This window comes from Durio zibethinus, chromosome 15 (genome assembly GCF_047325235.1).
Source record: "Durio zibethinus cultivar Kanyao isolate XHJ-2024 chromosome 15, ASM4732523v1, whole genome shotgun sequence".
Classification (NCBI taxonomy): domain Eukaryota; kingdom Viridiplantae; phylum Streptophyta; class Magnoliopsida; order Malvales; family Malvaceae; genus Durio; species Durio zibethinus.
Genome location: NC_143176.1, coordinates 10,794,830 through 10,939,008, shown reverse-complemented (window position 1 = coordinate 10,939,008; position 144,179 = coordinate 10,794,830).

The window sequence follows — 144,179 nt, the reverse complement described above, 5'->3', positions numbered from 1 at the left end:
ATATTATAATAAAATAGTTATTTTATTTTGGATAAACTTTATTAATAATTATAATAGAAATTATTAATAAAGTTATTAATATTATAAAAATATTAATTATTTTTAGTTTAATAATTTAAACTTATATTATATTAATTGAATTAAATATTAATAGTAATTATTAATATTTATGATAAATTAAAATTTATAATAAATAATTAATATTTATTATTAATAAGTAATATAAATAAATTAATTATTAGCTTAATAAATTAGAATAATTTTTAAATTAATTACTATTAAAGAGATTATTAAAAACTATTTGAATGTTTTATAATTAATATTATTATGATTGTTATAATATTTGGATAATTTATTCATATAATTGATAATTATTAAATAACTAATATTTAAATGTTCAATTAGCTTATAATAATTAATATTTAATTAAAATAAATTAATTATAGAATATTAATTATTAACATATAATAATTTGTTTAATTAATAATAAGTATTAGTTTACTGATAATAAATTATAGAATAATATTATAATAATATTAATTATAATAATTATTAAATAAATTATATTAATATAATTATTTATTGAATAGATTATATTTTGTATATTATTTTCTAATTTAAATGATTATAATAATTATAATATTATAATATTATTAATTGTTTAATTATTTAAATTATTAATATTATAATTTATTAATATATACTAATTTAATAATTAATATTTCCAATATATAATAATGATAAATAGTTAATTGATAAACAGTAACTTCATTTGTAAATATAGTATATATAATTATAACTTAAAATTATATAATATTAACAATTATATTTATGTATAATTATAAGTTAATTAATTAATTAATATTTTATATATTATTATTAATTAGTTTAATATTCCAAAATTTAGTACTATATAATAATCATTATAAACATCAATGACTATTAGAATTATTGTTCAAATAATTATAATATAACATTATAAACAATTATATTATAATATTATATTATTGATTTATTTTAGATTATATTAATATTAAATATTAAATGTTAAACATAATTTTAAATTATAAATTATAATTTGATTAATAATAAATTAAATTGTTAATTATATAATATAATAATTGTTATATTATAAATTTATAATATTAATTAATGATAATAATACCAATAATTAAAATAAGGTTTTTTAACAACACTATTTTTAATAAATAATATGACAATTAATATTATTGTTTATTAATTAAATATTAATTAATTAATATTAAATTGAATTAAAAAAAATATAAATACAAAAATAAACTTTAAAACATAGCTTGTTTTATAATAAATTCATAATATATAGTTTATTAATTTATAAATTAATTTGCAACATGATAAAATATCATTTTATAATTGTTAAATGACTTATGATAATATTAACATATAATAATTTATATATGTATAATTAATAAGTTAATATTTTTTAATTTATATAATAATCACTAGTTTATAATTTTAATTATTAATAAAATATTGATAGTTATAATAAATATAACATTATAAATATTAATAAATATTTAAATAAACTTATTAAACTAGGCGACATCTATATTTATTAATGAATAAATATATTACAAATTAAAATTTCAATATATTAATAATAAACTTACTAATTAATTATATAATTAAGTATATTATATACTAATAATATAGTAAATTATATTATATTTATATATAATATAATAATAATTATTTGAATTGATTTGATTCGATAAACCAATATTATTAATAATTAACAATTATTTTAATAATTGTGTTATTAAAAATTAACATAAGATTTACAGTTTAATAATTTATATTATAATGTATTAGAAAACAATTAATTAATTATATTATAATTCCATAACTATTTTATAATTTAATATTAAATTATATGAAATATAATTAATAATTATAATTTACTAATTAAAATATTATATTTTATGCATTATAATATATTATAAGAATTTAATTATATTTTAATATAATAATTATTGTAATGAACATATTTATTTATGCTTATATTAGATATAAAAGAAAGCGTTTGTTCATTGTTTTTAAATTAATTAATATTAATTTAATTATTTATTATAATTAATGTATATTTATAAACTTAAATTAATATACTTATAAATTAGTATATTATATATTATTATTATTTATGATATTGGGTAATCTAATATATTACTCAATGTATTATATTAGATTATAATATATTAAATTATTAAATTATAATAATTTATATACAATTAATATTAACTGTTAATATATTATAATTATATAATATAATTAATATTAATTATTAATTTACAATTACAATTGTATTAATATTTTATTAAATACTAATTATTTAATAAATTTATAAATAATTATAATTAATAATAATAGATTATAATTATTATTATAATTATGATAATTCAATTATTAATCTTATAAATTATTTATTAAATATAATATTATATTTATAATAATAAGTTTATAGAGATTATAATATTTCAACAATTCATATTATATACATTATAATAGAATAAATATTTATAAGTATAACATAGAAATAGTTATTCTTAAATTATTATAACTTATAATAATTTAATATTTTATAGTATATTATAAAAACAGATTATATTTATATTATAATATAAATTATATTTATTTTATTTTAACGTATATAATACTATTCCCTTTTGAGCTTATTCTTAATTATATTATAATTATAAAACAAATAAGTATTTGGTTAATTATTATTATATATTAAATAGAACAATTGGTTCTATTCATGCAAGTTTATTTTCTAAATATTAATAAAACAATATTATTTTATTTCAAACAAACTTATATTAACAAAAACAATTGTTTTATGACAAAACAAATCTTTAAATATTTAATTTTTAAATTAAATAAATTTAAACTTAAATTAGAATAATATTCAAATAGTTATGAATATTTGAATTATAAGATTTTAAATATAAAAAATTAATAACTAAGAGATTTAAAAGGTAATATTTTTCTAATTATTTAGTTGTTGTTTTATGACAACTCAATTAAAAAACTTTTAATAAGTTTAAATTACAAAAAGTACGATTCAAATTTATTAACAAATTATTAATTTAGTATGATTTGAAATAAATAAATGTTCAAATTGTTATAACTAATTGAATTAGTATGGTAAATAGATTTATTTATTAAATCTCTTATTAATTTTTAAAATATTAATAAATTAATATTATTTTATTTCGAACAAACTTATATGAACAAAACCATTTGTTTTATGACAAAACAAAAGGTCATAATGATTTGAAATAGATAATTATTCATATAGCCTTAACTATTTGAATTAGTTCGGTAAATAAATTTATTTTTTAAATCTATCAGTTATTAAATTTCATAATATTACTAGATTAGTATTATTTTATTACAAATAAGCTTGTATGAAGATAAATAATTGTTTTATGACAAAACAAAAGGTTATAACAATTGAAAATATATAATTGTTCAAATAGTCATAACTATTTGAACTAATTCGAGAAACAGATTTATTTTTTAAATCTCCTACTTATTAATTTTTAAATATTAATAAATTAGTATTATTTTATTTTGAATAGGCTTGTATGATGAAAAACAATTATTTTACGACAAAACAAAAGTTCATAATGATTTGAAATAGATAATTGTTTAAATGGCCATAATTATTTGAACTGATTCGATAAGCTGATTTATGTTTTAAATCTCTAACTTATCAATTTTTATAATATTAATAAAGTAATATTATTTTATTTTAGATAAGCTTTTATGAATTGAAACAATTGTTTTATGATAAAATATAAGGTCATAACAAATTTAAATAAATAATTGTTCAAATAGTAAAAAATATTTGAACTTGTTTGGTAAATAGATTTTTTTCTAATTTCTTAATAATTTTATGAATGTTAATAAATTAGTATTATTTTATTTTGAATAAGCATGTATGAGTTGAAGCAATTATTTTATGACTAAACAAAACGTCAAAACGATTTGAAATAGATAATTGTTCTAATAATCTTAACTATTTGAACTAATTCAGCAAACACATTTATTTTTTAAATCCTTACTTATTAATGTTTAGAATATTATTAATTTAGCAATATTTTACTCTAAATAAGCTTGTTGAGCAGAAATTAAATGTTTTAGGACAAAGCAAAAATCATAACAATTGGAGATAAATAATTGTTTAAATAGTCATAACTATTTGAACTAGTTCGATTAAGAGATTTAGTTTTTAAATATCTTGTAATTTTTAAAATATTAATAAAATAGTATTATTTTATTTTGAAGAATTTTGTATGAATAGAAACAATTGGTTTTGGAACATTAATTTTTAAATAAATTTATTTTTAAAATTTTTACTTATTAATTTTTGGAACATTAATAAATTTATATTATTTTATTTGAAATAAGCTTGAATGAATAGAACCAATTGTTTATTATAAAACAAAAGGTTGTAATGTTTTGAAATAGATAATTATTAAGATTGCCATAACTATTTGAACTTGTTCGATAAACAAATTTATTTTTTTAATTCTCTTATGTTTTAATTTTTGGAATATTAATAAATTAGTATTATTTTATTTCAAATAAGCTAACATGAATTGAAACAATTGTTTTATTACAAAACAAAATGTTACAATGATTTGAAGTAGATAATTATTCAAGTAGTCATGACTATTTGAACTTGTTTAGTAAACTTATTTTTTTAAAATCTTTTAATTATTAATTGTTGAATTATTAATAAATCAATATTATTTTAATCTGAATAAGCTCATATGGACAGAAACAATTATTTTATGACAAAACAAAAAAGTTAGAAGAATTTGAAATAAATAATTATTCAGATAATCATAACGATTTGAATTTGTTCGATAAATAGATTTATTTTTTAAATCTTTTACTTATTAATTGTCTTAATATTAATAAATTTATATTATTTTATTCGAAGTAAGCTTATATGAACAAATAAAATCATTATATGACAAACCAAAAGATTATGGCAATTCCAAATCAATAATTGTTCAAATGGCCATAATTATTTAAACTTGTTTGGTAAATAGATTCATTTTTTAAATCTCTTAATTATTAATTTTCAGAATATTAATAACATGGTATTATTTTATTTCTAGTAACCTCATATTGTTATCTATATCAAATTGTTATGATTTTTATTTTGTCATAAAACAATTGTTTCTTTTTCATACAAGCTTATTCATATTAAAATAATACTAATTTAATAATATTCCAAAAATTAATAAGAGATTTAAAAAATAAATTTGTTTACCAAACTAATTCAATTATTTATAACAATTTAACAATTATTTATTTCATATTTTTATAACCCTTTGTTTTGTCATAAAACAATTATTTCTATTGATATAGTCTTATTCGGAATAAAAGTAATGCTAATTTATTAATATTCTAATAATATAATATAATAATTATTGTTTATTTAATAGAAAAATATTAATGTATTATTAATAATCTTTAATTTATTGAGTTATATATAATTTAAATTATATACAATAATTATTATTGTATATTGACTTGTTCTAATATAGAATAATTATTATAACTTATTACAATAATTTATATTCAAAATAAATATAATAAATTAGTTATAACTATTTTAATAATTGTTTAATACTATATTGAATTAAAATTATATAATTATTAATTATATTAAGACTAAAAATATAATATTATATAAAATTAGCTATGATAACAATTAGTATAGAACTTATTATTAAATTTATATACAAATATAAATATTATTATTCATATTAAATTTATTTTTTATATTGAATAACTATAAATATTATAATTTATAAACTTTAATTAATTAATTAAAATATTTATAAATATAATAGAACATACATATTATTAATAATAAGTTAATCATAATATTATTCAATATTATTTTATTGATATATTAGTGTTTATTAATTATTATAATAATTAAGTATATTATTATTTAATCTATTTTATAATTAAGTTATAATTAATTAAATATGATTATATTGGAAATATTAATAATAATTAAAATTATTACTATTAGTTATATTTTGACTACTATTTATGATTATAATTACTATTAATTTAACTAATATAAATATAAGTATTTTATAATCAAAATATTATAATTATTACATAATTTTTTAATATTAATTATTATTAATTTAATTATTTAAATTAATTTATATTATTAAATAGAATAAATATAGTTAATTAGAGTTTTATATAAATTATAAATAATTTATTACATAATGAAGATAATTATTCAAAAATTTAAATTATAATAAATCATTATGCAACAATTATAAATTGTCATATTAATTAAATTTAATCTAATTATATACTATATAATTCGATTATTAATAAACTTTTGTTATATTATTTATAAACAAAATTAAATGATAATTATATTTATAATAATTATAAATTACTATTTATCAATTAATTTAAATATTTATATTCAATTTTTAATTATTAAATATAAATTATAAATAACAATTAATAGTGATATAACTATATAATACTAATAATACTATTATACAATAGTATTTATTTATATATAATTATAGCCTTATTAATATTGGTTTATTAATAATTAATAAATAATTAGTAAATTGATTTCTTTATTAATAATATTAACTAATATTACCATAAATGATAATTTAAATGTTATTAGATTTATAATAATATTTAATATTATTATGTTACTATATCCAAATAATATTTTATATAAAATATTAGATAATAACTATTAAATTTTTTTTATATACTATCTGAATATAAAATATATAATTATTAAATAATATTTGTAAAATAATATTATTATAATACTATACTTATATATAATAATTATTATAGAATAATATAACAATTATTATATATAATTAAATAATATAATAATTAATTTATAATTAATATATAATTATTAAATATTTAATATTATAATTGTTATTAACATATTTAATATATTAATAAAATAAATTTATTTATATAGTTCTAAATATATTATATTCAGATAGTACTATTAATTATTAATTAAAAAGCATTTAATGTTATGACTATTGTTTTTTTTTAAACAATATAATTACTACTAAAATTTGTAATTAATTAAAACAACCTTTTGTTTTGTCATAAGAAACTTATTTCAGTTCATATAAGGTTATTGGAAATAAAATAATACCATGTTATTAATATTTCTGAAAATTAATAATTAAGAGATTTAAAATGAATCTATTTACCGAACAAGTTTAAATAATTATGGCCATTTGAACAATTATTGATTTGGAATCGCTATAACCTTTTGGTTTGTCATATAATGATTTTATTTGTTCATATAAGCTTATTTTGAATAAAATAATACAAATTTATTAATATTAAGACAATTAATAAGTAAAAGATTTAAAAAATAAATCTATTTATCGAACAAATTCAAATCGTTATGACTATCTGAATAATTAGTTATTTTAAATTCTTATGACATTTTTGTTTTGTCATAAAACAATTATTTTTGTCCATACGAGCTTATTCAGATTAATATAAATTCATAATTATATAATTAATTATACTAAAATAGTAAAATAATATTATTTAATTAATAATTATAATAATAGCAATAATTGAGCTTATTTCAATTAAAATAATATTAATTGAAAAAATAACTAATATATATTACAATTCATTATAATTCAAAATAATTTTACAATATTATTATAATATTTTTTCAATTAATTATATTATAATTCATATAATTATTAAAATTATTAGTAAGTAATAACAATTACTAAATCTTATGTAGTACTAATTATATAATTAATGTATTATTAATAGTATAATCTAATTTAATATTATATTAATTATTGATATAATATAATAATTGTCATAATTTATTATTATTTTTAATTGTATAATATATTAATTAATATTAGTTAATAATTAATCAAATTAATAACAATTATTATTATTTATTATAATAAGTTTAATAAAACCTTAAATCTATGTTAATAAATATAATTTATTATTAATAACAAATAATTATATCAATTTACTAATAATTGATACATTAAATTATAATATTAATAGTTAATTATTTGACTATAATTAGTTATATTATAATTAATATTTTCTAAATTAATAAGTAAAAAAATTATTATAATCTATTTAGTTTTTAAATAGTACTATAAACTTATTACAATTGTTAATAATAAGCTTGATTTTCTAGATGAGGAACTAATGGCCATCTTAGAGTTAGAGGAAGATGATGAAGAGATATGGAGGATGTATTTCGATGGGGCTATTAATAAATTATTTTATTAAAGAGTAATTAATATAATATATGTTATTATTATTAATAACTAGTTATGGATTATTAAACCATTATAATTATTATATTATATATTATATTTATTATAATATAATTATAAAAATTATATTTTATAGTCTATTTTTTGATAAATTTATATTTCATATAAATATTATTAATTAATTAATAATACTAATAGTATTATGGTTCAATTATTAATTATTAATAGATACATTTATTAATAATTTATAATTATTAAATATTATTAAATTATAATTATAATATTAAATTGATAAATTTAAAATATTATTTATCTAAAATATTAATAACCTCTTAAATTATAATATCTATTAATATAAATTATTTAATTGTTACAATTATATTAATAAATTATTTTAGTTTATGTATTTAAATTATTATAATTTATCAATTTAATATTAAACATTATAATTATAATTTAATAATTTATTATTAAATTAATTAATTATAAAATTATTATATTAATTGATTAATTTAATATTAAATCTATTTTGATTATATTATTGATAATACTTTAATCAAAAGTAATAATCTTAATTAGATTAGTTAATTAATTATAATATTAAGTTTATAAGTTGATAGTTAATGATAGTCTATACTTATAGTAATCTAAATTTATTAATAAATTTATAATTTATATTATTATAATTTATAAAATGAATAGAAATATAGTATAATTATCTGATTAAATGACTATAATAACAAATTTTCATTATTATAATAATTACAAATCATTATTTAAATATAATATTATAACTATTTAATAATTAATTATTAAATTAAAATAATATTAATTGATACAATTAAATATATTTTGTATATTAATTATATGATAAATTATTAATACATTTATTAATATTAGATATAACTAATTATTCATATTAATTTGTTATATTTATATTATAATAAATATAATATTAATATAATTATATTAATTATAATTAATTAATAAATTAAGTTAATTAATTTAATATTAATAATTAAGTAATTTAATTAAATATAATATAATTATATTATTCATTATTATTAAAATTAAATAGTTTAATTAAATTATTGTTAAATTATATTAATACATAATTAATTATAAATAATAGTTAACTTATAATTTCTTATATATATTATAATAAAATACTAATATATATCATTATTATGTAGTTATATAAATATTTATATTATATAAATTATTACATAATAATTATAAATAATATTTTAAATATTAAATTTATAATAAAATAACTTCATACAAAAGAATAATATATAAGATATATCTTAATAATATATATTATATGAGTTTTATTTATTAATAATTTTAATATTAATTATAAATTTTAGATAATTGTAAATTAGTTAAATCTTATTATAAGCTTTATAATTTAACATAGTTTATTTAGTAATAATAGTTATTATTGGTTAAATTATTATATATTAATAATTATGAATAATTAAATTAATTATTTATAATTAATAACAAAATTTTAATTAATTAATAGTTTTTAAAGTAATATTAATATATTTAATTATTAATTAAATATTTTATAATATTATTAATTAATATTTAATATTGATCGAACTAGATCAATTTGAATTATTAAATATTATTTATAAATATATACAACTATAATAAGTATATTAATAATTCCAATAAGTTATTTAATAATTTATTACTATATTTAAATTAAATAATATAATATAATTACTAAATTATTAAATCATTCAAATGGTCATATTATAATCATAATATTTAATTATAATTGTATATATTAATAAATAAAATAACTATATAATTTTTATAATAAATTAAATCTCAAAGTGATGCTATATTTTTTAAATATAAATATACTATAGTTATAATAATAAATATTATTAGTACTATTAGAATAATTATTAAACGAAATGACTAATAATAATTAATATTTGAATAATTATCAAATAACTAAAAATAATTAATAATAACAAATAAGTTATAAAACAATTGTTACATGATTAAATTATATAATTATTAATATTAGTTAATCAAGTTATATGTTATAAACTATTATTAATATAATAATTATATTGAAATTATAAATTATTTTATATATGTAAATTCTTCATATAAAATATAACAACTTAATTAATTTATATTAACTTATAAATTTGATAACTATTCTTTTATAAATGTCTTATTATGTTATTATATAATTTATTAATTATTAATTAATAAATAAAACCATTTAATAATATAATTATTATAATAAATATAACATAATTAAATGGTTAATATAATTATACCTATAATAATTTAACATAATATGTCCTACCCCTTGTTCATAGGTGGCCACCTTTTAACAATTATATAATGAAGTCATTATGTTATTATATATCTATCTCATTTTATAATTATAATATAATTATTAATAATAACTATAAAAATAATTTATTATTATATTAAAAATAATCTATTTCAAATCATCGTGGGCTTTTGTTTTGTAATAAAATAATTGTTAGTATTATTAACAAAATAATTTTGAATTAATTAATTCTAAAAATAAATCTATTTTTCAATTAATTAATATTTAATTGTAATTATTGCTAATATTTCAAATTAGCAATAATTAAGTAATATTAATAATATGAATACAATTAAATATATTTAATTAATAAATCTATTTATTATAATTATAACATAATATAATGTATTAATTATATTATATTATAATATTAATAATTAATTAAAATGTATTTATTAATATGAGATTTAAATTAATTAATTGTTTCTTATTATTATTATTATAATTATAAGTTAAATAATATAATTAACATTTAAATATAATTGCATAGTTTATATTTATATACGTAATAATTTAATTATAATTTCATATGTTATTATTATTATAATAATTTATAATTGGTATAGTATTAGCTTATATATTTAATTAATTAATATATTAAATAAGTTAATATTATTTAATATATAAGTTATTAACTAATTTCCATATTATTTTGTATAATTATATATTATAATAATTATAATTTAATTGATTATATATTAGGAAATATAATATAATTATTATATTAATAATAATTAATTAAATAATTTATATTATTATAAAGTATAGTAAATATTATAATATTAATTAATAATAATTATAATAATAATAATAATAATTTTATCCAATTATTATTAGTTATAACATAATAATTTTTATATATGATAGAGAAATTAGTTCAAATAATTATGGTACTAATTATAACTATTATTTGTATTAATTTAAAAATAATTATTATAAATATTATTAATATATTTAATATATTTTTGATAAATATAAATATATTATTATATTTATTAATATTAATAAAAAATTAATGCTAATTTATTATAATTAATTAATTATAATAATTTATAATTATAAATTAATTTTTATTTAATAATTATATATTAAATATAATATATGTAATTATAATACTATCTAGTTATTAAAAAATTAATAATTATGACTATTTATAATAATAGTTATTATATTCTTATATTAGCTTATTTAATATTAATAATTATAATATAATAAATAATTATATTATTTAATTAATTTAATTTATTTTATTAGACATGAAACTAATAGAATATTAAACTAGTAATTAATTATAACTATTTGTAATTAATTAACTTAATATGGAATTATATTAAAATTAATAATTTATTAATTGGAAAAATTAGTTATTTGTAATAAATAATCAATAGTCATAAAATATTTGTTACTATAAATTTATATAAATATTTAAAATTTTTAATTATGCTAATATTAATAAATAGTATAATTTGAGACAAGCATATGACTACTGGTTTGTTTTAAATAATTACAATAATAAATGCTTTTTGAAATATTATATATATGAACTAATTATTATTAATAATATAATTTAATATATAATTTTATAAATATTTATTATATTTATGATTATCTATTTCAAATCGTTATGACCTTTTCTTTTGTCGTAAAAGAATTATTTTGTTCATACAAACTTATTCTAATTAAAATAATACTAATTTAATAATATTTTGAAAATTAATAAATAAGAGATTTAAAAAATAAATTTGTTTACCGAATTAGTTCAAATAGCTAAGACTATTAGAATAATTATTTATTTGAAATTGTTTTGACCTTTTATTTAGTTATAAAATAATTGTCCTACTTATTAATTTTTGAAATATTAATAATTTCATTTTATTTTATTTTGAATAAGCTAGTATGAATTGAAAATTTTGTTTTATGGTAAAACAAAAAGTCATAATGTTTTGAAATAGATAATTGTTATTATAGTCTTAAATATTTAAATTGGTTTGATAAACAAATTTATTTTTAATTCTTTTAGTTATTAATTTTGAAAATATTATTAGATTAGTATTATTTTATGTCAAATAAGCTTCAATGAATAGAAATATGAAATAATTATTAAATAATATAATTATTATTAATTTATAGTATTAAATTACATTATAATTTATTTATTTAGTATAAATATTATAATATTAGTAACTTATAATTATATTATAGTTATTATTTTATAAATTAATATACCTTATTTATAATTATTTATTATTTAAATAAATATTATAATCTTATAATATATAATTGATATATTAATTTTATTATTTTATAATTATAAGTAATAAATTATATAATAATTTAATTTAATTATTAATAATTGATATAATAATTAATTATTCTTAATAATAATATAAATATATAACATAAATTTATTATATTATAAATAGTAAGATTAGTTTTATAATAAATTAAATAATTATTAATAATATATGTTTAATAATTATTAATATTATGATTATTAATTTATAGTATTAATTATAATAATTATTTATATTATTAAATAATATAAATTAATTTATATTTAATATTAAAAATAAGTATTAATAATAATTAAGATAATTATAATATTATAATAAAATAGTTATTTTATTTTGGACAAACTTTATTAATAATTATAACAAAAATTATTAATAAAGTTATTAATATTATAAAAATATTAATTATTTTTAATTTAATAATTTAAACTTATATTATATTAATTAAATTAAATATTAATAGTAATTATTAATATTTATGATAAATTAAAATTTATAATAAATAATTATATTTATTATTAATAAGTACTATAAATAAATTAACTATTAGCTTAATAAATTAGAATAATTTTTAAATTAATTATTATTGAAGAGATTATTAAAAACTATTTGAATGTTTTATAACTAATATTATTATAATTATTATAATATTTGGATAATTTATTCATATAATTGATAATTATTAAATAACTAATATTTAAATGTTCAATTAGCTTATAATAATTAATATTTAATTAAAATAAATTAAAACTACTTAATTTATAATTTAATTAATATTAATAATTACTTAATATTATTAACATAATGATTAATATTATTAGGATAATTATATAATATTATATAATATTATATATTTAAATTAAATATTTATTATAATATAATAAATATTATATTATTATATTATTAATTTAATTTTATAATAATATTAATTTTATTAAACAATTGAATAACAGTTATGTATAATCTATCAAACTAATATTTAGATAATTAATAATATTAATAAATTAATATTCTATTATATTAAATAATTGATAAGAATTTATTTAATATATTAAATAAATTAAGTATTTATTTAATTAACTATTATAATTAAAATGTTTAGATTAATTATTATGAACTATTATTTAATTAATAATATACAATTTAACAATAATTTAATTAAACTCCAGCAATTATGTTTTATAATTATCGATTAGTTTCCTCGTACTAATCTGTATATAATAGAATTAATGTATATAATTTAGTTAATTATGAATAATAACAATAATACTTATTTAAATACTTATTAATAAGTAATTTAATTATTATATATTAATTAAAATATAACTTAATTGTATTAAATAATCTATTTAAATAATATAATATTATATTATATATAATTTGTTATTATAAATATATATGTAATTTATTAATTTATAATTGTAAATTTAATTAACTTTTAATTAATTATTAAATAATAATCATTGTAACATTTACATATATTTTAATTAATATATTGTATTAAAATATTACTTTAATATATAAAATATATATATTAATATTTTTAATTTATAACACCAACTAGCATATACTATTTTCATAATTTATATTAATTTTAATACAATATATAATAATATATATAATATAATATTTATTATTATTATTATATATTAATTAACTTAAATTTAAGTTATAATAAATTATTATTATAATTAAAAATAACTTTTCTTAGTTATAAGGTAATTTTAATAATTATAAAAATTAATCAGAATTATTTTATATAATTATTATAACATGAACAATTATTAATAGCATAATATTAATAAAATTTAATTATTAATAATTTTATTAAAATTATTAAATCTTATAAAATAGAATATAATTTTAAATGTTATATTCTATTATAATAAGAAATTGATTATTTATTATTAATTAAATTTATAAAATGATTAATTAATAATAATATAGAGACATAATTGTTATTAATATTAAATAATATAATTATTAACTATTAAATTATTCAAAATAAAATTTTAAACATATATAATTTATTTTAAATAATTAATACATAATCTAAATAGTATATAATTATGTTTATTATATAAATTATATATAAATAATTATATAATTATATATAAGTATATATATAGTTAAATAATTATTGTTATTATCGAATATATGAAAAAATATTATAATTAATTATAATTATTGTCGAATAATATCATTAGTTAATTAATTAATTAATTTGAAATATACTATATTTAATTATATAATAAAATATAAATTAATAATTTAGTTATTATTATTTTATAAGAAATAGTCATAACTATTTGAACTAGTTCAATTAATAAATTTATTTTTTAAATCTCTTATTAATTCTACAAATATTAATAAATTAATAGATAATAATAATATCTATTATTAATAATAACTATTTCAATTATTTCCAATATAATCATATTGTTAATTATAATTAACAATACTAAATGAAATTAGTATAATTAAAATAATTATGACTAATAATAATTTAATTTTGAAAAAAGCCTTTTTCACTATAAGTAATAAATATATAATAAATTAATTGTATGTTATAATTAATGTATTAATTTTTCATAATACATATTATGTCTAATTTATACATAATATAAGTTAAATATATTAAATATGTTATGACTATTAATCATAATTAATATAAATTATTTAAATATATTATCTATCATAATTATAATATAATCATATTACAAGTATTAGTTATATAAATTATAATTATTTTAATAATTATAACTTAAATATATTAAATAATTAATAATAGTAACTATGTAAAATATTTTATAATTAGGTTTAATCAATAGTAATTAATAGTAATTTACATAGTTAAATTTTGATTGTATTTATTAATTATACTTATTAATTATAATTATAATTATTAATTTAAAATTATTAGTTAATATTAATTAAATTATAATCAAATTATAATATTATGGTTATATTATAATTCATTTTAATAATAATATTATTTATAATTATTATTAATATATAATATTAATATAACTTTAATTAATATTTAATAATTGTATATAATATATTAGTAAAAAATTATATACTATTATTTATTTAAATAATTAATAATTGAAATATTAATAAAGTAATATTATTTTATTATAAAACAAATAAATTATTTAATTATAATAAAATAATTTTTATTAAAAATATTGCAAATGATATTAAAAGGGAATAATAGATATTTAATTATCTATATGAATCCAATAGATTTATTATTTTTATATATTTGATTATATATATTACTGGAAGATTCATTATATTATTAACATAAATTATCTGAATATTATATAATTTGTAGTTTATATAATTGTTATTATCTATCACAAATAGATAATAATTATACATATAAATTTTAATATAAACTTATCTAATAATATACAAATAATTTATACTATTATATATAATATAATTAAAGTTAAATATATATTAAATAATAGATTATTTATATATATATAAATATATAATTTGATCAGAATTATATATATTATTGGAAGATTCATTATCAATTAGATAATTTGATCACAATAATTATATAATATACAATAATAATATGTAGATTAGAAGATATATTGTATAATTATTAATTTTAATTTTGATAGATTAAAATTTAAAATATATGCATTAAATAAATTAGGGTTTATATAGTAACATATTATAATAATATATTACTAATATATCTTAATTATATTTATTAAATTGTACAAATATAGTGTGATTTTATATATTAATTTTAATAAGGGATTATCAATAATTAATTAATATTATATTTAAACAAAAGGTAAATTGGCATTAATTAATTTAATATTAATATAAATTTATTAATAATTTATCTATTTATATAAGTTAAATTGTAATTATTATTTAGTATATTATGATTTAAATAATTATATAATTAATTATAATTATACTAATTAATAATAATATCCAAATAAATAACTATTTATTATTATAATGATAATAATTACTAAATATAAAATTATAATTATATTAATTATATAATATACTAGTATTTAATTATTACTAATATATTATTAATAAATATTTAAATATTGTTACTATAATTATAATAATTATAATTAATAAAATAATTATTAGATAAATTAGTATAGTAATAATTATTAATTTATTATATAATTATTGCTTTAATTACTTATAATTATAATAGATATTTATTGATATCTTGAAAATTAATTTATTCAAATATAAATTTTATAAGTTATAATAAATAACTTTTTATTAATTATTAATACTAATATATTATTATATCTATTAATATAAATATTTCACATGATTAGCTTAACTAGTTCTGTAATTTTGATAACAATAAACTATTTAATAAGTACTAATCAATAGTACTACTTTATAAAATAATATTTTATTAATTTATTAGTATTAATTATATTTTATTTGTAACTAATATATTTATATTATATAGTAATTTAATTGTATAATCCAACAATAAATCTAGTAATATAAATAAATTATATTATTAATTTAATATTAATAATATTAATAATTAATATTATTATTTGATAATATTAACTATAATAGTTGTATTTATTAATAACTAATAATTATTATAAATACTTATAAATTTTTAGCAAATATTATTAATAATTTATAATATTTGATTTATAGTATAATATAATATTATATAATTTATAGTTTAATATAAATTACAAGTAACAATTTATAGTATGACTAGAATAATAAAATATATTATGATAATAATTAATTATTACTAATTAATATTATTAATTATTAAATATAATGTAATATATTATGATTTATTAATAATATAATTAAAATATTTAATTAATAATTAGTTATAATTATAATTAGTTTTATGAAAAACTTATATTGTTAATAATACATATATTATAAAATATTATAATAAACAATTAGAATACTATAGTTATAATAATTATTTTATAAACTATAAATAACTATTAATTATTTTTATAATTAAAAATAATTGTAAACTATATATCATATAATAGTTTAAGTTATATGATATATTATTTAATAATTAATTATTAATAATATTATATTATAATAAATATAATCTATTAATAAATTATATAATAAAATTTATTTTGTATATAATTATTTTGATTAATTAATTTACTTGTTCAAATATTAATAAATAAAACCATTTAATTTAATAACAAACAATTATTATTTGTTAATAATAATTTTATAAATTATAATATTTGGATTATATTATATTAATAGTAAATTAATTTCATTTATTGATTAATAATTTTATTAATTATAAATATAGTATGATTATATAAAATATATAATTAGTTAATAATTAATTAATTAATTAATACTAATCTAAATAATTATTAATTTACTTTAGTAAATTATCTGATTCAGTAAATAGATTTATTTTTTAAAATTTCTTAGTTATTAATTTCAAAAATATTAATAAACTAGTATTACTTCATTTCGTCTATGCTTGTATTAAATGAAATAATTGTTTTATGACAAATCAAAATAATTAAATTATTCGAATAGCTATTTATTTAATCAATTAATAAATAAACATATTTAATTTTTAAATCAATTACTTAAATAGTAAAAATTAAACAATAAATTTAGTAACAAAATATTTAATAGATAATTATTAAATATTTTAATTAATAGATATAATATTGATATAGCTATTATTTATTTTTAATCAGGAAGCCAAAAAAATAATATATTATATAAATATACAATCTATTAAATAGATTTAATAATTAATAAATTATTTAAAATAATTGCAATCAATAATAGCATAATAATATTAACAAGTATATAATATATTATTAATAATATAAATTTAATAATTATTTATAATTATTACTAAATTAATTACTAATATCTTATAATAATTACTATTTTGAATTATAATGTAATAATAATAATTATAGTATAATTATTAGTTAATATAGAGATTATAATATTAATAATTATAAGTATTATAAGCTCTATATAACAATAATTATTAATTGTATAAATTGATATATTGTTATTATTATTATAATCAATCTAAATTAGATTAATTAGTTATAATCTAATTTATATGTATATTACAGCGATATTTATAATAGTCATAACTATTTACGTAATTCGAACAAATATTTTAAAAGTAAAAATATAGTTATTTTATTTATTAAAATAAGAAGAAATTATTGGATCACATCAAATATTGTTATGCATGTAATTTGACTAAGTATTAGGTTTTTAATAAATATAAGTAAATTTATTTTATATATAAACTTGTAAGACAATTATTTATTTAATATAAATATTATAATTAATATTTAAATATTAATTTTACATTTTATTAAAATATATTAAGGAAAATAATATGACAATTATTTTTCTTAAAATTTCATTTAAATTCTTCCGCCATTCAGGACAAATTTAAAGAAATTTATCACATAGAAATTTCTTAAAAAATTTACTATTTGAAATTTCTAAGAATCTCATCATTGGATAATTATAAATATTTTCAACCAATTTTATATTTTATATTTTTTCTCTTTTTTTTTTGAAAATAAATATTAATTATTGTTATTGAAACTTTATCTAAATTATTTCACCTTTTGGGACAAATTTAGATAAAATTTCTTACCTAAGAATTTTATAGAAATTTACCATTTGAAATTTCTATAAATTCCATCATTGGATAATTAATATTTATTCCTAAAATTTAGTTTTATTTTTATTTCTAATTTTTTTAAAATTTAATCATGCAAAATAATAAGAAAAAAACATATAAAATAAAAAAATATTAAAAAAACCAAAAAAACAAAAATGGTTCAACTGAAGCAACTAGAATTCGACTCGGCTCGAGACAGAAATAGTGGCTTAGGAGATACGACTCGTCTCGAGAGATCAGCTGATGTGCGGGTTATGCTTGGGTTGGGTTGGTCCGAATAGAAATGCACAGATCTTAGGGGTCTCCTAACACCAAAATGACGTTGTTTTGCAGTAGTATAAAAGGCTAATTTTGATCTTTTTTCAGCAGATTTCCCTTCTCCCTCTCTCTTTAAAAAATCAAACTTCGATTGAATCTTCACTGGATTCTAGAAAAAGTCATTGAAATCTAGGTAGGTTTGCCAGACGTTCACAAAAAAATTTAAGCTAGCCAAAATCTTCAATCGGCACCAAAAAATTTCACCGAAATCTAGAATTTCTAAAAAAAATTTTCAAAAAAATTCCCTTTTTTTTAAACCCTAAAAACTCCCAAAATAATTAATATAATAAAATATATTTGAATTATATTAATATATAATTAATATATTTATTAATATGAACGTTTAATAATTGTGACGGTTATTTTTTAATAGTTATATATTAATAAAGATTACTTTATAATAATATTAATAATATTATTAAGTTATAATTATATATAAATATAAACTTAATTTATAATTATATTATAGTAATAATAATTACTAGTTACAATAATATATTCATACAAAATAAAAAACTAATATATTATATATTAATATTAATTATTTTAACATTAATAAGGCAAAAAAATATATTAATATAATTATATTTAAAATTTAAAATTTTTAATTATTAACATTCAAAAAATTAATAGGCAAAATATATAAAAAAGTAAATCTGTTTATCGATCAAGTTCAAATAGTTATGATTATTTGAACAATTATTTATTTAAAATCGTTATGACCTTTTTCTTTGACAAAAAACAATTGTTTCAGTTCATAAAAGCTTATCCAAAATAAAATAATACTAATTTCTTAATATTTCAAAAATTAATAAGCAATTATAATTCATTATTATAATAATATTAGTAATTAATATAAAATAGTTAATTAATGATATTTATTAGTTAAATAATATTAACAATAATTTTTATGACTATTTATTGATATTAATAAATAGTAATAAAAAATTGTCATAATTTTTATAAATTTGTTACAAATTTATACTAAAACATTCAATTATTATATTAACGATAATTTGGACTAATAATTTATAAACAATTATTATTGTATTAATTTAATAATATTATGGCATTATTTAAATATAACTAAAAGTCAAATTATTTAATATAATTTGTATACTATTGTTTAAAATTATTAAAATTAATTAATAATTTTATCGATTAGTTAATAATAGATTACTAATAAATTAATATTTATACTATAATATCTATATATGTTATTAGTAATAATAATATAATATTATTATTATTAATTTACTAAAATAATAATTAATAAATTGATTATTAAAATGTTCATTAAAATAATTATTAATATTTATAATTTAAATATTAATTATAAATATTTACCTTATTAAACTAATACAATTAATCCAAATTGTATTAAGTAAATAATAAATAATAATTGTTTATTATAATTAATATTTTTATTAATATAAATATAGATTATTAATAATTAATAATGATTAATTTTTTGGATTATTGATAAAATAATTCTGTTTGAATAATTAATAAAATATTTATTTAGTTTATATTAATTTAATCATTTAATTAAATTATATAAGATTATAAGTAATAAATAATTATTTTATTCCTAATATTATTATAAATAATAATAATCAAATATTATTATTAATATTTATGATTAGATTAATCATAAATTATTATAACTACTTTTAATTTATTTTAATTATATAATTATATAGTTAATATTTATGGGTTTAAATTTTTAATTAAATAATTAAACTTTTTATAATTAACAATCTTAATTGTTAATATTTTACATATTAATATATTTCTGTTAGTAATATTAATAATTTAAAATTTAAAATTATGAATCTAAGGATATAAAATTTTATATTTAATTTTCAATTAAATTAAATTTATTTCTATTTGTTAAATTTATTAATTAAAATTATCTGAATAGTAATTATAAACTAAAATAAACAATATTTTTATATACTATAAAACTAGTAATATTTGTTAAATAATAATATTAAGCCTTAATTAATATTAATTGAATAATAATTATTTATTATTTATGATTATTCAATTATATAATACTAATTACATGTAATAATTTTATAATAAATCCTAAATACAAATTATTATTATTTAATTTAAATTATTAATTATATTTATTAATAATAAATATAATATTAATTAATAATTGTATTTAGGATTTATTATAAAATTATTAGATAAAATTATTAATATTTTACTAAATATTTAATTTTATTATCTTTAATTCAAAATCAATTAAGTCATGAGTATAATTAATTATGATTTATTAATTTAATAATATAAAATTATTATTCAAATACTTATTAGTTAAATAATTATAATTTAATTATAAACTAATATCAATTATTTTAAAGATAAATTCTAATATTATTAACTTATAAATTTATATATTTAAGTTAATTATTATTAATCCAATACTTAATTGACTGTAGTAATAATATTATTAATTATCCCCAATAATTGTTAGTATAGGATTAATAATATAATTTATTTTGATAGTAAATAACTAAACATTGTTTATTTTGAATATAAACAATTTAAAATTGGTTAAATTAGTTAAATTAATAATTATAATTAATTTAAATTAATAATTAAATTTATTAATTATACAATTAATTATAATTATACTAAATATTATAACAAATCTATTATATTAAATTAATAATATATATAATATTATATAACAGGTTGCTTATTTGCTATTTATTATTATAAACAATTGTTTTAATTAAACTTATAGTAATGTTCTATTAATTTTATTATTTAATACTTAGATATTATTAAACCAATTTTATATATTAATTAATCTATTATAAACTGTTATAAGAAGACCTTAAGTTAATAATCAAATAAGATTATAATTATATAATCATTAATATTATTACTTATTAGTTTCCATAAATAGTAATTTTATTATCTGTTTTTGATATTGATTTTAAATTAATTGAAATCCTCTTTCTTAAACATATATTAAGATTTCCAATAATATTCAAAAATTGGAGAATTCGTTAAACAATTTCAATAACTAATAGTATAATATTGTCAAAATTATTATATTTTATTAATAAATATTGTTATAAATTGCCCTGGAATTTATATAACTTTGATTTATTATTGTTAGAAATTAAAAACAGAGGAAAAGCTCAAAGATTATACTAAATTAATAAGTTATTAAGTAAATTATAATATTATTAAACAATTTAGTACAATTGTTTATAATTTATAATTCTTGATATATTAATTATACTAATAATTGATATTAATAAATATATTATAATATTTTTAATAATTTAAATTAATGTAATTATTAATATTAATCATTATTCTAATTAATTAATTAATATAATTTATATTAAATGAAAGGTTATAATGATTTGAAATAGATAATTATTAATCATTATATTCAACATTGAAATATAATTTAAAATTATATAATAAATAAAATTTAACTAATACATTAATTTATTTACTTTAAATAGATATTATATAGTATTAATTAGTAGGATACATGTAATTTTTTACTATTTATATTATATTAATTAATTATAAATAATATTGAATAATAGTTATATTTATATTTATATAAATTATTATAAAGTAATTATATTTAACATTATTTGTTCGATAAGAATTATTATTAATATAATTTGAAATAGATATATGTAAATTTATTTATAAAATTTAAATAATATATATAATGTTAATTAAATATATATTAACAAATTTAAACATCTACTTAACTATTATTATAATAATAGTTATTATTAGTTAAATTACAAATTTACAAATTAATTAAAATTTCAAAATTAATAAAATTAAAAATAATATTAACAATAATATGATTTATTATAATGTTATTAAACAATTGTGAATTAATTAATATATAAAACAATTTATCATTTAACAAATAATATATTAATAATTGTAGCTTATTATTAAATTTTATATTTAATAATTTAATATAATTGATATTATTATTTTTAATTAAGTTATTAATTAAAATATTATTAATTATTTAGTGTTAATTATATAACCAATTTTATAATTAAACTCTTTATTATAACTTCATATTTAATTAATAATTTAATTACAAATAATAATATCAATATTAGGCATAATTATTCAAATAAATAATTGTACAATTGTCACTTAGATGTCCTAATTTATTTAAATTAATTTAAATTATTATATTTATTTAAACTATTCAAATAATAGTACTAATCGATAGTATATTTTCATAAGTATAAATATTTATTAGTACATTAGAATAAATATATTATAATATTATAATAAAATAGTTATTTTATTTTGGATAAACTTTATTAATAATTATAATAGAAATTATTAATAAGTTATTAATATTATAAAAATATTAATTATTTTTAGTTTAATAATTTAAACTTATATTATATTAATTGAATTAAATATTAATAGTAATTATTAATATTTATGATAAATTAAAATTTATAATAAATAATTAATATTTATTATTAATAAGTAATTTAAATAAATTAACTATTAGCTTAATAAATTAGAATAATTTTTAAATTAATTATTATTAAAGAGATTATTAAAAACTATTTGAATGTTTTATAACTAATATTTGGATAATTTATTCATATAATTGATAATTATTAAATAACTAATATTGAAATGTTCAATTAGCTTATAATAATTAATATTTAATTAAATAATTAATTATTATAAATATTATATATTTTAATATATAATTTATTAATAGTCAATTATATCAAAAATTTATTTATAATAACCTAATTATTTGTAAATTTAATATAATTTATTAAATAATTATTATTTAATTATAATAATTTTAAAATATATATTGATTATAAAATAGATATAATTAAACATAATAGAGATAATTATATAATCAATATATATAATTAATATATAATATTAATATAATATTCATAAATAATTATTATATAAATTTATATTAATATAAAATTTTAATATTATTATATATAATAATAATTATTTATTTATAAATTATAATAAATATACTTATTATTTAATAACAAATTAATATAATATATTAATATTATAATTTATACTATAATTGTAATATAGTATTATAAATTAATGTTACTATAATTAAATATTTATAAGTATTATAATAATATAATTTATTTCATTAGTACTATAATGAATTTATAGTATTTGAATTAATTATTAAATTATTATAATAAATAATAAGTATATATTATAATTAATTATATAATATTCGAATAATTTATTCATTATTTAATTATAATATAATTAATTAATTAATTTTATAAATTTATATTATAAATTATTATAATAATTATAATTATTTATTTATAGTATAATATTAATAATTTAATAAATATTAAATAATAATATTAATTGTTATATAATTATTTTTTAATAATACTTATTTAAATTAATTGCCATAAAATTAATACAATATGTTAATAAGGTTTATATAATATATTAAGACTATATTTGTTATAATCCTTATTAATATTACTCTTATTTAAATTATATTAACTTATATTCTATATAAGTTATATATTTGTTGTTATTAATTAATAAATAATTATTAATTGTATAATATATTAATTAATATTAGTTAATAATTGTATAATATATTAATTAATATTAGTTAATAATTAATATTAGTTAATAATTAATCAAATTAATAATATATTAATTAATATTAGTTAATAATTAATCAAATTAATAACAATTATTATTATTTATTATAATAAGTTTAATAAAACCTTAAATCTATGTTAATAAATATAATTTATTATTAATAACAAATAATTATATCAATTTACTAATAATTGATACATTAAATTATAATATTAATAGTTAATTATTTGACTATAATTAGTTATATTATAATTAATATTTTCTAAATTAATAAGTAAAAAAATTATTATAATCTATTTAGTTTTTAAATAGTACTATAAACTTATTACAATTGTTAATAATAAGCTTGATTTTCTAGATGAGGAACTAATGGCCATCTTAGAGTTAGAGGAAGATGATGAAGAGATATGGAGGATGTATTTCGATGGGGCTATTAATAAATTATTTTATTAAAGAGTAATTAATATAATATATGTTATTATTATTAATAACTAGTTATGGATTATTAAACCATTATAATTATTATATTATATATTATATTTATTATAATATAATTATAAAAATTATATTTTATAGTCTATTTTTTGATAAATTTATATTTCATATAAATATTATTAATTAATTAATAATACTAATAGTATTATGGTTCAATTATTAATTATTAATAGATACATTTATTAATAATTTATAATTATTAAATATTATTAAATTATAATTATAATATTAAATTGATAAATTTAAAATATTATTTATCTAAAATATTAATAACCTCTTAAATTATAATATCTATTAATATAAATTATTTAATTGTTACAATTATATTAATAAATTATTTTAGTTTATGTATTTAAATTATTATAATTTATCAATTTAATATTAAACATTATAATTATAATTTAATAATTTATTATTAAATTAATTAATTATAAAATTATTATATTAATTGATTAATTTAATATTAAATCTATTTTGATTATATTATTGATAATACTTTAATCAAAAGTAATAATCTTAATTAGATTAGTTAATTAATTATAATATTAAGTTTATAAGTTGATAGTTAATGATAGTCTATACTTATAGTAATCTAAATTTATTAATAAATTTATAATTTATATTATTATAATTTATAAAATGAATAGAAATATAGTATAATTATCTGATTAAATGACTATAATAACAAATTTTCATTATTATAATAATTACAAATCATTATTTAAATATAATATTATAACTATTTAATAATTAATTATTAAATTAAAATAATATTAATTGATACAATTAAATATATTTTGTATATTAATTATATGATAAATTATTAATACATTTATTAATATTAGATATAACTAATTATTCATATTAATTTATTATATTTATATTATAATAAATATAATATTAATATAATTATATTAATTATAATTAATTAATAAATTAAGTTAATTAATTTAATATTAATAATTAAGTAATTTAATTAAATATAATATAATTATATTATTCATTATTATTAAAATTAAATAGTTTAATTAAATTATTGTTAAATTATATTAATACATAATTAATTATAAATAATAGTTAACTTATAATTTCTTATATATATTATAATAAAATACTAATATATATCATTATTATGTAGTTATATAAATATTTATATTATATAAATTATTACATAATAATTATAAATAATATTTTAAATATTAAATTTATAATAAAATAACTTCATACAAAAGAATAATATATAAGATATATCTTAATAATATATATTATATGAGTTTTATTTATTAATAATTTTAATATTAATTATAAATTTTAGATAATTGTAAATTAGTTAAATCTTATTATAAGCTTTATAATTTAACATAGTTTATTTAGTAATAATAGTTATTATTGGTTAAATTATTATATATTAATAATTATGAATAATTAAATTAATTATTTATAATTAATAACAAAATTTTAATTAATTAATAGTTTTTAAAGTAATATTAATATATTTAATTATTAATTAAATATTTTATAATATTATTAATTAATATTTAATATTGATCGAACTAGATCAATTTGAATTATTAAATATTATTTATAAATATATACAACTATAATAAGTATATTAATAATTCCAATAAGTTATTTAATAATTTATTACTATATTTAAATTAAATAATATAATATAATTACTAAATTATTAAATCATTCAAATGGTCATATTATAATCATAATATTTAATTATAATTGTATATATTAATAAATAAAATAACTATATAATTTTTATAATAAATTAAATCTCAAAGTGATGCTATATTTTTTAAATATAAATATACTATAGTTATAATAATAAATATTATTAGTACTATTAGAATAATTATTAAACGAAATGACTAATAATAATTAATATTTGAATAATTATCAAATAACTAAAAATAATTAATAATAACAAATAAGTTATAAAACAATTGTTACATAATTAAATTATATAATTATTAATATTAGTTAATCAAGTTATATGTTATAAACTATTATTAATATAATAATTATATTGAAATTATAAATTATTTTATATATGTAAATTCTTCATATAAAATATAACAACTTAATTAATTTATATTAACTTATAAATTTGCTAACTATTCTTTTATAAATGTCTTATTATGTTATTATATAATTTATTAATTATTAATTAATAAATAAAACCATTTAATAATATAATTATTATAATAAATATAACATAATTAAATGGTTAATATAATTATACCTATAATAATTTAACATAATATGTCCTACCCCTTGTTCATAGGTGGCCACCTTTTAACAATTATATAATGAAGTCATTATGTTATTATATATCTATCTCATTTTATAATTATAATATAATTATTAATAATAACTATAAAAATAATTTATTATTATATTAAAAATAATCTATTTCAAATCATCGTGGGCTTTTGTTTTGTAATAAAATAATTGTTAGTATTATTAACAAAATAATTTTGAATTAATTAATTCTAAAAATAAATCTATTTTTCAATTAATTAATATTTAATTGTAATTATTGCTAATATTTCAAATTAGCAATAATTAAGTAATATTAATAATATGAATACAATTAAATATATTTAATTAATAAATCTATTTATTATAATTATAACATAATATAATGTATTAATTATATTATATTATAATATTAATAATTAATTAAAATGTATTTATTAATATGAGATTTAAATTAATTAATTGTTTCTTATTATTATTATTATAATTATAAGTTAAATAATATAATTAACATTTAAATATAATTGCATAGTTTATATTTATATACGTAATAATTTAATTATAATTTCATATGTTATTATTATTATAATAATTTATAATTGGTATAGTATTAGCTTATATATTTAATTAATTAATATATTAAATAAGTTAATATTATTTAATATATAAGTTATTAACTAATTTCCATATTATTTTGTATAATTATATATTATAATAATTATAATTTAATTGATTATATATTAGGAAATATAATATAATTATTATATTAATAATAATTAATTAAATAATTTATATTATTATAAAGTATAGTAAATATTATAATATTAATTAATAATAATTATAATAATAATAATAATAATTTTATCCAATTATTATTAGTTATAACATAATAATTTTTATATATGATAGAGAAATTAGTTCAAATAATTATGGTACTAATTATAACTATTATTTGTATTAATTTAAAAATAATTATTATAAATATTATTACTATATTTAATATATTTTTGATAAATATAAATATATTATTATATTTATTAATATTAATAAAAAATTAATGCTAATTTATTATAATTAATTAATTATAATAATTTATAATTATAAATTAATTTTTATTTAATAATTATATATTAAATATAATATATGTAATTATAATACTATCTAGTTATTAAAAAATTAATAATTATGACTATTTATAATAATAGTTATTATATTCTTATATTAGCTTATTTAATATTAATAATTATAATATAATAAATAATTATATTATTTAATTAATTTAATTTATTTTATTAGACATGAAACTAATAGAATATTAAACTAGTAATTAATTATAACTATTTGTAATTAATTAACTTAATATGGAATTATATTAAAATTAATAATTTATTAATTGGAAAAATTAGTTATTTGTAATAAATAATCAATAGTCATAAAATATTTGTTACTATAAATTTATATAAATATTTAAAATTTTTAATTATGCTAATATTAATAAATAGTATAATTTGAGACAAGCATATGACTACTGGTTTGTTTTAAATAATTACAATAATAAATGCTTTTTGAAATATTATATATATGAACTAATTATTATTAATAATATAATTTAATATATAATTTTATAAATATTTATTATATTTATGATTATCTATTTCAAATCGTTATGACCTTTTCTTTTGTCGTAAAAGAATTATTTTGTTCATACAAACTTATTCTAATTAAAATAATACTAATTTAATAATATTTTGAAAATTAATAAATAAGAGATTTAAAAAATAAATTTGTTTACCGAATTAGTTCAAATAGCTAAGACTATTAGAATAATTATTTATTTGAAATTGTTTTGACCTTTTATTTAGTTATAAAATAATTGTCCTACTTATTAATTTTTGAAATATTAATAATTTCATTTTATTTTATTTTGAATAAGCTAGTATGAATTGAAAATTTTGTTTTATGGTAAAACAAAAAGTCATAATGTTTTGAAATAGATAATTGTTATTATAGTCTTAAATATTTAAATTGGTTTGATAAACAAATTTATTTTTATTTCTTTTAGTTATTAATTTTGAAAATATTATTAGATTAGTATTATTTTATGTCAAATAAGCTTCAATGAATAGAAATATGAAATAATTATTAAATAATATAATTATTATTAATTTATAGTATTAAATTACATTATAATTTATTTATTTAGTATAAATATTATAATATTAGTAACTTATAATTATATTATAGTTATTATTTTATAAATTAATATACCTTATTTATAACTATTTATTATTTAAATAAATATTATAATCTTATAATATATAATTGTATATTAATTTTATTATTTTATAATTATAAGTAATAAATTATATAATAATTTAATTTAATTATTAATAATTGATATAATAATTAATTATTCTTAATAATAATATAAATATATAACATAAATTTATTATATTATAAATAGTAAGATTAGTTTTATAATAAATTAAATAATTATTAATAATATATGTTTAATAATTATTAATATTATGATTATTAATTTATAGTATTAATTATAATAATTATTTATATTATTAAATAATATAAATTAATTTATATTTAATATTAAAAATAAGTATTAATAATAATTAAGATAATTATAATATTATAATAAAATAGTTATTTTATTTTGGACAAACTTTATTAATAATTATAACAAAAATTATTAATAAAGTTATTAATATTATAAAAATATTAATTATTTTTAATTTAATAATTTAAACTTATATTATATTAATTAAATTAAATATTAATAGTAATTATTAATATTTATGATAAATTAAAATTTATAATAAATAATTATATTTATTATTAATAAGTACTATAAATAAATTAACTATTAGCTTAATAAATTAGAATAATTTTTAAATTAATTATTATTGAAGAGATTATTAAAAACTATTTGAATGTTTTATAACTAATATTATTATAATTATTATAATATTTGGATAATTTATTCATATAATTGATAATTATTAAATAACTAATATTTAAATGTTCAATTAGCTTATAATAATTAATATTTAATTAAAATAAATTAAAAGTACTTAATTTATAATTTAATTAATATTAATAATTACTTAATATTATTAACATAATGATTAATATTATTAGGATAATTATATAATATTATATAATATTATATATTTAAATTAAATATTTATTATAATATAATAAATATTATATAATTATATTATTAATTTAATTTTATAATAATATTAATTTTATTAAACAATTGAATAACAGTTATGTATAATCTATCAAACTAATATTTAGATAATTAATAATATTAATAAATTAATATTCTATTATATTAAATAATTGATAAGAATTTATTTAATATATTAAATAAATTAAGTATTTATTTAATTAACTATTATAATTAAAATGTTTAGATTAATTATTATGAACTATTATTTAATTAATAATATACAATTTAACAATAATTTAATTAAACTCCAGAAATTATGTTTTATAATTATCGATTAGTTTCCTCGTACTAATCTGTATATAATAGAATTAATGTATATAATTTAGTTAATTATGAATAATAACAATAATACTTATTTAAATACTTATTAATAAGTAATTTAATTATTATATATTAATTAAAATATAACTTAATTGTATTAAATAATCTATTTAAATAATATAATATTATATTATATATAATTTGTTATTATAAATATATATGTAATTTATTAATTTATAATTGTAAATTTAATTAACTTTTAATTAATTATTAAATAATAATCATTGTAACATTTACATATATTTTAATTAATATATTGTATTAAAATATTACTTTAATATATAAAATATATATATTAATATTTTTAATTTATAACACCAACTAGCATATACTATTTTCATAATTTATATTAATTTTAATACAATATATAATAATATATATAATATAATATTTATTATTATTATTATATATTAATTAACTTAAATTTAAGTTATAATAAATTATTATTATAATTAAAAATAACTTTTCTTAGTTATAAGGTAATTTTAATAATTATAAAAATTAATCAGAATTATTTTATATAATTATTATAACATGAACAATTATTAATAGCATAATATTAATAAAATTTAATTATTAATAATTTTATTAAAATTATTAAATCTTATAAAATAGAATATAATTTTAAATGTTATATTCTATTATAATAAGAAATTGATTATTTATTATTAATTAAATTTATAAAATGATTAATTAATAATAATATAGAGACATAATTGTTATTAATATTAAATAATATAATTATTAACTATTAAATTATTCAAAATAAAATTTTAAACATATATAATTTATTTTAAATAATTAATACATAATCTAAATAGTATATAATTATGTTTATTATATAAATTATATATAAATAATTATATAATTATATATAAGTATATATATAGTTAAATAATTATTGTTATTATCGAATATATGAAAAAATATTATAATTAATTATAATTATTGTCGAATAATATCATTAGTTAATTAATTAATTAATTTGAAATATACTATATTTAATTATATAATAAAATATAAATTAATAATTTAGTTATTATTATTTTATAAGAAATAGTCATAACTATTTGAACTAGTTCAATTAATAAATTTATTTTTTAAATCTCTTATTAATTCTACAAATATTAATAAATTAATAGATAATAATAATATCTATTATTAATAATAACTATTTCAATTATTTCCAATATAATCATATTGTTAATTATAATTAACAATACTAAATGAAATTAGTATAATTAAAATAATTATGACTAATAATAATTTAATTTTGAAAAAAGCCTTTTTCACTATAAGTAATAAATATATAATAAATTAATTGTATGTTATAATTAATGTATTAATTTTTCATAATACATATTATGTCTAATTTATACATAATATAAGTTAAATATATTAAATATGTTATGACTATTAATCATAATTAATATAAATTATTTAAATATATTATCTATCATAATTATAATATAATCATATTACAAGTATTAGTTATATAAATTATAATTATTTTAATAATTATAACTTAAATATATTAAATAATTAATAATAGTAACTATGTAAAATATTTTATAATTAGGTTTAATCAATAGTAATTAATAGTAATTTACATAGTTAAATTTTGATTGTATTTATTAATTATACTTATTAATTATAATTATAATTATTAATTTAAAATTATTAGTTAATATTAATTAAATTATAATCAAATTATAATATTATGGTTATATTATAATTCATTTTAATAATAATATTATTTATAATTATTATTAATATATAATATTAATATAACTTTAATTAATATTTAATAATTGTATATAATATATTAGTAAAAAATTATATACTATTATTTATTTAAATAATTAATAATTGAAATATTAATAAAGTAATATTATTTTATTATAAAACAAATAAATTATTTAATTATAATAAAATAATTTTTATTAAAAATATTGCAAATGATATTAAAAGGGAATAATAGATATTTAATTATCTATATGAATCCAATAGATTTATTATTTTTATATATTTGATTATATATATTACTGGAAGATTCATTATATTATTAACATAAATTATCTGAATATTATATAATTTGTAGTTTATATAATTGTTATTATCTATCACAAATAGATAATAATTATACATATAAATTTTAATATAAACTTATCTAATAATATACAAATAATTTATACTATTATATATAATATAATTAAAGTTAAATATATATTAAATAATAGATTATTTATATATATATAAATATATAATTTGATCAGAATTATATATATTATTGGAAGATTCATTATCAATTAGATAATTTGATCACAATAATTATATAATATACAATAATAATATGTAGATTAGAAGATATATTGTATAATTATTAATTTTAATTTTGATAGATTAAAATTTAAAATATATGCATTAAATAAATTAGGGTTTATATAGTAACATATTATAATAATATATTACTAATATATCTTAATTATATTTATTAAATTGTACAAATATAGTGTGATTTTATATATTAATTTTAATAAGGGATTATCAATAATTAATTAATATTATATTTAAACAAAAGGTAAATTGGCATTAATTAATTTAATATTAATATAAATTTATTAATAATTTATCTATTTATATAAGTTAAATTGTAATTATTATTTAGTATATTATGATTTAAATAATTATATAATTAATTATAATTATACTAATTAATAATAATATCCAAATAAATAACTATTTATTATTATAATGATAATAATTACTAAATATAAAATTATAATTATATTAATTATATAATATACTAGTATTTAATTATTACTAATATATTATTAATAAATATTTAAATATTGTTACTATAATTATAATAATTATAATTAATAAAATAATTATTAGATAAATTAGTATAGTAATAATTATTAATTTATTATATAATTATTGCTTTAATTACTTATAATTATAATAGATATTTATTGATATCTTGAAAATTAATTTATTCAAATATAAATTTTATAAGTTATAATAAATAACTTTTTATTAATTATTAATACTAATATATTATTATATCTATTAATATAAATATTTCACATGATTAGCTTAACTAGTTCTGTAATTTTGATAACAATAAACTATTTAATAAGTACTAATCAATAGTACTACTTTATAAAATAATATTTTATTAATTTATTAGTATTAATTATATTTTATTTGTAACTAATATATTTATATTATATAGTAATTTAATTGTATAATCCAACAATAAATCTAGTAATATAAATAAATTATATTATTAATTTAATATTAATAATATTAATAATTAATATTATTATTTGATAATATTAACTATAATAGTTGTATTTATTAATAACTAATAATTATTATAAATACTTATAAATTTTTAGCAAATATTATTAATAATTTATAATATTTGATTTATAGTATAATATAATATTATATAATTTATAGTTTAATATAAATTACAAGTAACAATTTATAGTATGACTAGAATAATAAAATATATTATGATAATAATTAATTATTACTAATTAATATTATTAATTATTAAATATAATGTAATATATTATGATTTATTAATAATATAATTAAAATATTTAATTAATAATTAGTTATAATTATAATTAGTTTTATGAAAAACTTATATTGTTAATAATACATATATTATAAAATATTATAATAAACAATTAGAATACTATAGTTATAATAATTATTTTATAAACTATAAATAACTATTAATTATTTTTATAATTAAAAATAATTGTAAACTATATATCATATAATAGTTTAAGTTATATGATATATTATTTAATAATTAATTATTAATAATATTATATTATAATAAATATAATCTATTAATAAATTATATAATAAAATTTATTTTGTATATAATTATTTTGATTAATTAATTTACTTGTTCAAATATTAATAAATAAAACCATTTAATTTAATAACAAACAATTATTATTTGTTAATAATAATTTTATAAATTATAATATTTGGATTATATTATATTAATAGTAAATTAATTTCATTTATTGATTAATAATTTTATTAATTATAAATATAGTATGATTATATAAAATATATAATTAGTTAATAATTAATTAATTAATTAATACTAATCTAAATAATTATTAATTTACTTTAGTAAATTATCTGATTCAGTAAATAGATTTATTTTTTAAAATTTCTTAGTTATTAATTTCAAAAATATTAATAAACTAGTATTACTTCATTTCGTCTATGCTTGTATTAAATGAAATAATTGTTTTATGACAAATCAAAATAATTAAATTATTCGAATAGCTATTTATTTAATCAATTAATAAATAAACATATTTAATTTTTAAATCAATTACTTAAATAGTAAAAATTAAACAATAAATTTAGTAACAAAATATTTAATAGATAATTATTAAATATTTTAATTAATAGATATAATATTGATATAGCTATTATTTATTTTTAATCAGGAAGCCAAAAAAATAATATATTATATAAATATACAATCTATTAAATAGATTTAATAATTAATAAATTATTTAAAATAATTGCAATCAATAATAGCATAATAATATTAACAAGTATATAATATATTATTAATAATATAAATTTAATAATTATTTATAATTATTACTAAATTAATTACTAATATCTTATAATAATTACTATTTTGAATTATAATGTAATAATAATAATTATAGTATAATTATTAGTTAATATAGAGATTATAATATTAATAATTATAAGTATTATAAGCTCTATATAACAATAATTATTAATTGTATAAATTGATATATTGTTATTATTATTATAATCAATCTAAATTAGATTAATTAGTTATAATCTAATTTATATGTATATTACAGCGATATTTATAATAGTCATAACTATTTACGTAATTCGAACAAATATTTTAAAAGTAAAAATATAGTTATTTTATTTATTAAAATAAGAAGAAATTATTGGATCACATCAAATATTGTTATGCATGTAATTTGACTAAGTATTAGGTTTTTAATAAATATAAGTAAATTTATTTTATATATAAACTTGTAAGACAATTATTTATTTAATATAAATATTATAATTAATATTTAAATATTAATTTTACATTTTATTAAAATATATTAAGGAAAATAATATGACAATTATTTTTCTTAAAATTTCATTTAAATTCTTCCGCCATTCAGGACAAATTTAAAGAAATTTATCACATAGAAATTTCTTAAAAAATTTACTATTTGAAATTTCTAAGAATCTCATCATTGGATAATTATAAATATTTTCAACCAATTTTATATTTTATATTTTTTCTCTTTTTTTTTTGAAAATAAATATTAATTATTGTTATTGAAACTTTATCTAAATTATTTCACCTTTTGGGACAAATTTAGATAAAATTTCTTACCTAAGAATTTTATAGAAATTTACCATTTGAAATTTCTATAAATTCCATCATTGGATAATTAATATTTATTCCTAAAATTTAGTTTTATTTTTATTTCTAATTTTTTTAAAATTTAATCATGCAAAATAATAAGAAAAAAACATATAAAATAAAAAAATATTAAAAAAACCAAAAAAACAAAAATGGTTCAACTGAAGCAACTAGAATTCGACTCGGCTCGAGACAGAAATAGTGGCTTAGGAGATACGACTCGTCTCGAGAGATCAGCTGATGTGCGGGTTATGCTTGGGTTGGGTTGGTCCGAATAGAAATGCACAGATCTTAGGGGTCTCCTAACACCAAAATGACGTTGTTTTGCAGTAGTATAAAAGGCTAATTTTGATCTTTTTTCAGCAGATTTCCCTTCTCCCTCTCTCTTTAAAAAATCAAACTTCGATTGAATCTTCACTGGATTCTAGAAAAAGTCATTGAAATCTAGGTAGGTTTGCCAGACGTTCACAAAAAAATTTAAGCTAGCCAAAATCTTCAATCGGCACCAAAAAATTTCACCGAAATCTAGAATTTCTAAAAAAAATTTTCAAAAAAATTCCCTTTTTTTTAAACCCTAAAAACTCCCAAAATAATTAATATAATAAAATATATTTGAATTATATTAATATATAATTAATATATTTATTAATATGAACGTTTAATAATTGTGACGGTTATTTTTTAATAGTTATATATTAATAAAGATTACTTTATAATAATATTAATAATATTATTAAGTTATAATTATATATAAATATAAACTTAATTTATAATTATATTATAGTAATAATAATTACTAGTTACAATAATATATTCATACAAAATAAAAAACTAATATATTATATATTAATATTAATTATTTTAACATTAATAAGGCAAAAAAATATATTAATATAATTATATTTAAAATTTAAAATTTTTAATTATTAACATTCAAAAAATTAATAGGCAAAATATATAAAAAAGTAAATCTGTTTATCGATCAAGTTCAAATAGTTATGATTATTTGAACAGTTATTTATTTAAAATCGTTATGACCTTTTTCTTTGACAAAAAACAATTGTTTCAGTTCATAAAAGCTTATCCAAAATAAAATAATACTAATTTCTTAATATTTCAAAAATTAATAAGCAATTATAATTCATTATTATAATAATATTAGTAATTAATATAAAATAGTTAATTAATGATATTTATTAGTTAAATAATATTAACAATAATTTTTATGACTATTTATTGATATTAATAAATAGTAATAAAAAATTGTCATAATTTTTATAAATTTGTTACAAATTTATACTAAAACATTCAATTATTATATTAACGATAATTTGGACTAATAATTTATAAACAATTATTATTGTATTAATTTAATAATATTATGGCATTATTTAAATATAACTAAAAGTCAAATTATTTAATATAATTTGTATACTATTGTTTAAAATTATTAAAATTAATTAATAATTTTATCGATTAGTTAATAATAGATTACTAATAAATTAATATTTATACTATAATATCTATATATGTTATTAGTAATAATAATATAATATTATTATTATTAATTTACTAAAATAATAATTAATAAATTGATTATTAAAATGTTCATTAAAATAATTATTAATATTTATAATTTAAATATTAATTATAAATATTTACCTTATTAAACTAATACAATTAATCCAAATTGTATTAAGTAAATAATAAATAATAATTGTTTATTATAATTAATATTTTTATTAATATAAATATAGATTATTAATAATTAATAATGATTAATTTTTTGGATTATTGATAAAATAATTCTGTTTGAATAATTAATAAAATATTTATTTAGTTTATATTAATTTAATCATTTAATTAAATTATATAAGATTATAAGTAATAAATAATTATTTTATTCCTAATATTATTATAAATAATAATAATCAAATATTATTATTAATATTTATGATTAGATTAATCATAAATTATTATAACTACTTTTAATTTATTTTAATTATATAATTATATAGTTAATATTTATGGGTTTAAATTTTTAATTAAATAATTAAACTTTTTATAATTAACAATCTTAATTGTTAATATTTTACATATTAATATATTTCTGTTAGTAATATTAATAATTTAAAATTTAAAATTATGAATCTAAGGATATAAAATTTTATATTTAATTTTCAATTAAATTAAATTTATTTCTATTTGTTAAATTTATTAATTAAAATTATCTGAATAGTAATTATAAACTAAAATAAACAATATTTTTATATACTATAAAACTAGTAATATTTGTTAAATAATAATATTAAGCCTTAATTAATATTAATTGAATAATAATTATTTATTATTTATGATTATTCAATTATATAATACTAATTACATGTAATAATTTTATAATAAATCCTAAATACAAATTATTATTATTTAATTTAAATTATTAATTATATTTATTAATAATAAATATAATATTAATTAATAATTGTATTTAGGATTTATTATAAAATTATTAGATAAAATTATTAATATTTTACTAAATATTTAATTTTATTATCTTTAATTCAAAATCAATTAAGTCATGAGTATAATTAATTATGATTTATTAATTTAATAATATAAAATTATTATTCAAATACTTATTAGTTAAATAATTATAATTTAATTATAAACTAATATCAATTATTTTAAAGATAAATTCTAATATTATTAACTTATAAATTTATATATTTAAGTTAATTATTATTAATCCAATACTTAATTGACTGTAGTAATAATATTATTAATTATCCCCAATAATTGTTAGTATAGGATTAATAATATAATTTATTTTGATAGTAAATAACTAAACATTGTTTATTTTGAATATAAACAATTTAAAATTGGTTAAATTAGTTAAATTAATAATTATAATTAATTTAAATTAATAATTAAATTTATTAATTATACAATTAATTATAATTATACTAAATATTATAACAAATCTATTATATTAAATTAATAATATATATAATATTATATAACAGGTTGCTTATTTGCTATTTATTATTATAAACAATTGTTTTAATTAAACTTATAGTAATGTTCTATTAATTTTATTATTTAATACTTAGATATTATTAAACCAATTTTATATATTAATTAATCTATTATAAACTGTTATAAGAAGACCTTAAGTTAATAATCAAATAAGATTATAATTATATAATCATTAATATTATTACTTATTAGTTTCCATAAATAGTAATTTTATTATCTGTTTTTGATATTGATTTTAAATTAATTGAAATCCTCTTTCTTAAACATATATTAAGATTTCCAATAATATTCAAAAATTGGAGAATTCGTTAAACAATTTCAATAACTAATAGTATAATATTGTCAAAATTATTATATTTTATTAATAAATATTGTTATAAATTGCCCTGGAATTTATATAACTTTGATTTATTATTGTTAGAAATTAAAAACAGAGGAAAAGCTCAAAGATTATACTAAATTAATAAGTTATTAAGTAAATTATAATATTATTAAACAATTTAGTACAATTGTTTATAATTTATAATTCTTGATATATTAATTATACTAATAATTGATATTAATAAATATATTATAATATTTTTAATAATTTAAATTAATGTAATTATTAATATTAATCATTATTCTAATTAATTAATTAATATAATTTATATTAAATGAAAGGTTATAATGATTTGAAATAGATAATTATTAATCATTATATTCAACATTGAAATATAATTTAAAATTATATAATAAATAAAATTTAACTAATACATTAATTTATTTACTTTAAATAGATATTATATAGTATTAATTAGTAGGATACATGTAATTTTTTACTATTTATATTATATTAATTAATTATAAATAATATTGAATAATAGTTATATTTATATTTATATAAATTATTATAAAGTAATTATATTTAACATTATTTGTTCGATAAGAATTATTATTAATATAATTTGAAATAGATATATGTAAATTTATTTATAAAATTTAAATAATATATATAATGTTAATTAAATATATATTAACAAATTTAAACATCTACTTAACTATTATTATAATAATAGTTATTATTAGTTAAATTACAAATTTACAAATTAATTAAAATTTCAAAATTAATAAAATTAAAAATAATATTAACAATAATATGATTTATTATAATGTTATTAAACAATTGTGAATTAATTAATATATAAAACAATTTATCATTTAACAAATAATATATTAATAATTGTAGCTTATTATTAAATTTTATATTTAATAATTTAATATAATTGATATTATTATTTTTAATTAAGTTATTAATTAAAATATTATTAATTATTTAGTGTTAATTATATAACCAATTTTATAATTAAACTCTTTATTATAACTTCATATTTAATTAATAATTTAATTACAAATAATAATATCAATATTAGGCATAATTATTCAAATAAATAATTGTACAATTGTCACTTAGATGTCCTAATTTATTTAAATTAATTTAAATTATTATATTTATTTAAACTATTCAAATAATAGTACTAATCGATAGTATATTTTCATAAGTATAAATATTTATTAGTACATTAGAATAAATATATTATAATATTATAATAAAATAGTTATTTTATTTTGGATAAACTTTATTAATAATTATAATAGAAATTATTAATAAGTTATTAATATTATAAAAATATTAATTATTTTTAGTTTAATAATTTAAACTTATATTATATTAATTGAATTAAATATTAATAGTAATTATTAATATTTATGATAAATTAAAATTTATAATAAATAATTAATATTTATTATTAATAAGTAATTTAAATAAATTAACTATTAGCTTAATAAATTAGAATAATTTTTAAATTAATTATTATTAAAGAGATTATTAAAAACTATTTGAATGTTTTATAACTAATATTTGGATAATTTATTCATATAATTGATAATTATTAAATAACTAATATTGAAATGTTCAATTAGCTTATAATAATTAATATTTAATTAAATAATTAATTATTATAAATATTATATATTTTAATATATAATTTATTAATAGTCAATTATATCAAAAATTTATTTATAATAACCTAATTATTTGTAAATTTAATATAATTTATTAAATAATTATTATTTAATTATAATAATTTTAAAATATATATTGATTATAAAATAGATATAATTAAACATAATAGAGATAATTATATAATCAATATATATAATTAATATATAATATTAATATAATATTCATAAATAATTATTATATAAATTTATATTAATATAAAATTTTAATATTATTATATATAATAATAATTATTTATTTATAAATTATAATAAATATACTTATTATTTAATAACAAATTAATATAATATATTAATATTATAATTTATACTATAATTGTAATATAGTATTATAAATTAATGTTACTATAATTAAATATTTATAAGTATTATAATAATATAATTTATTTCATTAGTACTATAATGAATTTATAGTATTTGAATTAATTATTAAATTATTATAATAAATAATAAGTATATATTATAATTAATTATATAATATTCGAATAATTTATTCATTATTTAATTATAATATAATTAATTAATTAATTTTATAAATTTATATTATAAATTATTATAATAATTATAATTATTTATTTATAGTATAATATTAATAATTTAATAAATATTAAATAATAATATTAATTGTTATATAATTATTTTTTAATAATACTTATTTAAATTAATTGCCATAAAATTAATACAATATGTTAATAAGGTTTATATAATATATTAAGACTATATTTGTTATAATCCTTATTAATATTACTCTTATTTAAATTATATTAACTTATATTCTATATAAGTTATATATTTGTTGTTATTAATTAATAAATAATTATTAATTGTATAATATATTAATTAATATTAGTTAATAATTGTATAATATATTAATTAATATTAGTTAATAATTAATATTAGTTAATAATTAATCAAATTAATAATATATTAATTAATATTAGTTAATAATTAATCAAATTAATAACAATTATTATTATTTATTATAATAAGTTTAATAAAACCTTAAATCTATGTTAATAAATATAATTTATTATTAATAACAAATAATTATATCAATTTACTAATAATTGATACATTAAATTATAATATTAATAGTTAATTATTTGACTATAATTAGTTATATTATAATTAATATTTTCTAAATTAATAAGTAAAAAAATTATTATAATCTATTTAGTTTTTAAATAGTACTATAAACTTATTACAATTGTTAATAATAAGCTTGATTTTCTAGATGAGGAACTAATGGCCATCTTAGAGTTAGAGGAAGATGATGAAGAGATATGGAGGATGTATTTCGATGGGGCTATTAATAAATTATTTTATTAAAGAGTAATTAATATAATATATGTTATTATTATTAATAACTAGTTATGGATTATTAAACCATTATAATTATTATATTATATATTATATTTATTATAATATAATTATAAAAATTATATTTTATAGTCTATTTTTTGATAAATTTATATTTCATATAAATATTATTAATTAATTAATAATACTAATAGTATTATGGTTCAATTATTAATTATTAATAGATACATTTATTAATAATTTATAATTATTAAATATTATTAAATTATAATTATAATATTAAATTGATAAATTTAAAATATTATTTATCTAAAATATTAATAACCTCTTAAATTATAATATCTATTAATATAAATTATTTAATTGTTACAATTATATTAATAAATTATTTTAGTTTATGTATTTAAATTATTATAATTTATCAATTTAATATTAAACATTATAATTATAATTTAATAATTTATTATTAAATTAATTAATTATAAAATTATTATATTAATTGATTAATTTAATATTAAATCTATTTTGATTATATTATTGATAATACTTTAATCAAAAGTAATAATCTTAATTAGATTAGTTAATTAATTATAATATTAAGTTTATAAGTTGATAGTTAATGATAGTCTATACTTATAGTAATCTAAATTTATTAATAAATTTATAATTTATATTATTATAATTTATAAAATGAATAGAAATATAGTATAATTATCTGATTAAATGACTATAATAACAAATTTTCATTATTATAATAATTACAAATCATTATTTAAATATAATATTATAACTATTTAATAATTAATTATTAAATTAAAATAATATTAATTAATACAATTAAATATATTTTGTATATTAATTATATGATAAATTATTAATACATTTATTAATATTAGATATAACTAATTATTCATATTAATTTATTATATTTATATTATAATAAATATAATATTAATATAATTATATTAATTATAATTAATTAATAAATTAAGTTAATTAATTTAATATTAATAATTAAGTAATTTAATTAAATATAATATAATTATATTATTCATTATTATTAAAATTAAATAGTTTAATTAAATTATTGTTAAATTATATTAATACATAATTAATTATAAATAATAGTTAACTTATAATTTCTTATATATATTATAATAAAATACTAATATATATCATTATTATGTAGTTATATAAATATTTATATTATATAAATTATTACATAATAATTATAAATAATATTTTAAATATTAAATTTATAATAAAATAACTTCATACAAAAGAATAATATATAAGATATATCTTAATAATATATATTATATGAGTTTTATTTATTAATAATTTTAATATTAATTATAAATTTTAGATAATTGTAAATTAGTTAAATCTTATTATAAGCTTTATAATTTAACATAGTTTATTTAGTAATAATAGTTATTATTGGTTAAATTATTATATATTAATAATTATGAATAATTAAATTAATTATTTATAATTAATAACAAAATTTTAATTAATTAATAGTTTTTAAAGTAATATTAATATATTTAATTATTAATTAAATATTTTATAATATTATTAATTAATATTTAATATTGATCGAACTAGATCAATTTGAATTATTAAATATTATTTATAAATATATACAACTATAATAAGTATATTAATAATTCCAATAAGTTATTTAATAATTTATTACTATATTTAAATTAAATAATATAATATAATTACTAAATTATTAAATCATTCAAATGGTCATATTATAATCATAATATTTAATTATAATTGTATATATTAATAAATAAAATAACTATATAATTTTTATAATAAATTAAATCTCAAAGTGATGCTATATTTTTTAAATATAAATATACTATAGTTATAATAATAAATATTATTAGTACTATTAGAATAATTATTAAACGAAATGACTAATAATAATTAATATTTGAATAATTATCAAATAACTAAAAATAATTAATAATAACAAATAAGTTATAAAACAATTGTTACATAATTAAATTATATAATTATTAATATTAGTTAATCAAGTTATATGTTATAAACTATTATTAATATAATAATTATATTGAAATTATAAATTATTTTATATATGTAAATTCTTCATATAAAATATAACAACTTAATTAATTTATATTAACTTATAAATTTGCTAACTATTCTTTTATAAATGTCTTATTATGTTATTATATAATTTATTAATTATTAATTAATAAATAAAACCATTTAATAATATAATTATTATAATAAATATAACATAATTAAATGGTTAATATAATTATACCTATAATAATTTAACATAATATGTCCTACCCCTTGTTCATAGGTGGCCACCTTTTAACAATTATATAATGAAGTCATTATGTTATTATATATCTATCTCATTTTATAATTATAATATAATTATTAATAATAACTATAAAAATAATTTATTATTATATTAAAAATAATCTATTTCAAATCATCGTGGGCTTTTGTTTTGTAATAAAATAATTGTTAGTATTATTAACAAAATAATTTTGAATTAATTAATTCTAAAAATAAATCTATTTTTCAATTAATTAATATTTAATTGTAATTATTGCTAATATTTCAAATTAGCAATAATTAAGTAATATTAATAATATGAATACAATTAAATATATTTAATTAATAAATCTATTTATTATAATTATAACATAATATAATGTATTAATTATATTATATTATAATATTAATAATTAATTAAAATGTATTTATTAATATGAGATTTAAATTAATTAATTGTTTCTTATTATTATTATTATAATTATAAGTTAAATAATATAATTAACATTTAAATATAATTGCATAGTTTATATTTATATACGTAATAATTTAATTATAATTTCATATGTTATTATTATTATAATAATTTATAATTGGTATAGTATTAGCTAATATATTTAATTAATTAATATATTAAATAAGTTAATATTATTTAATATATAAGTTATTAACTAATTTCCATATTATTTTGTATAATTATATATTATAATAATTATAATTTAATTGATTATATATTAGGAAATATAATATAATTATTATATTAATAATAATTAATTAAATAATTTATATTATTATAAAGTATAGTAAATATTATAATATTAATTAATAATAATTATAATAATAATAATAATAATTTTATCCAATTATTATTAGTTATAACATAATAATTTTTATATATGATAGAGAAATTAGTTCAAATAATTATGGTACTAATTATAACTATTATTTGTATTAATTTAAAAATAATTATTATAAATATTATTACTATATTTAATATATTTTTGATAAATATAAATATATTATTATATTTATTAATATTAATAAAAAATTAATGCTAATTTATTATAATTAATTAATTATAATAATTTATAATTATAAATTAATTTTTATTTAATAATTATATATTAAATATAATATATGTAATTATAATACTATCTAGTTATTAAAAAATTAATAATTATGACTATTTATAATAATAGTTATTATATTCTTATATTAGCTTATTTAATATTAATAATTATAATATAATAAATAATTATATTATTTAATTAATTTAATTTATTTTATTAGACATGAAACTAATAGAATATTAAACTAGTAATTAATTATAACTATTTGTAATTAATTAACTTAATATGGAATTATATTAAAATTAATAATTTATTAATTGGAAAAATTAGTTATTTGTAATAAATAATCAATAGTCATAAAATATTTGTTACTATAAATTTATATAAATATTTAAAATTTTTAATTATGCTAATATTAATAAATAGTATAATTTGAGACAAGCATATGACTACTGGTTTGTTTTAAATAATTACAATAATAAATGCTTTTTGAAATATTATATATATGAACTAATTATTATTAATAATATAATTTAATATATAATTTTATAAATATTTATTATATTTATGATTATCTATTTCAAATCGTTATGACCTTTTCTTTTGTCGTAAAAGAATTATTTTGTTCATACAAACTTATTCTAATTAAAATAATACTAATTTAATAATATTTTGAAAATTAATAAATAAGAGATTTAAAAAATAAATTTGTTTACCGAATTAGTTCAAATAGCTAAGACTATTAGAATAATTATTTATTTGAAATTGTTTTGACCTTTTATTTAGTTATAAAATAATTGTCCTACTTATTAATTTTTGAAATATTAATAATTTCATTTTATTTTATTTTGAATAAGCTAGTATGAATTGAAAATTTTGTTTTATGGTAAAACAAAAAGTCATAATGTTTTGAAATAGATAATTGTTATTATAGTCTTAAATATTTAAATTGGTTTGATAAACAAATTTATTTTTATTTCTTTTAGTTATTAATTTTGAAAATATTATTAGATTAGTATTATTTTATGTCAAATAAGCTTCAATGAATAGAAATATGAAATAATTATTAAATAATATAATTATTATTAATTTATAGTATTAAATTACATTATAATTTATTTATTTAGTATAAATATTATAATATTAGTAACTTATAATTATATTATAGTTATTATTTTATAAATTAATATACCTTATTTATAACTATTTATTATTTAAATAAATATTATAATCTTATAATATATAATTGTATATTAATTTTATTATTTTATAATTATAAGTAATAAATTATATAATAATTTAATTTAATTATTAATAATTGATATAATAATTAATTATTCTTAATAATAATATAAATATATAACATAAATTTATTATATTATAAATAGTAAGATTAGTTTTATAATAAATTAAATAATTATTAATAATATATGTTTAATAATTATTAATATTATGATTATTAATTTATAGTATTAATTATAATAATTATTTATATTATTAAATAATATAAATTAATTTATATTTAATATTAAAAATAAGTATTAATAATAATTAAGATAATTATAATATTATAATAAAATAGTTATTTTATTTTGGACAAACTTTATTAATAATTATAACAAAAATTATTAATAAAGTTATTAATATTATAAAAATATTAATTATTTTTAATTTAATAATTTAAACTTATATTATATTAATTAAATTAAATATTAATAGTAATTATTAATATTTATGATAAATTAAAATTTATAATAAATAATTATATTTATTATTAATAAGTACTATAAATAAATTAACTATTAGCTTAATAAATTAGAATAATTTTTAAATTAATTATTATTGAAGAGATTATTAAAAACTATTTGAATGTTTTATAACTAATATTATTATAATTATTATAATATTTGGATAATTTATTCATATAATTGATAATTATTAAATAACTAATATTTAAATGTTCAATTAGCTTATAATAATTAATATTTAATTAAAATAAATTAAAAGTACTTAATTTATAATTTAATTAATATTAATAATTACTTAATATTATTAACATAATGATTAATATTATTAGGATAATTATATAATATTATATAATATTATATATTTAAATTAAATATTTATTATAATATAATAAATATTATATAATTATATTATTAATTTAATTTTATAATAATATTAATTTTATTAAACAATTGAATAACAGTTATGTATAATCTATCAAACTAATATTTAGATAATTAATAATATTAATAAATTAATATTCTATTATATTAAATAATTGATAAGAATTTATTTAATATATTAAATAAATTAAGTATTTATTTAATTAACTATTATAATTAAAATGTTTAGATTAATTATTATGAACTATTATTTAATTAATAATATACAATTTAACAATAATTTAATTAAACTCCAGAAATTATGTTTTATAATTATCGATTAGTTTCCTCGTACTAATCTGTATATAATAGAATTAATGTATATAATTTAGTTAATTATGAATAATAACAATAATACTTATTTAAATACTTATTAATAAGTAATTTAATTATTATATATTAATTAAAATATAACTTAATTGTATTAAATAATCTATTTAAATAATATAATATTATATTATATATAATTTGTTATTATAAATATATATGTAATTTATTAATTTATAATTGTAAATTTAATTAACTTTTAATTAATTATTAAATAATAATCATTGTAACATTTACATATATTTTAATTAATATATTGTATTAAAATATTACTTTAATATATAAAATATATATATTAATATTTTTAATTTATAACACCAACTAGCATATACTATTTTCATAATTTATATTAATTTTAATACAATATATAATAATATATATAATATAATATTTATTATTATTATTATATATTAATTAACTTAAATTTAAGTTATAATAAATTATTATTATAATTAAAAATAACTTTTCTTAGTTATAAGGTAATTTTAATAATTATAAAAATTAATCAGAATTATTTTATATAATTATTATAACATGAACAATTATTAATAGCATAATATTAATAAAATTTAATTATTAATAATTTTATTAAAATTATTAAATCTTATAAAATAGAATATAATTTTAAATGTTATATTCTATTATAATAAGAAATTGATTATTTATTATTAATTAAATTTATAAAATGATTAATTAATAATAATATAGAGACATAATTGTTATTAATATTAAATAATATAATTATTAACTATTAAATTATTCAAAATAAAATTTTAAACATATATAATTTATTTTAAATAATTAATACATAATCTAAATAGTATATAATTATGTTTATTATATAAATTATATATAAATAATTATATAATTATATATAAGTATATATATAGTTAAATAATTATTGTTATTATCGAATATATGAAAAAATATTATAATTAATTATAATTATTGTCGAATAATATCATTAGTTAATTAATTAATTAATTTGAAATATACTATATTTAATTATATAATAAAATATAAATTAATAATTTAGTTATTATTATTTTATAAGAAATAGTCATAACTATTTGAACTAGTTCAATTAATAAATTTATTTTTTAAATCTCTTATTAATTCTACAAATATTAATAAATTAATAGATAATAATAATATCTATTATTAATAATAACTATTTCAATTATTTCCAATATAATCATATTGTTAATTATAATTAACAATACTAAATGAAATTAGTATAATTAAAATAATTATGACTAATAATAATTTAATTTTGAAAAAAGCCTTTTTCACTATAAGTAATAAATATATAATAAATTAATTGTATGTTATAATTAATGTATTAATTTTTCATAATACATATTATGTCTAATTTATACATAATATAAGTTAAATATATTAAATATGTTATGACTATTAATCATAATTAATATAAATTATTTAAATATATTATCTATCATAATTATAATATAATCATATTACAAGTATTAGTTATATAAATTATAATTATTTTAATAATTATAACTTAAATATATTAAATAATTAATAATAGTAACTATGTAAAATATTTTATAATTAGGTTTAATCAATAGTAATTAATAGTAATTTACATAGTTAAATTTTGATTGTATTTATTAATTATACTTATTAATTATAATTATAATTATTAATTTAAAATTATTAGTTAATATTAATTAAATTATAATCAAATTATAATATTATGGTTATATTATAATTCATTTTAATAATAATATTATTTATAATTATTATTAATATATAATATTAATATAACTTTAATTAATATTTAATAATTGTATATAATATATTAGTAAAAAATTATATACTATTATTTATTTAAATAATTAATAATTGAAATATTAATAAAGTAATATTATTTTATTATAAAACAAATAAATTATTTAATTATAATAAAATAATTTTTATTAAAAATATTGCAAATGATATTAAAAGGGAATAATAGATATTTAATTATCTATATGAATCCAATAGATTTATTATTTTTATATATTTGATTATATATATTACTGGAAGATTCATTATATTATTAACATAAATTATCTGAATATTATATAATTTGTAGTTTATATAATTGTTATTATCTATCACAAATAGATAATAATTATACATATAAATTTTAATATAAACTTATCTAATAATATACAAATAATTTATACTATTATATATAATATAATTAAAGTTAAATATATATTAAATAATAGATTATTTATATATATATAAATATATAATTTGATCAGAATTATATATATTATTGGAAGATTCATTATCAATTAGATAATTTGATCACAATAATTATATAATATACAATAATAATATGTAGATTAGAAGATATATTGTATAATTATTAATTTTAATTTTGATAGATTAAAATTTAAAATATATGCATTAAATAAATTAGGGTTTATATAGTAACATATTATAATAATATATTACTAATATATCTTAATTATATTTATTAAATTGTACAAATATAGTGTGATTTTATATATTAATTTTAATAAGGGATTATCAATAATTAATTAATATTATATTTAAACAAAAGGTAAATTGGCATTAATTAATTTAATATTAATATAAATTTATTAATAATTTATCTATTTATATAAGTTAAATTGTAATTATTATTTAGTATATTATGATTTAAATAATTATATAATTAATTATAATTATACTAATTAATAATAATATCCAAATAAATAACTATTTATTATTATAATGATAATAATTACTAAATATAAAATTATAATTATATTAATTATATAATATACTAGTATTTAATTATTACTAATATATTATTAATAAATATTTAAATATTGTTACTATAATTATAATAATTATAATTAATAAAATAATTATTAGATAAATTAGTATAGTAATAATTATTAATTTATTATATAATTATTGCTTTAATTACTTATAATTATAATAGATATTTATTGATATCTTGAAAATTAATTTATTCAAATATAAATTTTATAAGTTATAATAAATAACTTTTTATTAATTATTAATACTAATATATTATTATATCTATTAATATAAATATTTCACATGATTAGCTTAACTAGTTCTGTAATTTTGATAACAATAAACTATTTAATAAGTACTAATCAATAGTACTACTTTATAAAATAATATTTTATTAATTTATTAGTATTAATTATATTTTATTTGTAACTAATATATTTATATTATATAGTAATTTAATTGTATAATCCAACAATAAATCTAGTAATATAAATAAATTATATTATTAATTTAATATTAATAATATTAATAATTAATATTATTATTTGATAATATTAACTATAATAGTTGTATTTATTAATAACTAATAATTATTATAAATACTTATAAATTTTTAGCAAATATTATTAATAATTTATAATATTTGATTTATAGTATAATATAATATTATATAATTTATAGTTTAATATAAATTACAAGTAACAATTTATAGTATGACTAGAATAATAAAATATATTATGATAATAATTAATTATTACTAATTAATATTATTAATTATTAAATATAATGTAATATATTATGATTTATTAATAATATAATTAAAATATTTAATTAATAATTAGTTATAATTATAATTAGTTTTATGAAAAACTTATATTGTTAATAATACATATATTATAAAATATTATAATAAACAATTAGAATACTATAGTTATAATAATTATTTTATAAACTATAAATAACTATTAATTATTTTTATAATTAAAAATAATTGTAAACTATATATCATATAATAGTTTAAGTTATATGATATATTATTTAATAATTAATTATTAATAATATTATATTATAATAAATATAATCTATTAATAAATTATATAATAAAATTTATTTTGTATATAATTATTTTGATTAATTAATTTACTTGTTCAAATATTAATAAATAAAACCATTTAATTTAATAACAAACAATTATTATTTGTTAATAATAATTTTATAAATTATAATATTTGGATTATATTATATTAATAGTAAATTAATTTCATTTATTGATTAATAATTTTATTAATTATAAATATAGTATGATTATATAAAATATATAATTAGTTAATAATTAATTAATTAATTAATACTAATCTAAATAATTATTAATTTACTTTAGTAAATTATCTGATTCAGTAAATAGATTTATTTTTTAAAATTTCTTAGTTATTAATTTCAAAAATATTAATAAACTAGTATTACTTCATTTCGTCTATGCTTGTATTAAATGAAATAATTGTTTTATGACAAATCAAAATAATTAAATTATTCGAATAGCTATTTATTTAATCAATTAATAAATAAACATATTTAATTTTTAAATCAATTACTTAAATAGTAAAAATTAAACAATAAATTTAGTAACAAAATATTTAATAGATAATTATTAAATATTTTAATTAATAGATATAATATTGATATAGCTATTATTTATTTTTAATCAGGAAGCCAAAAAAATAATATATTATATAAATATACAATCTATTAAATAGATTTAATAATTAATAAATTATTTAAAATAATTGCAATCAATAATAGCATAATAATATTAACAAGTATATAATATATTATTAATAATATAAATTTAATAATTATTTATAATTATTACTAAATTAATTACTAATATCTTATAATAATTACTATTTTGAATTATAATGTAATAATAATAATTATAGTATAATTATTAGTTAATATAGAGATTATAATATTAATAATTATAAGTATTATAAGCTCTATATAACAATAATTATTAATTGTATAAATTGATATATTGTTATTATTATTATAATCAATCTAAATTAGATTAATTAGTTATAATCTAATTTATATGTATATTACAGCGATATTTATAATAGTCATAACTATTTACGTAATTCGAACAAATATTTTAAAAGTAAAAATATAGTTATTTTATTTATTAAAATAAGAAGAAATTATTGGATCACATCAAATATTGTTATGCATGTAATTTGACTAAGTATTAGGTTTTTAATAAATATAAGTAAATTTATTTTATATATAAACTTGTAAGACAATTATTTATTTAATATAAATATTATAATTAATATTTAAATATTAATTTTACATTTTATTAAAATATATTAAGGAAAATAATATGACAATTATTTTTCTTAAAATTTCATTTAAATTCTTCCGCCATTCAGGACAAATTTAAAGAAATTTATCACATAGAAATTTCTTAAAAAATTTACTATTTGAAATTTCTAAGAATCTCATCATTGGATAATTATAAATATTTTCAACCAATTTTATATTTTATATTTTTTCTCTTTTTTTTTTTGAAAATAAATATTAATTATTGTTATTGAAACTTTATCTAAATTATTTCACCTTTTGGGACAAATTTAGATAAAATTTCTTACCTAAGAATTTTATAGAAATTTACCATTTGAAATTTCTATAAATTCCATCATTGGATAATTAATATTTATTCCTAAAATTTAGTTTTATTTTTATTTCTAATTTTTTTAAAATTTAATCATGCAAAATAATAAGAAAAAAACATATAAAATAAAAAAATATTAAAAAAACCAAAAAAACAAAAATGGTTCAACTGAAGCAACTAGAATTCGACTCGGCTCGAGACAGAAATAGTGGCTTAGGAGATACGACTCGTCTCGAGAGATCAGCTGATGTGCGGGTTATGCTTGGGTTGGGTTGGTCCGAATAGAAATGCACAGATCTTAGGGGTCTCCTAACACCAAAATGACGTTGTTTTGCAGTAGTATAAAAGGCTAATTTTGATCTTTTTTCAGCAGATTTCCCTTCTCCCTCTCTCTTTAAAAAATCAAACTTCGATTGAATCTTCACTGGATTCTAGAAAAAGTCATTGAAATCTAGGTAGGTTTGCCAGACGTTCACAAAAAAATTTAAGCTAGCCAAAATCTTCAATCGGCACCAAAAAATTTCACCGAAATCTAGAATTTCTAAAAAAAATTTTCAAAAAAATTCCCTTTTTTTTAAACCCTAAAAACTCCCAAAATAATTAATATAATAAAATATATTTGAATTATATTAATATATAATTAATATATTTATTAATATGAACGTTTAATAATTGTGACGGTTATTTTTTAATAGTTATATATTAATAAAGATTACTTTATAATAATATTAATAATATTATTAAGTTATAATTATATATAAATATAAACTTAATTTATAATTATATTATAGTAATAATAATTACTAGTTACAATAATATATTCATACAAAATAAAAAACTAATATATTATATATTAATATTAATTATTTTAACATTAATAAGGCAAAAAAATATATTAATATAATTATATTTAAAATTTAAAATTTTTAATTATTAACATTCAAAAAATTAATAGGCAAAATATATAAAAAAGTAAATCTGTTTATCGATCAAGTTCAAATAGTTATGATTATTTGAACAGTTATTTATTTAAAATCGTTATGACCTTTTTCTTTGACAAAAAACAATTGTTTCAGTTCATAAAAGCTTATCCAAAATAAAATAATACTAATTTCTTAATATTTCAAAAATTAATAAGCAATTATAATTCATTATTATAATAATATTAGTAATTAATATAAAATAGTTAATTAATGATATTTATTAGTTAAATAATATTAACAATAATTTTTATGACTATTTATTGATATTAATAAATAGTAATAAAAAATTGTCATAATTTTTATAAATTTGTTACAAATTTATACTAAAACATTCAATTATTATATTAACGATAATTTGGACTAATAATTTATAAACAATTATTATTGTATTAATTTAATAATATTATGGCATTATTTAAATATAACTAAAAGTCAAATTATTTAATATAATTTGTATACTATTGTTTAAAATTATTAAAATTAATTAATAATTTTATCGATTAGTTAATAATAGATTACTAATAAATTAATATTTATACTATAATATCTATATATGTTATTAGTAATAATAATATAATATTATTATTATTAATTTACTAAAATAATAATTAATAAATTGATTATTAAAATGTTCATTAAAATAATTATTAATATTTATAATTTAAATATTAATTATAAATATTTACCTTATTAAACTAATACAATTAATCCAAATTGTATTAAGTAAATAATAAATAATAATTGTTTATTATAATTAATATTTTTATTAATATAAATATAGATTATTAATAATTAATAATGATTAATTTTTTGGATTATTGATAAAATAATTCTGTTTGAATAATTAATAAAATATTTATTTAGTTTATATTAATTTAATCATTTAATTAAATTATATAAGATTATAAGTAATAAATAATTATTTTATTCCTAATATTATTATAAATAATAATAATCAAATATTATTATTAATATTTATGATTAGATTAATCATAAATTATTATAACTACTTTTAATTTATTTTAATTATATAATTATATAGTTAATATTTATGGGTTTAAATTTTTAATTAAATAATTAAACTTTTTATAATTAACAATCTTAATTGTTAATATTTTACATATTAATATATTTCTGTTAGTAATATTAATAATTTAAAATTTAAAATTATGAATCTAAGGATATAAAATTTTATATTTAATTTTCAATTAAATTAAATTTATTTCTATTTGTTAAATTTATTAATTAAAATTATCTGAATAGTAATTATAAACTAAAATAAACAATATTTTTATATACTATAAAACTAGTAATATTTGTTAAATAATAATATTAAGCCTTAATTAATATTAATTGAATAATAATTATTTATTATTTATGATTATTCAATTATATAATACTAATTACATGTAATAATTTTATAATAAATCCTAAATACAAATTATTATTATTTAATTTAAATTATTAATTATATTTATTAATAATAAATATAATATTAATTAATAATTGTATTTAGGATTTATTATAAAATTATTAGATAAAATTATTAATATTTTACTAAATATTTAATTTTATTATCTTTAATTCAAAATCAATTAAGTCATGAGTATAATTAATTATGATTTATTAATTTAATAATATAAAATTATTATTCAAATACTTATTAGTTAAATAATTATAATTTAATTATAAACTAATATCAATTATTTTAAAGATAAATTCTAATATTATTAACTTATAAATTTATATATTTAAGTTAATTATTATTAATCCAATACTTAATTGACTGTAGTAATAATATTATTAATTATCCCCAATAATTGTTAGTATAGGATTAATAATATAATTTATTTTGATAGTAAATAACTAAACATTGTTTATTTTGAATATAAACAATTTAAAATTGGTTAAATTAGTTAAATTAATAATTATAATTAATTTAAATTAATAATTAAATTTATTAATTATACAATTAATTATAATTATACTAAATATTATAACAAATCTATTATATTAAATTAATAATATATATAATATTATATAACAGGTTGCTTATTTGCTATTTATTATTATAAACAATTGTTTTAATTAAACTTATAGTAATGTTCTATTAATTTTATTATTTAATACTTAGATATTATTAAACCAATTTTATATATTAATTAATCTATTATAAACTGTTATAAGAAGACCTTAAGTTAATAATCAAATAAGATTATAATTATATAATCATTAATATTATTACTTATTAGTTTCCATAAATAGTAATTTTATTATCTGTTTTTGATATTGATTTTAAATTAATTGAAATCCTCTTTCTTAAACATATATTAAGATTTCCAATAATATTCAAAAATTGGAGAATTCGTTAAACAATTTCAATAACTAATAGTATAATATTGTCAAAATTATTATATTTTATTAATAAATATTGTTATAAATTGCCCTGGAATTTATATAACTTTGATTTATTATTGTTAGAAATTAAAAACAGAGGAAAAGCTCAAAGATTATACTAAATTAATAAGTTATTAAGTAAATTATAATATTATTAAACAATTTAGTACAATTGTTTATAATTTATAATTCTTGATATATTAATTATACTAATAATTGATATTAATAAATATATTATAATATTTTTAATAATTTAAATTAATGTAATTATTAATATTAATCATTATTCTAATTAATTAATTAATATAATTTATATTAAATGAAAGGTTATAATGATTTGAAATAGATAATTATTAATCATTATATTCAACATTGAAATATAATTTAAAATTATATAATAAATAAAATTTAACTAATACATTAATTTATTTACTTTAAATAGATATTATATAGTATTAATTAGTAGGATACATGTAATTTTTTACTATTTATATTATATTAATTAATTATAAATAATATTGAATAATAGTTATATTTATATTTATATAAATTATTATAAAGTAATTATATTTAACATTATTTGTTCGATAAGAATTATTATTAATATAATTTGAAATAGATATATGTAAATTTATTTATAAAATTTAAATAATATATATAATGTTAATTAAATATATATTAACAAATTTAAACATCTACTTAACTATTATTATAATAATAGTTATTATTAGTTAAATTACAAATTTACAAATTAATTAAAATTTCAAAATTAATAAAATTAAAAATAATATTAACAATAATATGATTTATTATAATGTTATTAAACAATTGTGAATTAATTAATATATAAAACAATTTATCATTTAACAAATAATATATTAATAATTGTAGCTTATTATTAAATTTTATATTTAATAATTTAATATAATTGATATTATTATTTTTAATTAAGTTATTAATTAAAATATTATTAATTATTTAGTGTTAATTATATAACCAATTTTATAATTAAACTCTTTATTATAACTTCATATTTAATTAATAATTTAATTACAAATAATAATATCAATATTAGGCATAATTATTCAAATAAATAATTGTACAATTGTCACTTAGATGTCCTAATTTATTTAAATTAATTTAAATTATTATATTTATTTAAACTATTCAAATAATAGTACTAATCGATAGTATATTTTCATAAGTATAAATATTTATTAGTACATTAGAATAAATATATTATAATATTATAATAAAATAGTTATTTTATTTTGGATAAACTTTATTAATAATTATAATAGAAATTATTAATAAGTTATTAATATTATAAAAATATTAATTATTTTTAGTTTAATAATTTAAACTTATATTATATTAATTGAATTAAATATTAATAGTAATTATTAATATTTATGATAAATTAAAATTTATAATAAATAATTAATATTTATTATTAATAAGTAATTTAAATAAATTAACTATTAGCTTAATAAATTAGAATAATTTTTAAATTAATTATTATTAAAGAGATTATTAAAAACTATTTGAATGTTTTATAACTAATATTTGGATAATTTATTCATATAATTGATAATTATTAAATAACTAATATTGAAATGTTCAATTAGCTTATAATAATTAATATTTAATTAAATAATTAATTATTATAAATATTATATATTTTAATATATAATTTATTAATAGTCAATTATATCAAAAATTTATTTATAATAACCTAATTATTTGTAAATTTAATATAATTTATTAAATAATTATTATTTAATTATAATAATTTTAAAATATATATTGATTATAAAATAGATATAATTAAACATAATAGAGATAATTATATAATCAATATATATAATTAATATATAATATTAATATAATATTCATAAATAATTATTATATAAATTTATATTAATATAAAATTTTAATATTATTATATATAATAATAATTATTTATTTATAAATTATAATAAATATACTTATTATTTAATAACAAATTAATATAATATATTAATATTATAATTTATACTATAATTGTAATATAGTATTATAAATTAATGTTACTATAATTAAATATTTATAAGTATTATAATAATATAATTTATTTCATTAGTACTATAATGAATTTATAGTATTTGAATTAATTATTAAATTATTATAATAAATAATAAGTATATATTATAATTAATTATATAATATTCGAATAATTTATTCATTATTTAATTATAATATAATTAATTAATTAATTTTATAAATTTATATTATAAATTATTATAATAATTATAATTATTTATTTATAGTATAATATTAATAATTTAATAAATATTAAATAATAATATTAATTGTTATATAATTATTTTTTAATAATACTTATTTAAATTAATTGCCATAAAATTAATACAATATGTTAATAAGGTTTATATAATATATTAAGACTATATTTGTTATAATCCTTATTAATATTACTCTTATTTAAATTATATTAACTTATATTCTATATAAGTTATATATTTGTTGTTATTAATTAATAAATAATTATTAATTGTATAATATATTAATTAATATTAGTTAATAATTGTATAATATATTAATTAATATTAGTTAATAATTAATATTAGTTAATAATTAATCAAATTAATAATATATTAATTAATATTAGTTAATAATTAATCAAATTAATAACAATTATTATTATTTATTATAATAAGTTTAATAAAACCTTAAATCTATGTTAATAAATATAATTTATTATTAATAACAAATAATTATATCAATTTACTAATAATTGATACATTAAATTATAATATTAATAGTTAATTATTTGACTATAATTAGTTATATTATAATTAATATTTTCTAAATTAATAAGTAAAAAAATTATTATAATCTATTTAGTTTTTAAATAGTACTATAAACTTATTACAATTGTTAATAATAAGCTTGATTTTCTAGATGAGGAACTAATGGCCATCTTAGAGTTAGAGGAAGATGATGAAGAGATATGGAGGATGTATTTCGATGGGGCTATTAATAAATTATTTTATTAAAGAGTAATTAATATAATATATGTTATTATTATTAATAACTAGTTATGGATTATTAAACCATTATAATTATTATATTATATATTATATTTATTATAATATAATTATAAAAATTATATTTTATAGTCTATTTTTTGATAAATTTATATTTCATATAAATATTATTAATTAATTAATAATACTAATAGTATTATGGTTCAATTATTAATTATTAATAGATACATTTATTAATAATTTATAATTATTAAATATTATTAAATTATAATTATAATATTAAATTGATAAATTTAAAATATTATTTATCTAAAATATTAATAACCTCTTAAATTATAATATCTATTAATATAAATTATTTAATTGTTACAATTATATTAATAAATTATTTTAGTTTATGTATTTAAATTATTATAATTTATCAATTTAATATTAAACATTATAATTATAATTTAATAATTTATTATTAAATTAATTAATTATAAAATTATTATATTAATTGATTAATTTAATATTAAATCTATTTTGATTATATTATTGATAATACTTTAATCAAAAGTAATAATCTTAATTAGATTAGTTAATTAATTATAATATTAAGTTTATAAGTTGATAGTTAATGATAGTCTATACTTATAGTAATCTAAATTTATTAATAAATTTATAATTTATATTATTATAATTTATAAAATGAATAGAAATATAGTATAATTATCTGATTAAATGACTATAATAACAAATTTTCATTATTATAATAATTACAAATCATTATTTAAATATAATATTATAACTATTTAATAATTAATTATTAAATTAAAATAATATTAATTAATACAATTAAATATATTTTGTATATTAATTATATGATAAATTATTAATACATTTATTAATATTAGATATAACTAATTATTCATATTAATTTATTATATTTATATTATAATAAATATAATATTAATATAATTATATTAATTATAATTAATTAATAAATTAAGTTAATTAATTTAATATTAATAATTAAGTAATTTAATTAAATATAATATAATTATATTATTCATTATTATTAAAATTAAATAGTTTAATTAAATTATTGTTAAATTATATTAATACATAATTAATTATAAATAATAGTTAACTTATAATTTCTTATATATATTATAATAAAATACTAATATATATCATTATTATGTAGTTATATAAATATTTATATTATATAAATTATTACATAATAATTATAAATAATATTTTAAATATTAAATTTATAATAAAATAACTTCATACAAAAGAATAATATATAAGATATATCTTAATAATATATATTATATGAGTTTTATTTATTAATAATTTTAATATTAATTATAAATTTTAGATAATTGTAAATTAGTTAAATCTTATTATAAGCTTTATAATTTAACATAGTTTATTTAGTAATAATAGTTATTATTGGTTAAATTATTATATATTAATAATTATGAATAATTAAATTAATTATTTATAATTAATAACAAAATTTTAATTAATTAATAGTTTTTAAAGTAATATTAATATATTTAATTATTAATTAAATATTTTATAATATTATTAATTAATATTTAATATTGATCGAACTAGATCAATTTGAATTATTAAATATTATTTATAAATATATACAACTATAATAAGTATATTAATAATTCCAATAAGTTATTTAATAATTTATTACTATATTTAAATTAAATAATATAATATAATTACTAAATTATTAAATCATTCAAATGGTCATATTATAATCATAATATTTAATTATAATTGTATATATTAATAAATAAAATAACTATATAATTTTTATAATAAATTAAATCTCAAAGTGATGCTATATTTTTTAAATATAAATATACTATAGTTATAATAATAAATATTATTAGTACTATTAGAATAATTATTAAACGAAATGACTAATAATAATTAATATTTGAATAATTATCAAATAACTAAAAATAATTAATAATAACAAATAAGTTATAAAACAATTGTTACATAATTAAATTATATAATTATTAATATTAGTTAATCAAGTTATATGTTATAAACTATTATTAATATAATAATTATATTGAAATTATAAATTATTTTATATATGTAAATTCTTCATATAAAATATAACAACTTAATTAATTTATATTAACTTATAAATTTGCTAACTATTCTTTTATAAATGTCTTATTATGTTATTATATAATTTATTAATTATTAATTAATAAATAAAACCATTTAATAATATAATTATTATAATAAATATAACATAATTAAATGGTTAATATAATTATACCTATAATAATTTAACATAATATGTCCTACCCCTTGTTCATAGGTGGCCACCTTTTAACAATTATATAATGAAGTCATTATGTTATTATATATCTATCTCATTTTATAATTATAATATAATTATTAATAATAACTATAAAAATAATTTATTATTATATTAAAAATAATCTATTTCAAATCATCGTGGGCTTTTGTTTTGTAATAAAATAATTGTTAGTATTATTAACAAAATAATTTTGAATTAATTAATTCTAAAAATAAATCTATTTTTCAATTAATTAATATTTAATTGTAATTATTGCTAATATTTCAAATTAGCAATAATTAAGTAATATTAATAATATGAATACAATTAAATATATTTAATTAATAAATCTATTTATTATAATTATAACATAATATAATGTATTAATTATATTATATTATAATATTAATAATTAATTAAAATGTATTTATTAATATGAGATTTAAATTAATTAATTGTTTCTTATTATTATTATTATAATTATAAGTTAAATAATATAATTAACATTTAAATATAATTGCATAGTTTATATTTATATACGTAATAATTTAATTATAATTTCATATGTTATTATTATTATAATAATTTATAATTGGTATAGTATTAGCTTATATATTTAATTAATTAATATATTAAATAAGTTAATATTATTTAATATATAAGTTATTAACTAATTTCCATATTATTTTGTATAATTATATATTATAATAATTATAATTTAATTGATTATATATTAGGAAATATAATATAATTATTATATTAATAATAATTAATTAAATAATTTATATTATTATAAAGTATAGTAAATATTATAATATTAATTAATAATAATTATAATAATAATAATAATAATTTTATCCAATTATTATTAGTTATAACATAATAATTTTTATATATGATAGAGAAATTAGTTCAAATAATTATGGTACTAATTATAACTATTATTTGTATTAATTTAAAAATAATTATTATAAATATTATTACTATATTTAATATATTTTTGATAAATATAAATATATTATTATATTTATTAATATTAATAAAAAATTAATGCTAATTTATTATAATTAATTAATTATAATAATTTATAATTATAAATTAATTTTTATTTAATAATTATATATTAAATATAATATATGTAATTATAATACTATCTAGTTATTAAAAAATTAATAATTATGACTATTTATAATAATAGTTATTATATTCTTATATTAGCTTATTTAATATTAATAATTATAATATAATAAATAATTATATTATTTAATTAATTTAATTTATTTTATTAGACATGAAACTAATAGAATATTAAACTAGTAATTAATTATAACTATTTGTAATTAATTAACTTAATATGGAATTATATTAAAATTAATAATTTATTAATTGGAAAAATTAGTTATTTGTAATAAATAATCAATAGTCATAAAATATTTGTTACTATAAATTTATATAAATATTTAAAATTTTTAATTATGCTAATATTAATAAATAGTATAATTTGAGACAAGCATATGACTACTGGTTTGTTTTAAATAATTACAATAATAAATGCTTTTTGAAATATTATATATATGAACTAATTATTATTAATAATATAATTTAATATATAATTTTATAAATATTTATTATATTTATGATTATCTATTTCAAATCGTTATGACCTTTTCTTTTGTCGTAAAAGAATTATTTTGTTCATACAAACTTATTCTAATTAAAATAATACTAATTTAATAATATTTTGAAAATTAATAAATAAGAGATTTAAAAAATAAATTTGTTTACCGAATTAGTTCAAATAGCTAAGACTATTAGAATAATTATTTATTTGAAATTGTTTTGACCTTTTATTTAGTTATAAAATAATTGTCCTACTTATTAATTTTTGAAATATTAATAATTTCATTTTATTTTATTTTGAATAAGCTAGTATGAATTGAAAATTTTGTTTTATGGTAAAACAAAAAGTCATAATGTTTTGAAATAGATAATTGTTATTATAGTCTTAAATATTTAAATTGGTTTGATAAACAAATTTATTTTTATTTCTTTTAGTTATTAATTTTGAAAATATTATTAGATTAGTATTATTTTATGTCAAATAAGCTTCAATGAATAGAAATATGAAATAATTATTAAATAATATAATTATTATTAATTTATAGTATTAAATTACATTATAATTTATTTATTTAGTATAAATATTATAATATTAGTAACTTATAATTATATTATAGTTATTATTTTATAAATTAATATACCTTATTTATAACTATTTATTATTTAAATAAATATTATAATCTTATAATATATAATTGTATATTAATTTTATTATTTTATAATTATAAGTAATAAATTATATAATAATTTAATTTAATTATTAATAATTGATATAATAATTAATTATTCTTAATAATAATATAAATATATAACATAAATTTATTATATTATAAATAGTAAGATTAGTTTTATAATAAATTAAATAATTATTAATAATATATGTTTAATAATTATTAATATTATGATTATTAATTTATAGTATTAATTATAATAATTATTTATATTATTAAATAATATAAATTAATTTATATTTAATATTAAAAATAAGTATTAATAATAATTAAGATAATTATAATATTATAATAAAATAGTTATTTTATTTTGGACAAACTTTATTAATAATTATAACAAAAATTATTAATAAAGTTATTAATATTATAAAAATATTAATTATTTTTAATTTAATAATTTAAACTTATATTATATTAATTAAATTAAATATTAATAGTAATTATTAATATTTATGATAAATTAAAATTTATAATAAATAATTATATTTATTATTAATAAGTACTATAAATAAATTAACTATTAGCTTAATAAATTAGAATAATTTTTAAATTAATTATTATTGAAGAGATTATTAAAAACTATTTGAATGTTTTATAACTAATATTATTATAATTATTATAATATTTGGATAATTTATTCATATAATTGATAATTATTAAATAACTAATATTTAAATGTTCAATTAGCTTATAATAATTAATATTTAATTAAAATAAATTAAAAGTACTTAATTTATAATTTAATTAATATTAATAATTACTTAATATTATTAACATAATGATTAATATTATTAGGATAATTATATAATATTATATAATATTATATATTTAAATTAAATATTTATTATAATATAATAAATATTATATAATTATATTATTAATTTAATTTTATAATAATATTAATTTTATTAAACAATTGAATAACAGTTATGTATAATCTATCAAACTAATATTTAGATAATTAATAATATTAATAAATTAATATTCTATTATATTAAATAATTGATAAGAATTTATTTAATATATTAAATAAATTAAGTATTTATTTAATTAACTATTATAATTAAAATGTTTAGATTAATTATTATGAACTATTATTTAATTAATAATATACAATTTAACAATAATTTAATTAAACTCCAGAAATTATGTTTTATAATTATCGATTAGTTTCCTCGTACTAATCTGTATATAATAGAATTAATGTATATAATTTAGTTAATTATGAATAATAACAATAATACTTATTTAAATACTTATTAATAAGTAATTTAATTATTATATATTAATTAAAATATAACTTAATTGTATTAAATAATCTATTTAAATAATATAATATTATATTATATATAATTTGTTATTATAAATATATATGTAATTTATTAATTTATAATTGTAAATTTAATTAACTTTTAATTAATTATTAAATAATAATCATTGTAACATTTACATATATTTTAATTAATATATTGTATTAAAATATTACTTTAATATATAAAATATATATATTAATATTTTTAATTTATAACACCAACTAGCATATACTATTTTCATAATTTATATTAATTTTAATACAATATATAATAATATATATAATATAATATTTATTATTATTATTATATATTAATTAACTTAAATTTAAGTTATAATAAATTATTATTATAATTAAAAATAACTTTTCTTAGTTATAAGGTAATTTTAATAATTATAAAAATTAATCAGAATTATTTTATATAATTATTATAACATGAACAATTATTAATAGCATAATATTAATAAAATTTAATTATTAATAATTTTATTAAAATTATTAAATCTTATAAAATAGAATATAATTTTAAATGTTATATTCTATTATAATAAGAAATTGATTATTTATTATTAATTAAATTTATAAAATGATTAATTAATAATAATATAGAGACATAATTGTTATTAATATTAAATAATATAATTATTAACTATTAAATTATTCAAAATAAAATTTTAAACATATATAATTTATTTTAAATAATTAATACATAATCTAAATAGTATATAATTATGTTTATTATATAAATTATATATAAATAATTATATAATTATATATAAGTATATATATAGTTAAATAATTATTGTTATTATCGAATATATGAAAAAATATTATAATTAATTATAATTATTGTCGAATAATATCATTAGTTAATTAATTAATTAATTTGAAATATACTATATTTAATTATATAATAAAATATAAATTAATAATTTAGTTATTATTATTTTATAAGAAATAGTCATAACTATTTGAACTAGTTCAATTAATAAATTTATTTTTTAAATCTCTTATTAATTCTACAAATATTAATAAATTAATAGATAATAATAATATCTATTATTAATAATAACTATTTCAATTATTTCCAATATAATCATATTGTTAATTATAATTAACAATACTAAATGAAATTAGTATAATTAAAATAATTATGACTAATAATAATTTAATTTTGAAAAAAGCCTTTTTCACTATAAGTAATAAATATATAATAAATTAATTGTATGTTATAATTAATGTATTAATTTTTCATAATACATATTATGTCTAATTTATACATAATATAAGTTAAATATATTAAATATGTTATGACTATTAATCATAATTAATATAAATTATTTAAATATATTATCTATCATAATTATAATATAATCATATTACAAGTATTAGTTATATAAATTATAATTATTTTAATAATTATAACTTAAATATATTAAATAATTAATAATAGTAACTATGTAAAATATTTTATAATTAGGTTTAATCAATAGTAATTAATAGTAATTTACATAGTTAAATTTTGATTGTATTTATTAATTATACTTATTAATTATAATTATAATTATTAATTTAAAATTATTAGTTAATATTAATTAAATTATAATCAAATTATAATATTATGGTTATATTATAATTCATTTTAATAATAATATTATTTATAATTATTATTAATATATAATATTAATATAACTTTAATTAATATTTAATAATTGTATATAATATATTAGTAAAAAATTATATACTATTATTTATTTAAATAATTAATAATTGAAATATTAATAAAGTAATATTATTTTATTATAAAACAAATAAATTATTTAATTATAATAAAATAATTTTTATTAAAAATATTGCAAATGATATTAAAAGGGAATAATAGATATTTAATTATCTATATGAATCCAATAGATTTATTATTTTTATATATTTGATTATATATATTACTGGAAGATTCATTATATTATTAACATAAATTATCTGAATATTATATAATTTGTAGTTTATATAATTGTTATTATCTATCACAAATAGATAATAATTATACATATAAATTTTAATATAAACTTATCTAATAATATACAAATAATTTATACTATTATATATAATATAATTAAAGTTAAATATATATTAAATAATAGATTATTTATATATATATAAATATATAATTTGATCAGAATTATATATATTATTGGAAGATTCATTATCAATTAGATAATTTGATCACAATAATTATATAATATACAATAATAATATGTAGATTAGAAGATATATTGTATAATTATTAATTTTAATTTTGATAGATTAAAATTTAAAATATATGCATTAAATAAATTAGGGTTTATATAGTAACATATTATAATAATATATTACTAATATATCTTAATTATATTTATTAAATTGTACAAATATAGTGTGATTTTATATATTAATTTTAATAAGGGATTATCAATAATTAATTAATATTATATTTAAACAAAAGGTAAATTGGCATTAATTAATTTAATATTAATATAAATTTATTAATAATTTATCTATTTATATAAGTTAAATTGTAATTATTATTTAGTATATTATGATTTAAATAATTATATAATTAATTATAATTATACTAATTAATAATAATATCCAAATAAATAACTATTTATTATTATAATGATAATAATTACTAAATATAAAATTATAATTATATTAATTATATAATATACTAGTATTTAATTATTACTAATATATTATTAATAAATATTTAAATATTGTTACTATAATTATAATAATTATAATTAATAAAATAATTATTAGATAAATTAGTATAGTAATAATTATTAATTTATTATATAATTATTGCTTTAATTACTTATAATTATAATAGATATTTATTGATATCTTGAAAATTAATTTATTCAAATATAAATTTTATAAGTTATAATAAATAACTTTTTATTAATTATTAATACTAATATATTATTATATCTATTAATATAAATATTTCACATGATTAGCTTAACTAGTTCTGTAATTTTGATAACAATAAACTATTTAATAAGTACTAATCAATAGTACTACTTTATAAAATAATATTTTATTAATTTATTAGTATTAATTATATTTTATTTGTAACTAATATATTTATATTATATAGTAATTTAATTGTATAATCCAACAATAAATCTAGTAATATAAATAAATTATATTATTAATTTAATATTAATAATATTAATAATTAATATTATTATTTGATAATATTAACTATAATAGTTGTATTTATTAATAACTAATAATTATTATAAATACTTATAAATTTTTAGCAAATATTATTAATAATTTATAATATTTGATTTATAGTATAATATAATATTATATAATTTATAGTTTAATATAAATTACAAGTAACAATTTATAGTATGACTAGAATAATAAAATATATTATGATAATAATTAATTATTACTAATTAATATTATTAATTATTAAATATAATGTAATATATTATGATTTATTAATAATATAATTAAAATATTTAATTAATAATTAGTTATAATTATAATTAGTTTTATGAAAAACTTATATTGTTAATAATACATATATTATAAAATATTATAATAAACAATTAGAATACTATAGTTATAATAATTATTTTATAAACTATAAATAACTATTAATTATTTTTATAATTAAAAATAATTGTAAACTATATATCATATAATAGTTTAAGTTATATGATATATTATTTAATAATTAATTATTAATAATATTATATTATAATAAATATAATCTATTAATAAATTATATAATAAAATTTATTTTGTATATAATTATTTTGATTAATTAATTTACTTGTTCAAATATTAATAAATAAAACCATTTAATTTAATAACAAACAATTATTATTTGTTAATAATAATTTTATAAATTATAATATTTGGATTATATTATATTAATAGTAAATTAATTTCATTTATTGATTAATAATTTTATTAATTATAAATATAGTATGATTATATAAAATATATAATTAGTTAATAATTAATTAATTAATTAATACTAATCTAAATAATTATTAATTTACTTTAGTAAATTATCTGATTCAGTAAATAGATTTATTTTTTAAAATTTCTTAGTTATTAATTTCAAAAATATTAATAAACTAGTATTACTTCATTTCGTCTATGCTTGTATTAAATGAAATAATTGTTTTATGACAAATCAAAATAATTAAATTATTCGAATAGCTATTTATTTAATCAATTAATAAATAAACATATTTAATTTTTAAATCAATTACTTAAATAGTAAAAATTAAACAATAAATTTAGTAACAAAATATTTAATAGATAATTATTAAATATTTTAATTAATAGATATAATATTGATATAGCTATTATTTATTTTTAATCAGGAAGCCAAAAAAATAATATATTATATAAATATACAATCTATTAAATAGATTTAATAATTAATAAATTATTTAAAATAATTGCAATCAATAATAGCATAATAATATTAACAAGTATATAATATATTATTAATAATATAAATTTAATAATTATTTATAATTATTACTAAATTAATTACTAATATCTTATAATAATTACTATTTTGAATTATAATGTAATAATAATAATTATAGTATAATTATTAGTTAATATAGAGATTATAATATTAATAATTATAAGTATTATAAGCTCTATATAACAATAATTATTAATTGTATAAATTGATATATTGTTATTATTATTATAATCAATCTAAATTAGATTAATTAGTTATAATCTAATTTATATGTATATTACAGCGATATTTATAATAGTCATAACTATTTACGTAATTCGAACAAATATTTTAAAAGTAAAAATATAGTTATTTTATTTATTAAAATAAGAAGAAATTATTGGATCACATCAAATATTGTTATGCATGTAATTTGACTAAGTATTAGGTTTTTAATAAATATAAGTAAATTTATTTTATATATAAACTTGTAAGACAATTATTTATTTAATATAAATATTATAATTAATATTTAAATATTAATTTTACATTTTATTAAAATATATTAAGGAAAATAATATGACAATTATTTTTCTTAAAATTTCATTTAAATTCTTCCGCCATTCAGGACAAATTTAAAGAAATTTATCACATAGAAATTTCTTAAAAAATTTACTATTTGAAATTTCTAAGAATCTCATCATTGGATAATTATAAATATTTTCAACCAATTTTATATTTTATATTTTTTCTCTTTTTTTTTTGAAAATAAATATTAATTATTGTTATTGAAACTTTATCTAAATTATTTCACCTTTTGGGACAAATTTAGATAAAATTTCTTACCTACGAATTTTATAGAAATTTACCATTTGAAATTTCTATAAATTCCATCATTGGATAATTAATATTTATTCCTAAAATTTAGTTTTATTTTTATTTCTAATTTTTTTAAAATTTAATCATGCAAAATAATAAGAAAAAAACATATAAAATAAAAAAATATTAAAAAAACCAAAAAAACAAAAATGGTTCAACTGAAGCAACTAGAATTCGACTCGGCTCGAGACAGAAATAGTGGCTTAGGAGATACGACTCGTCTCGAGAGATCAGCTGATGTGCGGGTTATGCTTGGGTTGGGTTGGTCCGAATAGAAATGCACAGATCTTAGGGGTCTCCTAACACCAAAATGACGTTGTTTTGCAGTAGTATAAAAGGCTAATTTTGATCTTTTTTCAGCAGATTTCCCTTCTCCCTCTCTCTTTAAAAAATCAAACTTCGATTGAATCTTCACTGGATTCTAGAAAAAGTCATTGAAATCTAGGTAGGTTTGCCAGACGTTCACAAAAAAATTTAAGCTAGCCAAAATCTTCAATCGGCACCAAAAAATTTCACCGAAATCTAGAATTTCTAAAAAAAATTTTCAAAAAAATTCCCTTTTTTTTAAACCCTAAAAACTCCCAAAATAATTAATATAATAAAATATATTTGAATTATATTAATATATAATTAATATATTTATTAATATGAACGTTTAATAATTGTGACGGTTATTTTTTAATAGTTATATATTAATAAAGATTACTTTATAATAATATTAATAATATTATTAAGTTATAATTATATATAAATATAAACTTAATTTATAATTATATTATAGTAATAATAATTACTAGTTACAATAATATATTCATACAAAATAAAAAACTAATATATTATATATTAATATTAATTATTTTAACATTAATAAGGCAAAAAAATATATTAATATAATTATATTTAAAATTTAAAATTTTTAATTATTAACATTCAAAAAATTAATAGGCAAAATATATAAAAAAGTAAATCTGTTTATCGATCAAGTTCAAATAGTTATGATTATTTGAACAGTTATTTATTTAAAATCGTTATGACCTTTTTCTTTGACAAAAAACAATTGTTTCAGTTCATAAAAGCTTATCCAAAATAAAATAATACTAATTTCTTAATATTTCAAAAATTAATAAGCAATTATAATTCATTATTATAATAATATTAGTAATTAATATAAAATAGTTAATTAATGATATTTATTAGTTAAATAATATTAACAATAATTTTTATGACTATTTATTGATATTAATAAATAGTAATAAAAAATTGTCATAATTTTTATAAATTTGTTACAAATTTATACTAAAACATTCAATTATTATATTAACGATAATTTGGACTAATAATTTATAAACAATTATTATTGTATTAATTTAATAATATTATGGCATTATTTAAATATAACTAAAAGTCAAATTATTTAATATAATTTGTATACTATTGTTTAAAATTATTAAAATTAATTAATAATTTTATCGATTAGTTAATAATAGATTACTAATAAATTAATATTTATACTATAATATCTATATATGTTATTAGTAATAATAATATAATATTATTATTATTAATTTACTAAAATAATAATTAATAAATTGATTATTAAAATGTTCATTAAAATAATTATTAATATTTATAATTTAAATATTAATTATAAATATTTACCTTATTAAACTAATACAATTAATCCAAATTGTATTAAGTAAATAATAAATAATAATTGTTTATTATAATTAATATTTTTATTAATATAAATATAGATTATTAATAATTAATAATGATTAATTTTTTGGATTATTGATAAAATAATTCTGTTTGAATAATTAATAAAATATTTATTTAGTTTATATTAATTTAATCATTTAATTAAATTATATAAGATTATAAGTAATAAATAATTATTTTATTCCTAATATTATTATAAATAATAATAATCAAATATTATTATTAATATTTATGATTAGATTAATCATAAATTATTATAACTACTTTTAATTTATTTTAATTATATAATTATATAGTTAATATTTATGGGTTTAAATTTTTAATTAAATAATTAAACTTTTTATAATTAACAATCTTAATTGTTAATATTTTACATATTAATATATTTCTGTTAGTAATATTAATAATTTAAAATTTAAAATTATGAATCTAAGGATATAAAATTTTATATTTAATTTTCAATTAAATTAAATTTATTTCTATTTGTTAAATTTATTAATTAAAATTATCTGAATAGTAATTATAAACTAAAATAAACAATATTTTTATATACTATAAAACTAGTAATATTTGTTAAATAATAATATTAAGCCTTAATTAATATTAATTGAATAATAATTATTTATTATTTATGATTATTCAATTATATAATACTAATTACATGTAATAATTTTATAATAAATCCTAAATACAAATTATTATTATTTAATTTAAATTATTAATTATATTTATTAATAATAAATATAATATTAATTAATAATTGTATTTAGGATTTATTATAAAATTATTAGATAAAATTATTAATATTTTACTAAATATTTAATTTTATTATCTTTAATTCAAAATCAATTAAGTCATGAGTATAATTAATTATGATTTATTAATTTAATAATATAAAATTATTATTCAAATACTTATTAGTTAAATAATTATAATTTAATTATAAACTAATATCAATTATTTTAAAGATAAATTCTAATATTATTAACTTATAAATTTATATATTTAAGTTAATTATTATTAATCCAATACTTAATTGACTGTAGTAATAATATTATTAATTATCCCCAATAATTGTTAGTATAGGATTAATAATATAATTTATTTTGATAGTAAATAACTAAACATTGTTTATTTTGAATATAAACAATTTAAAATTGGTTAAATTAGTTAAATTAATAATTATAATTAATTTAAATTAATAATTAAATTTATTAATTATACAATTAATTATAATTATACTAAATATTATAACAAATCTATTATATTAAATTAATAATATATATAATATTATATAACAGGTTGCTTATTTGCTATTTATTATTATAAACAATTGTTTTAATTAAACTTATAGTAATGTTCTATTAATTTTATTATTTAATACTTAGATATTATTAAACCAATTTTATATATTAATTAATCTATTATAAACTGTTATAAGAAGACCTTAAGTTAATAATCAAATAAGATTATAATTATATAATCATTAATATTATTACTTATTAGTTTCCATAAATAGTAATTTTATTATCTGTTTTTGATATTGATTTTAAATTAATTGAAATCCTCTTTCTTAAACATATATTAAGATTTCCAATAATATTCAAAAATTGGAGAATTCGTTAAACAATTTCAATAACTAATAGTATAATATTGTCAAAATTATTATATTTTATTAATAAATATTGTTATAAATTGCCCTGGAATTTATATAACTTTGATTTATTATTGTTAGAAATTAAAAACAGAGGAAAAGCTCAAAGATTATACTAAATTAATAAGTTATTAAGTAAATTATAATATTATTAAACAATTTAGTACAATTGTTTATAATTTATAATTCTTGATATATTAATTATACTAATAATTGATATTAATAAATATATTATAATATTTTTAATAATTTAAATTAATGTAATTATTAATATTAATCATTATTCTAATTAATTAATTAATATAATTTATATTAAATGAAAGGTTATAATGATTTGAAATAGATAATTATTAATCATTATATTCAACATTGAAATATAATTTAAAATTATATAATAAATAAAATTTAACTAATACATTAATTTATTTACTTTAAATAGATATTATATAGTATTAATTAGTAGGATACATGTAATTTTTTACTATTTATATTATATTAATTAATTATAAATAATATTGAATAATAGTTATATTTATATTTATATAAATTATTATAAAGTAATTATATTTAACATTATTTGTTCGATAAGAATTATTATTAATATAATTTGAAATAGATATATGTAAATTTATTTATAAAATTTAAATAATATATATAATGTTAATTAAATATATATTAACAAATTTAAACATCTACTTAACTATTATTATAATAATAGTTATTATTAGTTAAATTACAAATTTACAAATTAATTAAAATTTCAAAATTAATAAAATTAAAAATAATATTAACAATAATATGATTTATTATAATGTTATTAAACAATTGTGAATTAATTAATATATAAAACAATTTATCATTTAACAAATAATATATTAATAATTGTAGCTTATTATTAAATTTTATATTTAATAATTTAATATAATTGATATTATTATTTTTAATTAAGTTATTAATTAAAATATTATTAATTATTTAGTGTTAATTATATAACCAATTTTATAATTAAACTCTTTATTATAACTTCATATTTAATTAATAATTTAATTACAAATAATAATATCAATATTAGGCATAATTATTCAAATAAATAATTGTACAATTGTCACTTAGATGTCCTAATTTATTTAAATTAATTTAAATTATTATATTTATTTAAACTATTCAAATAATAGTACTAATCGATAGTATATTTTCATAAGTATAAATATTTATTAGTACATTAGAATAAATATATTATAATATTATAATAAAATAGTTATTTTATTTTGGATAAACTTTATTAATAATTATAATAGAAATTATTAATAAGTTATTAATATTATAAAAATATTAATTATTTTTAGTTTAATAATTTAAACTTATATTATATTAATTGAATTAAATATTAATAGTAATTATTAATATTTATGATAAATTAAAATTTATAATAAATAATTAAAATTTATTATTAATAAGTAATTTAAATAAATTAACTATTAGCTTAATAAATTAGAATAATTTTTAAATTAATTATTATTAAAGAGATTATTAAAAACTATTTGAATGTTTTATAACTAATATTTGGATAATTTATTCATATAATTGATAATTATTAAATAACTAATATTGAAATGTTCAATTAGCTTATAATAATTAATATTTAATTAAATAATTAATTATTATAAATATTATATATTTTAATATATAATTTATTAATAGTCAATTATATCAAAAATTTATTTATAATAACCTAATTATTTGTAAATTTAATATAATTTATTAAATAATTATTATTTAATTATAATAATTTTAAAATATATATTGATTATAAAATAGATATAATTAAACATAATAGAGATAATTATATAATCAATATATATAATTAATATATAATATTAATATAATATTCATAAATAATTATTATATAAATTTATATTAATATAAAATTTTAATATTATTATATATAATAATAATTATTTATTTATAAATTATAATAAATATACTTATTATTTAATAACAAATTAATATAATATATTAATATTATAATTTATACTATAATTGTAATATAGTATTATAAATTAATGTTACTATAATTAAATATTTATAATTATTATAATAATATAATTTATTTCATTAGTACTATAATGAATTTATAGTATTTGAATTAATTATTAAATTATTATAATAAATAATAAGTATATATTATAATTAATTATATAATATTCAAATAATTTATTCATTATTTAATTATAATATAATTAATTAATTAATTATATAAATTTATATTATAAATTATTATAATAATTATAATTATTTATTTATAGTATAATATTAATAATTTAATAAATATTAAATAATAATATTAATTGTTATATAATTATTTTTTAATAATACTTATTTAAATTAATTGCCATAAAATTCATACAATATGTTAATAAGGTTTATATAATATATTACGACTATATTTATTATAATCCTTATTAATATTACTCTTATTTAAATTATATTAACTTATATTCTATATAAGTTATATATTTGTTGTTATTAATTAATAAATAATTATTAATTATTAGTTATAGTATATTAATTATACTTTAATAATTTATTAATTATATAAACTAATTATATAATATAATTATTATTTTTATTAATATAAGTTTGTTTGAAATAAAATAATACTAATTTATTAATATTTAAAAAATTAATCAGTAAGAGATTTAAAAAGTAAATCTGCTTACCAAACCATTTCAAATAGTTTTGACTATTTTAAAAATTATCTATTTTGAATTGTTATAATCTTTTATTTTATCATCAAATAATTGGTTATGTTTATACTATTTTATTTGGAAATAATAAAACTAATTTAATAATATTCTGAAACTTAATAACTAAGAAAATTAAAAAATAAATCTAATTATTGAACCAGTTGAAATAGTTAAGACTATATGAATGATTATTTATTTCAAATCGTTATGACCTTTTCTTTTGTCGTAAAACAATTGTTTTGTTCATACAAGCTTATTTGGATTAAAATAATACTAATTTAATAATATATTATATTATATTTGATTAAATTAATTAATAATTTTTTATTATAATTAGTAATTGTTAAACAAAATAGATAATTAATTAATTTAATTAACCATAAATTATTATATATATTATATTATTATTATAATATTATTAAAATAAATTTAATATATTGATATATTAATTTAATTATATATAATAATTTATATATTAATTAAAATTATTAACTGTTTATAATAAATGGATTAGTTAATATATTCAATATATTCATATCTTTATTAAAACAAGGATAATTAATATTTTATATTAAATATTTAAAATAATAATTGTATGATTTATCATAAATGTTATATTATAATATAACAAAGAATATATGTTTAAATTTTATTAGCAATTATGCTTTATAATTATCGGTTAGTTTCCTCATACTAAACAATATTAATCAAATAAATAATAATTATTTAAATATTTTAATAATAAAATATTAATTATTATAATATTATAATATTTAATTATAATTATAATTAATAAATTTTTTAATGATTTATTCTTAAAATTAAATTAATTTAATAATAATTATATAAGTTAACAAATAATTTATTGGTATGTTATATATTAGTTATTTAAAATATTATAAACATTAATAATATAATTGATAAATATTAATATAAAATAATTAAAATCGTTGTGAACATTTAAACTAATAGTACTAATCTTATATAATAAATAAAAATATTAATTAAACTAATCGATAATTAAATAATTAAAGATTTGTTAATAAAATATTATATTAATTTATTTAATTTTATTAATTACATTAGACTTAAATTATTATTAAAATTAAATGTTCCAAAAATTAATAATATTCGATTATTATTATTTATAATAATATTAGGAATAAAGTAATATTTAGTAAAAACTAAATATATTTTCTAAACACGTTTAAATAGTTATGACTTTTTGAACAATTATCTATTTCAAATAATTATGACCCTTTGTTTTGTAATAAACCAATGGTTTCTATTCATACAAATGTATTCAAAATAAAATAATACTAATTTCTTAATATTCCAAAAATTAATGAGTAAAAACTTTTAAAAATAAATCCGTTGATCGAGTTACTTTAAATTGTCATGATTGTTTGAACAATTATTTATTTCAAATTAATTATGATCTTTTGTCTTATCCTAAAACAATTGTTTCTATTCATACAAGTTTATTTGGAATAAAATAATACTAATTGATTAATACTCTAAAAATTAGTAGGTAGGAGATTTAAAAAGTAAATCTATTTGTTGAACAAGTTCAAATAGTCAAGTCCATTTGAACAATTATTTATTTTAAATCGTTATGACCTTTTATTTTTTCATAAAACAATTGTTTCTGTTCATGTAAAATTATTTAGAATAAAATAATACTGATCTATTAATATTTTGAAAATTAATAAAAACTAAATTTGTTTACTGAAACAATTTAAATAGTTATGACTATTTGAGTAATTATCTATATCAAATTGTTATGATTTTTATTTTGTCATAAAACAATTGTTTCTTTTTCATACAAGCTTATTCATATTAAAATAATACTAATTTAATAATATTCCAAAAATTAATAAGAGATTTAAAAAATAAATTTGTTTACCAAACCAGTGCAAATAGTTAGATTTTGTCATAAAACATATGTTTTTATTCATACAAGTTTATTCAAAATAAAATAATACAAATCAATTAATATTCTAAAAATTAATAAGTTGGAAATTTAAAAAAAAAAATTGTTTACCAAACAAATTTAAATAGTCATGTCTATTTGAACTATTATCTATTTCAAATTGTTATGACATTTTATTTTGTCCTAAAATAATTGTTTCTATTCAAACAAGCTTATTTTGAATAAAATAATATAAATTTATTAATATTTCAAAAATTAATAAGCAAAAATTTAAAAAATAAATATGTTTTCTGAAAATGTTCAAATAGTTATGACTCTTTAAACAATTATCTATTTCAAATAGTTATGACCCTTGTTTTGTCATAAACCAATTGTTTCTAGTCATACAAGCATATTTGAAATAAAATAGTACTAATTTATTAATATTTCAAAAATTAATAAGTAAAAATTTTAAAAATAAATTTGTTTACTGAGCTAATTCAAATTGTTATGACTGTTTGAACAATTTTTTATTTCAAATAGTTTTGATCTGTTGTTTTGTCCTAAAACAATTGTTTGTATTCATACAAGTTTATTTGGAATAAAATAATACTAATTGATTAATACCTTGAAAGAAAGTAGGTAGGAGATTTAAAAAATAAATCTATTTATTGAATAAATCCAAATAGTCATGTCCATTTGAACAATTATCTTTTTCAAATAGTTATGACCTTTTTTTTTGTCATAAAACAATTGTTTTTATTCATGCAAAATTATTCTAAATAAAATAATATTGATCTATTAATATTTCAAAAATTAATAAGGAATTTAAAACCTAAATTTATTTACTGGAATAGTTCAAATAGTTATGGCTATTTGAACAATTATTTATATCAAATTGTTATGATCTTTATTTTGTCATAAAACAATTGTTTCTTTTCATATTAGCCTATTCATATTAAAATAATACTAATTTAATAATATTCCAAAAATTAGTAAGTAAGAGATTTAAAAAATAAGTCGAACTAGCTCAAATAGTTAGGGCTATTAAGATAATTATCTATTTCAGATCATTTTGACCTTTTGTTTAGTCACAATTATTTCAATTCATACAAGCTTATTTAGAATAAATTAATACTAATTTATTAACATTCAAAAAATTAATAAGCATGAGATTTTAAAAAATAAATATGTTTATTGAATAAATTAAAATAGATTTGATTATTTAAACAATTATCTATTTAAAGTCATTATGACCATTTGTTTTGTCAAAAAACAATTGTTTCGGTTTATAAAAACTTATCTAAAATAAAATAATACTACTTTATTAATATTTTAAAAATTAATAAGCAAGATTTTTAAAAACTAAAATTGTTTTCCAGATCAGTTCAAATAATTATGGCTAATTGAATAAATATCAATCTCAAATTGTTTTGATCTTTGTTTTCTCATAAAATAATTATTTCTGATCATACAAGCTTATTTAGATAAAAATATTACTAATTTAATAATATTCCAAAAATTAATAAGAGATTCAAAAAGTAAATGTGTACACCAAACCAATTCAAATAGTTAAAACTATTAGAATAATTATCAATTTCAAATCATTCTGACCTTTTCTTTAGTCATGTAATAATTGCTTTAGTTCATACAAGCTTATTTGGAAGAAAATAATACTAATTTATTAACATTCAAAAAATTAATAATTATGAGATTTAAAAAAATAAATTTGTTTACCAAACAAGTTCGAATAGTTATGGCTATTTAAACAATTATTTATTTAAAATAATTATGACCATTTGTTTTGTCATAAAACAATTGTTTTAGTTCATAAAAGTTTATCCAAAATAAAATAATACTCCTTTAGTAATATTTCAAAAATTAATAAGTAACTAATTTAAAAGAATATATCAGTTTACCCAATCAGTTCAAATAATTATAGCCATTTAAACAACTATGTATTTCAAATTGTTCTTACCTTTTGTTTTGTCATAAAACAATTGTTTTTCAACATACAAGTTTATTTGAAATAAAATAATACCAATTTATTAATATTTTAAAAATTAATAAGACATTTAAAAAATAAATTAGTTTATTAAACTAGTTCAAATAGTTATAACTATTTGAACAATTTTCTATTTCAAGCTGTTACAACCTTTTCTTCTATCATAAAATAATTGTTAATTATATATATAAATTAATTATAATATAATAATAAATTATAAAATAGAATATAATTTTAAATGTTATATTCTATTATAAATATTATAATATTAATTAGTTTAAAATATTAAAAAATACTAATAATTTATTAATATACATAATTGGAATTGGTTATTTGAATAAATAAATAATAATTTTTAAATCTTTAGTAATAATATAAATATAATATTATAATAATTTTTATAAATTAAATATTTTAAATAGTTAATTATTTTAAAATTATATTAGTTCATATAATTATTAGTATATTTATAATATACTAATAATTTTAATTATTTTATACAGTAAAATTATATATAATATAATATTTCAAATCTCATAACTATTTAATAATTATAAATATTAAATATATTAATATAATTTAAATAACATTATATAATTAAATTAATACCTTAGCTTAATAAGTTATAACTTAAGTTTAATGAATATTTTTATAGATATAGTAATTAATTATAAATAAACAATAGTTTATTTACTAATAATTAAAATTTTATTTATAATTGATATTTATAAATTAATTTTAAAATATTTATAATTATAATTTGAATAATTATAAATATTTATTATTTACATAGTTATTATATGTAAACAAACATTTATAATTTATAAATATTAATGATATTATAATTAATATAATTTATTAATAATTATAAGTTATAATAAATATTTTTTTTGTAATATTTAAGAATAAAATAATAATACTATATATTTAAGTAATCAATACATAATTATATTTCTAAATAATAAAGTTATAAATATATAATTAAAATTAAATAGTATATAATTATTATTATAATTAAATATAATATTAATTATTTTGGGATTTAATTATTTAAAAATAGTGTGTATTATATAATTAACTAATATATATAAATTATAATTAAGAATATTATTAATTACTTATATTAATATATATTTAAATTAATTATAATTAATTAATTAATTATATTAATATAATTAATTAAATGGTTTATTTATTAATATTTATTAATAATAATTTAAACTAATCAAATTATAATAATGACTATAGTAAAATTAGTATATTTAATAAATAATATATAATTAAATATATATTAAATATTATTAATTAAATAATATATTATTTATATATATAAATATATAATTTGATTAGAATTATATATATTACTGGAAGATTCATTATGAATTAGATAATTTGATCACAATAATTATATAATATACAATAATAATATGTAGATTAGAAGATATATTGTATAATTATTAATTATAATTTTGATATATTAAATTTTAAAATATATGCATTAAATAAATTAGGGTTTTTATTTATACATATTATAATAAGATATATTTAATTATATAAATATATATTGTATTTATACATTTTATTAGTATAAATTTAATATTATTATTTTTTGAATGTTTATAATTATAAATAATTATTAATTTAATTATAAATTATAATTATAAATAATATAATTTAGATTTAATCTATATTTATACTTATAAATTAATCTATATTTATAGTTATAATATTACTTTATTATTTAACTTAGTTAGATTATATAATTAATTATATAATAATTATTATATTAATTATTTTTACTTTATATTAATATAAACAATTAATTTATACAATTAATTGCTATAAATAATAGTATAAAATTTTAATTATAACTATTTATTTAATTATAACTAATAATTAATTATTAAATATTTATAATTTATAAATTTAACTTTATTATATATTTTTATATGTTATATTAAATTAATAATATTATTAATTTAATATTTAATAATTATTAATCGATAATTGTAAATATTATTATAAATTTATATAATATTTATAAATTTAATTGTTATATTAAAATAGTAATTATATTAAATTATATTTGGATAACATATTTATTATCTAATAAATTATTATTAGTTATTTTAATAATAATTAATAAAATTGGATTATTTTAATCTAAATAAGCTTGTACGAACAAAACAATAGTTAATTAATGATTATAATCTATTAATTATAATACATAATTATTAGTATCACTATAAAATTGAATAATTATCCATAATCATAATTTGATTAGTAATAAATAAATTAACGATAATTTTAAATTTAACAATTAATTAAAATTTTAATAAGCAATAATAATTAGACTATTAGAATCAAATAATTAATACAAATAAAATCTCTTACTTATTAATACTCAATTATTTGAATTATCATACAAATTGACAAATATTAAAAATGAATATTTTTATCGATCAAGTTTAATTAATTATGACTATTTGAACATTTAAATATTAGTTATTTAATTATCATAGATCAAATAAATAATAGAATAAATTATATTAATTAATAAGTAATTAAATATTTTATGAGTAACAATAATATTAACTAATTGATAATTAGTTAATATATTATAATTTTTTATCATAACAGGTATTTTAATATAATATGCTAAATATTAATTATTAAATTTATAAACAATAAATGATTAATAATATAGAACAATTTCAAATAGTTATGACAATTGGAATAATTATTTATTTAAAATCATTATGACTTTTTGTTTTGACATAATAGAATTGTTTCAATTTATAAAAACTTATCTAGAATAAAATAATACTAATTTCTTAATATTTCCAAAATTAATAAGCAAAAGTTAAAAAAAAAAATTGTTTATCAAACAAATTTTAAAAGGTAATATTATTTTATTTCAAATAATAATAATAATTTTAAAAATAGAATAATTATCTAAATTATTAATGTATAAATTGATATATTATAAAATTGCTTGTTAATATTGATTATTACTAATATACAAATAATTGCTTATATAATAAAATAGAGTTCTAATTATTATACAAATCGGGATTTAAATAGTTAAATGTTATATTAATATTAACAATTTTTTGTAATTATTAAATTAAAAATTGTCTAGAGCATATATTATAATAATTATTTAATATTGTTTGTCATTTAAATGGTCATTATACAAGTTTTACAATTAAAGTATAATATTAATTTTATTTGTTTATTAATTATTTAATTATTATTGATTTTAATGATAACATTTAATTATTTACTGATTAATTTTTATTATTATGATTATTTATTATTAACAGTTTAATAATCAACTGTAATTAGTATTATTATATTATTATTGAACTACTAATTAATATTGTCATTATTTAATTTATTATATTAATATTTATAATATTACTAATAATTAATATTATTATAATATAATATTATAATATTTTTATATTATTAGTAATTTTAATATATAAATATAGTTTGTATTAATAATTACCAAATTATATATTATTATTAATAAGTATTAATTTTGCATAAAAATAGTATGCAAGTTTTAAATTAATAATAAGTTAATTTATAAAATAATAACTATTATAACAATATACTTATAAATAATTGTTATAGTTAAATAACTTATGATAAAATAATAATTTTATCATAATATTGTTATAATAAATCTATTTATTGAATTATAATATTTAATTATAATATGTTTACCACAATAATTATACTATTATAACTATTTCAATAGTTATAATAATAATATTATATAACAATATTAATATAACTATTAAAACAATTGATAAAATTATTAAATATTATAAATATAATATTATAATTAATTATAATTATAACTTATTTATAAGTTAATATTATAAATATTAGTTATAATATTTAATTATATTAATTTATTAATAATTATATATAATATAATTTATATATTATAAAGCAATTGTTTATTACTTTAATATTAATAAACAATAGTTTAATCAATTTAATAGTTATATATAACTTAAAGATATATTAATTTAATAATTACTTATTAATATAATTAATAAGTCTTAATATTGCTAAGACTAATAAATTAATCTATTGTGAGTTTATATTGTATTTGGAATAAACTTGTATGAATAGAAACAATTTTTTTTATGACAAAACAAAACATCATAACGATTTTAAATAAAAAATTGTTCAAATAGTCATAACTATTTCAACTTTTTCGATAAATAGATTCATTTTTTAAATCTCTTACTCATTAATTTTTGAAATATTAATAAATTAGTATCATTTTATTTCAAATAAGCCTATATGAACTTATACAACTGTTTTATGACGAAACAATTGCTCATAATGATTTGAAATAGATAAATATTCAAATAGTTAAAAGTATTTGAACTTTCTCGATAAACATATATATTTTTTAAATTTTTTATTATTAATTGTCAAAATATTAATAAATTAATATTATTTTAATTTGAATAAGCTTGTATGAACAAAAACAATTATTTTATGGAAAAGCAAAAAGTCATAATGACTATTTAACTATTTGAACAACTATCTATTTCAAATAGATATGACCTTTTGTTTAATCGTAAACAAATTGTTTCTATTCATACAAGCGTATTCAAAATAAGATAATATTAATTTATTAATGTTCCAAAAATTAATGAGAAAAATTTTTAAAAATAAATATTATTTTATTTATTTAATTAATAGTATTAACTAAATATTTATAATATTAATAATAATTATTGTTTATCTTATATAACTATATTTATATTATATACTATAATAAAATTATTAAATTATTATTAAGCAATATAGTAATTATATTTAAAAAAAGAGTGGGAAAGATAATTAAATTATATATAAAAAAGAGCAATGAAAGGAACAATCAAAAACTTATAATTACAATTATCATAATTATAATTTATAATATAATAATAAACTATATAAATTAATTATAATTATTTATAATTATTAAACGATTGTAATTATAAGTTTTTAATAAATAATTAGTTTAATTATATATTTAAATTAATTCATAAATATAATAAATATTTAAATTTTAATTAATTAATTAAAATATAAATATTTAATTAAATATATTTAATAATTATTATTAAATATATTTTTACTAGTTATATTTAATATTGTAATATATATTAATTTTAAATATTAAATCAAATTTATTTATATAATTAAAATTATTTAAAATTTTTGTTTAAGTTTTAACTGTATAGATTATAACTGAATAATATTTATAGTTAATAATTTAATAAATTATATAATTTAAATTGTATATTTAAATCCTAAGAATTATTATTTATTTAACTATTTATAATTACTTATAATTAAGTAAAAATATATATAATAAGAATTTATATTTAATAAATTAATAATTAAAATTATCTTTAATTATTTTTAAATAATTTAAAAGAATTAAGCCATAAGCTTAATAATAAAGTAATCAAATAATTAGGGTCATTTCAACAATTATCTATAGATTTAATATATAAATATCAAATAATTTATTTAGTAATATATCATATTATTATATATTAAATTATAATATTGTTAATTATTAATTATATAGATTAATTAATAAGTTAATATAATTCATAATAAATTATACTAAATTAATATTATTTAGTTATAATGTTTTTACTAGTTATTAACTGTATAGATTAACTTTTATTAATCTATTTGATTTAATATTTAAAATTAATATATATTATAGTATTAAATATAACTAGTAATTTTAATAATTATTTATAAATTAATTAAATATTTAATTATTATTTAATTAATTTAATAATTGTATAGATTATATAATTTAGTATAATCATTAACTAATAAATTTTTATTAATATTTCATAACTAATAGTTACTTCTAATAATAATTGAATAATTATTATTCAATTATAATATTTTATACATATTATATTATGTATATACTAATTTAATAATTGCATTTGAATTATTAATATAATATTTAATTAACAATAAGGCTATTTATGTATTCTATTAATTATTAATATTAAATATGAACATATAAATAATTTGTTATAATTAATAATAGAATTATATCAATATATTTTTAAATACTATTAATATTATTATTATTAATATCAAATTATTTATATTTTAATAAATTAATAATTAATATATAATTATTTGTAACATTAAAATATTATTCAATTATTATATGTTATAAATATTGTATATTAATAATTTATTAATTGTTCATAAATAATTGTCTATTATCTATTTCAAATTTTTGGAATTATATTATTTTAATTATAAATCTCTATTATTTGTAAATAAATTAATGTATCATAATTTATCAATTGTTAAATAATCGTTGAATTACAATTATTATATTATAATTATTATTATTACTAATTATAGTTAATAAATTTAAACATATAATATATATTAATATTAATATTAATTAATAATTATTTCCTATAGTCTTAACTATTTGAACTGATTTAGCAAATGGATTTATTTTTTAAATCTCTTAATTATGAATTTTTAGACTATTATTAAATTAGTATTATCTTTTTTGAATAAATTTGTATGAACAGAAATAATTGTTTTGTTATAGAACAAATTAATACTATATAAATATTAATAATAACTAATAATTTATTAACCATAAACTTGTCTTCCCCTATTTTCTGGAGCAAACAATAGGATTAAATGATAGAGAAGAACTTATAAATATCCAGTATTTCAAATTCATTTTTCATGATGCTATTTTTATTAAATAGAAAATTAATATATGTTAAATATATAATTAATAGTATTTATACATTAGTATTACATTAAATATAAATTGATAAGTATAATTTAATATAATGAAATTATATTTATTAATTTAATAATTCACAATAATTTCCAATTATAATAATTTAAGTCTTAATTATTATAATTAATTTAACAATTAATTTAAATGAATTATTAATAAACTATTAAGAGTTTAAATTATTTATAACTTTCTTGTAACATTTATAATTTAAAAGCCTATTTATTATATAAATTTATTAAATTATTAGTATAATAATTATTTATTATTTTAAATAATTACTATTTTTAAATTAGTATTTTATGACAAAACAAAAGGTTATAATGATTTGAAGTTTACAATTGTTCAAAGAGTTATATATTTGAACTAGTTTGGTAAACAGATTTTTTTTTAATTTCTTACTTATTAATTTTAATAATTTTTATTACTAAATTAATTTTAAATTTATTTTGTTTATCAATTATTAGCCAAGCTAATAATTAAATATAATTAATTTATTATAGTTTTTTAAATTTTAATTAATTTTTATTAAATTAATATTATAAATTAATTTTTTTAATGTAATAAATAATGTTATAATAATAAGATAATAAAATAATAAGCTATTATTTAAATTATTTGAAATAGATAATAGACAATTATTTATTTGAATAATTATACCTAATATTGATATTATTATTTGTAATTTGTATATTAATTAGTTATAATATTATTTTATTATAATATAGATAATATATTTTCAAAAATTATTTACTACAAATAATAAATTTTATTATTAATTTAGTAGTAATAATTGTATAATAATAAATTTAATTATTTAGTTATAACTAAATAGTTTTAAAGATAATAAAAAATATAGTATATTCTATATTAATATATCATAATATAGGGCATTTGTTTATAATATAAATTTAATTCATTTAATTAATGAATTGTTGTTACTAAAATAGATAATTATTCCAATCATTTTAACTATTTGAACTAGTTCCACGAGCAAATTTATTTTTTAAATCTCTTACTTATTAATTTTTGAAATATTATTAAATTAGTAATATTTTTAACCAAATAAGTAAATAGATTATTCATAAATTTATATAACTATTAATATAAATTTACAATTTATATTAAAATTATAAATTAATACATAATTATAAATATACTGATATTATATAAATATTAATTAATTAAAAAAATAATACTAATTTAATAATATTATGAAAATTAATAATTAAAGATTTGAAAAATAAATTATTTATTGAACTAGTTCAAATAGTTAAGGCTATATGAATAATTATCTATTTCAAATCGTTATATTCTTTTATTTTGTCATAAAACAAATGTTTTTGTTAATATAATTTTGTTTAGAATAAAATAATATTAATTTATTAATATTTTGAAAATTAATAAGAGATTTAAAAAATAAATTTGTTTATCAAACTAGTTTAATTAGTTATACCAATTTAACAATTATTTTATTTCATATTGTTATAACCCTTTGCTTTGTCATAAAACAAATATTTCTATTGATATAGTCTTATTCGAAATAAAAGTAATGCTAATTTATTAATATTCTAACAATTAATAAGTAACAAATTTAAAAAATTCAAATAGTAACTAATTTGTTAATATAATATAATTTATTAATATAAAATTTAAGTATAAGTAAAAAATTACTATTTTAAAATTTAATTAACTATAATTACAATTTGAATATTACTTATATTAATAAAAATAATTTTAATAAATAAATTAATGAAATTAATAATTATTTTTAATTATGGTTACATTAAATATTAATTTAATAATTAATAGTATTATTAATATAAAAATTTAAACTGAGAGAAAACAATTGTTTTTAATTATAAATTAAAATGTTTATTACAGATTTATTTTTTTAAATCTTTTTCTTATTAATTTTTCAAATGTTAACAAATAATATAACAAATATTTATAAGTTTTATTATATAATATTTTAATATAATTAAATAACAATTAAATATATTTTAATTAACTATATGTATAAATAAATAAATAATTTTTAAATAATAATTATATTATTAACTTATAATTATATTATTTAACTTAGTTATAAAATAATAATAAATAATTAATTAATATATTAATCAAATTATTAATTAAGCTTCAATTATATAAATAAATATATATTATATTATAAATTGTTATATTAGTATTGTGATATTATATATATTATATTAATTATTAATTATATCTATTTAAATTTACTTTTATATATTATTATTTAATTTAATAGTAATCAGTTAAATTTATAATATAAATTTATTATATTTTAAATATAACGAATTGTTATGACCTAAGTAATAAGTCATGATTATTTAAATTAGTATTAAAGCATTATTATTATTTATAAATTATAATACAAGTTAATCATAACAAAATAAATATATTACTTATATTAACAATTAGAATAAGTTAAATATTTATAATTATTATTATTAAATTATATATTAAAATTACCATTTATAAACAAAAGTAGAATATATAATATTAAAATACATGTTATGAATATAAATTATATTCATTAATATTAATGAATGATTAGGTTTTTATATAGTATTCGTAATAATAGTTATTAATAGTTATAGATTATAAGAATATAATTATTTATCTCAATTATTTAATTTATAATTATTGTAATTATTAGCAATAATTGATTTTAGTCAATTATAACAAAATCTAATCATAATCAATTCATACAAGCTTAATATTGTAATAGATAATAATATTAATTATAATGATTCTAAATATAAATTTTATTAATATAAATTTTAAATCTAATTAATTTGAAATAAAATAATTTAATTAGATTCAGATAAACAAAATAAAGATCATTATGATTTGAGATAGATAAATATTATTCATAATTTTATAAGATTTAGTAATATTTAATTAACAATATATATACTAAATAATAAAAATAAATCTGTTTGCATATACTTTTTTGTTATTTTATAATAAATTAATAGTGAATTATATTAAATTATTATTAATAATATTAGCTTATTATTAAATTTTATATTATAGTTGATATTATTATTTGTAATTAAATTATTAATTAAAATATTATTAATTATTATTAATTATTTAGTGTTAATTGTATAACTAATTTTATAATTAAACTCTTTATTATAACTTCATATTTAATTAATAATTTAATTACAAATAATAATATCAATATTAGGTATAATTATTCAAATAAATAATTGTACAATCATCATTTAGATGTCCTAATTTATTTAAATTATTTTAAATTATTATATTTATTTAAACTATTCAAATAATAGTACTAATCGATAGTATATATTCATAAGTATAAATATTTATTAGTACATTATAATAAATATATTATAATATTATAATAAAATAGTTATTTTATTTTGGATAAACTTTATTAATAATTATAATAGAAATTATTAATAAAGTTATTAATATTATAAAAATATTAATTATTTTTAGTTTAATAATTTAAAGTTATATTATATTAATTGAATTAAATATTAATAGTAATTATTAATATTTATGATAAATTAAAATTTATAATAAATAATTAATATTTATTATTAATAAGTAATATAAATAAATTAACTATTAGCTTAATAAATTAGAATAATTTTTAAATTAATTACTATTAAAGAGATTATTAAAAACTATTTGAATGTTTTATAATTAATATTATTATGATTGTTATAATATTTGGATAATTTATTCATATAATTGATAATTATTAAATAACTAATATTTAAATGTTCAATTAGCTTATAATAATTAATATTTAATTAAAATAAATTAATTATAGAATATTAATTATTAACATATAATAATTTGTTTAATTAATAATAAGTATTAGTTTACTGATAATAAATTATAGAATAATATTATAATAATATTAATTATAATAATTATTAAATAAATTATATTAATATAATTATTTATTGAATAGATTATATTTTGTATATTATTTTATTATCTAATTTAAATGATTATAATAATTATAATATTATAATATTATTAATTGTTTAATTATTTAAATTATTAATATTATAATTTATTAATATATACTAATTTAATAATATTACAATTTATTAATTAATATTTCCAATATATAATAATGATAAATAGTTAATTGATAAACAGTAACTTCATTTGTAAATATAGTATATATAATTATAACTTAAAATTATATAATATTAACAATTATATTTATGTATAATTATAAGTTAATTAATTAATTAATATTTTATATATTATTATTAATTAGTTTAATATTCCAAAATTTAGTACTATATAATAATCATTATAAACATCAATGACTATTAGAATTATTGTTCAAATAATTATAATATAACATTATAAACAATTATATTATAATATTATATTATTGATTTATTTTAGATTATATTAATATTAAATATTAAATGTTAAACATAATTTTAAATTATAAATTATAATTTGATTAATAATAAATTAAATTGTTAATTATATAATATAATAATTGTTATATTATAAATTTATAATATTAATTAATGATAATAATACCAATAATTAAAATAAGGTTTTTTAACAACACTATTTTTAATAAATAATATGACAATTAATATTATTGTTTATTAATTAAATATTAATTAATTAATATTAAATTGAATTAAAAAAAATATAAATACAAAAATAAACTTTAAAACATAGCTTGTTTTATAATAAATTCATAATATATAGTTTATTAATTTATAAATTAATTTGCAACATGATAAAATATCATTTTATAATTGTTAAATGACTTATGATAATATTAACATATAATAATTTATATATGTATAATTAATAAGTTAATATTTTTTAATTTATATAATAATCACTAGTTTATAATTTTAATTATTAATAAAATATTGATAGTTATAATAAATATAACATTATAAATATTAATAAATATTTTAATAAACTTATTAAACTAGGCGACATCTATATTTATTAATGAATAAATATATTACAAATTAAAATTTCAATATATTAATAATAAACTTACTAATTAATTATATAATTAAGTATATTATATACTAATAATATAGTAAATTATATTATATTTATATATAATATAATAATAATTATTTGAATTGATTTGATTCGATAAACCAATATTATTAATAATTAACAATTATTTTAATAATTGTGTTATTAAAAATTAACATAAGATTTACAGTTTAATAATTTATATTATAATGTATTAGAAAACAATTAATTAATTATATTATAATTCCATAACTATTTTATAATTTAATATTAAATTATATGAAATATAATTAATAATTATAATTTACTAATTAAAATATTATATTTTATGCATTATAATATATTATAAGAATTTAATTATATTTTAATATAATAATTATTGTAATGAACATATTTATTTATGCTTATATTAGATATAAAAGAAAACGTTTGTTCATTGTTTTTAAATTAATTAATATTAATTTAATTATTTATTATAATTAATGTATATTTATAAACTTAAATTAATATACTTATAAATTAGTATATTATATATTATTATTATTTATGATATTGGGTAATCTAATATATTACTCAATGTATTATATTAGATTATAATATATTAAATTATTAAATTATAATAATTTATATACAATTAATATTAACTGTTAATATATTATAATTATATAATATAATTAATATTAATTATTAATTTACAATTACAATTGTATTAATATTTTATTAAATACTAATTATTTAATAAATTTATAAATAATTATAATTAATAATAATAGATTATAATTATTATTATAATTATGATAATTCAATTATTAATCTTATAAATTATTTATTAAATATAATATTATATTTATAATAATAAGTTTATAGAGATTATAATATTTCAACAATTCATATTATATACATTATAATAGAATAAATATTTATAAGTATAACATAGAAATAGTTATTCTTAAATTATTATAACTTATAATAATTTAATATTTTATAGTATATTATAAAAACAGATTATATTTATATTATAATATAAATTATATTTATTTTATTTTAACGTATATAATACTATTCCCTTTTGAGCTTATTCTTAATTATATTATAATTATAAAACAAATAAGTATTTGGTTAATTATTATTATATATTAAATAGAACAATTGGTTCTATTCATGCAAGTTTATTTTCTAAATATTAATAAAACAATATTATTTTATTTCAAACAAACTTATATTAACAAAAACAATTGTTTTATGACAAAACAAATCTTTAAATATTTAATTTTTAAATTAAATAAATTTAAACTTAAATTAGAATAATATTCAAATAGTTATGAATATTTGAATTATAAGATTTTAAATATAAAAAATTAATAACTAAGAGATTTAAAAGGTAATATTTTTCTAATTATTTAGTTGTTGTTTTATGACAACTCAATTAAAAAACTTTTAATAAGTTTAAATTACAAAAGGTACGATTCAAATTTATTAACAAATTATTAATTTAGTATGATTTGAAATAAATAAATGTTCAAATTGTTATAACTAATTGAATTAGTATGGTAAATAGATTTATTTATTAAATCTCTTATTAATTTTTAAAATATTAATAAATTAATATTATTTTATTTCGAACAAACTTATATGAACAAAACCATTTGTTTTATGACAAAACAAAAGGTCATAATGATTTGAAATAGATAATTATTCATATAGCCTTAACTATTTGAATTGGTTCGGTAAATAAATTTATTTTTTAAATCTATCAGTTATTAAATTTCATAATATTACTAGATTAGTATTATTTTATTACAAATAAGCTTGTATGAAGATAAATAATTGTTTTATGACAAAACAAAAGGTTATAACAATTGAAAATATATAATTGTTCAAATAGTCATAACTATTTGAACTAATTCGAGAAACAGATTTATTTTTTAAATCTCCTACTTATTAATTTTTAAATATTAATAAATTAGTATTATTTTATTTTGAATAGGCTTGTATGATGAAAAACAATTATTTTACAACAAAACAAAAGTTCATAATGATTTGAAATAGATAATTGTTTAAATGGCCATAATTATTTGAACTGATTCGATAAGCTGATTTATGTTTTAAATCTCTAACTTATCAATTTTTATAATATTAATAAAGTAATATTGTTTTATTTTAGATAAGCTTTTATGAATTGAAACAATTGTTTTATGATAAAATATAAGGTCATAACAAATTTAAATAAATAATTGTTCAAATAGTAAAAAATATTTGAACTTGTTCGGTAAATAGATTTTTTTCTAATTTCTTAATAATTTTATGAATGTTAATAAATTAGTATTATTTTATTTTGAATAAGCATGTATGAGTTGAAGCAATTATTTTATGACTAAACAAAACGTCAAAACGATTTGAAATAGATAATTGTTCTAATAGTCTTAACTATTTGAACTAATTCAGCAAACACATTTATTTTTTAAATCCTTACTTATTAATGTTTAGAATATTATTAATTTAGCAATATTTTACTCTAAATAAGCTTGTTGAGCAGAAATTAAATGTTTTAGGACAAAGCAAAAATCATAACAATTGGAGATAGATAATTGTTTAAATAGTCATAACTATTTGAACTAGTTCGATTAAGAGATTTAGTTTTTAAATATCTTATAATTTTTAAAATATTAATAAAATAGTATTATTTTATTTTGAAGAATTTTGTATGAATAGAAACAATTGGTTTTGGAACATTAATTTTTAAATAAATTTATTTTAAAAATTTTTACTTATTAATTTTTGGAACATTAATAAATTTATATTATTTTATTTGAAATAAGCTTGAATGAATAGAACCAATTGTTTATTATAAAACAAAAGGTTGTAATGTTTTGAAATAGATAATTATTAAGATTGCCATAACTATTTGAACTTGTTCGATAAACAAATTTATTTTTTTAATTCTCTTATGTTTTAATTTTTGGAATATTAATGAATTAGTATTATTTTATTTCAAATAAGCTAACATGAATTGAAACAATTGTTTTATTACAAAACAAAATGTTACAATGATTTGAAGTAGATAATTATTCAAGTAGTCATGACTATTTGAACTTGTTTAGTAAACTTATTTTTTTAAAATCTTTTAATTATTAATTGTTGAATTATTAATAAATCAATATTATTTTAATCTGAATAAGCTCATATGGACAGAAACAATTATTTTATGACAAAACAAAAAAGTTAGAAGAATTTGAAATAAATAATTATTCAGATAGTCATAACGATTTGAATTTGTTCGATAAATAGATTTATTTTTTAAATCTTTTACTTATTAATTGTCTTAATATTAATAAATTTATATTATTTTATTCGAAGTAAGCTTATATGAACAAATAAAATCATTATATGACAAACCAAAAGATTATGGCAATTCCAAATCAATAATTGTTCAAATGGCCATAATTATTTAAACTTGATTGGTAAATAGATTCATTTTTTAAATCTCTTAATTATTAATTTTCAGAATATTAATAACATGGTATTATTTTATTTCCAGTAACCTCATATGAACTGAAATAAGTTTTTTATGACAAAAGAAAAGGTCATAACGATTTGAAATAAATAACTATTCAAATAGTCATGATTGTCTAGGTAAACATATTTATTTCTAAAATTTTTAACTTATTAATTGTCAAAATATTAATAAATTAGTATTGTTTTAATCCAAATAAGCTTGTATGAATAGAAACAATTATTTTATAATAGAACAAAATGTCATAAAGATTTGAAATAAATAATTGCTCAAATAGTCATAACTATTTGAACAAGTTTGATAAATATATATTTTTTTAAATCACTTTTTAATTTTTGAAATATTAATAGATTAGTATTACTTTATTCCTAATAAACTTATATGAACAAAACCATTTGTTTTATGACAAAACAAAAAGTAATAATGATTTGAAATATGTAATTGTTCAAATAGTCATAATTATTTAAACTGATTAGGTAAATTAAAAAAATTAATGTTATAATTAATTAATATTTTAATTAATAATAATATATATTAATTAATTAAAATATTAAAAAATTTATAATAATATAAATTTAAATTAATATAATAATAATAGAGATAGTAAATATTAATAATATAAGACATTTAAATAACTAATTAATAAAATATTATATTAATAACTTATTAATATAAGTTAGTTCTATTATTTGATATTTTAATATTTTGAATATTAATTATATTAATATTAATATTAATATAATATTTATTGAATAATATAACAATTATTATATTATAGTTTATTATAAATATATAAAATTAGTTAAATAAAATATTTTATTTTGATATGGAAAGAATCATACCAATAATTTTATTACATTCAAATAATTCTATTATTTGAAATTTTAATATTTGTTCAGTAACATTTTATTAAATATTATAGTATAAATTATATAATAATTAATAATATATTGTTAGCTATAAACAAATTAAAAAATTAATAATTTAATTTTTTAAATTACTAAATATAATTTATTTAATATTACAAAACTATTATTAAACTAACAATAATTAAAATGTTTATTATGGATTATTATGGATAATTTATATATTTAAATTAATATATCTATTATATATATAATAATTAGTTACTAATAATTATTAAATATTCTTATTAACATAACAAAACAAAAAATCATAACATGTTGAAATAAATAATTGCTCAAATAGCCATAATGATTAGAACTTTTTTGGTAAACAGATTTATTTTTAAATCTTATACTTATTAATTATCTTAATATTAATAAATTTGTATTATTTTATTCAAAATAAGCTTAGTTGAACAGAAAAAAATCTTTTATTACAAAACAAAATGTTATAGCTATTTCAAATAGATAATTATTCAAAGAGTCCTAATTATTTAAATTTGTTTAGTAAACAAAGTCATTTTTTAAATCTCTTTATTATTAATTTTTGGATTATTAATAAATTAGTATTATTTTATTTTGAATAAGATTATATGAACTAAAACAACTCTTTTATGACAAATCAAAAGGTCATAACGATTTGAAATAGATAATTATTCAAATTGTCATGATTATTTGATCTAGTGTGGTAAACATATTTTTAAAATTTTTTACTTACTAATTGTCAAAATATTAATAAATTAGTATTATTTTAATGCAAATAAGCTTGTATGAATATAAGCAATTGTCTTACAGCAAAACAAAAAGTCATAATGATTTGAAATAAATAATTGCTCTAATAGTCATAACTATTTGAACTAGTTTGATACATAGATTTATTGTCTAAATCACTTATTAATTTTTAAAATATTAATAGATTAGTATTACTTTATTCCGAATAAACTTATATGAACAAAAACATTTGTTGTATGACAAAACAAAAAGTAATAATGATTTGAAATATATAATTGTTCAAATAGTATAATTTTTTGAATTGGTTATGTAAAAAGAATTATTTTTTAAATCTCTTACTTATTATTTTTTGAAATATTAATAAATTCATTTTATTTTATTTTGAATAAGCTAGTATGCATTGAGAAAATTGTTTTATGACAAGACAAAAGGTCATAATGATTTGAAATAGATAATTGTTCATGTAGTGTTAACTATTTGAATTGGTTCGACAAAAAATTTTATTTTTTAAATCCCTTAGTTATTAATTTTTTGAATATTATTAGATTAGTATTGTTTTTATTTTGAATAAGCTTGTATGAATAGAAATAATTGTTTTATGACATAACAAAAGGTTATAATGATTCAAAGTATAGAATTGTTCAAATAGTCATAACTATTTGAACTGGTTTGATAAACAGATTCATTTTGTAAATCTCTTATTAATTTTGAAAGATTAATAAATTATTATTATTTTATTTCAAATAATTATGTATGATAAAGAACAATTGTTATATGACCAAACAAAAGGTGATAACAATTTGAAATAATATCTTATTAATACAATATATATTATATATTTTAAATATATATAATATATATTATATTAATATTTTAATCCAAAAGCTAACGTATATTCATATTATAATTGTTATAAATTCAATATGTTTAATTAATAATCTGATTATTAATTATAATATTATTAGTTATTTAAAAAACAATTGTCTTTATTTAGTATAATTTAAGTTACTTACTAATAATTATTATATATTAATAATTTGTAATTAATTTTTAATATTAATTATATATAATTTGATTATAATATATATTATTAAAATAGGGATCTATTTTTTAATAATTATTATATTTGAAAATTGTTTTATTATTAATAGTATTATATTAAATAACTAATATTTTATTAGTTATTCTAATATTTATTTAATATTATTATAATAATTATTATTAAATAATAATTTAAAATACGAATCTATTTGATATAAAAATAAATATTTTGAATAATTTATTAAATTATAATTAATATTTAATATTTAAAAATTTATATATATAATTAAATTAAATTCTTTTATATTATTTAATATATATTAAATATAATATTTATTTTAAATTGATTATTAAAATTAAATAAAATAATATTTAAAATAAATACAATTAGATTTATAACTAAGAATCATTTAAATTCTTAGTTATAATTTATACATTTAATAATTATAACTAAGAATTGATTATTACTAATATATAAATAATTTAATTAGATAAATCTCATATGAATTATTTAATTCAATATCATAAATTAATATACAATTATTAATAATATATATAATAAAATAATTTATTAGCAGCCCCATCGAAATACATCTTCTATATCTCTTTATCATCTTTTTCTAACTTTGAGATGGCCAATAGTTCCTCATCTAGAAAATCAAGCTTCATGGGCTCATAATTATCAGCAAGCCTATCTGCCAAGAATTCAACAATGACACTTCCTTTAATTGTTTTTTGGCTCACATATACTATGTCATATTCTGAAAGTATCACTTGCCATCTTACAATTCTTCCTGATAGCGAAGGCTTCTCGAAGATGTATTTAATGGGATCCAGTTTAGCTATGAGCCAAGTTGTATGGTAAAGCATGTATTGCTAGAGTCTTTTAGTTGTCCAAGCCAAGCACAACACATTTTCTCTAGTGATGAATACTTTGACTCATACTCTATGAATTTCTTGCTCAGGTAATAAACAACTTTCTTTTTCTTGTCGAATTCATCTTATAATTTAATTAAATTTATATTATATTTATGTTCAAAATAATAAATCAAAATAATATCACTATATTAATGTATTATTATTCATTATAATACTTATTAATAATTAATTAATAATAATTAATTAACCATCAACTTTTCTTCCCCTATTTTCTTATGCAAACAGCAGGATTAAATGATAGAGAAGAACTTATAAATATGTAGTATTTCAAATTCATTTTTCATGATGCTATTTTTATTAAATAGAAAATTAAATATTTATGAAACAATTAATTAAAAATTGTAGTTTTTATAATTAGATAAATTATATAATATTTATAATTTGTTCAAGTGAGGATTTTGTTATAATATATATTATTTTTAATCTATTTTTAGAATAAGTTATATCTAATAAATATAAATAACTTATATTTATTAGTAATTAATAAAATAGTTCAAATAATTATTATTTATTATTTATTTATTTATTTATTTATATTTGATAAATATAATAGATATAATTAAACATAATTTTTTAATTTATAATTATAATTAACATATATATTGTTATAGTTATATTAATTATTTTTGTTTATATAAATTATTTATTAATAATTTATTAATAATTATTATAAATATTTATAATCAAATATTAATAATAAATATATTTTTATAACTAATATAACTTATATTTAAATAAGTATTATTAATTAATTATTAATATTATAATTAATATTAATTATTTAATAGTATATAATTAAGTAATATTAAAATTATTATATAAATTATGATTAATATATAGTATATTAGATTTATTTGTATTAATTATTAAGCTATTGCAATATTTATTACTTAAAATAAATTTTAATATTTATTTTTAATTTAAACAAATTAATATATTAAAACAATATTATTAGTTTTAATATTTAAAATTTAAATATTATATATATTATCTATTATTACAAATATATAATATTATAACTTATTACTATAAATATTAATTTAAATTATATAATTATTTGTCATTAATGATAAATATTAGGTATCTAATATAATTACGATATAATTATGATATAATTGTGTAAATAGTATAGTTAATAAATATGGTTATTTGATATTATTAAAATCAAATAATAAATTTAAATAGATATTATAACTATATAGATTATACTAAATTACATAATCTATAAAATTATTAAATTAATTAAATAATAATTAAATACTTAATTAATTTATAAATAATTATTAAAATTACTAGTTATATTTAATACTATAATATATATTAATTTTAAATATTAAATCTAATTTATTAATTTAATTATAATACAATTTTTAAAAATATTATGATATTAAATTACTATAAATTTTAATAGAAACTGTTTTCTATTATATTATTGCTCATCTTATAATATTAACAAATATTATATAAATTTATAATATATCAATTAAATTAATTAATTAAATATTAATTAATTAATTAAATATTAATTAATTATTAAATATTAATAATCTTATAATATATAAGTAGTTTTATTTATTATATATATAAAATAGTTTAATTTTTAATATAAATATATTGTATAATATAATATTATTTATTAATAGTAAGTAAAAATAATTTATTAATATATTATAATTTATAAATATATATTATAATATCAATTATAATTATTATATATGATATTATTATTAAAATATTTAAATAATATTTTTTATTAATTAATAATATTATATTTATGTTTATATTATTAATAATTATAGTTAATATATTATTTGAATATTTAATTTAAAATAATTTATAATAATTACAATATAATAATTATTAATATATAATTATATTTATAATTGGTAATGTTATAAATAGTATCTAATATGTCGATTTAGACTTGTATAAGTTATATAAATTAATTATATAATATTTATTGGTATCTATAAATATACTTGTTATAACAAATTTAATTTCGAATTAATAATTACAATTAATTATAAATATAATAATAATTACCCTATTAATATAAATTTAAATCAAATATAATTATTTTTAACAATTAATTACTAAATTAATATAAATATATTGTAATTAATAGTCATAATAGTAAATAATTTACTATTAATATAATATAATGTAATTAATTATTTTGTTGTAAAAAATATATTAATTAATATTATATAATTTTATTATATAATTAAATATATAATAATAATTATTGATTTAAAATAAGATTTGGTTAGTGCCGTACCTAGGAAATTATTTTGTTGATGCCAGAATGAATTTGGATTTGCTGGAAAAGGTTGAACCTTTTTCAATGTCCAACTTCAACCATTTTGAGAAGCTCATCATTCTTTTTTTTTTTTTTTTGGCAATCCCAAGCTTCCTATAAAACTATGATAATTGTGGTTTGTGAATATAGGAATCCATCTTTCAACTGATGTATTCTTGAATGGTAAATTGGCTTGATGGAGTGAGCACTGAGCAGTTTAATGAAATACATCGTTGGAAGTTTATATATATAATTAAATAGTTTAAATATAATTATAATTAATGAATTTAATGATAATAATAATTGATATAATAATAATTGTTATTTAATTATTTTAAATTAATAATATTTAAAATAATCCTAATTAGATTTATAGATATATATTATAAATTATTATAAAAGTGTTTATAAGAATGTACATATTTATTTAATTAAAATGAAAATATGTACATTCTTAATGTTTAGAATCCTAAATAATCTAAAAAACTTATAATTATAATAATATTATTAATATAAAGACTATTAATAATATTTATAATCATATATAAATAATTATAAACAATTATATATTATAATTATATAAATTATTATAATTTAAATAATATATATAATTAAAAACTAATTTATTAGAAGATTATTCAGAATAAAATCATACTGCTTTTACATAACAATATATAATTATAAATAACTTAATTATTTAAGTTTAATAATATTTTATTATTATATTAATTAAACTTAAATAATTTAAGTTTTTTTGTACTATAAAATTATTATTTGAATTTTTTGTTATTACTAATAATTATTCTAAAAGTTTAAAATATAGGCATATTAATATCTATATTAATTAATAATATATTATTATACATATAATTTTGAATATATACAAGCTTATTATATGTATTAATTATTATAGCAATAATAACTAGAATAAACTATTTGAACTGGTTTGACAAACACATTTATTTTTTAAATTTCTTACGTATTAATTTTTGGAATAATATATATAAATTAATTGTTATAATTATAATATAATATTTATATTTTCACTATTTATTTTTAATTAATTAATAATTAAAATATATATTAAATTATTTAACGATTATTAATTAATAATTAAATTAATTGATTATTATACACTTAACAATTGTCTTTAAATATTATAATAACTAATAAAATATTAGTTATTTAATATTCAATATATTTAATGAATATATAATTATTTAGTAATTATTATACTTGTTTTTATTATATTAACCTAATATGATTATAAATTTATATTAAATTTAATAAACAATCATAATATTTTAAAGATTTAATATAAAATATTAATTACCATTATAATTTATTATTAACAAACTATAATAATTATTATATTATATTTTATTATAAATATATAAAATTAGTTAAATAAAATATTTTATTTTGATATGGAAAGAATCATAGCAATAATTTTATTACATTCAAATAATTCTATTATTTGAAATTTTAATATTTGTTCAGTAACATTTTATTAAATATTATAGTATAAATTAGTTAAAATTTATTTTAAGTAATTATTTAATTATTATATTACTTAAATTAATTAAATTTAATATTAATAAATAAATAAAGATGATTAACTAATAGTTATTTACTAATAATTATCATTTAAATAATTATGTTAAGATTTTAATTTAAGTAACATTTAAATAAAATTTAATTAAATAATTTTCTATTTAAACTATAAACTAAATTGACAAATCTATATAATCTTATATAATTTGATTAATATAAAATAACTTATATTAAACTATAAACTATAATACTTAACTATTAATTTTATTTGTTATATAACTAAATTAATTATATAATATTTATATTAATCAAATATTAATAACTTATTATAAATTATAATCAATTAATTTAAATTAAGGCATAATTTAAATTTAATTGTTATAAATTATTAATATAAATTTAAATTTATTTAAATTATAATTAAATTAATTATTATAACTTAGAAATATTTCATAATTTATAAATATTTAAATTTTCAAATAAATTAATAATTAATAATTAATTAAAATGTATATTTAAATTAACAATATTAAAATATTGTTATTAATAATACAATTTTTTTATTATAATTATATAATAATAAACTTAATTAACTTGTTTTATGACAAAACAATTATTAATATTTAAATAGTTTATCATTATAATAATTGAAGATATAATAATCATTATTCAAATAAATTAATAAGTAAGAGATATTAATTTTTATATCTTTAATTAAATTAGCATATTTTAAATAACTAATATTTAATTAATCTCTATTTATTTTAAATTATTATCATAATTTACTTAATTAGTATCCATGGTAATAATATAATATAATATATTATTATATCAATAATAAATAATATCCAAATAATATTAATAATAGATTTCTAAGTTACATAAAATATTCAAATATTAAATAATTATTAATTGTCATATTATTAATAATTTGGCTAACAAATAATGTTCATATTATTATATGATTAAAAAAATCATCCTATAAAACTATGATAATTGTTATTAAATATATATATATATATAAAATAAAGTGACTATGAAAAATGATCTCATATGAGCATTATTTCCCTTTGAACTAAGGTGTCATTGCTTATATAATAAATCTTATAGTCTTAACCATTTGAATTTGTTCAATAAACACATTAATTTTTTAAATCTCTTACTTATTAATTTTTAAAACATTATTAGTTTAACAATATTTTACTCCGTATAAGCTGGTATGAATAGAAACAATTGTTTTATGACAAAATGAAGATCATAATTAAATTATATTTAATAATAATATAATAATTATTAAAATAATTATAATTTAATAATAAATATTTATAAATATTATATCTGAATGTAATTAATTAATTAAAATAGATAAATTAAATTATAAATATTTAATAATAAATAATAATAATAGCTTATGATAATTACTATATTTATTATATTAATAATTTTATTAATTATATTTATAATTTATCTAATAATTATTCAATTATTAGATAAAATACATTTATTTAAAAGTAAATAATTATTAAATAAAATTATTAATACAATAAATATAATTATTGTATTAATTTATAAAGATTAATTTATGTTATTATATTAATAAACTATAATATCATACAAATAAAGTAATTGATAAAATAGTAATAACAATTATATATAATAATTCAAATACTTAATAATGACTAAACAAAAGGTCAGAATAATTGAATAATTATTTAATATTAGTTAAATAATAATCAATTATTATAATTTATCTATATTGCCATGCTTATTTAATTATAATTTATTTTTATAATTGTATTCAAATGTATTATTATATTACATTATAATTAAATAATTATATAAATTAAATTTAATTAATATATTCTATTATTAAATTATAATAATAATTATATAATATATTTTTTATAATAAATTTGTTTAATAGTTAATAATATATTATTAATTAATAATTATATGTATATAATTTCTATTTACTAAATTTATATGAATATTATAGTATCTATATAATATAAATATTCTATAATTGATATATAATAATATAATATATACAATTAATAATATTATGAATTTTATGTTTACATTAATGTTGATTAAATGTTATATAATTTTTATTATTGAAATATTTATTTAATAATGATTAATAAAATATTCATTATTTAATTAATTATTAATTAATGAATATTTAATAACTAAAATATTAAATATAAATATAATATTTATTAATATGCCAAAAATTCCCTTTGAAGATGAGTATTATCATTCAATAATATTATCAAATCAAACAAATAGAAATAAAACAGTTCAAATAGATATTTGAACTATTTCAAAAATTAATAAGATTTAAAAAATAAATATGTTAGTTGAACTAGTTCTAATAGTTAAGACGATCAAAATAATTATCTATTTCAATCATTTTATCATTTTGTTTAGTTATAAAATAATTATTTTAGTTCATACAAGCTTATTTGGAATAAAATAATACTAATTTATTAACATTCAAAAAATTAAAAGCAAGAGATTTTAAAAAATAAATATGTTTATTGAACAATTTCAAATATATATGACAATTTAAACAATTATCTGTTTAAAATTATTTTGATATTTTGTTTTGTCATAAAACAATTGTTTCAGTTAATAAAAACTTATCTAAAATAAAATAATACTATTTTATTAATATTTCAAAAATTATTAAGCAAGAGATTTAAAAACTAAAGCTGTTTTTCAAAGCAATTTTAATAGTTATGACTATTTGAACAAATATTAATCTCAAATCGTTATGATCTTTGTTTTGTCATAAAACAATTATTTTTTATCATATAAACTGATTCAAATAAAAATAATACTAATTTAATAATATTTTAAAAATTAATAAGTAAGAGATTTAATAAATAAATGTGTTTGCCGATCAGCTCAAATAGTTAAGATTATTAGAATAATTATCTATTTCAAATTATTCTGACCTTTTGTTTAATCATAAAATAATTGTTTCAGTTCATACAAGCTTATTCGAAAGAAAATAATACTAATTTATTAACTTTTGAAATATTAATAAGCAAGCTATTTGAAAAACTAAATTTGTTTACCGAATAAGTTCAAATAGTTATGACTATTTGAACAATTATCTATTTAAAATCATTGTGAATTTTTGTTTTGTCATAAAACAATTGTTTTAGTTCACAAAAGTTTATCCAAAATAAAATAATACTACTTTTCTTGACATTTTGAAAATTAAGAGATTAAAAAAATAAATTAGTTTACTAACTTAGTTTAAATAATTATGGCCATTTGAACAATTATCTATTTCAAATCGTTATTACCTTTCATTTTGTCATAAAACAATTATTTTTCAACATACAAGCTTATTTGAAATAAAATTGTTAGTACTTTTTGTTTTGTCATAAAACAATTATTTTTGAATGTATAAGTTTACTTGAAATAAAATAATATTAATTTATTAATATTTTAAGAATTAGTATGAGATTCAAAAAATAAATCTGTTTATCAAATAAGTTCAAATAATTATGACTATTTGAAAAATTATCTATTTCAAATTGTTATAATATTTTGTTTTGTCATAAAATAATTATTTTTGTACGTATAAATTTATTCAAAATAAAATAATACTAAATTAATAATATTCTAGAAATTCATAACTAAGAGATTTAAAAAATAAATTTGTCTGTTAAACCAGTTTAAATAGTTAAGACTATATGAATAATTATCTATTTTAAATTGTTATGATCTTTTGTTTTGCTATAAAACAATTCTTTCAGCTTATACAAGCTTATTCGTAATAAAATAAAACTAATTTATTAATATTTTAAAAATTTATAAGTAAGAGATTTAAAAAATAATTTTATTTGTTGAACCAGTTTAAATAATTATAACTATTTGAACAATTATATATTTCAATTTGTTATAAACCTTTTATTTTGTCATAAAATAATACTAATCAAATAATATTTTGACAATTAAAAACTAAGAGATTTAAAAAATAAATTTGTTTGCCAAACCACTTCAAATGGTTAAGGCTATATAAATAATTTGTTAGCCTTGAATTGATTCTTATTTTGAAATGACAAAACATTAAGGTAAATAAGCTTGATCAAGATTTTGAAAAATATTTATTTAGTACATGTTCTTAAGTTTTATATTTTGGTACTAAATAAATAATATGATTTTCAAAGTGTAAACAAACCTTTCTTGGTTTCATATTTCTCAAACCAAATCTATCTTTAAAGATTATTTATTTGAGCTTAAATAAAGTCCAATTGTTTTTTTTAAAGTGAATTTATTTATTTTGGACTTAATACAATTTTGATAATATTGGTTTTGAGAAATAGATTAACTTAAGAAAGTTGTTTTACAAGAATAAAGTTTTCTAACATTGAACTTCTTTCATTTTTTTGTATTAATTCACAAAGTTTTAATATTTGAATTTTATATGGTTGGAAAGATCTTTGAGTCTACTTTCTAATGGATCAAACAAAATCAAAATCCAAATTTTCTAAGAAAAGATTTTGAATTTTTACTAGACACTCTATAGTTGTCAAAAAAAATACATAAGGGGTAATTTTGAAAATTCACTATAATTCGTACATAGTGAATTAGGTGATGACTTTATATGGATAGAAATCCCTTTAAGTCTAGTTTCTAAATCTTTAAACATTTTATGATTTGGATTTGTATAACTCAAGTTATGATCAAATTAGTAAGTAGAGTGCAAAACGGAAAACTACCATCCAGCATTGACAGGATCGATCCCCTCTAGAAGAGATCGATTGGTATTCAAACAGAATGCTCCCATGAATGAATTTTCAAAAAAGAGATCGATCCTCCCACATAGGGGATTAATCACCCAGGCAAGGGATCGATCCCCTTAAGGAAGGGATCGATCGGTTCTAGGCGGGATCACACCAACGGCTTTTTTTTTCATGCATTCAACGGCTACTTCCCAAGCTTCCCCAACGGATACTTCTTCAATTTCTCTATAAATTGGGTACTCCAACACACCAAGAAGATTGATGTATCAAGAGAGCAAGAGCCAATAAGCCATATTTTCATTCTCTCAAAAAATCAAGAGTTTTTAAAGCTTCAAAGTCCATATCTTTGTATTTATTGTATCCAAATTATATTTGTTGTTCATTCATCATTTTCTTGTATTTAAACTTAACAAACACTTAGCCTTAGAGAGGTTGGTCAATTGTTTACAAAATTACCTTTGATATACAAGAGGTAAGGTATCCTCTTGATATTTAAGGGTAGAGGTTGCTATCTAAGCCTTGAAAAAAAGATAGAGATTTAGTACAAGATAGGCTTGTATCTTGTAAGAATTTTTCTTCAATTAGTGGATTGAAGCCTTGGTGTGGACAATCAAGATAGAGGATATAGGTGCCTTGTGAAGAAAGACCAAACCTCTATAAATTATTGTGTTTGATTTCTCTATCCATATCTCCTTACAATTTATTGTTGTTTATATTTGATTTTAGGTTCATTAATTATTATTGTTAGCATTATATTTTCATCAAAAGTGCTTATTGTTTTAATTTTCATTAATTATATTGAAATCATTTATTTGGGAAGAATTTGGAAAATCTAATTCACCCCCCTTTTGGATCACCATCTCACCTATAAAGCTAACAATTTGTATCAGAGCTTTGGTCTTTCTTTGTAGGTTTAACCACATTGAGTAAAGATCCTATGGCTTAATTTTGGTTCCAAGATGGTGAAGAAGTCCTCGAAGCTCCCATGGTTGATAAATTTGAATTTTATGAATGGAGATGAAGATGTTCATAACGGCCCAAGATTTTAGAGCTTGGAATGTGGTTGAAAAAGGGCTTGGAATTCCTTCAAATGATGCAAACTACATGAGACAAGTGAAGGATGATGCCAAGGCCAAGTGCTTATTATATGGAGCTCTTGACTCCCACAAATTCAACTTGGTATCAAAATGTCCAACCTCAAATGAGATATGGGAGAAGTTGGATGAAATACATGAAAGACAACAATCCAACCGAAATGCATCATGTCTCATGGCTTTTAAAGATCCAAAGGTAACCTCTATTTCTATTGATTCAAATTCATATACTTTTGATGAATTGCAAAATGCTTTTAATGAGCTATGTGTTGAATGCGAATCAATGAAGAGGAAATGTAAGAAAATGATTTCAAAGTTGAATGTAGAGAATGAGTTTTTAATGAATGCAAAAAATGCTTTGGAAAAAGAAAATGAAAAATTGAAAATAGATTTTGAAACCTCTCAAAATAGGTATGAAATTTTAGAAAAAGAAAATTTTGATTTGAAAAAGAAATATAATGTTTTCATGAATGAAAAACAAGAATTTTTAGATAAGAGATTAAGTGCTAAAATGGTTAAATGTAATTTTTGTAATTTTCATGGTCATACTATACATACTTGTCATATTAGAAGAAAAGTTCTATTTAGAATTAGGCAAGTATGGCTTCCTAAAGGAACAAGAAACTTGGTAACTAACTCTCAAGGACCCAAAGCAATTTGGGTACCAAAAATCAAATGAGATTTTCTCTTATAGGTGGGCTAAAGCAAGGAGCCACAATGTGAGAATGAAGATTAAATACTCTAGACACACAATGGAGATGGGTAACCTCTAAACTTTTATTTGAAGAGTATTTGAATTTGGTTACCTATTCTTGATGAAATTTACGAATGCTTGATTGATTATGCAAAATTTAGTTGACATTGATTGCAAGACATATGTTGCATAATATTGAAAAAATGTGAGCTCGAATTGAATATGCATTTATTTTGCACTTAAATATGTGTGAGATGCTTGTTGAAATTGATTATGGTGTTAAATTGCTTGAGCATAATTTTGTTGATGAATATGGGGATTAAGAGTTGACTTTTTTATTTTCTTGTTTCTAATGTTAAATGACCACTTGAACAACTTTGTTTTGTCATTTGAAACTTGTTGAAATGGTTCAAGTTGGTTAAAAATGAGCTTGACTAGTTTTGAGATTTATTAAGGTACATTTCAAGCAAAAATTAGTTTTATAGTGCAAAAAATCAAAACCCTAGACATATTAAGCTTTGAATGATTTATCCTATGGTATTTTGCATAAATATACTTCTTTAAATGATTTTAGCATGATGAAAATGATTTTTGGGATTTTTATGCATATTGACTTGTAAATGTTGAACATGCTTATATGACCATGTTATTTAAAATTGCTCAATTTGATTATAATGCTTGGACCTTGTGAATTCTTTAAACTTGATTGTGTTAGACATAATTGTCTTAACTCTTGATTTGTGATTTTAGAAATTGATGATCATCTTGTGCTTAAATCATAAATATTGATGTTTGATTGTTCATCTTTTTATTTTTTTTTAAATAATCTTGAAATATGCTTTAATTCTTTGTCCTTATGAATTCAAGATTTATTTCTTCTCTTGTGTTGATGAATTGATGAACTTTATGTGCTTAAAAGATATATATTGATTTTTTGTTCATTTATGTTTTTGGTCATGATATGTGCTCATATGATGATTAATTCGATTTGACCTTAATGCTTGTGGTTTAAAATGCTTGAATTGTTTGTATCTTGATTGTGAAAGATATTTTGCTAAATATGCTTATTTTGTGCTTAAATGTTTGATTGATTTTATGAAATATTTTGGATCTTTGTGCACAATTGATATGTCTCATGATTTGTGATTTTGAATATGATGAACTACTTGTTTGTAAATGAAATATGTTGTTAGTTCATCTATTTGTTCTTGTCAAGTGTATGCTTATGTGATAAATATTATTTATCTTTACTTGACATGCTTACAACATGACTTAAGTAAATGAATTTCTTATGATGCTTATTTTTAGCTTAAGTCATTGTTAATTATGGCCTATAATTTGTGTAGACATATTTATGCTTTTGTGCTAAAATTTTCTTGAATATGTTCTTGATGATAAATATGTCTTCCTTGAGTTTTTAGTTTTCATATGGCCTAAAATTTATTTTGATATATTCCTTGGTGATTTGTTGAATATATATGAATATTGAATGTGTCTATTTTGTATTCATGAATGATCTAAAAGGTTTGATTTTTGCACATTATATGAGAACTTTTGCTTTAGTGTCATTCTTGTGCTATTTGATGTTTAAATTGATATATGGCCTCGATCTTAAGTATATATCTCCCTTGCAATTGGCAACTTGTGCTTAGTGAATAAAGTTTCTTTTGCCTATAATGACTTAGAATTTGGAATTGTTTTCTAACAATTGGTATAATTTTTATCAATTGATTTTCTTGATGCTTCTAATGAAAATCTTTTGTCAAGAATATTTTTTAAGTCTATGCTAGGAGAACTTGAAATGAACATAAATAAGCCTACATTTTTGGAATTTCAAGTATAGCAAATAAAGCATGTCATCCTCATCAATCAAGCCCAAGTACATCAAAGACTAGCTCAAATGATGTGGAATGGAGGATTCAAAGCCTTACTCAACTACAATGAGCACAACAATATAGCTTGATAAGGAGGGAGGTAATTGTATTAAATCTATGCTATGTGCCTATGATTTATAATGTTTAATGCATGATTTGATAAATGCTTGCTTTGATTGTGTGCAAAAATGACATATTGTGCTAGAACATATGAACACATTGCACAAATTAATCACCAAGCCACTTGGTAGATATTGTTCTAATATGTTTGAAAGCTTGGATTGATTAACTCACCTTCATTGATATTCATGCCTAGTTCTTGAATGCTTTAATTACTAGTTTTTATTGCATGAATATTTGTTTGAATCTTTGAACATGAATATGAGTTGAATATATTGATTTCTTGATCTTTCAATTGCCTTGACTCATGGACTATGAATTATGAACTTACAATTTGAAATTTTTATACATTTTCATTGATTGAGATTGAGATGGCATGTACCAAATTGTGCCTAAATGCTTGTATGTATTTTTTTAATTAGGTATATTGCTTATGTATTTTGCATATGCTTGTATGATTTTGATTGAAAACTTGCAAATGTTTGAGTTAAGTACATTGCTTTGCATTGAAATAATTTGGATTATAATTGAATAATTATGCTTTCATTATTTCTTTGTTATAGCATATGTGCTCATCATGTTTGGAAAATGCTTGAATAATCTTTGTTATGACATGATGATAATTGAATCTTATTGCTCATTAGTATTCATGCTTTATTAAGTACATATAAGCTTTTGGTTCTTATTTGGATAGGATAGCTTATGAAAGATTACTATTATCATTTATGCATGTATTAAATGAATCTTTCATATGTTTGAAATATGTGTGCTCTATGAAAGTTGCAGAATAAAATTGCTAAAGAATTTTTTAACTGTCATTAACACTTGTTTATGTATATGCCTATCCTTAATATAGCTTGTACCTTTCATCCAAAATTGTGAGTGCCTTAAATTGATTAATCCTTATTTTGAAATGAGGAGCAATCTTAGAATACAATTTTGCTTGATTTGTTTTGTGATAACAATTGGTATCCATAACAATTGGCATGAGCTTGTATGCATGTGCTTGAATTTATGCTTAATTGCTATTGATGTTTTAGGTTCTAAGCACATCTTATGATAACATGATTTATGAGTAGATTGCATATCATTCATTATCCTTTGCTCATAAATTTCATGTAGTAAATTTGATAACTTGTGCTAAGATGCTAAAATTGGATACACTTATGCTTTTGTGCTTGAATACATGTATGCGAACTTCATTGTGCATATTACATTTGATTACATGTATTCAAAATACTCTTGATATTATTGGTATCAAGCATTTGTCCCATACCTTAAATTGATTTCTCTTTCTTTTGAAATGACAAAAAGGGGAGAGAGTTTAGAGATATCTCTTCTTGTATGCCTATAGCAATTGATATTGGAGCTTAAACATTTGGTATAAAGAGAATAAACAAAAAGGAGGAGAAATGTTTTATGAATATATTTATTAATGATGCCTCTTTTTGTTTATTTGCTCATTAATTTGCTCATGCGTTTTTGCTATGACAAAAAAAGGGAGAAATATCATATGGACAAATTTGCTTGTGCTTGATATGCATATGTTTGATTGTGCTTATATGATATATTTGACTAACATATGTTTGTTGAGATGTGTTGGATTAGCATGCATAAATTAAGGGGGAGTTTATGAGATGTGTTGGATTAGGATGCATAAACAAAATTAGATATTAATTTTAATAAACAATGATAAATGTTTACAAATAATATATCAAATAATATTTGATAAACAATATCATTATATAATAATTAATAATATAAATTCAAATATTATAATCATTTTTAATTTATATAATATTTTTTAAATTATTAATTACTTATTGATTAATATTATTAATATTAATAACTATTGGTAATAAATCTGATATAATAATTTAGTTTTAAGTATAACATAGAAATTAAAACATAATTAAATAAAAACAAATAAATTATTTAACTTATTTATTTATTATAATATAATAACTAGATATTTTATATAACATAATATATTAATATATATTTAAATAAATAATTGTACAATTGTCACTTAGATGTCCTAATTTATTTAATTAAATTTATAATAACTGTAAAAATTTTGTAATATTTGTATTTATTAAATAATTATAATTATAATAGTCATAACTATTTGCAATGGTCTTGCCAACATATTCATTTTTTAAATTCGTTATTTATTAATTGTTAGAATATTAATAAATTAGCATTACTTTATTCTAAATAAGACTATATCAATAGAAATAATTGTTTTATGATAAAACAAAATGTTATAACAATATAAAATAAATAATTGTTAAATTGTATAACTAATTGAACTAGTTTGGTAAACAAATTTATTTTTTAAATCTCTTATTAATTTTCAAAATATTAATAAATTAATATTATTTTATTCTAAACAAAATCATTTGTTTTATGATAAAATAAAAGAATATAACGATTTGAAAATGGATAATTATTCATATAGCCTTAGCCCTTTGAATTGGTTCAACAAATAAATTTATTTTTTAAATCTCTTAATTATTAATTTTCATAATATTATTAGATTAGTATTATTTTTTTAATTAATTAATATTTATATAATATCAATATATTTATAATTATGTATTAAATTTATAATTTTAATATAAATTGTAAATTTATATTAATAGTTATATAAATTTATGAATAATTTATTTATTTATTCGATTAAAAATATTATTAATTAATAATATTTCAAAAATTAATAAGTAACAGATTTAAAAAATAAATTTACTTGCAGAACTAGTTCAAATAATTAAAATGATTAAAATAATTATCTATTTTAGTAACAACAATTTATTAATTAAACAAATATTTATATAATTAAATGAATTAATTTTATATTATAAACAAATGCTCTATATTATGATATATTAATAAAGAATATATTATATTTTTTATTACCTTTAAAACTATTTAATTATAACTAAATAATTAAATTTATTATTATACAATTATTACTACTAAATTAATAATAAAATTTATTATTTGCAGTAAATAATTTTTGAAAATATATTATCTATATTATAATAAAATAATATTATAACTAATTAATATACAGTTTACAAATAATATTATCAATATTAGGTATAATTATTCAAATGAATAATTGTCTATTATCTACTTCAAATTAATTAAATAATAGCTTATTATTATATCGATTATTATAACATTATTTATTACATTCTTAATTGAATAATAAAAAATTTAAATAGTGATAATTGTTGCAATTATGAAATAATTTATTATTAATAATAGTACTAATTTATTACTTTTGTTTAAATATTTTTTAATAAATTAATACTAATTTACATAATTTAATAATAATTATATATTTTGAATAGTTACTTTATAATTATAAATAATTATATATTTATATAATTTATTAATATTTCTAAAGTTAAATTATTAAATTTAAATATATTATTATTAAAAATTATATTAATATAATATAATTTATTAAAGTATGTATTAATTTTATAATTAATACAATTATAAATTATGATAATATTAATAAGTTAAATTAATATATAAAATAATTAATTATTATAGCATTATATAAATATCCAATTTTTAATTTATATAAAATTATAATTATATTATTATAATTTAAATTAAATTAGATAGTATTAATTTAATTATTAAAATTATTGGTTAATATAAATATTATATATTATAATATTTAAACATATATTTATAATATAAAAATTAAAATATAATATATCTATATACTAATAATTTAATTATTAATAATTGATACAATTTTTAATAGAAACTTAAATTAGAATAATATTCAAATAGTTGTATAAATATTAAACAATTAACAATTTCAAAAATTAATAAGAGTTTAAAAAATGAATCTGTTTACCAAATCAATTTAAATAGTTATGACTATTTAAACAATTATTTTTGTTCATACAAGCTTATTCAAAATAAAATAATATGAATCTAATAATATTAAAAAAATTAATAACTAAGGGATTTAAAAAATAAATTTGTTTGCCAAACTAATTCAAATCGTTATGATCTTTGTCTTGTCATAAAACAAATTTCTCAATTCATACTAGCTTATTCGAAGTAAAATAAAATGAATTTGTTAATATTTAAAAAATTAATAAATAAGAAATTTAAAAAATAATTATGTTTACCTAACCAATTCAAAAAATTATACTATTTGAACAATTATATATTTCAAATCATTATTACTTTTTGTTTTGTCATAAAACAAATGTTTTTGTTCATATAAGTTTATTCAAAATAAAGTAATACTAATCTATTAATATTTCAAAAATTAATAAGTGATTTAAAATAATCAGTTATAATCAAATTATTATATTAGTTATAATAAATAATTATAACAATAAATTTGAATTAATTATCTTTAATTATTATTTATAAATAATAATAATTATTTTATGTTATTAAAACAAAATTGGTTTATATTATGTTAATAATTAATAATTTATAAAATAAGTTATAATTATATTAACGCATTTATTTCACTATTATTAACAAATTATTATATATAAGTTATAAATTTAATTATAATTAAATTATATACTATTATTTATTTATTATTATTATTGTATTAACTATGCAATTGTTAATTATTATATTATTATATAATAAATTAATTAATCATTATACAATTTATTTTAAAATAGTTTATAAACTATATCAAATATTAATTATAATTAATTTTATAAAACAATTGTTAATTATTAATATCATTATATTTATTAAGTTATATATAATAATAAATTTATATAATCTCATATTATGGTAATAATATTATTATATTATTATAATTTATATTAATAAATTGACATTATTTATAATTTATAATATACTATTTGAACAATAGTATAATTAATAATATATAATTCAATATATTATCAAGACTTAATGTTAATTAGTAATATTAATAGTATATTAATTCAAATATAATTTAAATAATAACTAATCATATATATAAATTTAATATTATTAATATTTAAAAATAATATTCCAAAAACTAAAGAGTAACATAATAGAAATTATTGTTTTAACATAATATAAAATTATTATAATATATAACATTATAATATATATAATAATTTTATAAAATAACTTAATACTATTTTTATAATATTATAATAACTATAAATAATAAATAATACTATTGTTTATTACATAATTATAATAATATTGTATATTATAAATCTAATAATATATATAATTATTAATATATAATTTTTATATTAAATTATTTTATTAATAATTAATTTATTTAAATAAATTATAGAGATATACTAATAAATTAATTAAAATTAATTATTAATATTTATTATTAATATTAAATAAATATTAATTATAATATATAATTATATTATATTATATATAAATTGTTAGCATATTAGTCATGTACTTAAATGATTTGCATAATTTAAATATTATAAGTATTAATAAAATAATATTTATGGTATATATATTATATCAATTTAATTCAATAAAATTAAATATAGTTTAAATATTTAATTTTTAAATTAAACAAATTTAAACTTAAATTAGAATAATATTCAAATAGTTATGAATATTTGAATTGTAAGATTTCAAATATAAAAAATTAATAACTGAGAGATTTAAAAGGTAATATTTTTCTAATTATTTAGCTGTTGTTTTATGACAACTCAATTAAAAAACTTTTAAAAAGTTTAAATTACAAAAGGTACGATTCAAATTGATTAACAAATTATTAATTTAGTATGATTTGAAATAAATAAATGTTCAAATTGTTATAACTAATTGAACTAGTTATCCATATTAATTCAATTTATATATTAGTTATAAATTTATTGTTCATATATTATTATATAGTAAATTATTCAATTATTTTATTTATTATAATAATAAATATTTAATTATTAAATATAATTATATATTATGTATAAATTATTAAATTATTATATAATTTAACTATATAAATATTTATGTTTTACAACAAAATAAAAGGTCATAATGATTTAAAATAGATAATCATTCATATAGTCTTAACTATTTAAACTGGTTTAGTAATTAGATTAATATATTATTTAAATTAGTAATAATAAGTTTACTGGTTATATAGTTATTTATAATTAATACTTGTTAGCTCAAAGATTTGGAATAAACCAAGAGGGGGGTGAATTGGTTTTAATAAATTTTTGAAAAACAATATTCAATAAGCACAAATTTTGCTAAACAATTAAACACAATAATTGAAAGTAAATGAGAGATAGGGATAGAAAATATAACACCGAGATTTATAGAGGTTCGGTCCTTTCTTAGGCACTTACGTCCTCTCCCTTAGCCTCTCTTGCCAAGGAGTTCAATCCATTATAAGTGTTGAAGATTACAACCAAGCTTCTCTAAGCTTTACAAACTCAACACAATATACTCTTAAGGGTTATCCTCTCCCTTAAGCTCACAAACTCACAATACAAAGATATGAAGTATTTTGCAAACTCTAAGAACCTCTCAAAGGTTGGGTGTTTACTAATTTGAAGTACACAGTGGTATAGACAACAAAATAGAGAAAAACTGATATGAATTCTGCACTTTTCTAACTTCAAACAGCTTTGAATGCTTGAGTAAATTAGTAGGTGAATGGCAATAAGTTTCCTTGGCTCTTATTTTTCTTGGTCTGCAGTGGAATGCTTGATTTATAGTTAGGAAGTAGTTGAGAGCTGTTGGGAGTTGTTAGCCTTCAGAGGATCGATCTCTTGTCATAGGGGATCGATTGGTTCTTATTGGAGAAGGCTCGATTTTGTGCCGGATTTGCCTTACCTGATTGATCCCTTTTTTGGGTTTTCTAACTGGGAACATTCTATCTGAGCAACCAATCGATCCCTTTAAGAGGGGATCGATCCATTTTTTGGAAAATTGCACAACATAAACCTTCTGTATGAAAAAGTGATCGATCCATTCAGCTTGAAACCCCAACAAATTGATCCCTACAGGGAAGGGATCGATCAGTTTTTGCCAAATCTTGAGAACTTTCAATTCTAGTTTAAAACAAGATCGATCCCTTCTATCAAAACTTGCATAAATCATGTTTTGGTTCTCAAATAAGTTTTGGCAAGATAGAAAGGTGGAAAAATGTTCAATTTAAGCTTAGACAAGATTGAAACAAGTTTGGAAAATTTTTATTTTGTCAAATCAAAACTCTTAATCAATTCAAGGCCAATGATACCAGTTTTCAAGATCAAGCGCTTACCACTACACCAAAAGCTATAGTTGATAGTGAAGGTGCAACTTTATTTTCTTATTCTCTTTTGGTAGTGCAGAGCCTCGTACTAAGCGACAGGTGGACATAAGGGGCTTCGCAAAGCCTTCATGGGATACCTCACCCATGGGCCTCGTCAGGTTAAGTTGCCATACATCGAAATCTGATCCACCATGGGATACCCCACCCAGATAAATCGACATACCGAGTCCCTAAAAGAGACTGCTGGACTTCATAATCCAACAATCTCCCCCCCAGCGGCACCTGAGGGACTCAAACTTGCAACCTCGCTCTGATACCAATTTTTAGGATCAAGCGTTTACCACTACACCGAAAGCTATAGTTGATAGTGAAGGCACAACTCTATTTCCTTATTTTCTTTTGGTAGCGCAAAGCCCTGTTCTAAGCGACAGGTGGACATAAGGGGCTTCGCAAAGCCTTCATGGGATACCTCACCCATTGGGCCTCAACAGGTTGGGTTGCCATACATCAGAATTCGATCCACCATGGGATACCCCACCTAAATGAATTGACATATCGAGTCCCTAAGGGAGACTACTGGACCCCATAATCCAACAATACTATATAAAATAAAATAATTATTTATAATATATTGAGTCAATTTATCATTATAGTATAATAATATCTAATTTATTAGTTAAATTAATTTAATATTTTATTTAAATATTATTAATACTATTATTAATATGAATAATTATATATTCATATTATTATAAATAATAGAATTAATAATATTAATATTTTTATTCTTACTAGCTTATTCAAAATAAAATAATTTAATTACTTATTAATTCTAATAATTAGCTTAATTATATATTAGATAATTATTATAACTAATATATCATAATTTAATTAAATTTTATTATAATTTAATTACTTATACCAAATTATTATATATAACTAAATATATAATTATGATATATTATAATACATGCATATTAATTATTAATATTTAATAATTTTTTTAATATTAATATATAATAAATATTTATATTAACATTTATCTAATAGCTTAATTATATTATAAATAATTAAATATAATTAAACATAATAATTAATAGTATAATTAACAAATATTAAAATTATTAATTATGAATATTAATATATAAATAATATATGTTGATACCCTATGACAATTTTTCCTTGATTGCAAATTGATTTTGCATATTATTGCATTCCAACAGAAATTCATCATTAGAGTCGGTTTGAATATCTACTAATGCAAAAATATATGACAAAAAGAGAAAGCCATGAGCTCTTGTTAATGTGGATGCAAATGACAATGGTGGATAACTGCTATTGGTTTGCAGTTGCTGTAGAGAAAATTTTAATGAAAGCTATGGTAGATTAAAATGATTATACTATAACTAATATAGATTATATTAGTTATAATAAATAATTTATATATTTTATTTTATTTTTAATTTATTTTTCTTAACTATCGAGCATATAAGTTAAGCAAAGAATTTATTATTAAAATAATATAATTATTTAATATAAATACATTAATATAATTATTTGATAAAATACTAAATTATATAATAATACAATATAATAAAATTTTTAAATATATTTAAAACTAATTCTAAAATAGAGATTATTATAACTTAATAATATTATTATTAATTAGTAGTTTAATTAAATAGTTTTATTAATATTTTATGAGTAACAATATTTATTAATAAATAACTTATTTAATAATAATTTTAATCTTTATTTAAATTAATTTAAATAATAATATTATTTAATAATAAATTAAGTATAATATAATTAATAAAATTATATTATATTAGATAATATTATTAATTAAATTGTTTTATTTAATAAATAATTTTAATAATAATAATAATTATTATATATATAAAATAATTAATATATCTTATATATTTACTAGTTATTATTATAACTTATAATTTATAATTTAATACAAACTCCAATACATATATTATAAATATAATTTTTTAAATAGATTATAATATAATTATTAAAAACAATTATATCTATAACTTCTAATTATTATAATATTAATAATTAATATATTACAGATTAAATAATTTGTAATATTAATTATAATATTAAGTATTAAATTAGTATTTTCATAAAAAAATAAATATTATTATATTTATTATATCTAATAAATTAATTATTATTTAAATAATAAGGATAGATTAAATTAAAATTATATATTATATATTATTAAAATTATAACAAATACTATTTTAATATTTTGATATTTTTTATCAACAGTTAATTATATACAATATTTTATATAATTATATAAATTAGTTAATAAATTTATTAATTGATTATATTAAATATTAAAATTCACATATAAGCATATGTTATATATACTAAATTAATATTAATTCTGTAACAATTATTCAAACCAATTATTAATTATTAATAAATATATAATAATATTAATATTATAGATAAATTATAATAGTTTATAATATAAGCAAAATTATATAATACCCTACGTATATATTACTACGTAGTAATCACAAAACAATTGTGATTATGCTTTAAATTCAATTACTTAATAGGATAAACTTAATTAATCTAAATTTACTAAAATTTATTGCAATAAATAATTAATAAACATCGTATTATAAATTTTAATTGAATTATTATTTAATCTAATATTTAGATTATAATTAAATTTGGTTTAATTGGTCAATTATCATTATATATAATGATATATATATAAAATATTATAATTAATATTTATATAACTATTAAATATTAAATTTATAATAAATATTATTATATATATAATTAGTAATATTATTAGTTATACTAATTAAGTTAAGATTAATAATATAAATAATTATAATTATTTAAATATTTGAATTTAAAATATTAGTATAATCAAAAAATCAAATATTATAAATTATAATATATACTATTCCAATTATTTTATTGTCTTAATAGTAATTATAACTATAGTTCATCTTATATAAAACTATTTAATTAATATAGTTATTAAATAAATTATATAACATGTTACTTTAAAAATAAAAATATTAAATAAAGATTATACTTTGTTATAACGAAGTATTTAAATAAAACTATTATAATATTATATAATTATAATTATGACCTTTTGAAATAAATATTTTTTATTTATATTAAAATAATAAAATAGGTATAATCTAAATAATATAATATTTTATTATTAATAATTTATTATTTTACTAGTATAATAATAATATTATTATAATTTATACTAATTTATAAATAATATTGTAATAATTAGTATTTGTAATAATTACTAGTTATATATAATTGAAAATATTATATCAATTAATATAAGCTTATTCAAAATAAAATAATACTAATTTATTATTAATATTATATATAATTATAAAATTAGTTATTTAAAATATTAATTATTTTATTATTATATAGATATAATATAAGTATTATAATAATTAATATTATACTAATGTTAATTAGTATTATAATTAGTTATAATTAATATTAAAAATATTATAATAAATTGTTAATTGATAAATAGTAACTTCATTTATAAATATAGTATAATATATAATTATATAATATTAACAAGTCAATATTATACAATAAGATTTCCTTCATATAATTCAAATATTAATTATTATTATAGTCATTAATAATAATACTATATATTAATATTTATTAATATATAAATAATATAATTATAATTATAATTACAAATTAATAATATAATTATAATATATTATACAATATTATTAAATTATTAATAATAAATACATTATTTACTTAATTATATTAATATATTTTGTTTAAAAACAAAAATTATAATTAATTTTTCAATTTTATATAAACAAGTAAAGCTTATTTGGAATTAGTTAATTAATAATTATACTATTAAGAATTCTATTCTTGTATTATAATTATAGATATTTATAATTATATTTATTTATTAATTCAATTCATAATAATTATTAATATAAAATTAGAATAATATTCAAATAGTTATTATTAAGATGTACTATTTAAATAATAAACTTACTTAATTATTAATTTTTAGAATATTATTAGATTAGTATTATTTATAATTAATTTATTGCATAAGCTGGTATGAACATAAACAATTATTTTATAGCAGAACAAAAAGTTATAACGATTTAAAATAAATAATTTATTAAATAGTCATAATAATTTAACTAACTTGATAAATAGATTTATTTTTTAAATCTCTTATTAGTTTTCAAAATATTAGTAGATTAGTATTACTTTATTCTAAACAAACTTATATGAACAAAAACATTTGTTTTATGACAAAACAAAAGGTCATAAGGATTTAAAATGCATAATTGTTCAACTAGTCATAATTATTTGAATTGGTTAGGTAAACATAATTTTTTTTAAATCTCTTACTTATTAATTTTTGAAATATTAATAAATTTATTTTATTTTATTTCAAATAAGCTAGTATGAATTGAAAATTTTGCTTTATGATAAAACAAAAAGTCATAATGTTTTGAAATAGATAATTGTTATTATAGTCTTAAATATTTAAACTGGATTGATAAACAAATTTATTTTTAATTCTCTTAGTTATTAATTTTCAAAATATTATTATATTAGTATTATTTTATTTCAAATAAGCTTTCTATGAACAAAAATATGAAATAATTATCAAATAATATAATTATTATTAATTTATAGTGTTAAATTGCATTATAATTTATTTATTTAGTATAAATATTAATATATTATAAATATTATTAAATTAATTAAAAATATTATAATATTAGTAACTTATAATTATATTATAGTTATTATTTTATAAATTAGTATACCTTATTTATAATTATTTATTATTTAAATAAATATTATAATCTTATAATATATAATTGACATATTAATTTTATTATTTTATAATTATAAGTAATAAATTATATAATAATTTAATTTAATTATTATATTAATTATTCTTAATAATAATATAAATATATAAATATAAATTTATTATATTATAAATAATAGGTTTAGTTTTACAATAAATTAAATAATTATTAATATTATAATTATTAATTTATAGTATTAATCAAAATAATTAATATTGATAGATAAATAAATATAATAATTATTTATATATTTAAATAATATAAATTAATTTATATTTAATATTAAAAATAAATATTAATAATAATGAAGATAATTATAATATTATAATAAAATAGTTATTTTATTTTGGATAAATTATTAATATTATAAAAATATTAATCATTTTTAGTTTAATAATTTAAACTTATATTATATTAATTGAATTAAATATTAATAAAAATTATTAATATTGATGATAAATAATTAATATTTATTATTAATGTGTAAATAAATTAACTATTAGCTTAATAAGTTAGAATAATTTTTAAATTAATTATTATTAAAGAGAATATTAAAAACTATTTGAATGTTTTGTAACTAATATTCTTATAATTATTATAATATTTGGATAATTTATTCATATAATTGATAATTATTAAATAACTAATATTTAAATGTTCAATTAGCTTATAATAATTAATATTTAATTAAAATAAATTAAAAATACGAAATTTATAATTTAATTAATATTAATAATTTCTTAATATTATTAACATAATGATTAATATTATTAGGATAATTATATAATATTATTATATTTTAAATATTTAAATTAAATATTTATTATAATATAATAAATAATATATAATTATACTATTAATTTAATTATATAATAATATTATTTTATTAAACAATTGAATAATAGTTATGTATAATTTATCAAACTAATATTTAGATAATTAATAATATTAATTAATTAATATTCTATTATATTAAATAATTAATAAGAACGATTTGAAATGATAATTATTCTAATAGTCTTAACCATTTGAACTGATTTGGTAAACAAATTTATTTTTTAAATCTCTTAGTTATTAATTTTTGAAATATTATTAAATTAATATTATTTTAATCCAAATAAGCTTGTATGAACAAAACAATTGTTTTATGATAAAAGAAAAGGTCATAACGATTAGAAATAGATAATCATTCATATAGTCTTAACTATTTTAACTGGTTTGGCAATTAGATTTATTTTTTAATTTTCTTGGTTCTTAAGTACCAAAATATTATTAAATTGGTTTTATTTTATTCTGAATAAAATAGTATAAAACAAATCCAATTGTTTGATGATAAAATAAAAGGTTATAACAATTCGAAATAGATAATTTTAAAAATAGTTAAAACTATTTGAAATGGTTTGGTAAACAGATTTACTTTTTAAAATCTCTTACTGATTAATTTTTTAAATATTAATAAATTAGTATTGTTAATGACATTAATAATGATTTATTTTAATAATTAATTTTAACCATAATTATTTCAAATCAAATTAACTTATTTAATATTTATATCAATTAATTCAATAAATATATAGTTATTAATATTAATAAATTAATATAATCATTAATAAATTAAATATTTAATAATTAATAATTTATATATTTTAATTAATTTATATTAGTTAAATTAATATAAAATTAAATAATACAGTTAATAAATATGGTTATTTGATATTATTAAAATTAAATAATAAATTTAAATAGATATTATAACTGTATAGATTATACTAAATTATATAATCTATACAATTATTAAATGAATTAAATAATAATTAAATATTTAATTAATTTATAAATAATTATTAAAATTACTAGTTATATTTAATACTATAATATATATTAATTTTAAATATTAAATCTAATTTATTTATATAATTAAATCAAATAGATTAATCAAAGTTAATCTGTATAGTTAATAACTAGTAAAAATATTATAACTGAATAATATTAATTTAGTATAATCTATTATGAATTATATTAACTTATTAATTAATCTATATAATTAATAATTAGCAATATTATAATTTATTTTAAAAAATTTATTTTAATATTTTAATATGAAACCAGTCATATTAATTATCTTTAATTATCTTTAATATTAATTTGCAAAATATTAATAATATTTATTTATTTAGATAAATAATTATTTTTAATTTAATTACTATTTGAATTAAAACATTTAATTATCTATTTTAATTGTAATTATATAACTATATTTTTATTTAATATTATATAAAATATTTAATTTAACAATTCAATTAATTCAATTATTAATATTTATAAATTAATTTAATATTTAATTATAATATTTAAATATTAACTAAACTATTATTAATATATAAATTTATAATAGTTTATTTAATTATATATAATTAAATAATTATTACTTAATCATAAGTAAAAATCTAAGTGATTTAATAAATTGACCTTTTGTTTTGTCATAAAGCAATTGTTTTTTACCATACAAGCTTATTCGAAATAAAATAATACTAATTTATTAATATTTCAAAAATTAATAAGAGATTTAACAACATAAATTTGTTTACCAAACCAGTTCAAATATTTAGGACTATTTGAATAATTATCAATCTCAAATCGTTGAGATCTTTTTTGTCATAAAACAATTATTTTCGATCATAGAAGCTTATTCGGTTAAAATATTACTAATTTAATAATATTTCAAAATTAATAAGTAAGAGATTTAAAAATTAAATTTGCTTGCGGAACCAATTCAAATAGTTAAAGTGATTAGAATAATTATCTATTTTAGATCGTTCTTACCTTTTGTTTAGTCATCAAATACTTGTTTCATATCTTACAAGTTTTTTAGAATAAAATATCCAAATTTATTAACATGCAAAAATTTAATAAGCAAAATATTTGAAAAAATAAATCTATTTATCGGATTATCGGACAAGTACAAATAGTTATGACTATTTCAAAAATTATTTATTTAAAATTGTTATGACCTTTTTGTTTTAACATAAAATAATTGTTTCAGTTCATAAAAAGCTTATTTAAAATAAAATAATACTAATTTCTTGATATTTTGAAAGTTTATAAGCAAGAGTTTAAAAAAATAAAATTGTTTACCAAACAAATTCAAAAAGTTACAACTATTTAAAATAGCTTTACTCCAATCTTGAAATAACATTTAAACTCATTATAATTTATTATATGATTATAATAAATTATAATTTCATAAATAATGAAATTATACAAATATTAATAAAATATTAATTATTTTATATTTTATTAAATTTATTTATTATTGTAATGCTAAATTTTTTCGCTTTCTTAAAATTGTTGGAGTTTGGTACAAAGCCAAAATAGAAGCTAAGGGACGGCTCTTATTTCTCAAACTGGGATATAGTCATGAGGTTGAACTTACTGTTTATTAGTAAGTGGATCTAAGAATTCAATATTAAATTATATTTAATATAAATTATTAAATCTAATAATTTATCTGTACAAACTAGATTAATTAAAATTAATTAATTACTAAATTAATTATATAATAAGAATTTATATATAATAAATTATTATAGTTAAATATTATACTTAAATTTAATAAATATAATTATGATTAATTGTATATGTAATTAACTAATACAATTTTACCTAACAAATTTATTTAATTTATTATGATTATTAACAATTGTTTATGATTTAATATAAATAATTAGATTATAAATAAATAATTATTCATATTAAATATACAAATTGATTTTAATATCATTAAATAATATTAATAATATTTAATAATTTTTATCATAAATAATTAATTAGATAATAATTCACTCACCAATCATATTTTGATAATTAACAAAATAAATCATTATGACCATGTAATTATCATGTGAATATTATTCTTATTAATTATCAAAATATTATTAAATTAGTATTAATATTATTTAATATTAATTAAAACAATAGGTCATAACAATATTGTATTATTTTTAATATTAAATAATTATATAATATATTATATAATTACTTATTTAATATTAATTTATATTTTAGTTAATATTCAAATATTAAAATATATAATATTTTAATAATTCTAATTATTAAACTTAACTTATATTAAAATAATTAATAAAATATTTATTTAGTTTATATTAACAAACATTTAAATATTAGTTATTTAAGATATTAAATATTTATTATAATTAATATTAGTTTAAACTATTTTATTAGCTTAATAAAATAATCGTATTAATTATATGATATGTAGAACAAATACCTAAATGTCAATTATTTTCCTTGTCACTGTTTCTTTTCAAGTATAGTAAGAACAAATTATTGTTATTAAATGTCAAAAAAAGCTCCAACTTCCAAATTTATATATAGAAAGTCCACAAGTGACCAAATAGCAAGATATCCCCAAAGTAAATTTATAAGGGAGACAAAAAGCTTGGATTGAAAAACTCTTTTTATAAACCAAAGCCTACATCAAATGCTTGTAGCAAACCAAGTTGAAATAGTCATGATTATTTGAATAATTAACTATTTCAACTTGTTTGACCTATTGTTTAGTAATAAAACAATTGTTTTAGTTCAAATAAGCTTTTGAAATAAAATAATACTAATTTATTAATATTCAAAAATTAATGAGTAAGAGAATTAAAATTTAATCCTTTTACCAAATATGTTCAAATACTTATGACTATATGAACAATTATTTTAGCCTTGAACTAATTAAAAGTTTTGAATTGACAAAACAAAATTTTGCCTAACTTGAATCAAATTCTTTTAATCTCAAATTGAAAATTTTTCCAGCCTTCTATCTTGCCAAAACTCATTTAGGAACTAAAACAAACAAATTCTGGAAACAAAACAGGTTTATGCCATGTTTGGGATAGAAGGGATCGATCCCCTCCCTTACCCAATTGATCCGTTGGCCAAAAGGATTGATCCATTTTTCTTCCAATAGCCAAACTTTTGCAAATTTATCAAGAACCAATCGATCCCTTATCAAGATTCAAAAAATAATTTGATTAGATAAAAACAATTTAAAAAGCTTTATTATATTTGGAAATGTTTAACTTATTAATTAAATATATTACTAATATTTTAATAAATAAAATAGGTATAAGTTTATAAAAATTAAAATAAATAATTATTATCAATTCTTTATAATAAATGAATATTTAATTTTATAAATTTATAATAATTAGAACTTTGTTTTATTATATAAGCAATTATTTGTATATTAGTAATAATCGATATTAACAAGCAATTTTAAAAAATAATAAGAAAATAGATAATTATTTATCTATTAATTTGCTATTTAAATTAAATATTTTTTAATTATTTAAATATTCTATTTTTTATTTTAATATTTAATATTAATTAATTAATATAATTATTAATTAAGTTTAATATAATATAATAATTATTAATAAGATATAATAAAGGATAAATTAATTAAATAGAAAATTAATATATTTCTATTTTTAGAATAACAATTAATTATTAATAATTATTAAATAATTAATAATAATAATAATTTGCAAAATATTTAATAATAATTGAATAAACTAATATAAATAATTGTAATTAATTATTTATAATAATTAATCTATTATTAATATTATATTATTTATTAATAAAGTAATCTAATTAAAAATTATTAATTAAAAATGAATTAAGATTAATAAATATAATTAAATATTTATATTTTAATTAATTATGAATAATAATTAAAATATTCATAATTATCTATTATGAATAATAATTTAAAATTAATCTATATATATTATTATAATATTTATTATTATAATATTAAAGATTTTCTTATTCTTATTAAATCAATTTATCAATATTAATTTTAATTATTTAATAAATATAATATATAAATAGATATTTATATTCAGTTAATATTATACAAATAATAAATGAAAATACAATTTATTAATTATTTGTATTTGAGTAATTAGTTTAAAATAATTTATTTTAAATTATTAAATTATGATTAATAAATTGATATGAAGTATCAAATTGATTTATTAATTAATATTTAATAATAATTTTTTTATTGAACACTTTGAGTGTAAACTAAATATGACTTTAACCAGAACCTACTCTATATACCAACTATTATGGGCGTAAGACTTATGCCAACACTCCGTGGAGAATTAGATTAGAATATTAAATAATTTAATAGATTATACTAATATTATTTTGATTTATTATTTTGAAAATATAGTTTTTTATGCTTTTTAACTATTAATCATTAAATCATTAAATTAGTTATGAAAAGTAAATTTTACGTATATAATTATTTTATTATAATTAAGTTAATAATTACTTGTTATTAATAGTCAAATATTAACATTATTTTATTAAAAATAAATTATTTATTAAAATATTAATTATTAATGTTTCAAACATTAATAAGTAAGAGATTTAATAATTGAAATTATAAACTATTATAGGAGGGTAGATTTGATCAAATTTATAATAAATTTGTATTATTTTATTCAAAAAAAGCTTCTATGAATAGAAAAAAATTATTTTATGACAAAGCAAAAGGTTATTGTGATTTCAAATAGATAAATGTTAAAATAGTCATAATTATTTAAACTTGATCGATAAAAAATTTATTTTTTAATATTTGTTAATTTATTTTAATTAATAACTATATTAATAATAGTAATCGACTAAATAGTCATAACTAATTTTGGATAACAAAATTACTAATATTATAAAAATATTATAATAATATTAATTATTAGTAATATTATAAATATTACTAGAATAAATTAAATAATGATAATATTAATTAGTAGTTTAAAATAATATAATAATACTAATTACAATTAATTATTAAATTGTTAATAATAAATAATCATAATAATAAAAATTAGTATTATTTTGTTTAGATAATAACAAGGATAAGAAAGAATGAGATAAGCCAAATTATTTTTTAGTTGCCATCACTACCATGTCCACCACTAGTAATTTAATTGCTTTCTTTCAATTTCAACATAAAAAAACTAACTTATCTCCTCAAAGTCGAACTTTTCGACAACAATCAATCGGAAGAGAGCAATTTCAGCAAACAACATTGGAAGTCACAGTGATAAGCACATTGTTGAAGCTGCCACTAGAAGCAAGACAAAAGTCTTACAAGGTTATGAACTATATACAAACATAGAAACAGGGAAAGAAATTTTAAATGTGAGTAATTCTTTGCCAAACATTTTTATTTCTTTTGTTTTATTTCTTTAAATATTACCTACTATAGCTTCATAAATACTATTCAACAGCTTTAAACATTCATCAAAATAGTAATTTATGAAATGAGATTCTGAAGTTTGTACAAGACATAGAATAGTGAATAAAACTTGTGAGATGCTTATGCTAGATGAAGATCAACCAATGCATGGCTAAACATCAGTATCAGGTTCTTAAGAAAATACTAAGCCTTTTACCTTCCTATGTGCTATTGAATAAAGAAAATGCTTCAGTCAAACAAAAATCTTCTCAAGGGTAACATCCAAAATAGGGAACAACATGCAAAGACAATATTGTTTACAAACTTTTTAGAAGCAATGGAATGCAAAGACGCTAGTAAAATCATAAGAGAAACAACTTTGAGCTCCAGAAAGAACAATCAAACAGCAAACTCAAATTGGTTACTTAAAAGAATAAGGTTTATGATTATTCATTATTAATTTAATTAATAATATTTATACTACAAATGTATAATAACAATTATTCAAATAAATCATTATGGCTATATTATTAATATTAAAATAGATAATCGTTCAAACACTATAAGATAGAATATACAAATATTTTATATATATTAATTAACAAATATAAATAATATTAATGAATCAATATTTATTAATTAATTAATTCTATAATATATATCATAAATTAAAATAATTTTAATTAATATGAAAATAATTTATACTAATAATATTATAATTAACCATAAATTATTATATATATTTAAATTACTAAATCTTATAAAATATTATTTAGTATTTATGAAAAATCAACATATTAATGTATATATATTAGTTAAGTTAATTAATAATTATTATAATTAATTTAACTAATAAATTAGATATTATTATACTATAATTATACATATTTAACCAAAAACTAATTAATTATAATTAATTTAATTCAATTATTAAAATATAATTAAATGTATATATGAATAGTATAATTAATTATTTAATTATATAATTAAATAAATAAGTATTTATATGATACAAAATTAAATATTAACTTAATTATTAATATTAAGTAAATATGAAAATAGTATATAGATTTAATATAAATGCTAATATTAAATTATAATACTAATATATATTTATTATATATAAAATATCTTATAATTTATATTAACTATCATAAATAATAAATTGTTTATATTAACATATCTATTTCCTATTTAGTGATATATATTTAATTATCTAATGTTATATTTATTTAATATTTTTATAATATTAATTTTATTATATTATATAATAAAATATACCTATCAAATAATTAATAGTAATGGGTAATTTACTTATAAGTAATTAATTGTTTTATATTATTAATGCTTAAGCTAGAATTAATTGAATATAAACAAAAACGTTCTAGGAATAAATATTTAATTAAATAACTATTTCAATAATAGTTATGTATAATTTAAACAAAAGAAATAAAATATTTATAACTAATTGTAATAATTTTGAAATATTAATAAATTTAAATTATTTTATTCAAAATAAACTTGCATGAATAGAACCAATTGTTCTATTTAATATATAATAATAATTAACCAAATACTTATTTGTTTTATAATTATAATATAATTAAGAATAAGCTCAAAAGGGAATAGTATTATATACATTAAAATAAAATAAATATAATTTATGTTATAGTATAAATATAATCTATTTTTATAATATACTATAAAAAATTAAATTATTATAATTTATAATAATTTAAGAATAACTATTTCTACGTTATACTTATAAATATTTATTCTATTATAATGTATATAATATGAATTGTTGAAATATTATAATCTCTATAAACTTATTATTATAAATATAGTATTATATTTAATAAATAATTTATAAGATTAATAATCGAATTATCATAATTATATTAATAATTATAATCTATTATTATTAATTATAATTATTTATAAATTTATTAAATAATTAGTATTTAATAAAATATTAATATAATTATAATTGTAAATTAATAATTAATATTAATCATATTATATAATTATAATAGAGTAACAGTTAATATTGTTAATATTAATTGTATATAAATTATTATAATTTAATATATTACAATATAATATAATACATTGAGTAATATATTAGATTACTCAATATCATAAATAATAATATAATATACTAATTTATAAGTATATTAATTTAAGTTTATAAATATACATTAATTATAATAAATAATTAAATTAATATTAATTAATTTAAAAACAATGAACAAATGCTTTCTTTTATATCTAATATAAGCATAAATAAATATGTTCATTACAATAATTATTATATTAAAATTTAATTAAATTCTTATAATATATTATAATGCATAAGATATAATGTTTTAGTTAGTAAATTATAATTATTAATTATATTTAATATAATTTAATATTAAATTATAAAATAGTTATGGAATTATAATATAATTAATTAATTGTTTACTAATACATTATAATATAAATTATTAAACTGTAAATCCTATGTTAATTTTTAATAACACAATTATTAAAATAATTGTTAATTATTAATAATATTAGTTTATTGAATCAGTTCAAATAATAATAATTATTATATTATATATAAATATAATATAATTTACTATATTATTAGTATATAATATATTTAATTATATAATTAAATAGTAAGTTTATTATTAATATATTGAAATTATAATTTGTAATATATTTATTCATTAATAAATATAGATGTCACCTAGTTTAATAAGTTTATTAAAATATTTATTATAACTATCAATATTTTATTAATAATTAAAATTATAAACTAGTGATTATTATATAAATTAAAAAATATTAACTTATTAATTATACATATATAAATTATTATATGTTAATATTATCATAAGTCATTTAACAATTATAAAATGATATTTTATCATGTTACAAATTAATTTAAAAATTAATAAACTATATTAATTATATATTAAGAATTTATTATAAAACAAGCTATGTTTTAAAGTTTATTTTTGTATTTATATTTTTGTTAATTCAATTAAATATTAATTAATTAATATTTAATTAATAAACAATAATATTAATTGTCATATTATTTATTAAAAATAGTATTATTAAAAAACCTTATTTTAATTATAAGCATTATTATAAATTTATAATATAATAATTATTATATTATATAATTAACAATTTAATTTATTATTAATCAAATTATAATTTATAATTATATTTAACATTTAATATTTATCAATAATGTAATCTAAAATAAATTAATAATATAATTGTTTATAATATTATATTATAATTATTTGAACAATAATTCTAATAGTCATTGATATTTGTAATCATTATTATATAGTACTAAATTTTGGAATATTAAACTAATTTAATAATAATATATAAAATATTAATTAATTAATAACTTATAATTATATATAAATATAATTGTTAATATTTTATAATTTTAAATTATAATTATATATTCTACTATATTTATAAATGAAGTTACTATTTATCATTGTTATATATTAGAAATATTAATTAATAAATTGTTATATTATTAAATTATAATATTATAATTATTATAATAATTTAAATTAGATAATAAAATAATATACAAATTATAATTTATTCAATAAATAATTATATTAATATAATTTATTTAATTATTATTATAATAATATTATTAATTATCTTAGATTTCTAATATTATTATAATATTATTCTATAATTTATTATCAGTAAACTAATACTTATTATTAATTAAACAAATTGTACATAACATATGAATTTATATGTTAGTAATTATTATCCTATAATAAAATTATAAATTAAGTACTTTTCATTTATTTTAATTAAATATTAATTATTATAAGCTAATTGAACAATTAAATATTAGTTATTTAATAATTACCAATTATATGAATAAATTATCCAAATATTATAATAATATTAGTTATAAAACATTCAAATAGTTTTTAATAATCTCTTTAATAATAATTAATTTAAAAATTATTCTAATTTATTAAGCTAATTGTTAATTTATTTATATTACTTATTAACATTAAATATTAATAATTACTATTAATATTTAATTCAATTAATATAATATAAGTTTAAATTATTAAACTAAAAGTAATTAATATTTTTATAATATTACTAACTTTATTAATAATTTCTATTATAATTATTAATAAACTTTATCCAAAATAAAATAACTATTTTATTATAATATTATAATATATTTATTGTAATGTACTAATGAATATTTATACTTATGAATATATACTTTCGATTAGTACTATTATTTGAATAGTTTAAATAAATATAATAATTTAAAATAATTTAAATAAATAAATTATTAATTAAATATGAAGTTATAATAAAGATTTTAATTATAAAATTAGTTATATAATTAACACTAAATAATTAATAATAATTAATGATATTTTAATTAATAATTTAATTACAAATAATAATATCAATTATATTAAATTATTAAATATAAAATTTAATAATAAGCCATTATTATTAATAATAATTTAATATAATTCACTATTAATTTATTATAAAATAACAAAAAATTACATGTAAATAGATTTATTTTTATTATTTAATATATATTGTTAATTAAATATTACCAAACCTTATAAAGTTAAGAATAATAATTATCTATCTAAAATCATAATGATCTTTATTTTGTTTATCTAAATGTAATCAAATTAATTTATTTCAAATTAATTAAATTTAAATATAATATTATAACTATTTAATAATTACTTATTAAATTAATATAATATTAATTAATACAATTAAATATATTTTGTATATTAATTATATGATAAATTATTAATACATTTATTAATATTAGATATAATTAATTATTGATATCAATTTATTATATTTATATTATAATAAATATAATATTAGTATAATTATATTAATTATAATTAATTAATAAATTAAGTTAATTAATTTAATATTAATAATTAAGTAATTTAATTAAATATAATATAATTATATTATTCATTATTATTAAAATTAAATAGTTTAATTAAATTATTGTTAAATTATATTAATATATAATTAATTATGAATAATAGTTAACTTATATAATAAAATAACTTTATGCAAAAGAATAATATATAATATATATTATATGAGTTTTATTTATTAATAATTTTAATATTAATTATAAATTTTATATAATTATAAATTAGTTAAATCTTATTATAAGCTTTATAATTTAACATAGTTTATTTAGTAATAATAGTTATTATTAGTTAAATTATTATATATTAATAATTATGAATAAATTAAATTAGTTATTTATAATTAATAACTAAAATTTAATTAATTAATAGTTTTTAAAGTAATATTAATATATTAATTATTAATTAAATATTTTATAATATTATTAATTAATATTTTATATTGATCGAACTAGATCAATTCGAATTATTAAATATTATTTATAAATATATACAACTATAATAAGTATATTAATAATTTATTACTATATTTAATATAATTACTATATTTAAATTAAATAATATAATATAATTACTAAATTATTAAATCATTCAAATGGTCATATTATAATCATAATATTTAATTAAAGTTGTATATATTAATAAATAAAATAACTATAATTTTTATAATAAATTAAATCTCAAAGTGATGTTATATTTTTTAAATATAAATATACTATAGTTATAATAATAAATATTATTAGTACTATTAGAATAATAATTAAACCAAATGACTATAACAATAATTAATATTTGAATAATTATCAAATAACTAAAAATAATTATTAAATTATTAATAATAGCAAATAAGTTATAAACAATTGTTACATAATTAAATTATATAATTATTAATATTAGTTAATCAAGTTATATGTTATAAACTATTATTAATATAATAATTATATTGAAATTATAAATTGTTATATATATGTAAATTCTTCATATATAATATAATAACTTAATTAATTTATATTAACTTATAAATTTGATAACTATTATTTTATAAATGTCTTATTATGTTATTATATAATTTATTAATTAATAAATAAAACCATTTAATAATATAATTATTATAATAAATATAATATAATTAAATGGTTAATATTATTATAACTATAATAATTTAACATAATATGTCCTACCCCTAGTTAATAGGTGGCCACTTTTTAACAATTATATAATGAAGTCATTATGTTATTATATATCTATCTCAATTTATAATTATAATATAGTTATAACTAATTATAATATAATTATTAATAATAACTATAAATTAATTATATTATAATAATTAACAAACTACATAATAATTTATTATTATATTAAAAAATAATCTATTTCAAATCATCGTGGGCTTTTGTTTTGTAATAAAATAATTTCTAGTATTATTAACAAAATAATTTTGAATTAATTAATTTAAAATATTATAAGTAATTCTAAAAATAAGTCTATTTTTCAACTAATTAATATTTAATAATAATTATTGCTAATATTTCAAAATAGAAATAATTAAGTAATATTAATAATATGAATACAATTAAATATATTTAATTAATAGAATCTATCTATTATAATTATAATATAATATAATGTATTAATTTAAAATTATTAATCTATCTATTATAATTATAATATAATATAATGTATTAATATTTAATTTAAAATGTATTTATTAATATGAGATTTAAATTAATTAATTGTTTATTATTATTATTTTATAACTAAGTTAAATAATATAATTATAAGTTAATAATATAATTAACATTTAAATATAATTGTATAGTTTATATTTATATATGTAATAATTTAATTATAATTTCATATTTTATTATTATTATAATAACTTATAATAAGTATACTATTAACTTATATATTTAATTAATTAATATATTAAATAAGTTAATATTATTTAATATGTAAGTTATTAAATAATTTCTATATTATTTTGTATAATTATATATTATAATAATAATTATAAAATAATTATAATTTAGTTGATTATATATTCAGTTATAATTATATATTAAGAAATATAATATAATTATTATATTAATAATTAATTAATTTATATTATTATAAAGTATAATAAATATTATAATATTAATTAATGACAATTATAATCTTTAAAAATAATATAATAATAATAATTTTATCCAATTATTATTAGTTATAGCATAATAATTTATATATATGATAGAGAAATTAGTTCAAATAATTATGGTACTAATTATAACTATTATTATAATTAATTTATCAATAATAATTATTAATATATTTAATATATTATTTGATAAATATAATTATATAATTATATTTATTAATATTAATAAAAAAATTAATGCTAATTTATTGTAATTAATTAATTATAATAATTTATAATTTATAATTACAAAATAATTTTTATTTAATAATTATATATTAAATATAATATATTTAATTATAATATTATCTAGTTATTGAAAAATTAATAATTATGACTATTTATAACAATAATTATTATATTCTTATATTAGCTTATTTAATATTATAATTATAATATAATAAATAATTATAGTATTTAATTAATTTATTTTATTTTATTAGACATGAAACTAATAGAATATTAAACTAATAGTCAATTATAACTATTTGTTATTAATTAACTTAATATTGAATTATATTAAAATTAACAAATAGTATAATTTGAGACAAGCATATGACTACTGGTTTGTTTTAAATAATTATAATAATAAATATTTTTTGAAATATTATATATGCTAACTAATTATTATTAATAATATAATTTAATATATAATTTTATAAATATTTATTATATTTATGATTATCTATTTCAAATCGTTATAACGTTTTCTTTTGTCGTAAAAGAATTGTTTTGTTCATACAAACTTATTCTAATTAAAATAATACTAATTTAATAATATTTTAAAAATTAATAAATAAGAGATTTAAAAAATAAATTTGTTTACCGAATTAGTTCAAATAGCTAAGACTATTAGAACAATTATCTATTTAAAATCATTTTGACCTTTTGTTTAGTCATAAAACAATTATCTCACTTATTAATTTTTGAAAATTAATAAATTTATTTTATTTTATTTTGAATAAACTAGTATGAATTGAAAATTTTGTTTTATGATAAAACAAAAAGTCATAACATTTTGAAATAGATAATTGTTATTATAATCTTAAATATTTAAAATAGATAATTGTTATTATAATCTTAAATATTTAAACTGGTTCGATAAACAAATTTATTTTTAATTCTTTTAGTTATTAATTTTTATTTTTAAACCCAAAAAACTCCCAAAATAATTAATATAATAAAATTTATTTGAATTAATTAATATAATTAATATATTTATTAATATGAATGTTTAATAATTGTGACGGTTATTTTTTAATAGTTATATATTTATAATATTAATAATATTATTAAGTTATAATTATATATAAATATAGATATAATTTACAATTATAATAATTATAATTATATTATAGTAATAATAATTACTAGTTACAATATATTTTATAAAAAATAAATAACTAATATATTATATATTAATATAATTATATTTAAATATTTAAAATTTTTAATTATTACATTCAAAAAATTAATAAGCAAAAGATATGAAAAAATAAATCTGTTTACTGATCAAGTTCAAAGAGTTATAATTATTTGAACAATTATTTATTTAAAATCATTATGACCTTTTGTTTTGATAGGAAACAATTGTTTCAGTTCATAAAATCTTTTCCAAAATAAAATAATATTAATTTCTTAATATTTCAAAAATTAATAAGCAATTATAATTTATTATTATAATAATATTAGTAATTAATATAAAATAGTTAATTAACGATATGTATTAGTTAAATAATATTAACAATAATTTTTATGACTATTTATTGATATTAATAAATAATAATAATAAACTGTCATAATTTTATAAATTTGTTACAAATTTAAAACTAAAACATTCAATTATTATATTAACGATAATTTGGACTAATAATTTATAAACAATTATTATTGTATTAATTTAATAATATTATAGTATTATTTGAATATAACTAAAAGTCAAATTATTTAATATAATTTGTATACTATTTTTTTAAATTATTAAAATTAATTAATAATTTTATCAATTAGTTAATAATAAATTACTAATAAATTAATATTTATACTATAATATCTATATATGTTATTAGTAATAATAATATAGTAATATTATTAATTTATTAAAATAATAATTAATAAATTGATTATTAAAATATTCATTAAAATAATTATTAATATTTATAATTTAAATATTAATTATAAATATTTACCTTATTAAACTAATACAATTAATCCAAATTGTATTAAGTAAATAATAAATAATAATTATTTATTATAATTAATGAATATAATATTTTTATTAATATAAATATACATTATTAATAATTAATAATGATTCATTTTTTGGATTTTTGATAAAATAATTCTGTTTGAATAATTAATAAAATATTTATTTAGTTTATATTAATTTAATCATTTAATTAAATTATGTAAGATTATAAGTAATAAATAATTACTTTATTCCTAATATTATTATAAATAATAATAATCAAATATTATTATTAATATTTATGATTAGATTAATCATAAATTATTGTAGCTACTTTTAATTTATTTTAATTATATAATTATATAGTTAATATTTATGGGTTTAAATTTTTAATTAAATAATTAAACTTTTTATAATTAACAATCTTAATTATTAATATTTTACATATTAATATATTTCTATTATTAATATTAACAATTTTAAATTTAAAATGATCAATTTAAGGATATAAATTGTTATATTTAATTTTTAATTAAATTATATTTATTTCTATTTGTTAAATTTATTAATTAAAATTATCTGAATAGTAATTATAAATAATATTTTTATATACTATAAAACGAGTAATATTAGTTAAATAATAATATTAAGCCTTAATTAGTATTAATTGAATAATAATTATTTATTATTTATGATTATTCAATTATATAATACTAATTTTATTTAATAATTTTATAATAAATCCTAAATACAAATTATTATTATTTAATTTAAATTATTAATTATATTTATTAATAATAAATATAATATTAATTAATAATTATATTTAGGATTTATTATAAAATTATTAGATAAAATTAGTAATATTTTACTAAATATTTAATTTTATTATCTTTAATTCAAAATCAATTAAGTCATGAGTATAATTAATTATGATTTATT